Here is a 144,179-nt window from a genome sequence, read left to right as displayed (position 1 = left end):
GCCAGTGTCATTTAAACAGTAACAGTGCATAATTTTTAGCACTGATTACTGTATTAATGTCACTGGTCCCCAAAAGTGTCACTTAGTGTCAGATTTGTCCGCTGCAATGTTGCAGTCCTGATAAAAATTGCTGATCGCCACCATTACTAATAAAAAGAAATATAAAGTCCATAAATCTATCCCGTGGTTTGTAAACGCTATAACTTTTGCGCAAACAAATTATTATACACTTTTTGGGATTTTTTTTACCAAAAATATGTAGCAGAATACAAGTTGGCCTAAACTGATAAAAAAAAATAGATTTTTTGATTTTTTTATTGGGAATGTTTTAGAGCAGAAAGTAGAAAATATTTGTGTTTTTTTCAAAATTGACGCTATTTTTTTGTTTATAGCACAAAAATGAAAAACCGCACAGGTGATCAAATACCACCGAAAGAAAGCTCTATTTCTAGGAAAAAAAAGGACATCAATTGTATTTGGGTACGGCGTCGCACGACTGCGCAATTGTCAGTTAAGGCCCCTTTCACACTTATGCGATGCAATTTTACCGCAATTTTGCTACGCGATTTTGAAGCAACTTTGCCACGATTTTGAAAGAAATGGCTATGACTATATACCTCAAAACGCATTAAAATCATGCCAAAGTAGTGCAGGAACTACTTTGAAGTCAGTGCGACTTCAAAACGCACTGATATGAATGGGGCTCATTGAAAATAATGGAAAATGACTTGTCATGCGATTTTGTGGTCCAAAATTGCGGGACAAGTCGCACTAGTGTGAAAGGGGCCTAAAGCAACGCAGTGCCGAATCACAAAAAATGGCCTGGTCATTAAGGGGGTAAAACATTCCAGGGCTGAAGTGGTTAAAGCAGTAAACCCAAAAGCAAAAATGTCATACTGCAGCTTACCAATCATTAGATGTGGTGGCTGCATTCATTTTCTTTTTTATGCTTTTCCATCCTGTTTTCACCTGGTGATCTGTCCAGTAACACACCTCTTGTATTAGAGTGCCCCCATTCTGGATGAAGGAGCACAGGGGCACATTTGGGCAGCAGCATTGTCAGTTTGAGGGAGGGGAGTGTTGGATGTACTAGCAGATTTAAATACACTAACAGATTGAAGCCAAATCCTAGCTCACACTTTGTAATCAGTTATATCAATCTGTTTTTTTTTTTCCTTTTGGGATAAAGGTACATGAATGAATAAAACTGGTGCCCCCATAGCAAGCTGCTTGCTGTGGGGGCACTCAACAGGAGGAGGGGCAAGGAGTAGGAATGAGGGACCTGAGAAGAGGAGGATCTGGGCTTCCCTGTGCAAAACCAACTGCACAGAGGAGGTAAGTATAATATGTTTGTTATTTTAGTAGACAAAATACGAGACTTTACAATCACTTTAAAGCCCCTTTCACACATGCGGACCATTCAGATCCACCTGTCCGTTTTTCAGGTGGATCTGAACAGATGCCCCATACATCTCTACGGGGCATTGGATGTCAGAGGAGACATGTCTGCTGACATCCGATCTGATCCGTCAAATCCAGATGGATGGAAACCCTATTTTCCATCTGTCTGGCGGATCGGATCAGATGAGAATGGACAGACGGTCCGTTCTCATCCGATTCCCCCAAAGAGACAAATGGGAACCTGACAGCTCTGTCTCCTCACACAGCGCGGAGACAGAGCTGCCATCTGCCTGCTCAGCGGGGGATCGGCAGATCAATTCCCCGCTCAGAATAAAAGAGTCCGCCGAGGGACTCCACTGTGTGAAAGGGGCCTAAGACTATTTGAGTATACCAGGGAAAGTGTTTATAATATATTTTTGATTTTAGGAATATAGCATTGGTTTCTTTTTCCCTTGGGAGCTGCACCTGGAGCACTTGATAACTGAGAATTCTAACATGCACAGCATGGCTGTTGGATCACACAGAGCTGCAGGGTGATCTTTCAGTTTTTTGAATGAACGATCAGTGCTGTTGAACTATGTTATACACTGCACCAATCCTGAGTAGACCTTTAAGTCATAAAAAAGAAAGCTTGTACGGTGCTGCAGCACTGCATGATCCATTGGCCAGGCAGTGTATGTGTAAAAGCAGCCTCTGATAGGCACACAGAGCCACAGCGATGACTGATTGTCATCATTATTAGGAATGAATGAACAGTGCTGCTTCTGTTCATTCATAATAGTGAAAGATCACTCTGAGCTGTGGCTCTGTATATTGGATCTGCCGTTGCTTTAATTTTTACAGAGCATCAGCAGATACTTTAGACAGAGCTGCAGCTATTACTACTAAGGCTTCATGTATACGGGACGTTTGAAAACCTATCCTGAACGCTGGAACTTGACAGCTAGTAACCAGGGGTTAAAACGTCCATTTTGCCACGCTTACATGCCGTGTTTGTGCGCGTGTAGCGACGTTTGCGTTTAGAAGCATTTTTACATTGTAAAATGGTCAGAAATATACGTATCCCCATTGAAAACACCTATAAACTAAACGCTTATAAACGCAAGTTACCACGTTTAGACGCGTTTGCACGCTGTTACAAGCATTTGGCATTTCAAATGCCAATAGACTTCAGTCTGAACACATTTTTGTGCTTTAAAAAAAATGCAACTAAACTCAACTGCCTCTTAATGACTGTAAACGACTCAGCGTACATGGACAGATAAGATAACATAGAGGAAAGTTCAGGGGCTGCTGAAAAAAAAACTCAACTGCTCCTAAACGTCCGTTTATTAGCAGCAGTGTACATGAGGTCTAAGAAGAAGCAAGTTTGTTCATTGATAATGGTGACAGATCACTCAGTTTAGGGAGGGGAAGGGGCTCTTTTCTAGCTGTACTTCCCCCCACAGAAACACCAATAAATTAGACTTCAAAAGAGGGTGGGACTACAGCCAACATATAGAGGTATATAATAAATACAGAAATTAATTAATTTGTATATATATATATATATATATATATATATATATATATATATATATACAGTGAGGATCGAAAGTTTGGGCATCCCAGGTAAAAATTTGTATTAATGTGCATAAAGAAGCCAAGGAAAGATGGAAAAATCTCCAAAAGGCATCAAATTACAGATTAGACATTCTTATAATATGTCAACAAAAGTTAGATTTTATTTCCATCATTTACACTTTCAAAATAACAGAAAACAAAAAAAAAATGGCGTCTGCAAAAGTTTCTTGGCTTCTTTATGCACATTAATACACATTTTTACCTGGGGTGCCAAAACTTTCGATCCCCACTGTATTTATATATGCCTAGAGTTCATCTTTAAAGCGGTATTAAACCCAAAAGCAAACATTTGTTTTATTGCAGTTCACCAATTCTTAGATATGATGGCTGCATTAGTTTTTTTTTTTTTTTTTTAGGCTTGTTTCCATTTATTTTCAACTGGTGATCTGACCAGTCAGTCTGTTGTTTTTCAACAGAACAAGCTGGTCTGCAGATGTAGCAATTACAGGGTAATGCCTAGGTGTACTTACAATGATCAGCTTTTATTTATTTATGTAAAACTTATCCTAAAAGAAAAAAAAAATGTTTGCTATAACTGCTTATAAAATGTTATGTTCAGCCTCAATTTGTTAGTGCATCTAACCTCCCCCAGATTAACAATGCTGCTTGCCAAAGGTGCCCCCTGTGCTCCTTCATCTAAAGTGGATATTAAACTGCAATATAATACATTTTTTGTTTTGGATTTAATACTGCTTTAAGAATTAATTTTTACTCTTGGATTGCAAATCTGTGTTTGCTTCAGTAATACAGTTCAATACAAAATACATATTTTTTTAATTCTCCTGCACAATTATAAACCCCCAATTTCCAGCAGCTGATTATCTTACAGCTATATAGCTTCACATCAGCAAACTGAAAATACGTTTCTCTGTGTGTTCTTTGGCTGGTGGACATTGCATGAATCAGTAATTGTGTGCATAGCAGCCACAATTACTGAACCTATCTACCTGACTTTACATTTGCATGCACATTGAACATCCAAAAACCGTTGTTGCTGTGCTTTCTGCTCCTATAAGGTGCACTACAGAATGCATATTCACACATTATGACCAAAACAATACGACCAGCTCGCTAAGCTATACAATGCACCAAGCTAAATAGTATGTCAAAAAACCCTGCATGTTATGCTGTTGCATGAAAAAGCCAGAGTAGTGAATTACAATTAGAATCGGTATACCAAGTATCAGTGTATAATCCCCTTTATTATGAGCCCCGTGCATGTAATGTGGTTTTATTCCTCTATGATATGCACATTTTAAAATGCTAACAGTAGGTAGACAGAGATGTAAACAGTTTAAAAAAATTATAATGAATTGTATTATTAACATCAAATTGTACTTGTTACAAGGTATACATAGCCATATTATATACTGTAGAGTATTACTATATAGACATGTGCAGAACAAAAAAAAATTGTTTTGTTTTGTTTAGATTAGTTATTTGCATAAAATAATTTAGTTAAATGTGTTTATTCTGTTTAATTCATTTTCGGAATTTGTTTCAAATTTGAAAAGTTTTCAAATTAATTTCGAATAGTTTTCAAATTCAAATTCGAAAAGTTTTCAGATTCGAAAAGTTTTCGATTTGTTTCCAATTTTTCAAAGAAAATAAAAGAGAAAAGAAGATAATGGAATGAAATAGAAAAAAATATTATATAATAGAAAAGAATATAACAGAAAATAAAAGAGTAAAACAGAACAAAATAGAATCGAAAATAAAAGAACAGAATAGAATACAGTAAAAAAGAATAGAATAAAATAGAAAAATATAACCATTTTCTGAAATCTGAATAGAAAAAAAATAGAATACAAAAGAATAGAATTAAAAAAAACAATAGAATAAAATAGACTATAACCCTTTCCTAAAATTCAAATAGAATCAATTCGAATTTGAATAGAATGGAAAAGAATAGATTAGAATAGAATAGAAAGTAAGAGAATAGTATAGGAAGAAAAAACACAGAATAGAATATAATAATAAAAGAATAAAAAGAAAATAAACATCTTCATATTTTAATCTATTCTTTTCTATTCTATTCAAATTTAACTAGACAAGAAAAATGGGGCAGCCGGCGGGATTGTGATGGTACAGTCTAAGACTAATAATTAGCTGTATAAACGACAAATTTACAAAAGAAAGCTCTGTTTGTGGGAAAAAAAGGACGTAAATTTCGTTTGGGTACGGCGTCGCACGGCCGCGCAATTGTCAGTTAAAGTCGCACAGCGCCGAATCGCAAAAAGTGGCCAGGACGTAAGACAGCAAAATCCTCCGGTGGTAAAGTGATGCATAACATGAAACAATAAAAATGAAAAATTCCTTTAAATATCGTGCCTGGGGGATCCCTTTAGTCTGCCTGTAAAGTGGCGCATCTGTACCGTGTATAGACCCTGCTGCAGCAAAACTGACATTTATAAAGAAAAAAAATTACATTTCAATTGATTTTCTCTGCAAGATTTCTTTATTTTTTCAACAACGGCTTGGAGAGCCAGTCTGTATGATGAGGCCACAATTTAGTCACTCAGAACAAGATTAGAGATTTATTAAATAAATTCTGGTGTCTCTTTGGCAGACTTTGGATGGAAATAACAAAGTTTTGCACTACAGTGATGAAAGCCTAATGTGAGGTAGCCAAATTTTAGTACACTCAGGCCAAGATTACCAATTTTTTTTTAGATAAAGTCTGGTATCTTTTTCGCAGACTTTGGATAGCAGTAACAGGTTTGGAAAAATTGACCTTGGTGGTGCCTTCACGCCGCAACCCTATAGAGGGACTCTTGATGAAAACAGGAATTGGCCTTGCTGTAAAAAATTTAAATGATATGCCCTGGTCAAACAGTTGGGGAAAAATTGGTCTTTGGGTGTTGGTGGTGCCTTCACACCGTAACCCTATAGAGACACTCTTGATGAAAGCAAGAAGTGGCCTTGCTGTAATATATTGAAATTTGATGCACCTGTCAAATAGGTGTGGAAAAATTGGCCCTTGGGTGTTAATTGGGCCCATGACACCTATACTAAAAAGTGAATGATTGACCAAACACCAACAAAGCTAGGCAGCCTAGACAATCTTGCAGAGATTTGGGATCCCAAAAACACTTAATCAGCAACATCTGCATCAGGGGCTTGGTAGCTGCGGCAAATCCAGGACTGATTCACTTTGACAAATGTCAGCCGGTCAACAGGCTCTTTTATGTGTCGCGAAACTTCCAGCAGCACTAAATGCCGTTCTGAAAGCAGGCTGGATGCAAGGCAGCCCAGCAGCTCAATTGAATACTGAGCAAGTTATGGCCAGTGGTGTATTATCATGACCCAGTAACCCAGTGAATCGTCAACTTGAAAGCTCTCTGTCTGTTTTTGCCCCTGGATAATCTGGAAATATTAGTCTGGAAAGGTGTTACATAAACTCCTCTTTAAGGTGTCCTCAAGATATGTCATCCTGTGCTTCCTCTCTATGAGAGGGCAGGATGAGTTCCGAGGCTTTCTCCTTGTAACGGTGGTCAAAGAGGGTTTCCATCCAATAATTGGATAATCCTTCTCCTTGATGCCACGAAATTCCTGGGTCCTTTCCTAGGCTTTGAAAAATAAGGGAGCCCATGCATTACAAGTTGGCAGGGGCATGAGAAGCAGAGTCCTCGGGGTCACTGAGAATTACAGTATCTGTAACTGCCTCCTCCAAGCCGTGTACTACTCGCAAGGTTTCTGGAGACTGAAAACCATCTCTTAAGGTTTGACGTATGTCTTCCTCTGTTTCAATGCCTGCAAAAGTGCCAGAATCATCCTCCTCCTCCTCCTCCCTCTCCTCATATGTGTTCTGTGGTGCAGTAATATGGACCTTGCTGCTGATTTCCTTGCTCAACAATGCCAAAATATTGCCTTCCATGTAATGGTACAGAGCTGAAAGAGCCTTACGTGCACAGAAATAGTGACTGGGAACCTGCCATTGTGGTAAAGCACATTCTGCAAATTCACGGAAGGGGGCAGAATCCACCAGACAGAAAGGCAGGAGTTGTAACGCCAGCAATTTGGACAAGCTGGAATTTAGACTCTGGGCATGTGGGTGGCAGGGAGTGTATTTATTTTTTTCAGATACAGCAGCTTGGGCAGAGAAATTTGCCTGCTATACTCAACAGCTGGTGATGTGCTGCTGGCAGATGTGTTACAAGGACCTTTGACACCCTTTGCTATACAATCATCCCTGTCAGTGGAGGCTACTGAGAGATCATGAGGGTAGACATGAAACGTGAGGAGTGAGAAGGAGAAGAATTGTTTCCCCTTTGTGTGCTTTCAGGTGCTCTTGAAAACAGGCTGAGTGGTGGGAGGTTAAATGTCTTGTGAAGCATGTGGTAACCAAATGGCTGGCGTTTTTGCCATGCGTGATCTGCTTGAGGGCAAAGTTTGCAAATTGCAACAGTGCGATCGGCTGCACATGTCCTAAAACAGGCAAAGACAGCTAAAGTGTGGGAAATGGGCCGGGAGATAACAGCTCCACAATCTGATGGAATAGGGTGGCTGCTATCTACTCTTCCATGATGGCTGCCTCTCCCTCACTTCCTCCTCTGCTTTATCCCACACCCAATTTGCCTTAGTAACCTCATTAGCATCACCCCCTCCATCCTCTTCATCACTGGAGCCAACTTGGCAATATGCTGCGGCTGGGGGAACATGACTGCTTATTAAACAGCATTATTAATTTGCTGTTTATCAGTGTTTTCCCTTCTCTGTAGGCTGATGTTCTTCCCTTCCTCTACCTCCGAATCAACATCAAAATCAAGTAATGTCTGTTCATCCTCCAGAAGCAAGTGGCTGACACTGTGTTAAAATAATTCAGGTGACTCCTCTATGCATGATGCTGGGGCTATGGCAGGAGAAGCTGTGGATAAGAAGGCAGAATAGGCCACTCTGGTAGCGCACTAGTGTCAACTTGGGTCATAGAGGATGTGGAGGATGAGGATGGTTTAGTAAGCTAGTCCACCACCTCCTTTGCATGCTGTGGCCAGATAGCATAGGCAACATCACTAAACAAAGACAAACGTGCCCTGCCTGAGGACAGACCCAGTCCACCTTTGTCTGTGAAGACAGATGCTGTTCGCCCCCTCATAATGCCATTGGAACGTCTGCCTCTCCTTGTTGGCCTCCCAGACATGATGGGGGTTATTATCCAAATTTAATAGAAACTGAAAAATGTGTGATTGGATATGCTTTATTGAAGAAAAAGTGGTGTTTGGTGCACTTTAAATTGAGGACTGCCACTGACAGAAATGTAAAAACTATTACAAAAAATTGAAAAGGGGGAACAACAGTATCGTAGTCAGAAAAACTGCATCTGAAAACTAAAAAAAAAAAAAAAAGGGGGCAAGTAGGGGACATAAAAAAAGAAAGGCTATAAAGCACTGTATACAGCACTAAATGTTATGTAATTATGTGTTAAACACTGCACTATGCCCACACTATAGTGACACACCACACTATACTCACACTGTACTGACACACTATACTAACACTATACTGACACACTACACTATATTGGCACACTATACTCACACCAGCCCTCAAAATTTCCACTTGCCTGCTCGCATTTGGTGAGTGGAATTTCATTGAGAGCGAGTGTTCCAGTTTGGCTCAGGTGCTGGCAGATATGCTCTATTCGGGCGGGGGTGGGTCTGCTCATCTTTAGACAAGCCACACAAGCCACCTCCCCAGTCATCTCTACGGAGGGCTCTGTGAGCCGCCCTGCACACTGGGAAGTGTAGTTTCCAGCAAAGCCCCGTGGATTCTCTTCTTACTGACATGCCAGACATAAGGCGGCAGAGAAGATGCGCATCCCAGGACATAGAGGAGGAGGAAGAAGAGCCGGCAGCAAGAGCGCGGACTTAGAGTAACAGCCTACTGGGGAGAAGTGAGAACCAAGAGGTCGGGGAGACCATCAGAGAGAGAGAGAGACAAGTCCGAGTGTGTAAATTTGCACAGGCAGGCTGTGTACAGGGATGATGGGCGCAGGCTGCTAACTTACTGACTCACACTCCTACCTACCTTATTCAAATAGGAAGTGGAGCTCAGTGCAGCCACCCATAACAGCCTATCAGAACTCAGCTCACTGAGACCACACCAATGTAAGGCAGGCTCTATTTGGTTACTAGGAATACTGCACTGAGTGTTCAGGTTCTTGTCTCTGTAGTGTGAGGATGTACAGACAGTTGGGCCTAGTCACTAGTCATAGCTTCTAAATAAGTGCTATTAGGCCCCATTTACACCTAGCATTTTATGCACAACATGCATAGGGCAGCCAATTAATTTAAATAGCGATACCCTACATAAGGCGAAGTAGCTTATTGAGATTTTTTTGCATTAAGTTTTTTTTTTTTTTTCAAACCACTCATTTTACAGTGCTTGCATAGTGCTTGCACAGTGCTTGCACATTTATGCACACAGAAAAACACGTCAGCTTCTGGTGTTTGGGATGTCATTAACAACTAATGGCACAGCAAATATGATGTGGTTTTAGCATGTTTTATAAATGCGCAGAAATACACAATTTTGCATGCATTTACAAAACACTCAGGTGTGAGTGGAGCCTTATGGATGGGGTCGGTGGGAACTCAGAAAGAAGGTGTCACTCCTACTCAGTCACCTAGCGTAGCGCACCTCTCAGCCCTGCAATCTGTACGTAGCACACCTCTCAATCCTGCACTCTGTATGTAGCGCATATTTACTTCACAAGTCAGTAATGATGTGTACAGTGCCTATAGTAGCCGATCATATTTTATCCTTATTTTATTTATCACAGTCAGATCAATTAAATATGCTTTTTGTTATTATTGTTAAAGTTGTTGTTAATATTTATTTTTGTAACTTAATTCTGCATACAACATTTAACAGTGTCATTTAATGAGATAATTTAAGAGGGAGTGTTTCGGGTGGAATTATAGGTGGGGCAGGGTAGGGGTTGGGTGGGGCAACTGGTGGCGAGTAACTCTTTGGCCGTGGCTTAGTAGCTCAGGTCTTGAAATGTTGAGCCTTGCTTACACTATACTCACTCTACACTAACACTACACTAACACTCTAACACGCCCAGGTGTGTTGTTGCAGGCGTTTTTTTGGGGCATTTTTTGGGCGTCTTTAGAGGCAGGCATAACATCTGAAGTTCTGTATAGGGATATATATACACACACACTTATATGTATTTATACACATACACACATATAGGTGTGATAGGAGCGAAGTCCTATGCCTGTTAAATATTTTATTAGTGCAGGCATAGGGTTCTGCTACTTTCCTTTCACACCTATATATGTGTATGTGTATATATACATACATGTGTGTGTGTATATATACCCCTACACAGAAGTTCAGATGTCATGCCTGCCTCCAAACACATCCACAAAAAAGCCCTATAAACACCTGCAACAAAAAGCCGGGTGTGAAAATAGCGAAGCAACTATCCTGCTCTACTGCAATTCTAATACAAACAAACTTTTTTTTTCTGGTTCTGGACATGCTACAGAGCTGAAACTTCACAGGTACACTTTTTAGACCCCCCGGACACTAAATCCAAAGAAATCTCTTTTTTTTTTTCAATAATTTTTTCAATAATTGGCTCTCTATCAAAAATGACAATTTTTAAAAACTTTTTTTTGTGTGATTAATAGTCCCTGGGGCATGACCCAAAACCCTAGGCACTTTTTAGGGGCATTTATTGGGTTTTAGGGCTTCAAAATGGTGTTTTTTTATTACCGAAGTTCGGGTCCCATTGATTTCAATGGGGTTCTGAAATCCGGGCTGAACTTTCGGGAAGTTTGGGTGTTCTGGTCGAACCAAACTTTTCAAAAGTTTGATCATCCCTAGTAGGGAACAGTTTTAAGAGTAGTTAGGGTTAACCTTGAATTTCCACTCTAAAATCCTAAAAGCTCAAAAAGAGACCAACTCCCTTAAGATTTTGTCAAATTTCTTAGGACAGTCTCTGAGTTCATAGGTTAATTTATAGAGTGGCAGTTCTGTATTTGCTACTTTTCTATGTAAGGGCTTTGTACACATCCTGTTTAGGACTATAGTCTTCGTGGCAAAAAAGAGAAAGAACCTTAAGAATGTCTTCTTACTACTCCATAAGCCTACAGTATATTACTAATAATACATAGTAAACACCACTTTGGACTACATATTTTGTGAATATCAAGGTTTTGAGAACTAACATTAGTCATTTAAAACAAGAAAGGTCTATTTTTGGAGCATTTCCAAACCATATGAATACCCCCACCTGCACCATGGCATTTGTGACACATAGAAGCTTGATTTACTAAAGGAGGAGAGTGCAAAATCGAGTGCACCTCGTAGAAACCATCAGCTTCCAGTTTTTTTTTTTGCCAAAGCCTAATTGAACAAGCTACACCAGATTTTGCTCTCTCCAGTTTTTGGTAAATCAACCCAATAGTGTTGTCTCCTTTTTCCACTTTTTAACAACCTTATGTGTGAAATGAATGCTGTGAAAATATTGCACTTGAATCAGTTTTATCTCTTGCAGATCCAACAATGCTGAAATACTAGTTGTAAAAGCCCTCCCAATCCTGCTTACTCATACCTGGGATATTCCAAAATCTGGGACAGCCTAGATGGGTTTCCCCATAGAAGAGTCCAATAAAATCTGATAACCAATTTTGAACAAGAGGGTTGAAGTACTTTACTTTTCCAGTGTGGAAGATTGAAAGAATACATTGTGCAATCTAACCTGGGCATGTCACAGTTGATGATATTGCACTGAATTAAATTATTTGAAAGACCTGTAAGTGTAGTTGATTCGCTTTTTTCAAGCTTTCATTAGCCCAGTGAAGGCCACTAAGAAAAGGGTTGTATACTGACACTGCCACTGACATTGAGATATATTTGGCACAACACAAGCCAGCTAAGGAAGAATGCAAATATGTCATAAACCTCCACTGGCAGGGGCCTCGAAAGACATCTAATGAGGCCTTCTTGTAAATGGCCAAGTCATAAACAGTAGGCAGAACAGCTCAGGAACATACAGTACATCTGTGATGCCAGCATTTTTTTCTTCACAGACCTACAGCTAAACTGCACAGAATTAGGTTTTATACAATCTCTATAATGCCTACTGCAATGGTGTTACCTCTCTAAAAAGTGGCTAAATTGGTTAGACACCAAAAAATGCATTAAATAAAAGGCAATTAAAACCCATTAGACCCGCTAAGAGAAACATCAGATCATATTTCATATTTGTTAACTAAAGTTGAACTTTTTAATTGGTGGAATTGTCTCTCGCCAGAGATAACAAAAAGCTTGCTGCATTTGGCAGCTGGGCTCTCATTTTTACTATAAGAACTGCTAAGGATACTGAGAGTCATGTTAAGAGGGCCAGAGACTTTTTCTCTGCAAGTGATCCAAACTCTGCACTGAAACAAAGACCAGATAGACTATCCCTATGTATATTTAACTTTTAATTTTTTTTATTTTGCTGCTGTTTATGTCTATTTTGAAATATCTTTTCTACAATTATTTCCTGCTCAATTTGCTTTTATTTTCATTATTAAGTTATTTAAATAGAAGAATTCTGGGTATGCATATCTTTACATGGTTACATTGGTCCAGCTTGGACCAATGTTACTATGCATACCGTATACTATACCTATGGGATCCCTCTAAAAGCTGGAAATCACTATAAAAGACTACACTACTCCAGTTATCTCCACTAGCTTCTGGGTCCATGCCTAATGGCTGCCCCTACTTGCAGGGAGTCACCCTTTTGGTATGGGTGCCATTCAGAGAATGCTTTGCATTTTATCAATGCAAAGCATTCTTTGATTGGATGAAGTGGAAATGCAAGACTGTGGTATCATGTTCTCTTTCAATGATGCCTGTGCTGACTGGCAGGCCTCTTTTTTTCACAATGCTTCAGGACAGCCGCTCAACATGGGACCCAGACAGCTAGTTGGGTTTACTATAGTAGCAGTGCCTACTACAGTGATTTCAAGCTTCTAGTGGGATCCCTCAGGAATAGTAAATGCATAGTTACATTGGTCCATACCTGTAATTCTTCTTTAAGCTGCATCTTTGAATGCTCTAATTAGAAATGAAAGAACATTACCTCTTTGAAGAGTTACTTTAGTGTAAATGCTGGTACATTCCTAACTGAGCGTGACAGCTGGTGATACAGAAATATTTTAAGGATAAGAATTGTAACAGCACTCTCAGTCTGCTGTTGCTTAAATTGCTGTACCATGAACTGAACAAAAATGCAGGGTGAGGCTGAGAACGTAATCGTCACAACCACTGTTAGTAAACTCTGTACATACGCACTTTAGCCTGTGCATGTGTTTCATGTACTATTTACATGTCCTTAGAGGATCAATTCACAATTGTACATGCCAGCCACTGACATGGTTTTAATAGCCAGGGAACTCTGGGGAAGGAGTTCCCCATGAAATCACAGTCCATATTTGGGCTAATATCAAATACGGTATGTGCTTTAAATCATGGGAAATGCTTTCAAAATATTTCACTGGGCACTAAAACCATGCCAGTGGCAAGAAATTCCTCAATGCTCAAACTGAGAATTACCAGTGAAGAAGGGGTCTACTGCACTCCTCCAGGCATCTTTTCCCATATTTTCCTAATTTATTATGCTAAGAAGTAAAACATTTTTAAAGATCTTTTTATGGGGCATGTGCTGGCTATGGAGGAGAATGGGACACGCTGTTTGAACCTACACCACGGTTTTCACCTGTCGTTTTTATCAGTCTTACATGTAAGTGATTACAATAAATGTGAGTTCGTTTTTAAATACTGCACCATGAGCCTCTTTCCTCTTTTTTGGTACTGAAATTCATTGGTGATTAACCCCCCTGGTGGATCGGTTTATCTGGATATTGGATCATCCTCCATATGAGATCCCATTTACCACTAAGAATCTTGCTGGATCCCTGTAACCTGTTTTTATGTCTTCATAATGAGTGTGTCTGGTAAGCAGACCATTTAATTACATCCACAGGTGATTTCTTGTAATTCATAAGGAACTTGGTGGTGGTCTTTCATTAGATACTATTCTGATGTCCAAAACATACCACAATATGTATTTTTTCCCATTTTTTGAGTTCATTCTAAGCTATTGAGACCTGTTTCTTTGGAGTTTGCCTGCCATTGGAAGTGGAGAGAAGTCTTAAATCAATGTACAACTGCGTACTTTTCAATAGCATCTGGTAAGCAGCCTGTGTGCCTATCATTGTTTGATGATCTTAAGGAGATTCTGGTGATGGTCTTTGTGTTGAATTTACCACCTATATATATATGTACTTCTGGTGAGCGGCCCTTTTTATCATTGATAGAGTGGCTTTTTTACAGTTCTTGGTGGCGGGTTTGTTCCTAAAATTTAAAAGTTGGAATATACTGCACCATAAGATTTCCTTTTGTTTATTTACATACATCCTGCCATCTGCATTGAATTGACTGAGCCAAGCTGGAATAGCGAGATTCTACACCATCTCTACCTATTGACAGGTCTATTTTTATCTTCCGTCTGGTAAGCAGACAGGACTGTCCCTACCATTCATATGGACTAATATCTGAGCGCCGAAAACCTACAATATTTTTACTTGATGGCTGCTAAATTCCCACAGTGCTAGCAAGCTGCCTCCTTGGGCAGCAGGGGTTCTTCTTTCTCTCCACAATTGGATTGGCAGCCTCCTTCTCAGATCCCGTCTCCTGCCTGGCAGTCGCATTCCACTGCAGCCCCTACAGCAGTAATATCTGAGTTGATCTCTCTGCTTCACTCCCTTCCTACTAAGGCTGATCTCAGCACGTGGGCTACAGAGATCAAAGAAGCACTTACATCTGAGGTAGATGCCCTGAAACAAATGTCCTGCACCTCTGCCAGAGTGGATGACCTACATACCTGCTCTCAACAACTCAATGCTCACTTGGATGCCCTGCAGAGAGCCCATACTCAGCGGCAGCATGTCCTCACCTCCCTGTGCCTAAGAACTGAAGATGGGGAAATCAACATAGGGAATCCAGAATTTCCTCTGGGGCTCCAGGATGAGAGATTTTGCCCATTTCTTTTTGTGAAAGATGTTTAGAGCACAGGATTTTGCAGATGTTACAGAATGATTGAAAATGGTGGCCAATATCCAATTCATAATATAGCCTTTTGTGCCTATATGGCAAGCATAGTAGATCAGACACTTTCTCCTCTCAATAACTACATCCCAGAGTTGAATTTTAGACCCTACTTCCTTCAAAACCACCCGTTTAAGCCCAACGCATGGCTTCTTGGTGTCTTATGTGGTGCTTATTGCCCTGATAACTGAGGATGATTTTTCCTTCCTCAAGGACAGGGAAACTGACCTGGTTCAATGATTTTTCTCTGAACAACATGAGTTTATTTTCCTCTTTGCGCATATGTTTTCTATCTCATCGAGACTGCAGGAATCTGGGTACAAAATATTAAATCATTGTTACCGGGTTACCGCATGTACCCAGAGGTAGACCCCTCCTGCTGGCTATCCATCTTATCAATGAGGCTAGGGTTTTCATTCCTGTTCAGTCCAGAAGCTGTTCAGCGGGGAATGACGCGCCTGCACCGGAAGTGACGAGCAGGGCCAGTGCAGGCGCATTGACTGCTGGGATCGATGACGTTCATCTACCAGGAGTCAACGCAAGGAGGAAGTGACAGCGCGGGCCGCGGCCGCAGAGGGAGGTAGAGGAAGGAAGGTAAGTATATTTTCTTTAAAAACAAGGTAAGTGAAGTAAAAAAAATTAAAATTAATTATCCAATTGTTTTTCAGGTAAATTAAAGCAAACGGACCGTGAAAAGTTCATTTTGAGGGTGGAACTCCACTTTAAGGACATTCACAGAGTCGTACCATAGCCTTTCCTTTGTTATCTTGGCTGTGTGCTTAGCGATGTTGACCTGTTTGAAGATGAACCTTCACCCCACTCTGAGATCCAGAGCACTATGGAGCAGGTTTTCATCAAGGATGTCTTTGTTCATTGCTGCATTCATCTTTCCTTTGATCTTGACTAGTCTCCCAGTTCCTGTAGCTGAAAAATATCCCTACAGCATGATGCTGCCATTACCATGCTTTACTGTAGGGATGGTGTTGGCCAGGTGATGAGCGGTGCCTTGTTTCCTCTAGACATGATGCTTGCCATTCAGGCCAAAAAGTTCAATCTTTTCTTCATCAGACCAGATAATTTTGTTTTTCATGGTCTCAGAGTCCTTCAGGTGCCTTTTGGCAAACTCCAGGTGGGCTGTCATGTGCCTTTTACTGAGGAGTGACTTCGGTTTGGCCACTGCACCATACAGGCCTGATTGGTGGAGTGCTGCAGAGATTGTTGTTCTAGAAAATTCTTGTGTCTCCACAGAGAAATGCACCAGGTTTTTGGTCACCTCCCAGACTAAGGCCCTTCTCCCCCGATTGCTCAGTTTGGCCAGGTGACCTGTTCTAGGAAGAGTCCTGGTTGTTCCAAACATCTTATATTTATGGATGATGTAGGCCACTGAGCTCACTGGGACCTTCAATGCTGCAGAAATGTTTCTGTACTCTTCCCCAGATCTGTGTTTTCGATAAAATCTTGTCTCTGAGGCCTGCAGACAATTCCTTGGTCTTCATGGCTTGGTTTGTGATACACTGTTAACTGTGGGACCTTATATAGACAGGTGTGTGCCTTTCCAAATTATGTCCAATAAACTGAATTTGCCACAGGTGGACTCCAATCAAGTTGTAGAAGCATCTCAAGGATGATCAGTGGAAACAAGATGCACCTGAGCTCAAATTTGAGTGTCATGGCAAGGGCTGTGAATACTTATGTACGATTTTTTCCCTTTTTTAAATTTTTTTAAAAATTGCAAAGACTCCAAACAAACTTCTTTCATGTTGTCTTTATGAGGTATTATTGTAGAATTTTAAGTCAAATATTAAATTTAATCAATTTTGGAATAAGGCTGTAACATAACAAAATGTGGAAAAAGTGAAGCGCTCTTTATACTTTCCGGAAGCACTGTATACTCTATCTATCTATCTATCTATCTATCTATCTATCTATCTATCTATCTATCTATCTATCTATCTATCTATCTATCTATCTATCTATCTATCTATCTATCTATCTATCTATCTATCTATCTATCTATCTATCATTTCTGGTCATCTGCCACTGCTTGAATAAATTTTAGCTCATCATTAGAGTTGAGCGGACACCTGGATGTCCGTGTTCGGCGGGTTCGGCCGAACTTGAAAAAAAAGTCCGGGTCCGTGTCCCAGACTTTTGCCGAACTTTACCCGGACACCGAACTCCATTGAAGTCAATGGGGACCCGAACTTTCAGACACTAAAATGGCTCTAAAACACCAAAGGAAAGGGCTAGAGTGCTGCAAATGGCAGCAAAACGTAGTTAAGAGCATGGCAAGTGCCCTGCAAACAAATGTGGATAGGGAAATAACTTAAAACAACAAAAAAAAAAACAGAAAAATAAAACAATGTTCTTCATCTCTGAAGGACGAGGCCCATATGGAGTAGGAGGGAGGTTGAGGTGGTGGTGGATGTGGCGGTGTCACAGGCATGCGCACAGGGTGTGCCGGGTGTACCTGGGCACACCCTAATCACCTAGGGCACATTAGCATTATCGCTCTGTTTGCCAGTGAGGAGATGGGAAAGATCTCCCTCGGACCTGCTCTGCTCTATTTCACTTTGCCAGCAGAGAGAGTAATGTATCGGGGCCATGTACATGTAGGCAAACACATGCATGTGTATATAAACTTTGGGGTGCACACCCTAATGCAATAGGCTGCGCACACCTATGGGCGGTGTAGGTGGAAGCGGCAGTGGAGGAGGACGAGGTAGCCAACACTGCTTTTTTTCAGAAATTTTAAATGAGGGTACACCCCAAAAGAGTGAGAAAGAGCAAAAATAGAACAATGGCTGGGTATGGTCGGTATCCATCGCTATTCTGCACAATGTACGGAAAAGTCCCGTGGGATCCATGCCTGGTTCATTTTAATGAACGTGAGCTTGTCCACATTGTCTCTGGACAGGCAGGTGCGCTTGTCTGTGATAACGCCCCCAGCCGTGCTAAATACCCGTTCAGATAATACACTGGCCGCAGGGCACGCCAACACCTCCAAGGCGTAAAGGGCAAGCTCAGGCCATGTGCCCAATTTGGAGACCCAGAAGTTGAAGGGGGCAGACCCGTCATTCACTACATGTAGGCGTGTGCACACATACTGCTCCACCATGTTGGTGAAATGCTGCCTCCTGCTAAGACGTTCCATATGAGCTGCTGGTGCTGCTGTTTGTTGTGGCGTGCTGACAAAGCTTTTCCACATTTCGGCCATGCTAACCCTGACTTCTTAGGTGCTGGCGGTGCCCTGGTTGCGTTGGCGACCTCTTCCTCCTCCTCCTCCTCTGCCTTGTGCTTCCACTGTGGCCCCGCTGTCAGGTGGGAATGCCAGCAGCATCGCGTCTACCAGCGTGCGCTTGTACTCGCGCATCTTGCGGTCGCGCTCCAGTGAGTGAATTAAGGACGGTACGTTGCCCTTGTAACAGGGATCCAGCAGCGTGGCCACCCAGTAATCAGCACAAGTTAGAATGTGGGCAACTCGGCGGACGTTGTGGAGACACTGCAGCATGTAATCGCTCATGTGTGCCAGGCTGCCCAGAGGCAACGAAAGGCTGTCCTCTGTGGGAGGTGTATCGTCTGTGTCCTCTGTATCCCCCCAGCCACGCACCAGTGATGGCCATGAGCTGGCCTGGGTGCCACCGTGCTGTGAACATGGTTCCATCTCCTCCTCCATCTCCTCCTCCTCATCCTCCTCATCCTCCAGAACTGTGCCCCTTCTGGACAATTGTGTCCCTGGCGTTTGTGTGTGCAGGAACCCACCCTCGGAGCCCCTTGCGAATGACTGCCCTGAAAGCCTTGGAAATGTTACCTCTTCATCCTCCTCCTCCTCCTCATCCTGTGCCACATCCTCTTCCATCATCGCCCGAATTTTTTTCAAGGAGGCATAGAAGTGGGATAGTTAAGCTGACAACAGCGTCATCGGCACTGGCCATGTTGGTGGAGTACTCAAAACAGCGCAACAAGGCGCACAGGTCTCGCATAGAGGCCCAGTTATTGGTGGTGAAGTGGTACTGTTCCTCAGAGCGACTCACGCGTGCGTGCTGCAGCTGAGACTCCACTATGGCCTGCTGCTGCTCGCACAGTCTTTCCAGCATGTGCAAGGTGGAGTTCCACCTTGTGGGCACGTCACATATGAGGCGGTGAGCGGGAAGGCCGAAGTTACGCTGCAGCGCTGACAGGCGAGCAGCAGCAGGGTGAGAACGCCGAAAGTGCGCACAGACGTCCCGCACTTTCTGCAGCAGCTCTGACATATCGGGATAATTTTTAAGGAACCTCTGCACCACCAAATTCAGCACATGCGCCAGGCAAGGGATGTGCGTCAAACAGGCTAGGCCCAGAGCTGCTATGAGATTTCGCCCGTTATCGCACACCACCAGGCCGGGCTTCAGGCTCGCTGGCAGCAACCACTCATTTGTCTGCTGTTCCATGCTCCTCCACAACTCCTGCGCGGTGTGTGGTTTTTCCCCCAAACAGGCAAGTTTTAAAACTGCCTGCTGTCGTTTACCCCTGGCCGTGCTGAAGTTGGTGGTGAAGGTGTTACGCTGACCGGATGAGGAGGCGGTAGAGGATGAGGAAGCGGAGTAGGAGGAGTTAGTAACAGGAGGCAAACTGAAGCACCCTGCAATCCTCGGTGGTGGAAGGACATGCGCCAAATTGCTATCCGCCTCAGGCCCATCCGCCACTGCATTTACCCAGTGTGCCGTTAGGGAGATATAACGCCCCTGACCATGCTTACTGGTTCACGTATCGGTAGTTAGGTGGACCTTGGCACAGATGGCGTTGCGCAGTGCACACCTGATTTTTTCCCCCACTTGGTTGTGCAGGGAAGGGATGGCTTGCCTGGAAAAGTAGTGGCGGCTGGGCATGACGTACTGTGGGACAGCCACCGACATAAGCTTTTTAAAACTGGGCGTCTCCACCAGACGGAATGACAGCATTTCAAAGGCCAAGAATTTTGAAATGCTGGCATTCAGGGCCAGGGATCGCGGGTGGGTAGGGGGGTACTTCCTCTTCCTCTCAAGTGTTTGGGAGATGGAAAGCTGAACGCTTCCACGGGACATTGTGGAGATGGTTGGTGACCCAGGTGGTGGTGTTGCTGACAGATCATCTGTTTGCGGGGTGGCAGGTGCCGGTATCACTACAGATGTGGATGGAGCGGCTGAGACTGCCGCAGAAGAGGAAGCAGGATGAGCCAGAGACATTTCTTGGTTTTGAAGGTGTCTACTCCGCTGCAGCTCGTGCTTTGCACTTAGATGCCTGATCATGCAGGTTGTGCTCAGGTTGAGAAGGTTTATGCCTCGCTTCAGGCTCTAAATGCACAGGGTGCAAACCACTCGTGTCCTGTCATCAGCACATTTTCTGAAGAACTTCCACGCTAGAGAACTCCTTTGAGCTGGCTTTGCTGCGCTCGTTCCCTTGCTGCGTTGGGCAGTAGCAGGCGTAGTGTCTAGGGCACGGCCGCTCCGCTTCTGCACCCTGCTCCCTCTTCTGCTGTGCTGGTGGCTCTGTGCGACCACCGCCTCTTCCTCCAAACTACTCAGGTCACCTGCATGACCTTCATTCCATGTGGGGTCGAGGACCTCATCGTCCTCCACATCATCTTCCACCCAGTCTTCACCCCTGCCCTCCTTGTCGGTCTCCACAATTCTGAACGCCGCAGCAGTTGGCACCTGCGTTTCGTCATCATCGGAGACGTGCTGCGATGGTCCTTGCATGTACTCAACTTGAGAAATAAGTGGTTGGGCATCGCTGCACTCAATCTCTTCCACTTCTGGGGCAGGGCTAGGTGGATGGCCCTGGGAAACCCTGCTGACAGAGTCCTCAAAAAGAAGAAGAGACTGCTGTATGACTTGGGGCTCAAACTGCTTGCCTGATTTGCAAGGGGGTGAGGTGAAAGATGGTTGGACATCGGCTGCAGGTCCCACTGCAGTAGACTGGGTGGGAGACAATGTGAAGGAACTGGAGGCACTGTCAGCAGCAAACCAATCTACTATCGCCTCTACTTCATCTGGCCTCATCACTTCTAGAGGCGTATGATGCCCTACCAAATACTGCTGCAGGTTCTGTCGCCTACTCACACTTGAGGAAGGTGTTTCACTTGTGCGTGTTGTTGGCACAGATCGACCACGTCCTCTCCTTGCAACAGGAGCTCTACCAGCAGCACCACGACCCAGGCCACGGCCCCTATTTGACGGTCTCCTCATATTTCTGTAATTTATGATCTTGTCCTAGAAAGGTGTTTATTGAATAGCGGAACAAAACAACAACAGTATCGCACGGGTGTATCTCACAGTCAAATATGCAAACTATGCCGCAATTTAATGTTTTTTACCCCAAAAGGGTGTATATTGAATAGCGGAATAGGAAAAAGGATAAAAAACGGTGTATCTCACACGTACAAACACAGACTAGGCCCCGATTAAAATTTTTTGTACCCTAAAGGGAGGATGAGGAGTAGGAGGAGTTGGGAACAGGAGGCAAACTGAAGCGCCCTGCAATCCTTGGCGGTGGAAGGAGATGCGCCAACCAAATTTAAAAGGTGTATCTCACACGTACCGATACAGACTATGCCGTAATTTAATTTTCTTACACTCCAAAAGAGTGTATATTGAATAGCGGAATAGGAAAAATGTTATAGTACGGTGTATCTCACACCTACAAACACAGACTAGGCCCCGATTACAATTTTTTGTACCCTAAAGGCAGGATGAGGAAGAGGAGTAGGAGGAGTTAGTAACAGGAGGCAAACTGAAGCGCCCTGCAATCCTCGTCGGTGGAAGGAGATGCGCCAAACAAATTTAAAAAGGTGTATCTCATATGTACCGATACAGACTATCCCGCAATTTAATTTTTTACACTCAAACAGGGTGTATATTGAATAGCGGAATAGGACAAATTTTACAAAACGGTGTATCTCACACGTACAAACACAAACTAGGCCCCGATTACTATTTTTTGTACCCTAAAGGCAGGATGAGGAGTAGGAGGAGTTCAGAACAGGCAGGAGGCAGACTGAAGCACCCTCAAATCCTCAGCAGTATGAGATACGCCCCAAAAATTGGTAAGGTGTATCTCACACATACCAACACAGACTATCCCGCAATTTAATTGTTTTTACCCAATGGTGTAGATTAAATAGCGGAATAGAAAATATTATCAAAAAAAAGGTGTATGTATCTCACACGTACAGAACCAGACTAAGCCCCGATTACTATTTTTTGTACCCCCAAAGGCAGGATGAGGAGTAGGAGGAGTTCGGAACAGGCAGAACCCTCAAATCCTCGGCAGTATGAGATGCGCCCCATAAATTGGAAAGGTGTATCTCACACGTACCGACACAGACTATCCCGCAATTTAATTGTTTTTACCCAAAGGTGTAGATTGAATAGCGGAATAGAAAATATGATATCAAAAGGTGTATGTATCTCACACGTACCGACACAGACTATCCCTCAATTTAATTGTTTATACCCAAAGGTGTAGATTGAATAGAGGAATAGAAAATATGATATCAAAAGGTGTATGTATCTCACAGGTACCAACACAGACTATCCCGCAATTTAATTGTTTTTACCCAAAGGTGTAGATTGAATAGCGGAATAGAAAATATGATATCAAAAGGTGTATGTATCTCACACGTACCGACACAGACTATCCCGCAATTTAATTGTTTTTACCCAAAGGTGTAGATTAAATAGCGAAATATAAAATATTATCAAAAAAAAGGTGTATGTATCTCACACGTACAGAACCAGACTAGGCCCCGATTACTATTTTTTGTACCCCCAAAGGCAGGATGAGGAGTAGGAGGAGTTCGGAACAGGCAGCACCCTCAAATCCTTGGCAGTATGAGATGCGCCCCAAAAATTGGAAAGGTGTATCTCACACGTACCGACACAGACTATCCCGCAATTTAATTGTTTTTACCCAAAGGTGTAGATTGAATAGCGGAATAGAAAATATGATATCAAAAGGTGTATGTATCTCACACGTACCGACACAGACTATCCCGCAATTGAATTGTTTATACCCAAAGGTGTAGATTGAATAGAGGAATAGAAAATATGATATCAAAAGGTGTATGTATCTCACAGGTACCAACACAGACTATCCCGCAATTTAATTGTTTTTACCCAAAGGTGTAGATTGAATAGCGGAATAGAAAATATGATATCAAAAGGTGTATGTATCTCACACGTACCGACACAGACTATCCCGCAATTTAATTGTTTTTACCCAAAGGTGTAGATTAAATAGCGAAATAGAAAATATTATCAAAAAAAAGGTGTATGTATCTCACACGTACAGAACCAGACTAGGCCCCGATTACTATTTTTTGTACCCCCAAAGGAAGGATGAGGAGTAGCAGGAGTTCGGAACAGGCAGCACCCTCAAATCCTTGGCAGTATGAGATGCGCCCCAAAAATTGGAAAGGTGTATCTCACACGTACCGACACAGACTATCCCGCAATTTAATTGTTTATACCCAAAGGTGTAGATTGAATAGCGGAATAGAAAATATTATCAAAAAAAAGGTGTATGTATCTCACACGTACAGAACCAGACTAGGCCCTGATTACTATTTTTTGTACCCCCAAAGGCAGGATGAGGAGTAGGAGGAGTTCGGAACAGGCAGCACCCTCAAATCCTCGGCAGTATGAGATGCGCCCCAAAAATTGGAAAGGTGTATCTCACACGTACCGACACAGACTATCCCGCAATTTAATTGTTTATACCAAAAGGTGTAGATTGGATAGCGGAATAGAAAATATTATCAAAAAAAGGTGTATGTATCTCACACGTACAGAACCAGACTAGGCCCCGATTACTATTTTTTGTACCCCCAAAGGCAGGATGAGGAGTAGGAGGAGTTCGGAACAGACAGCACCCTCAAATCCTCGGCAGTATGAGATGCACCCCAAAAATTGGAAAGGTGTATCTCACAAGTACCAACACAGACTATCCCGCAATTTAATTGTTTATACCCAAAGGTTTTGATTGAATAGCGGAAGAGAAAATAAGATATCAAAAGGTGTATGTATCTCACACGTAGAGACCCAGACTAGGCCCAAATTACTATTTTTGTACCCCCAAAGGCAGGATGAGGAGTAGGAGGAGTTCGGAACAGGCAGCACCCTCCAATCCTCGGAAGTATGAGATGCACCCCAAAAATTGGAAAGGTGTATCTCACACGTACCGACGCAGACTATCCCGCAATTTAATTGTTTATACCCAAAGTTTTGATTGAATAGCGGAATAGAAAATATGATATCAAAAGGTGTATGTATCTCACACGTAGAGACCCAGACTAGGCCCAAATTACTATTTTTTGTACCCCCAAAGGCAGGATGAGGAGTAGGAGGATTTCGGAACAGGCAGCACCCTCAAATCCTCGGCAGTATGAGATGCACCCCAAAAATTGGAAAGGTGTATCTCACACGTACCGACACAGACTATCCCGCAATTTAATTGTTTATACCCAAAGGTGTAGATTGAATAGCGGAATAGAAAATATGATATAAAATTGGTGATTTATCAATAGCACATGTGAACAGCAGTGTCTTATATCAGTCAGCTCTGCTGCAGGCTATGGAGGGGAAAAAAAAATTCCCCTTTTAAGTTTGTAATTTTTAACTAGATTAGTGCAGACTATGCCACAATTTAATTTTTTTAACCCAAGGGTGTATATTGAATAGTGGAATAGAAAAAAGTGTATAACTTTTGAAATCACTCAATAATAGCACATGTGTGAACACAGCAGTGTATTATCACAGTCAGCACAGCAGCACTGAAGGAAAAACGCTGCACACAACTGACTGATAAAAAATACTTTTTTCTCCCTCCTCCTCAGTGGGCAAAAAGATTGTGTTCGCACTACCCCACACACAGCAAAATTGATGTGGACCAGCTCTGCTGCAGGCTATGGAGGGGAAAAAAAATTCCCCTTTTAAGTTTGTAATTTTTAACTAGATTAGTACAGACTATGCCACAATTTAATTTTTTTAACCCAAGGGTGTATATTGAATAGTGGAATAGAAAAAAGTGTATAACTTTTGAAATCACTCAATAATAGCACATGTGAACACAGCAGTGTATTATCACAGTCAGCACAGCAGCACTGAAGGAAAAACGCTGCACACAGTGACTGATAAAAAAGACTTTTCTCCCTCCTCCTCAGTGGGCAAAAAGATTGTGTTCACACCACCCCACACACAGCAAAATCGATGTGGACCACTGACACCTGCCTATCTCCAGACTCTCCCTAAAAGGATTGATAAGATCGGTCACTTCCGGCACTGCAAACCCCCCCCACACTGCAAAATCGATTGTAGTAGAACACTGACCCTAAATATCTCCAGCCTCTCCCTAAAAGGATTGATAAGATCGGTCACTGCCAGCACTGCAAACCCCCCCCCACACAGCAAAATCGATTGTAGAACACTGACCCTAAAAATCAGCAGCCTCGCCCTAAAATGCCTATATCTCGCCCTGCCTAAAACACTCCGACCTGTCCCTCAATTCTATTCGGACACAAATGATTTTTGCCTGTCTGTCCCTAATCAGCAGCCAGCACGTATGATGTGTGCTCTGTCCCTGAACTACAGCATAATGACGCAGCGGTGCTCCGTCTCGAACTTATAAAGACTTGGTCACATGCTTCAGATGGCCAATCACAGCTACTAATACATTTGTAGGCATGGCTGGGATGGCTTAAGGCACACCAGTTAAATGCTTGTTGATTGGCTGTTGAAAGCCCGCCATGAAAAGCGCGCCAATACATACAAAACCCGGAAATAAAATGACCAAACACGGATTTTTACCCCGAACATACAGTAAAGTTTTCGGGTCCGTGTTCGGGTAACAAAAATTCAATTATTCGGTACGAACACGAATAATACAGTCCGTGTTCGCTCAACCCTACTCATCATAGATAATTCTCACATTTCTGTATTTGTTAAAAATTATGTAAGTAACTAAAGTGTTACAGAAAAACAGAATTCTCTTAAAAAACATTTTTTTTAACTTGTCATTATATATTCTGACATTTGTAATGTGTACCATTTACATATCTATCTTAGTTTTAGGATGTGTTGACAAAGAATGCATGCAAAACGCACATTAACACATGAATTTTAAAAACACAACAGTGTGAATAGGACGTTAAGATGTATTTACATAATGTTTATCATACATTACAAAATACTGTGCAATATGTATGCATATATGTATGCATGCATTAGGAAAGATCAGTTTTTTTGTGCAGTGATATCTGCTACACTGTATAACAGGTGCTGACTTCTACGGCTCTGTCAGTAGGTGTTGCACAACTGTCCAGTGTTGTGCTTTCTCTATGACTAGCTGTCTTATCAGCAGCAATAACTCCACACTACCTCATGTTTAATCATGTCACTGGAAATCATAGAGTATACAGTATATGGATGTGACTAAAGAATATGGTCATAAGCTAACCTGATGTGGCAGAACATCTTTCAGAAAGAACTGTGTCCAGAAATCATGAATCATATCAGGTATATAAATAAAAAAGCTAAAACAGCCAATAACATGAATACATTTTCAATTGAAACTATTGCTACATTTATTTTGGTCTCCAAATGCTGTGATCTTGTAGTATATAGGTTTTAAAATCCAACCACCAGTTGTTTATCAGACCACTGGAACTGAGTTTCTCTAACACCCCTTGAGCCTTTTCCCCTGCATTTTAATTATCAATTTTTTTTTTTTTTTTTTACTATACATGCCCTTTTCCAGGTGTCTTCTGGCTGGACATGTGGGTAGTAGGGTTCTCTTACTAGTCATGCCCATCCCTCCAGTAGACAGTAAGTGGTCTTTAATGCTGCAGAAAGAAAACTTGCACATTATGACTCACATGCATCACTGTGATGTGAGCTCTGACCAAGGTGATGCTGCAGGAGGTAGACCAGTGCTGGAGAACAGATGAGGATATGGAGGCAGGGCTGTAGAGAGTACAGAGCATCAGTGTACAATATACATTGAAAATAAAAAAATGTAAAAATAATAAGTTTTTTTTTGCTCCACACTAAGCACTAACAGGGACGTAGATAGGGGGGGGGGGGGGTTTAGGGGTTTGAAATCCCCCCAGTGCATCAGTGTACGATATACATTGAAAATAAAAAAATACAATTTTTTTGCTCTGCACTAGGCTCTAATGCATTGTTATTTTAATGCTGCTGCCTGCTGTTACTCCACCTGACCCCTGGAGTGCTGCCCGGGTTGTAGGCTTGGCTTGGGATGAGGGAGGCTCTGGCTGACAGTGCTCTTGTCTGTCTGCTCTGCCTCCACACCTCCTCTCTAGTCCAGACTGAGACTCCAGAGACATGTCTTGACTTGTCCAGCCAGTTACAGAAGCTTCCAGGAGAACAGCAGCACTGAGAGAGTGGGAGGGAGCGGGCAGCACCTCCTATCCTGCCCACTGACACATGATTGGCTCCTCCTCTCTTCAAGCTGCCACTTTCTGCCTTTGGCTGTCGCTTGGGGAAGAAGCTGCCTGAGTCTGAGTGCTGTTAGCTCACCTGAGCCTGCCTGCCTGCTTGCCAGTACCACGTGGAAGGATCATCTCAATTTTCTCTTAAGTGCTGCTGTGCTGTGCTGGAGTCTGGACCTTAACCTTATCTCCAGGAGGACAGGTCACCAAAAGCCACCAGGTGTGTCTTTCTCTGTGTGCTGTGTTCTAGATCTGAACTTCAACCTTGGATCAAGTTCAGGGCTGCAAGAACAGTTGGAGTTCAGTTTTTTTCTTCTGTTTTTATAAACTCTTTCATAATATCTCTTCTTATCCTCCACTTATTTCATGCTTGCAATGCATACCTCAGTCTCAACATTAGAGTGTAAAATAGATGTAAGGTTGATGATCTCCTACAAAAGCCAATCCTGTCATTCTGAATATAAGCACAGTGGGCAGGATGGATTTTTTTTTGCTCTTGTGTTATCTATTTTATGACAAAGATTAGCTCTGAAAAAAAGGAAGGCGACCTACAAATGAACAGTGAACAGGCTCTCTCCCCCCATGTGTGTGCTATCTGCACATTCACAGTGTGGGAACATTCTGAGATTTACCCTTAGCTGTATGGAGTGCTGTGCTACTACATTTGAATGCTGCCCTGAAGGTTATTAATCCCCATATTTAAATGTATGCTGCTAGCCTGATACATTGTAGTCCTGCTGAGGAAGTTGTTGATCCTTTCCATTCAATGCTAGGCCTACTGGTCTTAGCTTAAAGTGGTAGAAAACCACAAAAACTCTTCTTCCTGAAAGTTAATGACATAATGTGCTAGTATGCATCGCATACATTATTATTATTATCACATTATTTTTATCATCACTTTATTTTTGCGTGGCTCTTTTGTTACATATTTGAATGTATTCTGTGTTAATTATCTCATAGCAGAGCAGAGTTGCTGCCGCCGCCACACCCAGATTCCAATCCAAATCGCATGGCAATGCTGGCCAAACGCAGCACATTGTTTGTGTTCTATTCATTTTTAGTGACACCAAAATGTGGTGTGGTTTTGCTGTGATTGTTGAGCGATTTATCACACAAGGATCAAAAACCACACCATGTTTTGGTGCCACTGAAAATGAAAGGAACACGAACACACGTGCTGCATTTTGCCAGCATTGCAGTGTGATTTGGAATTACAGGCAGAATCACGGGGATACAGCCAGCCCAAGATCCCAATTCACTACATGCGAACAGGGCCTTAATGACATCGACTAAGGCTGGGCTGAGTCTTCCATTGCTGTTGTGATACTGTTGTGTTTCCTGGGTGCACCGCATTCTAAGTATCTTCTCTTTTTCTGTATGTATGGACTCTGTGGTGTCTGCAAAGTACCACTTCTCTTGTCCTGTATGCCTGTTTAACAAAAAATCAGTGTGTGCTTTGCCGCTTCCTTCCACAAGATGGTGCCCTTTGCATCTGCCCAGTAAAGATCCCAAATTGCTACATGTGAAAAGTCAGGGCCTAACAGGCAAACACAACAGCAATTATGGAGGCCCCGGCCTCAGTGTATTTTTATAGGTACAAGGAAGCCCAGGTTTTGTTTAACCATGTCTCTTAGACCCTCCCACTCTAATGTTTTGCCACAACCACTTTTTTGCTGCGGCGCGCTATGTGCAACAAGTCACTTCCTCCCTATCATGTCCCTCATTCTCAGAAGCTCAGAAATCGTGAGGTATGTTCTGTATGTATGAACAATGCACAGTGCCGCTTCTCTTGTCTGGTATGCCAGGTTAACAAAAAAAATCAGTGAGTGCTTCCTTCCACAAGATGGTGCCCTTTGCACCTGCCCAGTAAGATTGGTTATTATTGGCTATTACAGTGCACCACCCTGTGGGCAGTCCAATGGCTGAGGGGGGGGGACGACGACGACACAATAGCACAGCTGGGGAGATAGCTGTACCAACACAGTGAGTTTTAGTACAGTGATCTGTCAGTTTTTTTCCTTCAGCCAGTACCCAGCTTTAGGCTGGACAATAGCCAACCAAACTGGGCAATGTTCATAAGAAGTGGAAGAAGGCAAAACTGAAATCAGGCTCAATTTTCAAGAGGATCTGAGAAAATAGAATTAAGAATGTGATTGCCTACTATGAGCAACACATAGTTTTTTCCTTTTTCCAGCTTTTTTTAATTTGGCACAATTTATTTTTTTTTAAATACTTTTACTTAGTACCTATGGCTGAACCCCCCCAGAACAAACATTTATCTACGGCCCTGTTTGGAAGTCAAATCAGGAGTTTGAAGAAGGGAGAATACTCCTGGCAGAACAGGGGTAAATTATTATTATTTTTTTTTTAAATTGTACATAATTGGATTTTAGCTTTTATGTGAACCTGTGAAGTTTCAAACATTTTCTAAGCTACTGCTGAAGTTCAGGAACCTTGTGGTTTCCAGGACTACCTGCGTCAATCCTCAGATCAATTTCATTGTTCCTGTGGAGCACCATAGACATACAACTATGGCAAAAAAGTAAGGCCTTTTATAATTAATAATATTTATGGTTTTTATAATAAAACAAAGGCAGACATTACAGTTGCAGTACAATTCAAAGGATCTGCTGAAGACTACAGGAAAAGTAGGTGTTAGGAAGAACTAAAAGTGACCAATTAGAGTTCTGGTGTTTAGGAGGACCTCTAGGAACCTGCAGTTTTTATTTTATTTTTTTATGTATTCACTTATTTTGGGACAAGCTGCTAGTTTTAGCAATTGAAGTCCCCATTTAAAGTAGAACTGTGGCTAGGTTATGCACATTTAAATTTTCTTAGCAAGCAGTAAATAATCTCAATATTAACAAGCCCTCAGTGACTTCTGTGGTAATGTGGAGCAAGTCACCTTCAAAGTTATCAATACACATGATGTAGTTTGTTTAGATAATCTGCACTCTTCCTCTGCATTTACATTACAGATTAGAATGATTGGCAGGTTGGCAGTTCACTGATGGCAGGAAGGCTGAGGTAAAGAGAGCAAGTAAAACAAAAAAGTTTGGAAGCTTTAACTCCAAGTTTTGAGGATAAATTACTCCACAGTGCCTATAGCTACAGAGGTCAATGAGTGCTTTTGAGGCCTCATGCACACTAGACGTTTTTACAGTTGCTTCTAGAGGCATCTGGCGTCCTGCCTCTAAACGCCCCAGCCAACAAGTGTTTAAGACGATGCATTTTGGGGGGTGGGGGGATCTCCCTCCCCTGCCTACTAATCTCCCACTTCAGTCCTGTTATCCACCTCAGCTGCTTAAGTCGGCCGTCTTGCCACAACCCTCCCCTGCCAGTTGTCACTACGGACCAGTGCTCCATCCCTCTCCCGCCAATGACCATCGCCTCATTCCTCTCCCGCCCACTGTCACAATGGACTATTGGCTCATCTTTCTCTCATTATCACAGACCATGGCTTCCCTGCATTCTCCCCGCATCCACCTCTCCCTCCAACTCTCCCTTCCTCTCCCATACGATTGTACATCTACACAGCCTGCAGGCTTGTGGACTGTTTTATTCCCCAACCAGCTATCACCACTGCCCGAAGCCTCTCACATGCCTTCCCTTCTCCCCACAGGTTTTTCTGACTCATGCTCACCATCTACCACTGCTTCTAATCTATTCCTCATCAACCCCTTTCACCAATCCATAATCCTGTCTGCCACCGCCCCCAGGCATCCACGTTAACCTTTCATACACCCCATATCGGTCTGTCATCAATCTCAGACTGTTTGCCACTGCTCCCAGCCCCCTCCTCAACAGCCCCCTGTCCTCAAACCATAACCATTGTCCACCACTAAAACTGGAACCAGTGTTAACCTCCTCATCCACTTTCAACTCTCCACCTCCTACCCCATGCCACCCCAAGGAAACAAATCATATGTCCAATATAGCCTATCAAGTTACCTCCCTCAGCTACCCCCACATTTCCATATCCCCTCTCTCCGAGACCCCTTCTCCCTCACCAGCTCCATGTCCACATACCCCACCCTCCCTTCACTCCCACTCCCCTACCCCTTTCCTTCCCCCACTCTTTCTGGCCCCCCATCTTCCTTTTCCCCACCTCCCTTTCTACCTCTCCCATAGCCCCGCAGCCCCTATCCCCCCTTTTCCCCCGCTCAGTTTTGGGTTTTCTTTGCTCCTAATGACACAACATTTTGGGGGTATATTTTGCTACTGCTAACACCAACAATAGGGGGGGGGGGGGTTTGCAATACTGGCATAAAAAATGGGGCTTATTTAACTCCGACTGATAATAATGATAAGGTTTATTTTTATGCTACTGACACCAACAATTGGGCCTATTTTATCCCAGTGACTCCAATTGTTTAAAGTTTATTTCGCTCCCACTTCCAACAATAATATGGGGTTTATTTTACTCCCTCTGACACCATTGATGAGACTATTTGTATCCCTTAGATTGAGTGTTAAAAAATGCCTGACCTAATCTGTTTTGCAAGCTTCCTTTTTTTTGCTTAATTTAATATTCACTTGGAGCTGCAATGTTCTTACCCCCTCTTTTAGCCTTTCTGCAGCTACTGATCCTGTACACAGTGGGGAAATTTTAAAGCATCACAGAACCTACATCACACCACCCATGGTGACTTGAGCTGTGTGACCAGGGCCGCTGATAGGGGGGGACCACCGTTCCTCCTGTAGGAGGCCCGGACACACAGGGGGCCCAGACAGCAGGAGGATCAGTGGAGCAGAAAAGGAACAATGCCCTCTGTGTCACTCACCCAGCAACTGAAAGCCTGTTTCTCCCCCTCTGCCCACACCGGCAATGCGATCTACAGTAAGAGTGATCCTGTCCCATGTGTTGTATAGATGAATGCTCTTATAACAGGATGGGGAGCACAACACAGCGCACCTCCTCCTGGCTTATAATGGCTTCCCCCTGTAAATTGGGGGAGGGGGATGGGGGGCTATCTGTGTTGGGAAATGTAGTGGGGATTCGGGAGGGGGGAAATATGTGCTAGAAAGAGGGATTGGGGGGGGGGGTATGAGGTAGAAGGAACAATGGGGGGGAGGTGATATGTGCTAGGAGGAGGGTTTTAGGGGGTGGTTTGAATCAGAAGAGGGGATGTTTGAGCTAGGAGGGGGTGGGGGATTAATGCTGGAGGGGGATTTTTGATAGGGAGGAAGATTTTGTGCTGGGAATGGTAATTTAGAGGGGATGGAGGAGGGATTTGTGGGAATTTCTCCTAGGTGGGGGTTGAAGAAAGAAGATTTGTGCTGGGAAGGGAGATGGGGGATTTTGTGCCAGCAGTGGGTGGGGAATTTGGGCTAATAGGAGGGATTTGGGGGAGAAGATTTGTGCTATAATGGAAAGTTTGGGATCGCCCATCGGTTCGGCCCGAACATTGGGTGTTCGAGGTTCGGCCGAATTTAGAACTTTTTGCCCAAAAAGTTCGGAATTCGGCAACCAGAACCGCCCAAAATGCAATGCTTCAGGAAATGGGCTTTAAAAGCCCGTGATTGGACCAGAACCATTAGCAAAAGCCAATTGAGGGGGCAGGAGAATGCTAGGAATGTGATTGGAGTGACTAGGGGGTCCCTAGTGAATACGCCCCCCAGTATATAAGATCGCCCCTGCCAAATTCCTAGCATTCTTATACTGGACATGGAAGAGAGTGGAAGCAGTTCTGTTAATTTTACTTTAAAAGTGTCATTTAGCTATTTTTAGTGTGAGGAAAGGGATATCTAGTGTAGTTAGAGTGCTCCTTTACACTTAAGTTAGCTTAAAAAAATTAGTTTCTGTAGGGAAAGTATGAAGTGCCAGGGTGACCGTAATGTAGTGTAGGGGAAACTGACTGCCATGGCAAGCTGACCGACTGACCAAACCCTTCCATACCAGGGTGACCGTAATGTAGTGTAGGGGAAACTGACTGCCATGGCAGGCTGACCAAACCCTTCCATACCAGGGTGACCGTAATGTAGTGTAGGGGAAACGGACTGCCATGGCAGGCTGACCAAACCCTTCCATACCAGGGTGACCGTAATGTAGTGTAGGGGAAACTGACTGCCATGGCAGGCTGACCAAACCCTTCCATACCAGGGTGACCGTAATGTAGTGTAGGGGAAACTGACTGCCATGGCAGGCTGACCGACTGACCAAACCCTTCCATACCAGGGTGACCGTAATGTAGTGTAGGGGAAACTGACTGCCATGGCAGGCTGACCGACTGACCAAACCCTTCCATACCAGGGTGACCGTAATGTAGTGTAGGGTGAACTGACAGTGACTGCCATGGCAGGGTGACCAAACCCTTCCATGTCAGGGTGACCGCAATAGAGAAATTATCATTTCTCTGAATAGCTTCGGAACACCATTATGGCTTCTCACCAGCAAGCATTTTTTATGCTGCAGGGGCTGCCACTGTCAGTGCTTTTTTGAGGACATGTTTGATGTCAGACATGACATCTGAACATGTGTATAGGGGGTATATATACACATATATGTCTGAATATATACCCCTAGACATATATAGGTGTGATAGTAGCAGAAATAAATGCTTGCGCTAATGAAATCATTTACAGTAATATATTTCTGCTACTATCACACCTATATATGTCTAGGGGTATATATTCAGACATATATGTGTATATATACCCCCTATACACATGTTCAGATGTTTTGCCTGCCTCAAAAGAACCCAAAAAAATGCCAAAAAAACGCTAGAGTCAAAAAAAAAAATGCCCAGGTGTGTTTTTGCTGGCATTTTTTGGGGGGTTTTAGGAGGCAGGCAAAACATCTGAACTTGTGCACAGTACCACTATACACAAGTTCAGATGTTTTTCCTGACTGCAAAGAACCCAAAAAAATGCCTTCTATTAAACCGGGAGAGAAGCTAACTACCTGTCCTGAAAGAAAGTGTTCTCATACAAACGATCTTTTTTTTTCTGGTTCTGGACATGCTACAGAGCTGAAACTAAAATCTCTAAAGTAAAAATCAAAAAATCTCTTTTTTTTTTTTTTTTAATCAAAAATTACAATTTTTAAGAACTTTTTTTGTGTGATTTTGTGTCTGGGGGGTCTAAAAGGTGTACCTGTGAAGTTTCAGCTCTGTAGCATGTCCAGAACCAGAAAAAAAGATCATATAGGTGTTAAAGTTAAAGGAGGCTCCCGACCCACATCCCGGTTCTACTGAAACATTATCTTTTTTTTTTCATGGTTCTGGACATGCTACAGAGCTGAAACTTCACATGCACGCATTTTAGACCCCCCAGATACGAAATCCAAAGTAAAAATCAAAAAATCTCTTTTTTTTTTAAATTTTTTCAATAATTGGCTTTTTTATCAAAAATGACAATTTTTAAGAACTTTTTTTTGTGTGATTAATAGCTAATGGGGCATGACTCAAAACCCTGGGCACTTTTAGGGGCGTTTATTGGGTTTTAGGGCTTAAAAATTGTGTTTTTTGATTACCGAAGTTCGGGTCCCATTGATTTCAATGGGGTTCTGAAATCCGGGCCGAACTTTCGGGAAGTTCGGATGTTCTGGCCGAACCGAACTTTTCAAAAGTTCGATCATCCCTAATCAGCAGCACTGATGCAAAAGGATGCAAAAGGTAAAAACAGCATTTAGAACATGGTTGCAATTGCTTATGGTACACAGTTCATTAGTGTAAACATGTTAAGTATACACAATTTTTTATTTTATTTTTCTAAAACTGGAGAGTACAAAATCTGGTGAAGCTCTGCACAGAAACCAATCAGCTTTCCGGTTTTATTGCCAAAGCTTAATTGAACAAGCTGAAGTTAGAAGCTGATTAGCTACCATGCACACCAGATTCCGAGTGCACCAGTTTTAGTAATTCTACCCCAACGTTTCAGTAGGGTTTCAGATCTCAACATGGAGTGTTTTGGCCCTAAAAACAAGTGGAGAAAAACTGAGTCACTTTGACATGACCTTCAACACAACCCAAAGGGTTAATATGATCCTAACATTTAAATACCAATTGAACCCTTACACAGTCTTGCTAACTAAAAACGTACATTTGCGTTGCTGCTAGTGGTGCAACCCTCTGCCAAGCTCTGGAGATCTAGTCTGCTGCTGTCCCACAAACTCCATCAATGCTACTCAGGCAGCATTGCTGATTGGAGCATTAGACAGGGGGTGTTGGACTATTGCACTTTGCATGAAAGCAGTGATATGAATATCCAATCTGCTGCCTGCACAGGACAGCCTGATATAGAACTTTCATACCCACCCATGAAAAAAACCTATTTATACTTTTTGAAACTATCGATGCTCCCTGCTGATACTACTGCTTGTGGAAGAGAATTCCACATCCTTACTGCTCTGACAGTAGAACCCCTTACGTATTTTAAGGTTAAACCATTTTTCCTCTAGTTTTAGTGAGTGGCAAAGTGTCTTATTGTATTCCCTTTCTCTGAAAAGTTTGTTCTTTATGCTAGGGTCATCACCTGTACAGTATTTGTACATTGATATCATATTCCCCCTCAAGCATTTCTTCTCCAGAGAAAATAAGTTCAATGCTTGTAGTCTTTCCTCATAGCTGAGGTCCTCCATTCCCCTAATTATTTTTGTTGCCCTTCTCTGGACTCTTTCCAGTTCCAGCCCATCCTTTCTGAGGACCGGTGCCCAGAACTGGACGGAATACTCCAGATGTGGCCGGATCAGAGTCTTGTAGAGTGGGTGAATAATCTCTTTATTTCTTGAGTGAATCCCTTTTTTATACATGCCAGTATTTCATTGGCTTTGCTTGCAGCGACTTGGCATTGCATGGCACTGCCAAGCCTGTTGTCCACTAGTACCTCCAGGTCCTATTCCATCTTAGATTCACCCAGAGGTTCCCCCCCTAGTGAGTAGCTTGCTTTCGTGTTTCTGAAACCCAAGTGCATTACTTTACATTTTTCAACATTAAACCTCATCTGCCATCTAGTTGCCCAACCCATTATTTTGTTCAGGTCCGATTGTAAGGTTTCCACATCCTGCATAGAAGATATTGGCATGCTTAGTTTAGTATCATCTGCAAATACAGTTCTACTTTAACATTTAAAATGTGACTAATTAAGTCTAAAGAGTCCCTCCCATATATTGTAAGATTGAGGTAGATCACACAGAGGCTGAGGTGGACCTAAGGCTATGCACACCCGTCCGGAGCCACTTACAAAAATTGTAGCAAAAATCTGTTGACTTTGGATAATGCTGACAACTTCTGCAGTTAGAAGGGGCAATGCAGCCTGGTCAGGTCACACCCAAATGGAAGGCTACTTAAAGCAGAGGATAGGCATAGTCCCTAAACTGCCCCTTCTACTTATGAACCTCTCCCTAACTCTCAACACTTTCCCTGACAGACGAGGAACCTGTCCTTACACTCAACACTCGCAAAATTATACACCAAACCTGGGAGCCAGTGTCTTCAATTGACACTGCCCTTACCCAAGATGACTGCAGAGTTGGTTAAGGCACCAACATCCAATCAGGCGGCTGCTCCCTTGATGACAGCAGGAAATCATGGAGGAATAAAGTTTATCACCCTTTGCTGCCTTTTCTGCATCACCGCTAGCCTGCTGCCACCTACAGAAGGGAGTACAGACTGCACCTGCCTACAGGTTTATTGAAGCCAGATTACTATGAATTCTTACTGGCTGCTTCTAGTTTCTGCACTGTGCTCTTTGAAAAAGCTGATATCCATACAGTTTATATGGGAACGTTTACATACATACAGTATCTCACAAAAGTGAGTACACCCCTCACATTTTTGTAAATATTTTATTATATCTTTTCATGTGACAACACTGAAGAAATTACACTTTGCTACAATGTAAAGTAGTGAGTTTAAAGCTTCTATAACAGTGTAAGTTCGCTGTCCCCTCAAAATAACTCAGCACACAGCCATTAATCTCTAAACTGCTGGCAACAAAAGTGAGAACACCCCTAAGTAAAATATGTCCAAATTGGGCCCAATTAACCATTTTCCCTCCCCGGTGTCATGTGACTCGTTAGTGTTACAAGGTCTCAGATGTGAATGGGGAGCAGGTGTGTTACATTTGGTGTTATCGCTCTCATTTTCTCATACTGATCCCTGGAAGTTCAACATGGCACCTCATGGCAAAGAACTCTGAGGATCTGAAAAAAAAAAATGTTACTCTACATAAACATGGCCTAGGCTATAAGAAGATTGGCAAGACCCTGAAACTGAGCTGCAGCACAATGGCCAAGACCATAACGGGACAGGTTCCTCTCAGAACAGGCCTCGCCATGGTCAACCAAAGGAGTTGAGTGCACATGCTCAGTGTCATATCCAGAGGATGTCTTTGAAAAATAGATGTATGAGTGCTATCAGCATTGCTGCAGAGGTTGAAGGGGTGGGGGTGGGGGGGTCACACACCGCACACTGCACCAAGTTGATCTGCATGGCTGTCGTCCCAGAAGGAAGCCTCTTCTAAAGGTGATGCACAAGAAAGCCTGAAAACAGTTTGTTGAAGACAAGCAGACTAAGGACATGGATTACATGAACCATGTCCGTGGTCTGATGAGACCAAGATAAACTTATTTGGTTCTGATGGTGTCAAGCATGTGTAGCGGCAACCAGGTGAGGGGTACAAAGACAGTCAAGCTTGGTGGTGGGAGTGTCATGGTCTGGGGCTGCATGAGTGCTGGTGGCACTGAGAAGCTACAGTTCATTGAGGGAACCATGAATGTCAACATGTACTGTGACATACTGAAGCAGAGCATGATTCCCTTCCTTCAGAGACTGGGCCACAGGGCAGTATTCCAACATGATAACGACCCCAAACACACCTCCAAGATGACCATTTCCTTGCTAAAGAAGCTGAGGATAAAGGTGATAGACTAGCCAAGCATGTCTCCAGACCTAAACCCTATTGAGCATCTGTGGGGCATCCTCAAACAGAAGGTGGAGGAGTTCAAGGTCTCTAACATCCACCAGCTCCGTGATGTCATCATGGAGGAGTGGAAGAGGACTCCAGTGGCAACCTGTGAAGCTTTAGTGAACTCCATGCCCAAAAGGGTTAAGGTAGTGCTGGAAATTAATGGTGACCACACAAAATATTGACACTTTGGGCCCAATTTGGACATTTAAACTTAGGGGTGTACTCACTTTTTTTGCCAGCGGTTTAGACATTAATAGCTGTGTGTTGAGTTATTTTGAGGGGACAGCAAATTTGCACTGTTATACAAGCTGTACACTCACTACTTTACATTGTAGCAAAGTGTTATTTCTTCAGTGTTGTCACATGAAAAGATATAATAAAATATTTAAAATGAGGGGTGTACCCACTTTTGTGAGATACTGTATTTGTGAATATGTGTTCCTAGTTCTTTTACATAAGGCCAACTAATATGATTTGTGGCTTAGTGGTCATTTAAAGAAAGGATTGATATCAAGCTTGGTAAAGCAATAAAAATCAGTTGCTGATATGGAAGAGCTAGATGACTAGAACTAGAGGGCAAAGGACAAGTTTTAGTACAGAGAATAGAGGGAAGAAGGATTAATAATGTGGAAAGGCACTCATTGGAGATAGACCTAATGGGGCTCTAGTAGGCCTCTACGAATATGATTTTATGATTTACCTACTCTTGTTGGATTAAGAAGGGGGATGTGTCTGATCGTAATGAAGTATGACAAGAAAACTGCCATCAACAGTGTGCAATAGAGGGGAAAACGAGAAACCAAGAGAAGGAAGCAAATTATTATAAATGGTGGTCTAAGAATGGGAAATCTAGCTTTCAGTTAGCCTTACACATGCAAATGCTATGCACATTTTATTACATGCTGTTACAAAATGACCATTTAGAATGTATACAGTCAATATAAAGTAGTTGTGATCAGAGCAAATGTTTAGTTCTAGTTACACAATCCAAAACAACCATTTGGGATGCTGATGAGGTTAAAGGAAATTGTATACGTTCAGTAAATGCTGCTAATCAAATATTTATCTTTTTTCTTTTTTACACATTTATTTACATATTGGTTGTGACATTATTAGGGCACCTTTTTTGAAGACAGAAGGTGCATCTCTCTATATGTCAGACAGTACAATCTACATGTTGAAGACCACTGTGAGAACATTAATTGCAGGAAAAGCCACCTGGAAAGTAAATTATATTCCGTACTGTGTGAAGTTTGATTTTGCACAGTAACACTCCAACAGCTTTCAATAAATCTTAAGTACAATCATATCTTACATGGGAAGCTTAGCATGCATTTGTAATGAGAAAATATTGCAAATGATGTGCAGTTAATTAAATACTAATTCAAAAGTCAACATGAAAAGAGGGTTTTTAAAAACATTAATTTGGATCCTATCTACACAATGCACATCATCTATACTGGGGTGAGCTATTTTCTGATGGAGGTAGAAGAAAAATTCCAAATCCACAGTGCTGTATGATTAGAAGCAATTCTATACTAACCTCCTAGGTCCCTTTGGTTTCAGGTTCCATAAAGTGCTTGCCGAGTCAATGAACTATTAGATCCATTAGCAATGTAAAATATAATGGCGTCAACAATCATCGTGTTTAGTGAATACAATACAACTACAGATTTTAAAGCAGAATTTTAGGCAGATTTAAACATCCACTTATGTGTTCATTTAGAACACATTATTGTATTTACCATAGTATCTGCATTTGTCTTTATATTAGCTTCCCATATAGACATGCCTTGAGCTTGAAGGAAATGATAAGCATAGGGCATACATGACAGGATGGAAGAAAAACCAGGAAGTAGGGGGATTAAATTAGATGTTGAGATATGAGAGGTCAGGACTCTTACCTTATTGCCAGAGCAGACAAGGTTATGGGGAGAAGCACGAGAGAGAGTAGTTGGAGGGGAGGAGTGAAGGGGCTTCACTTGCAGACTGGAGATCATAGGAGAAACGTCCCTTCCGGAAAAACTGGTGATGCCGTTTTCTTTCGTCCTGCTAAGGAGGTTGGACATTGATGGTTGGGGTCCTTAACGAAGGTCCAAAACATGGTGTTGAACGATAAAATGGTGGGACCCATCTTAGGTATGGAGTCCTATGGTTGGTCTGGTTCAGTCTAGACCGACTGGGTAGTTTAAGGTGGTAGGGGTCTGTGGTCAGTTAGGATAGTCATTGAGTCAGTGTTTTGGCAGCTGGGGACAGAACCTAACTTAATGGTAGCACAGACTCCAAAGTTGTGGGAGATGGTATTGTCAAGGATCTGCAACCATTCTTTGATCTAGATTGGTTTGAATGTTTTATGTTTTTCTGTTATTTATGGTTTTGTTTAATAAAAGGCTGAACCGGCCATTTAATCCCAATGCTGAGTTAGTATTGTCATTTGAAGGTAAAGGGGGGTGGTGTTGGGTACTGATCCAGGTAATATGGTTAAACAGGTGGGATCTGAACTACCCTAGTCATGCCCAGAATATTAGAATTCAGTATGGTAAAGGACAGGACAACACTGTAAGCCAGGCAGGCCCTATTTGCATTGCACAATGCTGTCAGTCTAACACAGACAGCAAATAAGTGGAAAATGGCTTGATGCTTCTTTACTATCCAGTCGCATTCTGGGGAAAGTCCATGACCAAACTGTTTTACTTTAATTGCAGTGAACTGCAAAAGTGCGATCATGGACTTGACTTTGCTGTTTGTCAGGGTTGCATGTATTTTAAGATATGTACAGTGTATTTCAATTGTGTATTTAGCTTTTGCCAACAGTTCTGCTTTAAGTATAAAAAATAAACTAATGCAGCACTGTAGAAAAATCTTTCAAACTAACAACCCCAAATCCTAGAACATTGCACAGTATTGTTAAACATAAGTTATCTTTATCACTGGGTATTATTAGCTAAGACTGAACACTGGTATAGTTACACTCATTTCACTGTCATATTGCTGCATTGACAATTTGTATCCACTGATTTTAGCTCTGTATATTGAAAACATGTAATTCTTATAATAAATATTTTATCTCCTCTTCTAGTGAACAGATATACAGAGAGTAACACATCAGCTGTATTATGTCCCTCCGGGAGCTTAGTGGGCAGTCATTTCAGAAAGCAGAATGCACTGCCTACAGTATTTCAAAACACGCATCTACATGCTGACGATAATAAGCATCCCAGAAGATTTGCACACTAGTCAATTGAAAATGAAAGCCCAAAAAGTTTCTAGCACACTGGTCATTATATATAAATATCAGGGGAGTTTGAAACTGGCTTGGTAGTGAAGCAGTACAGAGGAACAATAAAGATAAAATGCAAGTTACCTTATATAAACCTTGTTAAGGGAAACAAATGTTTTTGCTGTGTTTTTATAGATGTAAAAATATGAAAGTAACCCCAGAACCTAAATTCATGCACCTAGAGGATCCCTGCCCATACTTTAAAGTGGTCTTGTCAGATCTACTAAGGTGGATGAACTAGCATTCTAGTAAAAAGAATGCACCCTGTGTTAGCTACAAGTGAGTTGTCTTGTGCCAAAAGAGGACCTGGATGTGACCATTCCTGTTGCTTTTCACTAAGATCTTATAAGGTTTTATTCTAATGCTGTTGCAGCTTCTTTTGGAACTTGAAGGCTTCAATCTCAAGTGTTTCATAGCGGTCTGCTACCTAGTGGTATAAATATATAACTGCCCTTGAGTAATCCACAGGTGTGCGCCCTTGCCATCTAGTGGTTTTGGCAATTACCAAAACTTCCAGCTACACTTGTGACTGGTTGACTTGAGTAATACAATATACTGTATAAGAAAGTGAACAGGTTCGGGAAAAAGAGTAAGCAAAGACCTCTCTGAGGGGCTTCTTCCTAGGCTTCTGCTCCTATGATTTCTTGTTTCAAATATCCATTAACAACTCAGCTTGCTTCGACTACTACAGTTCCTAAATGCCAACGACCTCCGATAGTTTTTCGACAATCCCTATTAAGCGCCTGAATTGGCCTCTTTCCCTTTTTACCTTGATTTCATCTATTAATTTTGTACCATGTCTTATTACTGTCAGATGTTATCAGTCTGCATGTAGCCAAGGGCCACCCCTTTCAAAGTGCTCTGATAAATACTGGGCAGCGGGAGATTGACATTCTGAGAAGTGTCCATTTTTGAAAAAGACTTTGAAATGATTTCTCTACATCTGAGGTTTTTTTTGTTCTTTTACATCTTTCAAGGGACGTCTTTTATTAATATGTGCCCTTTCTGGCCCTCTCCCTGACCTCACCTTTCCCCTCCCCAGTTCCATAGTTAACTTGATCTAGATTCTAGTGGTTGCTACATCCTATCAAATCTTTGTTTACATCCTGTTTCAAATTTCTTCTGTGTTATGGATGTGATTGCACATTAGCTCTCCGCAGACTTCTTTTGGACTATATCCTATGCCTCCCCCCAACCCTGGTAAACAACCCCAAAACAGTCTGTAGGGAGCTATTGTGTAGACACAGACAGCATAGAGATGAATTTATGGATGATCTGTAGACAAACAATACAGGCAATGGCTGCTAGATCAAGGTAAGTCTGAGTCTGGCGAGGAGGGATGGTGGGGTAGTTAAAGTCAGGAAAGGGTTAAGAAGGATAAGTGCACTTATTTAAAGCAACCCTTTAAAGGAAACCTGTGCTTTGCTAATGTAGGACACTGTCAGGGCCAGCCTTTGGGGTGTGCGAGCTGTGCGGCCGCACAGGGCGCCATGGGCAACAGGAGCCCCGTGCGGCCATCACAGCTCGCAAATGATGAGGCCACACAGCGGGAGGTAAGCGCCGACCGCGGCCTGGACAGGGTTAACACAGGCCGCGGCCGCCGCTCACCTCCCGCTGTGCGGCTGTACCTGTCTCCATTCTGAGTCCGGACTGTCTGCAGGGCTGAGCTGTGTATCTCACACACAGCTCAGCCTCAGGGATGCGAGAGGAGAGAGAGAGAGATCATCCTCCTCCCGCCCCTTCTCCTTCTCCTCCCGCCCCTCTCTTCCTGGGTCTGCCCCGCCCACACTCTCCAGGGATGTGTGGGCGGGAAGTTTAACACAGAAGGAAGGCTGCAGACAGTGTGAGCCAGCCTTCATCCTGGGGTAAGTAAGCTCACCCTCTCTCCTGCCCCAGTATGTAACAAATGTAAGGGGGGCTCTGAAGTAAGGGGGGTCTGTGGGGGGCTCTGATGTAAGGGGGGTCTGGGGGGTTCTCTGATGTAAGGGGGGTCTGTGGGGGGTTCTGATGTAAGGGGGGTCTGGGGGGGTCTCTGATGTAAGGGGGGTCTGTGGGGGGCTCTGATGTAAAGGGGGTCTGTGGGGGGCTCTGAGGTAATGGGGGTCTGGGGCTTGGATGTAAGGGGGGTCTGTGGGGGGCTCTGATGTAAGGGGGGTCTGGGGGGGTCTCTGATGTAAGGGGGGTCTGTGGGGGGCTCTGATGTAAAGGGGGTCTGTGGGGGGTCTCTGATGTAAGGGGGGTCTGTGGGGGGTCTCTGATGTAAAGGGGGCTCTGTGGGGGGTCTCTGATGTAAGGGGGGCTCTGAGGGTCTCTGATGTAAGGGGGACTCTGTGGGGGTCTTTGATGTAAGGGGGGCTCTGTGAGGGTCTCTGATGTAAGGGGAGCTCTGTGGGGGGGGTCTCTGATGTAAGGGGGGCTCTGTGGGGGGTCTCTGGTGTAAGGGGGGCTCTGTGAGGGTCTCTGATGTAAGAGGATCTCTAAAGTAAGGGGGCTTTGTGAGAGTCTCTGATGTAAGGGGGGCTCTGTGGGGGGTCTCTGATGTAAGGGGGGTCTGTGGGGGTCTCTTATGTAAGAGGGGGCTCTGTGGGGGTCTCTGATGTAAGAGGGGGCTCTGTGGGGGGTCTCTGTGAGGGGTCTCTGATGTAAGGGGGGCTTTGTGGGGAGTCTATGATGTAAGGGAGGGCTCTGTGGGGGGTCTCTGCTGTAAGGGAGGGCTCTGTGGGGGGTCTCTGATGTAAGGGGGGCTCTGTGAGGATCTCTGATGTAAGGGGGGCTCTGTGGGGGTCTCTGATGTAAAGGGGGATCAGTGGGGGGTCTCTGATGTAAGGGGGGCTCAGTGGGGGGGTCTCTGATGTAAGGGGGGCTCCGTGGGGGGGGGGTCTCTAATGTTAGGGTGGCTAAGTTATTAGTGAACATGAAAAAGTTCCAAGAAAAGTCCAATGAAGTGCCAAAAAGGTGCAAGAAAATGTGCAAAAAAGTGCAAATAAATATTTATGGTGACAAATCTTCAATGGAAGGTGTGCGCCAAAAAAGCACCCTATGTGCTGCTTCCAACAATCACCCCAAACTGACTCACCAGACTTAAAAAAAAACCGATGTACAGTATTTTATGGAATCACGCTATGTTGATTCATTTTTTTCACATTGTAGAGGTTATTATGAATATTTAATTGTTATTTATTTAGTAGTGGTATATGATATGTATACTGTAGCAGCCATGCAGATTTAATTATAAATTTTGCACTGTGCACTTTTTACAACAGAAACCGATTTGGGTGACATATTTATATATCATTTTAGGGTAAATACTATTTTTTCGCTGATTTTTTCCGTGTTTTTATATTGCTGCTGCACCCACTTGCAGTCAATTAGTAGCAATTATCTTAAATAGTGTTTCAATAGATACAGCCATATTTAGGGGGGGCGAGAGGTGAGGACGGGGGGCGGCACCACAGTATTAGCTCGTACAAGGCGCCTGAACACCTAAGGCCGGCCCTGGACACTGTAACAGGTTTGCTTCAATACCTCCCTACCTAGCAGCATATATTCACCTCTCCATCACTCCCTCTCCTCTATGTTCACCCACCAGAAATTTGTTTTACACAGACCTTGATTAAAGTGCTACACTTTCAAAAGTTGTGAGCCAGTAGGCTCTTTATTGCAGAACAGACATGCAGTGTATCTTCTGCATTAAATGAAACCTACCTGCCAGCTCACAGTCTTCTTTGAAATTTTAAAATTGAACTTCTGTCCCAGTGCCTGTATGCCAGGATGACTGCATTCTTGTTCAAGCACAAGAGTGATCATATGATCCCGCATCTGCCGAAGCAAACAGCCACAGCACTTGGAAGCAGCCAGGTAAAAGGTGCCAGAATGGCGAAAGACGTCAGACCGTTGATGGAAAGGTAAGTATTGTGGAGTTTAGCTCTGCTTTTAGTCCCCATAAAACAATACTCATCTCATGTAACAACAGTCACTAAGCACCAGTGCTATCAAATGAGACGAAGGGAGGTCACATCATCCTGCACAACCAGAAGTACAAAGCATATTTTTTCACCCTTAGCGGCTAATTGTAAAAACAAGGCAGTGAAAGAGAAATGAGTGTATGCTGCTGGGGAGGGGGGGATTGCAGCTAACCTAATGCTTCGACCAATCATGCTATTTTTTGCCCACCTTTGTGGAGATTTCCCTTCTCTTATTATCTTAGAGATGTAACAGAAAGTTGGAGGATATCTCCCAAAGTGAGGTAATTCCCCTGTTGGACAGTTGTCACCGAAACAGGTGTCCCCCATTGGAAGATTTATTTTCACCTATTGTTCTGACGACAGGTTTAACATTTTAATTCCCCCCTTAATATCTGTTTTAGCGACACTGGTCACAACTAGGGATCGAGGGGTAATTCTCCACCAGTGGAAAGTTAGGCAGCAATAGAAAATCTAAAAAAGTTATAACCTTTCCCTACTCTATCCAAAACTAAAAAAATAAAGGTTTGCCTTTACATACACTTTAAATCCACAACTGCAAGTGAATGTTCCTCATTTACGTGTGAATAGCTGGAGTCAAAAAGCTGTATGCTTGTAAGGCTTAAAATATACAGTAATGTACACTATTGACATTCAGATCTGCACAATGCTTTCCAAGACATTGTGAAAAGCCAAATACTGGAGTCTAGGCACATGCAATTATTTTTGTTGCATTTACATTAGACAGAATAATTATCATCAAAACAACAATGCTTAAAATAATTTTTAATCATGTTTTGAATAAATTAGCATAACATGAATAATTAAAATATTTGAACTGCAGATTATTTCTAGTGCCATCAAAACAACACAACCTTTACAGCTAACAAAAAGATGAAATAAAAAAGGGCAGGCTAGTGGCATGTATGCAGTAGAGAACTAAATCATTTGAAGACCTAAAGCAAAGATGGCAAATAGCACATTCCATGGGGAATGCAGAAAGAAAGACAGAAAAGAAGCACATTTGTTTTTTTTTTTGTTTTTGTTTTTATGTCTGGTCTATAAGGATCGTCAGAGGGATTTAATTAAAAAGAGCAATTCTGAGCCATAATTATTGGGGTTGTAAAAGATACAATTTAATAAACACAATTAGATCACCTTTAATATTTAGAACAAACCTTTCATGCTGAAATCCAATTTAGTCCAAGTTTATGTTTCAATCTCCCATGCCCTGTAAATCATTAATTAAGCAATAAAATAATACCTTTATCCAGAAAATCCTTATCAGTTTTTCTCATACTACCGGTGCATTAGTAACCTACAGCAGCAATCCAATGCCTATATTTCATTCACCGCCCCTTTTATCAGGCCCAGCTGCAAGCATACAAGAATCTTGGCCTTTCCATTCCATTTCAGCTACTGTATGCTGTGCACGTTAATTCATGTGCAGGATTTTGAAAGAAGGGACTTGAAAGCCCACAATGCCCATGAGTGGATTTGGATGGGATAGGGGATAGCCATAAGGAAGTCACTCGATATTTACCGAAAAGTATTTTAAATTGTGCTTCTAAACATTTACCCTATGTATCAAGCCAATTTAAAGGGTAACTTCACTTTCGTGGGGGGAAAAAATAGCAAATAAAGAAAAAAAAACAATAAAGCAAATACAATTGTGACACAAATCATATTGTGATTGAATGTTATTAAAAATGATCTTTCCTTTTCAATCTGCAGCTGTTGTAATTTTTTGAAAATGCAATGCAAAATGGCTACCTGGAGGTGTTCTATACAAAGAATGTGTACTGACCACACCCCAGAAATATAATTTCCTGCTTGTGTGATTGGCTCACCAAGTCTAAGCCTAAGATACAAGTAAGATTTCTGGCATCCTCTGCAACAAAAATGTCATTTTTGGTGAGATTCTCCCAATAGGAACACATCTAAAGGGATGTGGGCACAACAGCGTCCCTCATTAGAGCTCTGCAGCTGCCACAGCTGATAGATAATTATTAAACCACTCCCATTAGGCCCACTCAGCACAGAGGCACAGAGGAACAAACAATGATTTCTTCAGAATAACAAAAGGTAGGAATCTGCAACCAAGTTTGTTAAAACCCTTGTAATGTACATAGACCACCTAGAGGGGAATGTTTTTTTTCTCAACAAAAGTGGGGTAATGCTTTAATGAAAATTTACCTATGAGTCACCCAAAATCCAACTAGTGAAAAATGCTTTCACTGACTTTCCTAAAAGGACAGTGCCTCTTACAGACTAAAAGGTGGGGGAAAATACCAGAAGAGAACATGCTAAACACTTCATCTAGTGAATTAAGTCAATGCTCAGTTCCCTCAGCTTTAGCTTTCACCACACCAAGAAGAAAATGGCAGGAAAACAGAAAAAATGTGCAACTGCTTGAACTTGCAATTCATTTGCAGTAGATCAGTCCAATTAGGTTCCCGAAGCAAGTGAATTGTTAAACACTAGGTATACCAGATTTCGTGTTCCTCGCATCCAGAAAAAAAGTTCTTGTGAACTGTCAAGTCAAGTGGTGCCCAAAGACACAAATAAAATTCCAGAAGCCAAAAACACAGAGGGTATGCAAATAGTTATTAAAGCCTAAATGGTTCAGACCAGACTGTTTACATTCAGTAGGTGTGTGGGATGAGATTGGGTCATAGTGTGAGTAGGAGTAGGAGACTGCACACAGTGCATGGAGGTATGAAAGTGTTCTGACAGAGAGCTAAGGAACTTAAAGCGGGGTTCCGGCCACAAAATCGACATAGTCGATTTTGGGCTATCCTCTTGCTTTTCGTCACCTGAAAAATAAATGGATAGTTACGATTTTTTTTTGTTTACTTACCTTTTTATTGAAGAAAAATATACTCACCTTTCTTCCACTTTCTCCCTCTGCGGCCGCGGGCCCGCGCCGTCACTTTCTCTTTGCATTGATTCCTGGGAGCTGAACGTCATCGCTCCCAGGAATCAATGCGACTGCACCGTCCCCGCTCGTCAGTTCCGGTGCGGGCGTGTCATTCCCTTCTAAACAGCTTCTGGGCATGTCCAGAAGCTGTGGAGGGATGATGCGCCTGCACCGGAAGTGACGATTGGGGCCGGTGCAGGCACATTCTGGGAGAGGAGGACACGGAAGAGGACGCAGAAGAGGACGTGCTGGCTTCAGCTGCCCACATCCAAGATGTCAGCGCTGGAGAAAAATAAATTTTCAAGGTAAGTATTTCTACTAAAAGGTAAGTGCGTCCTGGGACAGTACAGAGGCTATCCATTGTGGAATGTACTAGCCCTGACTGTCCCAGTGTATTTTTATTTTATTGGGTCACACCAGCAGTCATGCCAATGCTCTGGATTTAGAGATTGTACTCTAAGGCAAACTGATAAAGAACTGTATGTCTGATTAGCACCACAAGGCACAGCTCCATGCCCAAGGAATACTTAAGTGTCATAGCTTCATCATGATTATAGAGTTCAAAGCAGTAGGTTGACTACACTACCAGTAAGGTCTCATTCACGCAAGTTCTGAAGCCACGCAGGGACGCTTACCTGCACCCACGTTTGCAAGTCTGTCAAAATGGTCCATGCAGCACCTGGTACTCAAGCTGTATAAACACATTGCTTATTCCTAGTTACATAGATAATCTGGTTAAAAAAAAAAAAAACACAAGTCCATCCAGTTCAACCAACAGAAAACATAAAAAAAAAATTGCACACAAATGGAAAGCCTCCATATAAACAATCCTATGGACTATGGGCGTCATCACCTGTGTACATGGGGCCTAAAAGTAGAACACCTTAATTTTTATAAATTCATAAAAATGGGTACAACAGGAAGACAGGACCCTCTGATGTGTCTTGAACACTAGACACTAGAAAGTGCTTAATCATAGAATAATTCTATGATTAAGCACCTAGTCATGCACCCAGGATCTGTGTGGAAGGACTGACATGGAGCTTCATCTTAATAAACTGCTTGATTTCATTACAACCATAGTTTGACTGACAAGTTAGGTTTTAGGAGCGGGCGAATCAGTGTTTATGCCACTACTCTGGAGTTAGAGACTATGTTCTGCAGCTAACTGACACAGAAATGAAGGTCTGAAAAGAGCCAAAATGCAGTGCTCAGTGTCCGAAGACAACTTACCAGTTTCATCTTAGGCACAACCATAGTTCTACTCAGAAAGTGAGTTTTTAGAGACAAGGTCACAGCTAAAGCACTGCCATGGAGTACTCTACAACTAACTAACACAGGTTACAGTTAGTTACGTTAAGCTCTAGAATGTACTACTGACAGAGCCCAGTGCCTTAGTCACATTACGGGCTAACCAAATGATCTTCAACCCAGCGGGGTCTGGATTTGACTTTCAAGTCATCACCATGGATTAGCCAAACCAGATGTCTGCTGTGAAGAGGTATGTTCAAGCAGCTTGTTTTAGGTCTTGATCAGACCTCGGCAAACTGCAGGCCACATCTGGCCTTTTGGCTCTCTCTGTCCAGTCCACAATGCCTCCACTGTCAACAGGTGTCTCTGAGCTTGTCAGCATGATGACAGAGATCTGCGCTGACTCTGTGGGGAGCAGTCAAGACTGGGGGGGGGAGGGAGAGAGCCAGAGGAGTTGATTGGAACAGCAAGGAGGCTCAATTTTGGTGGAAGAGTCCTGCCTCGGAGACCTCCCAATGCTCTCCCACAACTCTGCTATGACTGTGTTAGTGCCTATTCTTCACTAGTGGAACATACAGCCTTCCTTCCTCCCTCTTTGACCGTGAAGATCCTGTACACTGCCTGTCAGCACTCACCCAGCTACCTCTTGATTGTAGCTGCAAGGTCTTTCTCCCCCAGGGTAGCAGTGACACTACCAGTCTCCCATGGCAGGTGTCAGTCAGCTACCTGATCCTCCTACCTATATGATAGCGGAGATCAAACACAGCCTATCAGCTCCCACATCTTACATCTCACCCAGCTACCCCTGCTTACAGCTGCATGGTTGGTCTTCTCCAGGGCGGCAGTGATTCATCCTAGTCTGCCACTGCATATACAAGTGCTGGTCAGCTACTCAATCCTCCTCTCCCTGTGACAGTGGCAATCAGGGTTCATTCACACCAGATGATGGTACTACGTTGGGTGGGTATTCCAGTGCAGTCCCACCACATGACAAGGCAAAATGCCTTGTCTCCTATTTTCCTGGTTCACACCCCTGCGTTGGGGTTGTGTGCTAGTAGTGTGCATGCGCTATATAAAGTACTGCATACAGTACTTTTATTCTGCGCAGCGCAGTGCCAGACAATCCTCACAGGGCCGGAATGAGTAAGCGTAGAAGCAGATGTTTCTTTTTTATCCTGAAGTGAATAAAGTATTCCTTTGTATAACAAGTGCAGGTGCCACTCTGCTTTATTTAATTGAAGTTACAGCTAACAGGAAACTGATGAGCATTGCAAACTTTAATCCAATCTCTTGCTGTCTGGGTGCAATGGCAGTGTTTTTTTTTTTTTTTTGTTTTTTTTTTATATAAAAAAAACATTTTTCATTTTTTAAAATAAAGAAAATAATTCTTACAATTGAACACAACACATATAACAACCTTCTATTTCATATAAAAATGTCTTTCTGTGTTCAGTATCCTCATATCGCCCACTGGGAATTTTCGTGATTAGACTGAACAAGAGTCAGTAGTAATATAGATATACTGTACATTTGGTTGCATAATAAGACAGTAATTAATTCTCCCGGTAACAGCAACAGTTTTTTTTTACATTACAGAGACTAGGTGGCCATTGGGATAAATATCAGGGAGAACAGACCTGCCAGCCGAGGTATTGCTAGTCCAGACTTACATAAGATAACTGTATCTGCATGTCTGTTCTATAAAATAATGCACAATACAATGAATGGAGGCAGAATAAGCCTTCCCAAGAGCATCAACATTTACATATCTGACTTGTTCCTGGGAAATTACACACTCAAAATATACGGTACATTTTCCAGAATAGAGTAAATAAAATGTAGTCACTCTGGCTGCAAATGTAATAGTCTTAATATACCTAAAGCTATAACTCTAATTTATTTTTTTGTATAGTGTGTAGAAGTCCTAAAAACCCCTGCCACATTTATTTTGCTGTCTGTTACTATACTGGGAACATTCACTCTCAGGAGTTTTCCATTAATTTCCTGTCCCAGATATGCAACAGGCAATGAAATGTCCCCAAAGTGAGAGGAAATACCTTTTTAGCCAGTTGTCACCAGAACAGATTCCCCCATTGAAGGATTTCACCTTACCTCTTGCTTTGGTGACAACCTGCATTTTTTACATTTCCCATAATATTCTGTCTCAATGACAACGGTCACCAGTAGTTGACCCCATGGTGTCGTACAAGTGCAAAGATCAAATGAGGTCTTACTGGCAGGAAAATAGTCAGGATGCCTCTAAAGGGATAACCTGGGACTCCTTCAAAGCAGTTATAGGGAGCTTCAATATGTGGGGTGTACAAGAGCTTGGAAGGGCTAACGATTCTAATTTGGCTACCCTTTCTCCAATGGTATCTGATCTGGAGGCACACTCAGTTTCAGATCCTTCTGATTCTACATATAGTAACAGTGGAAACATGCTGAAAGATCATATGCCATAGCTCTGACCGACAAGACTCAAACTAAATTGTTGCTTAACATATATTTGAACAAGGGGATAGGAATGGTGGAGGGGAAGGAGGGGGTGGGGGGTGCAGGATTCCACCCACTGCATCTTTGATGCATTTTTGCAATTATATACTGATCACCTCCAGAGCATACATACTACAGAAAATTTACAGGGATACCTACATACTATCATTCTCCCCTCTATTTCTGTAGAAGATAAGGAATATTTGGACACCCCAATACCTCTACAAGGGCTTGACTGTACTTTGAAGCAATTTTCCAAACATAACACCCCAGGCCCAGATGGCATACCAATTGAGTAGTATCTGGAACATAAAGATTATATACTTCCCTGTCTATCGTCCCTTTATTAGTATGTTCTGGAGATTAAGTCCCTGCCTACCTCTATGAGGGAGGACCCTTCCACCACCAACACCTAAGATAATTGGCCTCTCATCAGAAGTTTTGACCTGTGTTTTACCACAAGGTCAAAATAAGCAAATAATCACCAGCAGGGATTAGCAGGCTCTCTCACAGCCTCTCAGTAGACACACTGCTGCCCTAAGATAGCCAAACATACGGACACAGATCTCATCATGGATATCACATAAAAAACAAAAGGCACAGGATCTAATGCTCTCAGTATGAACAGGGGTTTTTATTCAGGACAAAAAATGGTAAAAAACTTGCATGTACAGGCACTATTGATAGTGCATGGAAACCGCAATTATAGAGCAGCAAACTAGCTTTAAGCTTCCAGGTTGGCGGTGAAGACTCCGCCCCCCTATACGCGTTACGTCATCTGTCAAATAGACAATATAGAGCAGTAGGGGAGTCTTCACCGGCAACCTGGAAGCTTAAAGCTAGTTTGCTGCTCTATAATTGCGGTTTCCATGCACTATCAGTAGTGCCTGTACATGTGAGTTTTTTACCATTTTTTGTCCTGAATAAAAAACCCTGTTCATACTGAGAGCATTAGATCCTGTGCCTTTTGTTTTTTATGTGATATCCATGATGAGATCCGAGTCCCTATGTTTGGCTATCTTCGGGCAGCAGTGTGTCTACTGAGAGGCTGTGAGAGAGCCTGCTAATCCCTGCTGGTGATTATTTGCTTATTTTGACCTTGTGGTGAAACACAGGTCAAAACTTCAGGTGAGAGGCCAATTATCTTAGGTGTTGGTGGTGGAAGACACACAGATTCATTTGTAAAACACTGGCTAGATTATCGTCATCAAGCTAATTTTGCTTCAAATCTAGCACAAGACCACTGGACTCTTTGGATCTATCAATTATTTATACTGTATATTATATAAATTTGATTTATTACAAGCACTTTATTTCTATTATAGCACCTTAATATTGCGCAGTTATTTGTACTATGGCACTTTAATACTGCACAGATTTATGTATTATAGCACCTTAATATTGCATAGATATACTGTATGTTCTTTTATTTTTACATATTATCACTGAATGCACCTTATTAGCGCTGTACCATTGTTTTGGAATACTGAAAGGCACCTTAGAAGAGTGGGAATCTTTTTACTCTGATGACATGTTATTATATCTCTCTGATCCCGCTTGTAGTGTCCCCTCAGCCTTGGATAATATACAACGGTTTGGATCTTACTCTGGGTTTAAAGTCATGTAGACAAAATCCTGTATATTATTTACCTCTATGTTTACCCCCATCATGCCCATTACAGGTCACCCAAAAATTTAGGTATATTGGTATTAAGCTGCAACTCCCCCTAACCACATTTGTTGAAAACAATGTAAAAATAAGTGCAGCGCTAAAAGATATTAATAAACAAGTGTGACCCAAAATACTGAACAGATGGATCAATCGAGAGACCACATAAATATCCCATATAACTGTGAAAATATTGTGAGTCTATATAAAGTGAGTCCATATAAAAATAAATAAATAAATAAATAAAACATATATGGAGAGAGTCCAGTCAACAAAAAAACAGTGAATCTTGTCGATGGTATATAGGTCAAAGAAGCTGAAAACCGATGCAGGTGATGACACTTCTTAATAATGATGTAATAATATGCGCTTACCACAATATGTGGACTTACAATACCGTACGGTAGGTAAGTCAAACAAGCCAGTAGAGATCAAAGTTATGAAAATGAAGGGCTAGTATCATCGCATTCTCCTTGTAGTGTGTTCTCGATTGAAGGGCAAAGAGAGATCTCTCATTGATCAAGGATACATGATTCACCCAAAAAGAAGGGAAAAATATATAGTGTAATACTGCCAGGGAAGCAAATTTATCACTTTAAATGACAGGTAAGGAGTTTCAGGTGTAATGAGGTACATTCACTCAGGAATGGGAAAAAAACACAGAGAGTGATAGAAACAACCGTCACCATATGTGATATAAATTGCATATACCAGATATGTGTAATCACAAATGCTATAAAGCATGCAGGGAAACTTCAATCTTAACAACTCTTCTAATCCATCAGAATGCATCTAGAAAAGCTGTGCAGACTGAAAAAAGGTCCCATTACCAACCCAATGGAGAAATGGATACGCTTACCAAATCAAATGGACCTACAGGTAAAATGAGCTTATAGATGAAACAATATCACATGCAGAGTGTTCAAAATCTACAGAAAGGGTAAAGGTGATCCAGAAAGGTGTGTTAGGTCCGGTCACACGAATAAAAATAGCTAATATACTCTTACCAGATCATGTGGACCTGTTTAGCGATATAGCAAAAACAGGTCAAACTAGACATAATAAACCAGGGATTCCTCCAAGATGTTGTTGATACAGGATGTATATGGGTTTCTTCTCAAGGAGATGCAGGAATATTGAGTTCCTCACTAACAGCCATGTAAGTAAGTCAAATAAAAATACATAGCATAATATTGCTATAAAAATTATTAAAAGAAAAAAGACTGGTACTTTCAAACATCCAATATTCAACAGCAAGATAAAAGCATGAAAGGCCATTTCACATCTATTTTTTGTTGAAAACAAATTAATGCCCTGTATCTCCTCCAAAATGAATCAGAGGCTTAAACTCTCCACTATCTTTATTAGGAAGGGTTAATTTGTTTAAAATGGTGTTCCTTCTGAAATATATATATATTTTTGCAAATGCCCCGAGTTATCTCCCAAAACTATTTTTTTTGAGACATTGATTCCCTTCTTTCTGTATTTCCTTGGTCCTGACTCCCTGTCCTCCCTCCCTAGACTCTCTTTGGAGACCTTGCAGCTCCCCACCACCAGAGGGAATTTGGCCCTCCCCAAACTTCCCCTCTTTTATTATGCTTTCCAACTAGTCTATATATACTGTTCCCGCAACTTAATAATCCCGCTTCTGCTGCTAAGGCAGCAGTGGTACCATCACACGAAACGCTAAGTAACTTTATATATAGGCGTACATTTAATACATCTCCTGGTAATGGGTCACTATGGGCTCCTATTAGTATTTTTTTTTAACTTTGAAAAAATAACTTTATTGAAGAATAAAAAGATTGCAACATACAGCAAAGGTACACTCAATGGAAATGCAAACAGATATACATATGCAGAAAGAATGTAAGGTCAGCACGGAAGGTACAGCAGAGGCATCAAAAAAAGAAAAAAAAAATGACTTGCAAGAGAGGGAAACAGATGAGAGGAGACGGACACATGCAGTCAGGCACCTGGGAGGGTCACATGGAGCGAGCAAAAAGATAGTAAGAAAACCAACCAGGGAGGCTCCAGCAAGATCATTACATATTAAGACCCTGCAGAGGGCTCCCTAAAGCCATCTGTCCCATATTTTATTAAACTTCATAGGGCAACCCCTGTTAATGTAGATCAAACGCTTATAAGGCAATATGTTGACAGCTAATTTCCATGATGCAAGAGTAGGTGGTGTATTTCACATCCACTGTCTAGCAATGCATTTGCGAGCCATTAACAAAGTCTCATGTAGGAAGGTTGTAGTGGGCTTGTCCAAGTCTCCCTCCGGGAAAATACCCAGAAGGCAAACCTTAGGGCAGAGAGTCAGGGGAGATCCCATGCCATCATGTAAGAACTGAACTATCTGTTTCCAGTATCCCTGTATCAAGGGGCATTGCCAAAGAAGATGAAAGAAGGTACCCGGATGGTGAGCACACAGAGGGCACTGGGCGTCCTGATCACTTTTATATTTGGTGAGTCGGAGAGGGGTAAGGTAAGAGCGATGAAGGATGTAGAGCTGGGTCAAGCGATGTGAAAGTCTAGGGGAGACTAACTTAGGAGCCTCGAGGGCCTCCTCCCACTCCTCATCCTCCAAAGCCCCCACATCCCCCTCCCAGGGTCTCTTCAGAGCATATGTTAAGTTAGTTGAAGGAAGGAGGTGGAGAGCAGAGTAGAACAGGGCTATCAGTTGCTTGGGATTCGGGCCTGTGGTCACCTCAAGCACATCAATCGGGTCATTCTGGGGAGGGATGTCCCGAAACTGTGCCCAAAAAGCATGTCTGAGTTGCAGATACCTATAATACATGTAGGGCGGGATGGCAAAGTCTGCCTGCAGCTGACCAAATGACTTGAAAGAAGTGTTCACTAGGATGTGATGGAGGAAATAGACCCCCCCCGCGAGCTTCAGACATGAGAGTCAGGGATAGACATAAACTTCAGGTAGTGAGGGGTTATGCCACAGGGGAGAAAACCCATGATGCCTAGGGAGATCCAACCAGGTAGACCCTACGATAGTGGTGCAACATAGAGCGCCGGTCGCCGGGTGTCCCCATCCCCGCCGAACCACAGAGCAAAGCGCTCAATGGATCAGAAGAGGGACGAGAACAGGGAGGACATAGCAGCCAAAGAGCCCTATCCTTGTCAACCTTAGTTATATGAAAGAAGTGGGACAGCTGAGCCTCCAGGTAGTAGGTGCTGAAGTCAGGGAGCGCCACTCCTCCCAGATTGGTGGGGTTCTGGAGCTTCCGCCACGGTAATTTGTGTCTGCTTTTTCCCCAAACAAATGATTTCAGAAGGGACTCCAGGGACTGAAAGTGCTTCAGAGGAAAATATACCGGGCAGTGCCACTTTATATAGAGTACCTTAGGCAGGACTATCATTTTTAATAGATTCACACGACCCATGAGTCGCAGGGGCAGGTGGGCCCAGACATGGATCCTCCCCTTCACAAGCTCAAGGAGGGGCTGAAAGTTGTTAGAGACATATTCCGTCAACTGGCTAGTTACCTGGACCCCCAGATATTTAACTTGACTAATCCTCTGTAGAGGAAGTTCTAAACTAATGTGGGTCGGGGGGAAGGGATCAATGGGAAGCACCTGGGACTTGTCCCAGTTGATTTTCAGGCCGGAGAAGGAACCAAAGGTGTCTATAACGGAGAGGGCCATCATGAGGGAGGTGTCAGGGTCAGCTAGGTATAGCAGGGTATCGTCTGCATACATACTTATCTTCTCCACAACGGGACCCACAGCGAGACCCACAATGGCAGGATGAGCTCTAATGGCCACCGCAAGAGGCTCCGCCACCAGGGCGTATAAAAGTGGGTCTTATTAGTATTTTTAACCATTGCTTGAATCTGTTAGCCGAGGCAGATGATATACACTCCCCCAATCAGCCTCTGTGGTACAACCCTGTTTACCCCATTTTCTTAGTCTGACAATGGTCACCAGGACAGACAAAGGATGAATCTCCTCAGCAGGGAATGGACAGCAATAAAAACCTGACAGGAGTTTTAATCTACCCTCATTCTAGCCCAATTTTTTTTTTTTTGGGATTTACATAAACTGTACTGAGAGAAATACAGTGGCAAGAAAAAGTATTTGAACATATTGGAATTACCAACCTCCCCAGAGCTACCAAAGTGCTAGCTTGAAGCAATGACTTCAAGCTATCACTTTGGTAGCTCTGGATCAGCCCTGCACAACATTCAAGAGGATTTTGTGACCATTCCTCAAAACAAAACTGCTTTAGCTCAGACACATTTGTAGGATGTCCAGAGTGAATGGCTCTCGTGTGGTCATTCCACAGCATCTCTATGGGGTAAAGGTCCGGGCTCTGACTGGGTCACTCCAAAAGGCTTATTTTCTTTTTTTGAAGCCAGTCTGTGGTGGATTTACTTTGATGCTTAGGGTAATTGTCCTGCTGCATCCACCAACTTCTACTGAGTTTCACCAGGCAGACAGCCACCCTGATTTTATCCTATAGGACATTTTGGTAAACTTAGAAATAATTTTACCTTCGATGATGGCAAGTGGTCCAGGCCCTGAGACAGCGAAGCAAGCCAAAATCATGATGTTCCCTTCAACATACTTCACCCTTGGGATGATGTTTTGATGTTGGTAAGCTGTGCCCTTTTTGCGCCATACATAGCGCTGAGTACTTTTCCTAAGCAATTCAACTTTTGTTTCATACACAAAACATTTTCCCAGTAGCTTTGTGATTCTCCAAGGTGCTTTAGGGCAAACTTCAGGCACTCAGCAATGTTTTTTTTTGGAGAGCAGTGGCTTAGTTCATGGGGTTCTGCCATGGACACCCTGCCTGTTCAAAGACTTACATTTGGTAGACTCATAAACAGGGATGTTTGCTGGTTCCAGTAATGTCTTCAGGCCTTTAGCTGTTGTTTGTGGGTTCTTCTTTGCCTCATTAAGGATTTTGTGTTGTGCCTTGGAAGTAATTTTGGCTGGGTGTCCACTTCTAGGAAGAGTAGAAAAAGTACTGTCTCCATGTATAGACAATTTGAAAAAACTGTCAACTGATGGATGCCTAAACCACTTTGAGAATGCATTGTATCCCTTTCGAGCCTTGTGCAGATCAACTGCTTTGGATCATATATCTTCAGAGAGCTTCTTTTTTGGGAGGCATGGTTAACATCAGCTAATGCTTCTTATGAACAGCAATCTTCAAATTTGTCAGTGTCTTTTATTAATCAAAGAAGCTCTAAACCACACCCCTTATTTCATTAATTGGACTCCAAGTGTGCAAACTACTGGCTCCAATTAGCTTTCCTTGAAGTAATTAGTTTATGGATTCACTTACTTTTCCCCCCAATACTGTGAATGCTTAATGCATATGTTCAAAAGACATGAAAAATTAGAACTGTGTGTTATCAGCTTAAGTTTTGTCTATTGTTGTGACTTACATGAGGATCAGATCACCCTTATTTTATGGTAAATTACTGCATGTAAACTTCCATTGCTGATGGCCTTCTGAGAACGCTAACTGCCTGGCTCTCTTTGGCTTCAATACTTCTAATTCACTGACTAGGAACAAGCATGCAGCCTTGCCAGTATACCCGATTTGCATACACATTTTGAGTTAGCCACTAAGAAGGTATTGAAGCTGGCGGGTCAAACTGACAGCCAGGAAATTAATATTTTCAAAAGGAGAGATTAGAACTGGCACCTTCTTAATTTCTCTTGGTACAAGTTTATTTTTTAAGAAATCTAAAGCAGCTCTGAAAGAAGATTTTATTTTCAATGTTGATTCCAATAGTCTTTGCAATTCATAAATGTTCTGTGTTATCGTATTATGGACTTTCTTTTTTTTTCTCATTCAGCTTCTTTGGAACAGAAATATTTAATGTCTTATAGGACTGACCTTGAGTGTACACTACGTAGCAGTAAAATGTGACTGACGGGCACAATGAATCCTGGCTACCAAAATATTATTTATATCACGCTTATGATATTACTGTGCTGGCAGTTTTCTGTTTTGACATTAGACCATAAAACAAGCCATATATTATATAATCCTGTGGTTAACTCTTTGCTCTTTCTTCTTCTGAAGTTCTACTATTTTTTTTTTTTTTACTATTTTTATATTTTTGATAGGGTCTAATGAAATAAAATGTCCTTAGTTCTGTGTCAGTTTCAGCTGACTGGTAAAACAATTAAACTGATCAATAACTGCACCATAAATGCTTTTAATAATTATAGTAGATCTAAACCCTAATACCCCAATTAGATGACATTTAATTTGCTAATGCACTGTGTTTCATAAATAATTTTTAATACTTTTTTGCCTCTCAGTGCTGCTAATCCTTAGTCTCTTTCAGCTATTTCTTGTCTATTTGCACCCTCTCCTGCCTCAGCTCCACATCATTACTCTGGGCTGGTTTCCTGCACAGTCTGTGTTAGCACACATTTTTGTAGTTTCCACCAGAGTTGTATGTGACAGGATAACAACACCAGAACACAACCAGAAAAGAGTTGTCAACCTGTGACAGGTTATTCAAACCAGTTCATGCCACAAAGTCTACTGCACAATTTTCTGTGCTGAAATATTTGAAAAATAAATCTCAGTCCATTCATGGTTCTTGTCCTCCAGGCTTTTTTGATAAACACACACAGGGTTGGCGCCTACCTTGCCTAGAGTGCACATCAGTGGGGGGAGCGAGTGAAGCCATGACAGTGGGGTGGGCTCTCCTGCTTGGTCCGCCAGAGAGGTGACACCATCTGTTTGGTCCTGCAAAGGAGGGGCGAGGGGGGCTTGTCAGTGCTCCATTCTCGATTTGCCTGAATGGGAGGAGTGATCATGCTGGCGTCTGATTCAGCTGGAGAAAGGAGTCCACAAAGGAAGCTGCAATAGCTGCTGGAGGGAAGATTCTACTCTCACCTCCCTCTAACGGCAACCTGACATGGGGGGAGAAAGCTGGCAGAGCTGGTACTGGCCGGGGGCAGTGCCAGGTGGGTGCTTTAGCTCCCCCAAATGTTCCCATAGCACCCCCATCAGCAGCCGCTTAGGGCACTCCTGGAAGATAAACACTTTTTGGAGTCTCCTGCTTGTCATGATGACTGCAGGCAGACCCGGCTTCTGATAACAGTGTCACTCCCACTGCCTGGCCTGCCCCATGTGTGCAAAACAGATCTCTTATTTGTGTTAGCAGGTTCAGCCCCAATACCTGCCAGCACTTGTGTTAAGCCCCCCTGCCCCCCCCCCCCCAAAAAAAAAAAAAAAAAAAGTGCAGTGTCACTGTCAGGTCTGATATATTGTACACAAAACCACAATGTTAGAAATATTCTGCCTAGACAATGTGGCAATAAAGGAGACACACTACACATTTTATGGAGCTGCCCCAAATTAACATCATATTGGACATCGATCTTTCACCTAATCTCAGTGATCATCAACCAACAAACCACCCCAAATCCCAGCCTAGCCATATTATCCCTAGAGATATAAACATACCCGAAACAACTTAGACACACTATGAAATATATCTTATTAGCTGCAAGACTTAACATTACCAGGAAATGGAGAAAAGTTGACCCACCAACATTACAGGAGGTTATAGATTTGACCCATTCACATTATACCTATGAATGCACCCTAGCACTTAAAAACAAAACAAATGAATCTCTTTATAAACTTTAAAAGCCTTTAATGGTATGGAGAGCACAGTAAATCTATGAAGGTATATGATCCATTTGAATCCACGCGATCTAGGGGTTGTGTTGACCCCGTGCTGGGACACTGGAAGATCCCCTTAGGGGTGTCCGGGTGCGGGGACAGGGCAGCCTTAACTCTATTCACCAATCATCCTGCCTATAACAAGGTGCTTCCCAATACAGGGCATTTTTGGACAAGTGTTACTTTTTCTTGATTGTTTCTCTGTAATTGCTTTTCTGTGATTTTATGTTAACTGTACCCCATGCATGACATGCTTGTAACCGCTTTACCTGTATGAGTTGGGTTTCATTTATTTTCTTTTTTATACTGTCAAAAAACTTCAACAAAAATCTATTGTAAAAAAGAAATATCCTGCCTGATCTCTGCTAGCACTAGCAGGTTAATTCTATTTCTAGTGGTTCAAGCAGTCCCTGACAGCCAGGAGCTCTTTTTCCCCATGAGTCACACTAGGTACCTGAAAATGTAGCAAATTTAGTGCCCAGAATGCTTCCAAAAAGGTATACTAGTGAGGAGGCCTACAGGATTCTGAGCATGTCAGATGAGAGTGAAGGGGAGTCCTCTCTGACAGAATCAGGCCCAGAATACGAACCCGTAGAGAGCAGGCATACCCAACCCCAGGTAGCTGGAGTAATAGGAACGAATGACTTTTCTCATATTTAGCAGGGTCCAAGTACTAGTGCTGCACTACCTTTTGGTTGCCTGGCAGGCACCAGTGGCCTAGTATGTCCTGGCATTTTACACACCAGCACTGCAGTATCTCATGGTCCCAGAAGTACAGTCCAAGCTGGTGTGGTGGCTAGCGCTCGTAGTGTCCCGTAGCTACCAAGAAATCATGCACAGGCCAGAAGAGCCCATTGTGTCTTTCCAGAGGTGTTTGCAAATCTTGATTGGCAGCCCCCAGATTTAGCAGCACCCGTTATTCCCTTATTCAATGCCCAACTTGGAATTCAGGTGGAAATAGCAAATTAACAACTTCCCTTTTATTCCTGCTGCAATGACAAGGAAACAATAAGAGGCGATAATGCATTTGATGCACTCTGTCATCCTCAGGGTGACCATGAATACGATTGGCTCAACAAAATTCAGCCCCTTATAAACTACCTCTGTGAGAAATTTGCAGATATGCATACGTCCCAACAAAGCATCTGCTTAGATGGGTCCCTCATGCATTTCGCTGGCTGCCTCACAATCAAGCAGTATCTCCCCAGCAAGCATGCTAGATTTGGGGTCAAACTGTATAAGCTCTGTGAGAGGGCAACAGGCTATACATTTTGTTGTAGAATTTATGAGGGAAAGGACAGTCATGTGGAGCCTCCCGAATGCCCAGACTACACTGGGAGCAGTGGCAAGACAGTATTGGACTTGTTAACACCTTGTTCTGTAAGGGGTATCATTTGTATGTGGATAACATTTATGCAAACATACCACTTTTCAGACACTTATTCAATCTTAGAATTTGCTGCTGTAGCACCGTGCATCATAATCTTTGGGGCATCACCTAATGGTTAACACTCGATTTAGAAAGGAAGAAAAAGCCTGCTTGAGGAATAGTGAATTACTCACAGTGAAGTACAAGGACAAACAGGATGTTTTTGTCCTGTCTTCTATTCAACATTCTATTCGACACAACAATTCAAATAAGCATAGTATCGGGTGTCATTGAAACATTAAAAAGCCAGTCTGTGTTCACTATTATAATCTTGAAATAGGGGGGTGGACTTCAACAACCAAATGATGAAGCTGTATTTAGCTTCCCAAAGAGTTCAACACTGGTACAAAAAGGGGTCTATTTACAGTATTTATTTCAATTGGCTATAAATAATGGTTTAGTAATTTACAGAGCAACTGGAAGTGAATCCTTCCTAAAATTTCAGGAAGGGATTATCCCAGCCTTTTTGTATCCTGAAGATGCTGTTGCCCAAAACCCCAAATCCAGATGCAGTGAGCTGGCTGTAAGAGAGGCATTCTCCTGATGTCCTCTCTGGTACCCCAACTCAAAGGTCACCCCAAAGAAGATATTGTGCAGACTTGGAATAAGGCCAGACACCCATTTTTTCCCTCCTATCCCTGCCAAACTGGTCTCTGCATCAAGGACTGCTTCCGTCGCTACCCGACAGTATTAATCTAGGGCAGTGGTTCTCAACTCCGGTCCTCGGGGGCCCACTAACAGGCCAGGTTTGCAAGATAACTAAATTATATCACCGGTGATTTAATTTGCTGCTCAGTGATTGCAGTATTCTAGTCTGCATCTCCTCCAGGTAATACTTAAAATCTGGCCTGTTAGTGGGCCCCGAGGACCAAAGTTGAGGACCACTGGTCTAGGGTATAGCATGGCACAGTCTAGGGTACACAATTCATACAAGGGTCTCACAAGATATGAGATATTGTTATTCAGGAAACTGTCCATCGCATTTTGAGAGACCCTAAAATCAAAACTGGAAAGTTTATGGCTACGGTTCGGATACTTTACAAAGTAGTTATTTTATTAAGTTAATGTAATTTTATCACTGTGTGTTATTATTAACCATTGCTGCTTGCCTTGCCGGAACATCAATCATCTGCAGCACTGATCTGTTTTTTTCTGACAGCAGCAGGGTGTTCCTGTCAGAATACATATATCAGTGCCTGCAGTGCTACAGCAAGCAAATATGCCCAAGCACGAGGGGCCTGGGGTGGTCAGTGGGTGGATCACTCCTATGCTTCATCAAATAATTTTTTCACTTTTTTCTAGCTGAGATTTCTTCATTTTTGTGTTATTGTTGACCATTGTTTGCTTTGCAGGAACACCAATCTGCTTCAGCACTGATCTGTTTATTGTGACAGCAGCAGGGTGCTGCTCTCAGAATACATACACCAGTGCCTGCAGCCCTGCAGGAGGAGATTTCTTATCTGCAGTTAAAAAAACATGTATGCCCAAGTATGAGGGGTCTAGGGTGGTCAGTCGGCGGATCACTCCTATGCTTCAGCATATAATTTTTTCTGCTTTTCTCTGACATAAATTACTTCATCCACATTGATAAATGTAAATGAATGAATATGTTATTTCATTCACAGGCTGAATGAAAAAAAAGAGCATTACATGCATGCCCAAGCATTAGGAGGGTGGGTAGTCGGTGATTGGTAGCTCCTATGCTACAGCATATACTTTTTCCATTTTTTTCTCACCAATATTTCTTTCTCCACATCAATCAACCTGTTAGGTTCTTTTTTTGTATGCCCAAGCATTAGGAGCGTGGGGTCGGTGAAGAGGCGGTAGTTCTTATTATGCTTTGGCATATACTTTTTTTTACATTTTTCTGGCTGAGAATTCGTCATCTATATTGATTGATGGGAATGGAGTCATTTGTAATCTTTTTTTTTTTGCACACAAAAAAAAGAACATTACATATATGCACAATATTAGAAAAATGGGTGGATATGTGATGGAAGCTTCTAATGTTGGACATAAAATGCCAAGACAGTTCAAATACCCCCACAATGACCCCTTTTTGGAAATTAGACTCCCCAAGGTATTTCCTGAGAGGCATGTTAAGTCCATGGAAGATTTTATTTTTTGCATTTTTAAGGAGATATTTCTTACACATGCCATGAGTATATGTGGAATTACACCCCAAAACACATTCTGCTTCTTCCTCCCAGTATGGGGATACATGTGAGCAACTTTTTGGCAGCCCAGCCACATACAGGCCTCCAAAATCCAATGACCACCTTCAGGCTTTTAAAGGACCTATTTCCTCATGTCGCTTCCTCGCTACCTATCACAGTTTCGGGGGCCCTAAAATGGCAGAAAAGTACACACCTCCCTCAAATGACCCCTTTTTGGGAAGGGGATACCCCAAGAAGTTTGATAAGAAGCATGATGACTATTGTAGATTTAATTTTTGTCACAGCTCAATTGCTGCTGACTTTGACATTTTTGTTTACATGGTGAAGCTCCTCTTTAAAAAAGAAATACAGACACAGTATATATTTTTTTCATTGTTACATTGGTTCAGCTGGAACAATGTAACTAAGTATACATTTACCATACCTGGTTGATGCCCCTGGAAGCTGAAAGTCACTAAAGTACATACTGTTACTCCCATAATTTTCTCTTGCTTTTAGGTCCCATTATGAGTGACAAGCCCAATGCACTGCAAACATAGAAGGTTGACTGCTCACAAAGAGACAAGGTAGAGAGGTGGGGCGGCGATGTCCCACTCTCCACCTTGTCCAATTAGATAACGCTTTGCTTGCATTTGAGATATGCAAAGCATTCTTTGAATGGCGCCTGTGTCTAGTGCCCAACCTCCTGTATTCACTATGTATTAGGCCATCTGCCTAGCACGGAACCGGGAAGCAAGCAGAGATCATTGGAGTAGTGGTGTTTGCTTCAGTGATTTCCAGCTTCCAGGGGCATCAGCCAAGTATGGTATACAGTATATGTAGTTACAGTGGTCCAATCTGGACCAATGTACCTATGTAAAAATATACCATCACTAGTTTTAATCTTTAATGGAGACATTTGGACGCTGATTTTCAACAACAATATTGCTGCAGGTGAAATCTGACTCCTGTTACAAGTAAACAAGGAAACGGCTGTGGTACTGGAGGGTACCTTGATGTTTCACGGAGATGTCTCAGGAGAAAACTCCTCAATAGCTCTTTTTCTGATAATGTTTTTATTTCAGAATCAAAGTGTGCACAAATAAATTTAGACTTTCCAGTCCACAGCACATGAAATCAATGGAGCACCTAGGCATACTTGGCTTTTCCTATCAGTCATTTTTCGCTTTTACTACTGCATTGTGCGCCAAGAAATATATTAACCATGCTTATATTAATTAAGCAAGATTGAGTGCACCATAGATGAATGAGCATTTGAGCAGGCTTTCCTTCATTAGGACATTTGGAATCATTAAGTATTATGTATGCCCATGTCGGAAAAACATCAGCCTCCCACTAAGATTATCATATTAGATCTACTGATGAATTTACATGCATTCTGTCCATACTCAGTATTAGTTTGTCATTTGTTTATATTGATACACTTTTTCATGCATGAGATAAGTTGTGTAATGCTATGTGTAAATCAGTAATAAGACAACATTTTCATAAACATTTATACTATTCAAAGCATTTTAGGTTATTTTGTTCTCTTTTGTTATTTGATCATTAAAAACAGAACTTGAAAAAGCAATGGCTCCTTGTTTCAGGGGCCTAACACCCCTGTCTACCAATGCATCTACCCTAGCATAGTCCAAAAAGTGGAAAGGTAGCAGTTACAAAATGTAGAGAAAGACTCACTTAAGAAACAACATTGGCCATCTCAGGGTACAAGTAGAGTTGTCCCGAACTATTCGCCGGCGAACAGTTCCCGGCGAACATCGCTTGTTCGCGTTCGCCTCGGCGGGCGAACATATGCGATGTTCGGTCCGCCCCCTATACATCATCATTGAGCAAACTTTGACCCTGTACCTCACAGTCAGCAGACACATTCCAGCCAATCAGCATCCCTCCCAGACCCTCCCACCTCCTATAAAAAGCAAGGGCAGCATCTATCTTAGATCTTTCTGAAGCTGCAGAGTTAGTTAGAGCAGGGAGAGTGCTGCTGCTGCTGACTTAATAGGGAAATCATTAGCTAGGCCAGTGTTCTGTGTCCACTCCTGCTGTAAGGACAGCGTCCTGACAGCACCCCAAAAAGCCCTTTTTAGGGCTGGTATATCAGTCTGCTTTTATTTTTTATATATATATATATATATATATATATATATATATTCAGACTGTACTGTGTGCAAACCACTCATATAGGGTGGCACAGTACCTTGCAGATAAAAAAGTAATTTAATTTTTACCCTTTAATATAATTGCAGTTGCCTGCCAGTGTGTGTCAGGCCCACTGACTGAACTGTGCCCACTGCCAGTGCCCACCACTCATATAGGATGGCACAGCACCTTGCAGATAAAAAAATCATTTAATTTTTCCTCTGTAATATAATTGCAGTTGCCTGCCTATGAGTGTCAGGTCCACAGACTGTACTGTGCCCACTGCCCACCACTCATATAGGGTGGCACAGCACCTTGCAGATAAAAAAATTTATTTAATTTTTCCTATAATAAAAAATAAAATTCATCCAGAAAAAACAGGAACTGGCTTTTTCATTCGAATTTCAGTAGCGCAGGGATGGTGATAACCTCTTACCAAATAAATAGGATGATAACATATACCAAAATATTTGAATCAGATGTGATAAATATAAGCATAAAATCATAAAAACATAAAAGCATGAAATCACATCAATAGGAGTCCATAGGTATAAAGTGCATAGAGCAATGAAAGTGCAAACATGACGGATCACAGGTGCGACTTATGGGGACCACCCTTGCTTGCCACCACCACACAGTGCCGGGAGAAGTATCTGAAATTCAGACTCTCTATAAATTTACCAGGAAATCTTCCAGAGGAGTCTTTGCAGCACAAATCAGAGATCTGGAGGAAACCTGATTTTACTATATGCTGTTGTTGGCTAGTCCATTAGAGTGGTTAGGCATAGGCGTCTGGTGAGTCTGAATTTCAGATACTTCTCCCGCCACTGTGTGGTGGTGGCAAGCAAGGGTTGTCCCCATAAGTCGCACCTGTGATCCTTCATGTTGCACTTTCATTGCTCTATGCACTTTATACCTATGGACTTTATGGACTCCTATTGATGTGATTTCATGCTTTTATGTATTTATGATTTTATGCTTATATTTATCACATCTGATTCATATATTTTGGTATATGTTATCATCCTATTTATTTGGTAAGAGGTTATCACCATCCCTGCGCTACTGAAATTCGAATGAAAAAGCCAGTTCCTGTTTTTTCTGGATGAATTTTATTTTTTATTATATTTACTCATTTAAGTAGCAGCAATTTGTGTTATTTTTGTTATTCTGTCAGGTTTGTCTTACCTGTATTTCCTAAAACGCAGTGGATTACAACATTGTCTATTAATTTAGTACAAGTAGTGATATTTATATATTTAATTTTTCCTCTGCAATATAATTGCAGTTGCCTGCCAGTGAGTGTCAGGCCCACAGACTGTACTGTGCCCACTGCAAATGGACTGTTTGCGGTGCGTTAAACGGGGAGTTTGGTCTGTCAGAGTTTGGTCTGTCACTGTGAAGCGGGCGTAACCCTTACACTACCTGATCAATACAACATCATACCTGATCGTATTTACACACTGGATGTTTTAAAGCACGTTATTCCAAACAATTTAGGAATGTTAGGTGATTTATTCCCTTTATGGATTAAAACCCGACTCTGCGTCAACTACGTAATTTTCCATGGGAGTTTTGCCATGGATCCCCCTCCGGCATGCCACAGTCCAGGTGATAGTCCCCTTGAAACAACTTTTCCATCACTATTGTGGCCAGAAAGAGTCCCTGTGGGTTTTAAAATTCGCCTGCCTATTGAAGTCTATGGCGGTTCGCCCGGTTGCGAACATTTGCGGAAGTTCGCGTTCGCGAACATAAAATTTTATGTTCGCGACATCTCTAGGTACAAGGTTAATTTCCTTTGTGTCATTTGAGCTTGGTTGTGTGATCTGGGATGTCACATGACTAAGCACAGGGGCTGTATGATAAAGCATTGGATTTCCCATCACTTTCTGTACTATAGACAATGGTGGTCATGAGGTCAAATAGAGAGGGGAATCTCCTCCTCATCAGTGGCACAGACAGCTAATAAAACCTTCCGGATCTATCCAAAAGTAAAAGATGGCTATACATATAATTAGTAGACATCTGCAATTCTTTGCAGTCTGAATGTAAATGTGGGCACATTTTTGGTTATTTGGAGATTCGGATGTATCTGAATCTCCAAATATAATAGTAACGAATATTCGGATGTATCCAAATCTCCAAATGAAACAGTAATGAAAAGTAATACATTTAGTTGAAATCTGTTAAAATGTGTTTTATTTATTCGTTTTCTAATGAATTCCAACTTTTCAGAAAGATTTGAATTTTGATCGGTTGAAAAATGATCGACTGATTTGAACAACCATGAGTCATCATCTGTCAGTGGGTTTCCCCACTGACAGATTAATGTAGAGAAAAGAATGCCGACAATATAAAAATGGTAAAAAAAAAGTTGTAGCCCCCCCCCCCAGTCCATACCAGGCCCAATACCCATTCACATGGGGGGTGGGATCTGGGGGCACCCTTGTTAAGGAGGGCTTCCAGATTCTACTAAGCCCCTCCTGCAGACCCAGACAACCGCAGCCCAGGGTTATTGGGAAGAGGCCCTTGTCCCCATGAACACAGGGACAAGGTGCTTTGGGGTGGGGGGACAGAGCCCCCCTGCCCAAAAGCACCCACCCCTCCCATGTTGAGGGAATGTGGCCTGGTAGGGTTCAAGAGGGGGGCGCTCACCCTTTCCTCCCCCCCTCCACTTTCCTGACCTGCCAGGCTGCATGTTCGGATAAGGGTCTGGTATGGATTTTGGGGGGGGGGGGGGCCACGCCATTTTTTTTTAATTTTGGCGTGGGGCTCCCTTTAAAATCCATACCAGACCTGAAGGGTCTGGTGTGGACTGGGGGGGAACCTGCATCATTTTTTTTTTAACATTTCTCTATTACTGGGCAATGCCAGCATACTTTTGTATACATTCATCTGTCAGTGGGGAAGCCCACTGACAGATGATGACTCATGGTTGTTAAGTACCAAGGTGGCCAGCTTCCCAACCCGCTGCTTAACAACCAGCTATCTGTTGATCATTTTTCAACCGATCCGAATTCTAATCTTTCTGAAAAGTTGGAATTCATTAGCAAATTATTAAAGGAAACAAATTTTAACAAAAACAAAATGAAAATTAAGGAAAACGAAACAAAACTAAATGAATTTCGAAACCAAACGAAACGAATTCCATGACGAAATGAAATTAGTAACATAACACATCTATCTGAAACGAAACGTAACACATTTTTCCATTCTGCACATGTCTAATAATTAGCAATATACTGCTCACCTCTGCTGGTCTATAAATTAAAGCCATACAATAATTAATAAATAATGCCAAGCATGGCTATATTATACATAGTTGCACTGGTCCTGCTTGGACCAATGTAACTATGTTTTAATCATGTCTGGCCATTGCCCCAAGAAGCGGGAAATCACTGAAGTTGATGCCGATAATCCAGTGGTCTCCACTTGCTTCTGGGTCTGGGGCTGAGCGGCTGGCCTGATGCACTGAATACAGGAGGTCGGCTGTTCAGCATGGGTGCCATTTAAAGAATGTTTTGCATTATTTCAGTGAATGCAAAGTGTTCACTCATTGGATGATGTGGAGGCTGTGACCTCACCTCCCCACCTCTCTACCTCATCCAATCAGAGAATACTTTGCATTCATTCAGAAAATGTAAATCAGGTTATAAATGGCACCCATGCTGAGTAGCTGACCTCCTGTAATCAGTATGCATAAGTGCAGCCACTTAGTGCAGGACCTGGCAAGTAAAGTCCACTGGCATTGCAATGTCTAATTTAGTGAATTTCAGCTTCTAGGGGGGTTGGCCAAGTATGGTATATGCATAGCTACATTGGTCCAAGCTGGATTAACTGGATTGACTTGTTTTGTGCAGGTATACAGCTTCTGCCTGGTTTGAAATCATCATGTTGAAAAAAACAAAGATAACCATTTAGGATCATGCTTATACAAATATATGAATATTCACCTTTTTAAAAAAGCCTGCCAGGCATTTTAAACTTTAAAAAGCGAAGGTCCTGCCTGAGAGCAGACACAACTACTTTTATTAGCAATAAAAGCCTCTTCTATGATTTTGTTTTCACTATGTGTCTGTATGTTTTGGCTTTTCCAAATTAAGGTTTACATACACGAATCAGCTAAATCTTGCCCATGAACATTTTTCCTGAACAATGAGAATGCTCAGTGCCAAAAACAGACACTTCCACTGGGCAGCGGGATTTGGTTGGGCAGGAGTATTTGATTTTGATGGCATTAGCTCCCACAGTGGGGCTTAGTCCAAAAGTGAAAGAAGTCAAGTACTTACTAATACTGTATAGTGAAATCAACATTAGAAGAAAGCACAAAAAAATTATTTCTGGGTAACAAATGTAATAGCAGACATAGTGTTGTACTAACATTATATCAACTTATATGATTATACATAATTATGGTTGTGTATCAGTATATACCTACTCCCTCTCTACTAACTGAAAACATAAAATAACCTTGTAGAAATCAGCTTTTCAGAAATGATGGTTTATCCAATAATCCCATTGTTTTGAACAACTAATCTCCATTGAGAACATGCTATGATCACTATGAGCTAAGGAACTCCTTTGTGCATGTTTTTTTTACTGGCAGCTAGCAAAATCGTTGAGGTTTGTAGAAACACTTTAGTCTAATTAACAAAAAAAAGATAATGGTTTAAAGTAAAGCCGTTGTAAAGACTAAAGGTTTTTTACCTTCATGCATGCTTCCTTCTCAGTGTAACAGCCCCCCTAAATACTTACCTAAACTTGATCTTCCTCCAGCGATGTGCACGAGAGCCTTCCTCGCACTGGTGTACACTGTAGTACAAGTGGATAAAACACAGTAGGAGTCTGGCGCTCCAAAAGTTCAAGTGTCTCTGGTCAACTGGACTGTTTGTAGAAGGTGTAGAAAAGGCTGCTGCCCAGGCAGATGGCAATATACAATTAGAGCTAGGCAGCCATCCTCAGAGTGTGTCCAAAGGCTCTGTAAAACATGTGGAAAGCAAGGAGGGGGAAGGCGCCACTAAGTAAACATTTAATGCACAAGATTAAAAACACTTACAGGAGTAAAGAACAATACAAACCCGTCATGAATAGTGCGATCCTGTTGTTTGTGGTGGTTCTGTGGTTTTCACAATCCCCAAACGCCAAAAGGAGGTGTCAGAAATGACATCACCAGTGCGGGGCGGAAGTCCGGATCACTGACACACACACCACAAACATCAGGGTCGCACAAATCATGATGGGCTTGTATTGATCTTTCCTCCTGTAAGTGTTTGCTGTACAATGTATTACACCCATGTGAATGAGGCCTTAACTAGATAGATAGATAGATAGATAGATAGATAGATAGATAGATAGATAGATAGATAGATAGATAGATAGATAGATAGATAGATAGATAGATAGATAGATAGATAGATAGATAGATAGATAGATAGATAGATAGATAGATAGATAGATAGATAGATAGATAGATAGATAGATAGATAGATAGATAGATAGATAGATAGATAGATAGATAGATAGATAGATAGATAGATAGATAACATATATATATACATATTGTTATTATAATCAATGTAACCACTTCTGGACCCGGCCTTTTACTGACACTTGTTGTATAGAAAACTACTTAGAACCCCCAAACATTATATATACATATTTTTTTAGCAGAAACCCTAGAGAATAAAATGGAGATCATTGCAATATTTTTTATCACACCGTATTTGTCCAGTGGTTTTATAAACGCAATTGTTTTTGGAAAAAATTCACTTTTTTAAAATTAAAAAATTAGAAAACAGTAAAGTTAGCCCAATTTTTTTCTATAATGTGAAAGATAATGTTACCCCCAGTAAATAGATACCCAACATGTCATGCTTTAAAATTGTGCACGCTCGTGGAATGGCGACAAACGTTGGTACTTAAAAATCCCCATAGGTGACATTTAAAAATGACTGCGATTGCGGTGATGCCTCACATGTGTGGTTTGAACACCGTTTACATATATGGGCACGACTTGCGTATGCGTTCGCTTCTGCGGGGGTGGGGCGCTTTTATTTATTTTTTCTATTTATTTTAAAAAAAAAAATGTTTTCCCATAAAGTTTTTATTGAAGAAAAAAATGAAGCAGTAACATCGTCATTACAAAGTGACAAAAAAAATGTTTTGATCACTTTTATTCCTATTACAAGGAATGTAAACACCCCTGGTAATAGAAATAAGCATGAAAGGACCTCTTTAATGTGAGATCTGGGGTCAAAAAGACCCCAGATCTCACATCTACACCAAAAAAGAATAGATTTTTTTTTTCATGATGAAAAAAATCGGCTCTTTAAATCCGTTGCTAGGAAGTGAAGTATGACGTTGCTCTGGTCCTCCAAGGCTAAAAGGTCGAGTGAGGGCCATCTTACCCTCACTCAACTTCTTGCATGAGGGGACAGCAGACCGGATAGTTTTCCCCGCTACCGGCAGGTCCAGTAAGAGGGGAAAATGACCGGGAAGGGGTGGGGGGCAACTCTCCCGCCACCCATCAGGGTGATCCTGCAGCGAATATGCCGCTGGGACCACTCCTATGTTAGAGTGGACCGCCCGTAGTTTAAAAAAAATATGGGGGTTATGGTAGCTATTTGCTGCCATAACCCCGGTATTTAACGTCAAAGTACCGACAAAAAACTGTTAACCCGTAAGTGGTTAAGTAGCGCAAACAGATTGTTCAGCATGTTACAATTTAAAGGGTGACAGTAAAATTACAATACAATTCAATACAGTAGGATTAGAAGGGCCATATATATATATATATATTTATAGTATCTCACAAACATGAGTACACCCCTCACACTGCATCAAATTGGTCTGTATGGCTGTCATTCCAGAAGGAAGCCTCTTTTAAAGATGATGCACAAGAAAGCCTGCAAACAGTTTGCTGAAGACAAGCAGAGTAAGGACATGGATTACTGGAACCATTTCCTGTGGTCTGATGAGACCAAGATAAACTTATTTGTTTCAGATGGTGTCAAGCGTGTGTGACGGCAACCAGGTGAGGAGTACAAAGACAAGTGTGTCTTGCCTACAGTCAAGCATGATGGTGGTTGGTGTCATGGTCTGGGGCTGCATGAGTGCTGCCGGTACTGGCGAGCTACAGTTCATTGAGGGAACCATGAATGCCAACATGTACTGTGACATACTGAAGCAGAGCATGATCCCTTCCCTTCAGAGACTGGGCCGGAGGGCAGTATTCCAACATGATAACGACCCCAAACACACCTCCAAGACGACCACTGTCTTGCTAAAGAAGCTGAGGGTAAAGGTGATGTACTGGCCAAGCATGTCTCCAGACCGAAACCCTATTGAGCATCTGTGGGGCATCCTCTAATGCAGTGGCGGCTGGTGCTCAAAATTTTTGGGGGGGCGCAAAAAGAAAAATGTAATAGGTATTGCTTCGCGTCAAAAAACGCAGTAAAAAATTGCGTGACTTTGAAGTCATGGTATAGGCATGGCACAGGTGATGGTATAGGCATGGCATAGGTGATGGTACAGGCATGGCACAAGTGATGGTACAGGAGATGGTATAGGCATGGCACAGATATGGTATAGGCATGTCACGGGTCATGGTACAGGAGATGGTATATGCCCCCTTTCAATGCAGTGACCAGCGTACATGCCCCCTTTCAATGCAGAGACCAGTGTACATGCCCCCTTTCAATGCAGAGACCAGTGTACATGCCCCCTTTCAATGCAGAGACCAGCGTACATGCCCCCTTTCAATGCAGAGACCAGTGTACATGCCCCCTTTCAATGCAGAGACCAGTGTACATGCCCCCTTTCAATGCAGAGACCAGTGTACATGCCCCCTTCAATGCAGAGTTCAGCACGCGTGCCCCCTTCAATGCAATGAACATTGTGCTGTGCCCCCTTCAATGCAATGAACACTGTGCTATGCCCCCTTCAATGCAATAAACACTGTGTTATGCCCCCTTCAATGCAATAAACACTGTGCTGTGCCCCCCCAATGCAGAGTTCAGCGTGCATGCCCCCTTCAATGCAACTGTGCTGTGCCCCCTTCAATGCAATGAACAATGTGCTGTGCCCCCTTCAATGCAATGAACAATGTGCTGTGCCCCCTTCAATGCAATAAACACTGTGCTGTGCCCCCTTCAATGCAATAAACACTGTGCTGTGCCCCCTTCAATGCAATGAACACTGTGCTGTGCCCCCACAATGCAGAGTTAGCGTGCATGCCCCCTTCAATGCAACTGTGCTGTGCCCCCTTCAATGCAATGAACAATGTGCTGTGCCCCCTTCAATGCAATAAACACTGTGCTGTGCCCCCTTCAATGCAATGAACACTGTGCTGTGCCCCCACAATGCAGAGTTCAGCATGTGTGCCCCCTTCAATGCAACTGTGCTGTGCCCCCTTCAATGCAATAAACACTGTGCTGTGCCCCCTTCAATGCAATAAACACTGTTCTGTGCCCCCTTCAATGCAATAAACACTGTTCTGTGCCCCCTTCAATGCAATGAACACTGTGCTGTGCCCCAACAATGCAGAGTTCAGCGTGCATGCCCCCTTCAATGCAATAAACACTGTGCTGTGCCCCTTCAATGCAATAAACACTGTGCTGTGCCCCCTTCAATGCAATAAACACTGTGCTGTGCCCCCTTCAATGCAATAAACACTGTTCTGTGCCCCCTTCAATGCAATTAACACTGTGATATGCCCCCTTCAATGCAATAAACACTGTGCTGTGCCCCCTTCAATGCAATAAACACTGTGCTGTGCCCCCTTCAATGCAATGAACACTGTGCTATGCCCCCTTCAATGCAATAAACACTGTGCTGTGCCCCCTTCAATGCAATAAACACTGTGCTGTGCCCCCTTCAATGCAATGAACACTGTGCTGTGCCCCCACAATGCAATAAACACTGTGCTATGCCCCCTTCAATGCAATAAACACTGTGCTGTGCCCCCTTCAATGCAATAAACACTGTGCTGTGCCCCCACAATGCAGAGTTCAGCGTGCATGCCCCCTTCAATGCAACTGTGCTGTGCCCCCTTCAATGCAATAAACACTGTGCTGTGCCCCCTTCAATGCAATAAACACTGTGCTGTGCCCCCTTCAATGCAATGAACACTGTGCTGTGCCCCCACAATGCAGAATTCAGCGTGCATGCCCCCTTCAATGCAACTGTGCTGTGCCCCCTTCAATGCAATGAACAATGTGCTGTGCCCCCTTCAATGCAATAAACACTGTGCTGTGCCCCCTTCAATGCAATAAACACTGTTCTGTGCCCCCACAATGCAGAGTTCAGCGTGCGTGCCCCCTTCAATGCAACTGTTCCGTGCCCCCATCAATGCAGAGTTAAGCGTGCGAGCCCCTTTCAATGCAGAGCGCCACAGCATTGTTCCCAATCACTGCAGAGCGCCACAGCATTGTCCCCAATCACTGCAGAGCGCCACAGCATTGTCCCCAATCACTGCAGAGCGCCACAGCATTGTCCCCAATGATTGCAGAGTGCGCCACAGCATTGTACCCCAATCACTGCAGAGTGCCACAGCATTGTCCCCCAATGATTGCAGAGCGCCACAGCATTGTCCCCCAATGGTTGCAGAGCGCCACAGCATTGTCCCCCAATGATTGCAGAGTGCCACAGCATTGTCCCCCAATGATTGCAGAGTGCCACAGCATTGTCCCCCAATGATTGCAGAGCGCCACAGCATTGTCCCCCAATGATTGCAGAGCGCCACAGCATTGTACCCCAATGATTGCAGAGCGCCACAGCATTGTCCCCCAATGATTGCAGAGTGCCCACAGCATTGTCCCCCATTTATTGCAGAGTGCCACAGCATTGTCCCCCAATTATTGCAGAGCGCCACAGCATTGTCCCCCAATGATTGCAGAGCGCCACAGCATTGTCCCCCAATGATTGCAGAGCGCCACAGCATTGTCCCCCAATTATTGCAGAGCGCCACAGCATTGTCCCCCAATGATTGCAGAGCGCCACAACATTGTCCCCCAATTATTGCAGAGCGCCCACAGCATTGTCCCCCAATTATTGCAGAGCGCCACAGCATTGTCCCCCAATGATTGCAAAGTGCCCACAGCATTGTCCCCCAGTTATTGCAAAGCGCCACAGCATTGTCCCCCAATGATTGCAGAGCGCCACAGCATTGTCCCCCAATTATTGCAGAGCGCCACAGCATTGTACCCCAATGATTGCAGAGCGCCACAGCTTTGTCCCCCAATGATTGCAGAGTGCCAGCATTGTCCCCCAATTATTGCAGAGTGCCACAGCATTGTCCCCCAATGATTGCAGAGCGCCACAGCATTGTCCCCCAATTATTGCAGAGCGCCCACAGCATTGTCCCCCAATTATTGCAGAGCGCCACAGCATTGTACCCCAATGATTGCAGAGTGCCCACAGCACGGTCCCCCAATTATTGCAGAGCGCCACAGCATTGTACCCCAATTATTGCAGAGTGCCACAGCATTGTCCCCCAATGATTGCAGAGTGCCAGCATTGTCCCCAATTATTGCAGAGTGCCACAGCTTTGTCCCCCAATGATTGCAGAGTGCCAGCATTGTCCCCCAATGATTGCAGAGTGCCACAGCATTGTCCCCCAATGATTGCAGAGTGCCAGCATTGTCCCCCAATGATTGCAGAGTGCCAGCATTGTACCCCAATGATTGCAGAGTGCCAGCATTGTACCCCAATGATTGCAGAGCGCCAGCATTGTACCCCAATGATTGCAGAGCGCCACAGCTCACTTACCGGTGGTGATCGAGTCTTCTCTTCCAGTCCAGATGACCTCCACTCCTCTGGAGACGCTGCGCGGCTGCGGCCTGGTGAGGTGACTGCCTGGTCGGGTCGTCCGTCTCTCTGAAGCCGATTCCGGTGTCCGGTCTGCTCTCCGAGTCTCCGCTGAGTCCGCTCCGCTCTGCTGTGCCCGTCCGTCCACCGCACTGACTCGTGACTGACGTACGCGACGTCAGCGGGGTCACGGGTCAGCATCGGATGTCCTGGATGATGATTGGTCCAGGCTGGAGACTGGACCAATCACAGCCAGGACATTCCGAAAGTGGGGGTTTCCTAGCGCTGTACCCTGCGCCCAGGTTACGCCCCAGAAGGCAGCCAATCGGCGCCTCTTCTGGGTAGTAAACCCCACCCCCCCCACAGCCTCCACATAGGCCGGCGAACACAATTTTTTTTTTTGAAAACTTTATCGATTTTTTTGTAATTTTTTTTTTTTTTTTTTTTTTTAAATTTTTTTTTCTTTTCTTTTTTTAGGGGGGGGCGGCGCCCTGGCGCCCCCTATGCACAGGCCGCCACTGCTCTAATGGAAGGTGGAGGAGTGCAAGGTCTCTAACATCCAACAGCTCTGTGGTGTCGAGTGGAAGATGACTCCAGTGGCAACCTGTAAAGCTCTCGTGAACTTCATGCCCAAGAGGGTTAAGGCAGTGCTGGAAAATAATGGTGGCCACACAAAATATTAACACTTTAGGCCCAATTTGGACATTTTCACTTAGGGATGTATTCACTTTTGTTGCCAGTGGTTTAGACATTAATGTGTGTTGAGTTATTTTGAGGGCAAAGCAAATTTACACTGTTGTACAATCTGTACACTCACTACTTTACATTGTAGCAAAGTGTAATATCATCAGTGTTGTCACATGAAAAGATATAATAACATATTTACAAAAATGTGAAGTGTGTACTCATTTTTGTGAGATACTGTAAGTCTGTGATCAGTCAGGGTGTCCATGGCAGAACACCATGAAGGAAGCTGCTGCTTTAAAAAAAAACAAAAAAAAAACAATGCTGCACGCCTTAGGTTTTCCGAGGAGCACCTTGGTAAACTATAATGCTATTAGGAAAATGTTTTGTGGACTGATGAAATAAACATTGAACTGTTTGTACTTTTTTCACTGCCTCAGGCCCTGGAACACTTGCCATCATCAAGTGGTAATTAATTCCCAAGCTTACCAAACTATCCTATAGGACAGTGATGGCGAACCTTGGCACCCCAGATGTTTTGGAACTACATTTCCCATGATGCTCATCTATACTGCAGAGTACATGAGCATCATGGGAAATGTGGTTCCAAAACATCTGGGGTGCCAAGGTTCGCCATCACTGCTATAGGATAATGTCAGGGTGATCGTCCGCCAGCTGAAGCTTACTAGAAGTTGGGTGATGCAGCAGGGCAATGACCATAAGAATCAAAATAAATCCACCACAGACTGGCTTCAGAAAAAGAAAATGTGCCTTTTAGAGTGGCCTAGTAAATCCAAGTCCTTAACCCTATGGAGATGCTGTGGAATGACCTCAAGAGAGCCATTTACCTGACATCCTACAAATGTGTCTGAACTGAAGCAGTTTTTGTCAGGGAAATGGGTGTGTAAGAACCGGCATTGCTGCCAATACTAGAGATGGGTGAATCAGACGCATGCACATTGGCAGAAGAATAGCGAATTGGTTCACGCAGGTGTGCGGTGGCACAAATCAGCAATTGCGTGTGTGCAATGGTGCACGCATAATGTGACAAATGTGGCCACTTGCTGGCCTATATAAGATTGCTGCTGATTCCATCAAATTGCTGGATTGTCATCAGCCTTCCTGTATCCCTGAGCATCTGTGTACTTTCCTTGGATTTCCTGTTGTGAACTGGCTTTGTCCTGACCTGTCTGAATTCTTCTCCTGGCGTTGACCATCTGGCTTGCTCTACCAACCTTGCTTCTGTTTGATCACCTATGTATGACCTTGGCTTGCTTCATGGACTTCACTATTTCTTACCTGCCTGCCTTCCTGCGTATGACCTGGCTCACATTACGGACTTTTCTTTTACTACCTGCCTGCCTGCCTTCCAGCCAAGATCCTGTTTCTGCTACCTGTCTTTGCCCCTAACTGATTACCCATGTTTGATCCTCAGCCTGGCTTCTACTATTGATTTCTGTGTACACAAGTTTGCCAAGTTCATCTGGAGTTCCACAAGAGACATCTCCCTTGCAGTGTATCTGGTCATCTCCAGCATCCACCAGGTGATCACTGGCCCAGCTCTTCAGTACTCTGTTGGCAACCTGTGCTTCTTTGTGCGCTACACCTTTAGGGGTGTACCACACTTAGCCACAAGGGGAGCCCTCTTAGCACCTTGGCCTCGGATCAAGTAAATGACAGTTTTGTAAAGAGGAAAGGTCATAAATTCCTCCTTAACATTGTGAAGATCTGATCCAGAGCTACTGAAAGCATTTGCTTGAAGTCATTGCTGCCAAAGGAGGTTTGATCAACTATTAATTCCAATGGTTCACTTAATTTGCGATTTTTTGATCATGCGCTATAAACAAAAAAAAGAGCGTAAATTTTGCAAAAATAACAATATTTTTCACTTTTTTTTTATATGAAATTCCCCCCAAAAAAAATGTAAAAATCAAAATTTTTTAACATTTTCGGCCAATTTGTTTTATGCTACATATGTTTGGTAAAAAAAATCACAAAAAGCGTATTTTGATTGGTTTGCGCAAAAGTTATCGCGTTTACTAACAAAGGGAAAGATTTTTGTAATTTTTGGTGTTTTTTTCTTTTAACGAGTAATGGCGGCGATCTGCGATTTTTTTTGCGATACTGCGACATTGCGACGGACAGATCGGACCCTTGACTGACATTTTTGACACTTTTGGGGGTACCAGTGACATTACTGCAGTAATCAGTGCTATACATAGGCACTGTTACTGTAAAAATGACACTGACAGGGAAGGGGTTAACTGTATTGGAGAGGGAGGGGTTAAGTGTGTCCTAGGGGCGTGTTTCTAACTGTGATGGGACATGTCTCCTATTGTAAAAACAGAGATCAACGGTTCTACATAGTAGAACCGTCTGATCTCCATTTTTACACAGGGGAGAATGACAGGCGGCTTGTTTACATAAGCCGCCCGCCTTTCTCCCGCTCTACCGACGATAGTAGTGTGACCGGCGGACATCGGGTCCACCGGTCACACGCCCGGACTCCTCTGTGAACGAGCCGAGGCAGGCGTGCGCCTCAGCGGGCGCGCGCTCGCCCGCTATTGGCTCAAAACCCGGTGACAGGCTAGCGACGTAGACCTACGTCACTCTGCCTGGCCAGGGCTGACTGCCGCAGTAAATATACTGTGCGCAGTCGGCAACCGGTTAAATGAGGATCAGATCACATTTTTTGCAAATTACAGAAAACCAATTAGGGAAGGCCTTAGATTATGCAATTTTCTTTCCTTCCACCATAGGTGGAAGGAAAAAAAAATTGCTTCATTCCCACAATAATACAGTATGTGTTCATGGGGGAAACTTTCCTGAATCACTTTTGTATTCTGCCAACAGAGAGCCTCCCCTGCCGGCAGAACACAATAATTAGTAATGCTAGCTATACCAGGTGGATGGCACTAATTGTTTGGAAAAAAACCTGACAGACTGGTTGTACTCAAGTCAACCGTTTGACCGTTTTGTGTAAAACTAGGACATACTGTACATACATTGATTGAAATCCATTTCGATTCATGGATGGCTGGCTTATTCCAAGTAGTTCACATACTTTTGCTTGCCACTGTTCTTGTTTAACTTTATGTGTCTGCATTTGAGCACAGGTATATATTTTCTCTGTTGTAATGCAGGTCAATGACCAGACCTGAACCTAGTAGCTCTCCCCCCTGTGTCTCTATGCCCCATGTGGGCATGGTGTCCACTGTAGCATTTAGAGGGGCCAAGCAGTGTAGGACTGGCCATAAGATTATGTTGACACAGTTGGCCAGCATAACCATGTATTGCAATATATGTGAACTCTGTTTTTCATTGCATAGTTTACTGGAAAGGGTGTATAACAGTGTGCAGAGTGTTTATCCAGAATGTCTACTGTTAATATGTGGTCACACCCCTGATAGCTTAAATACACGTACAAGCTATTGGGTTTAAGCACAGGTATATCTTTTCTCTGTATTATAGCAAATGCACAATCTGAGTTTTGTTCTACAGAATTTTTGTAATTCTCAGTTCATTCACAGCATATGTGCTACACAATTATACCATTTAGGATCCGATTTTTTATAAGAATTTTTGCAGGTGTATTTCTTACCTTTTTATTTCAATATTTCTTTTCATAAAATGGAATGTACTGTGATTCTAATGGGAACCACCAAACTACGTTTCGCAACCTGAAGCCAGCACTGACCTCCGGATGATAAATTCTGTATATACCATCTGCATGTTCCTGAACACAAGCTGGGGAAACTGAATTGTCTGGGATCAGGCTCAAATTCATGGAAATTTACATTCATTTTTCTAAGTGTATTATTTTAACTACAGTATTTAAAAATCTAACTTTTTTCGTTTTATAGAATTTTACCAATTCTTAAAGCAGAGGGATTTTTGATTACTGGATAAGGCAAAATATGATAATGTTTACTCATCTTTGAGCTGCATGTTTTTAGTCTTAAAACCTATTGCTTGGGTTCACAAATATTCATTTTACCGCTGGCAGCTCTGCAATGGCTTCCCATTGAGCCAATAGTTCCCACTGTGCTAAATCAGAACACCAGCAGGCAGCCAGCCCTTACTCTGCATGACTGACGGCAGAGGGTGTTACAGTATAGCTGAATTAATGAAGTAATAGAAAAGTAGCCGAACACTTGTGAGCTTGACAAGACTTTTATTATATTTATGACAAAAGTAGCACTATGGTTTTATGTCATTTCCATATTGTAATCCATGAAGGCATTGTATGAACAGCTTGATCACAATCGATCTACTGAACACAAATTGCTGGTTTGAGATATGCTTAGGCTTTATAATAGCACATTGCTGGAAAAAAAATATAAGTAAACCAATGAAACAAATGAGGAATAAGAGAAAAAATATTCTTTGAAAATTATATAAAAAAATTGTAATGAATTATATTTTTAAATCAACATAGTTTAATGATGAACCTAATATAACAAGACATGCTAAGTGACCTAAATATTTATAAAATCAGCACTGCCCAAAAATCAAAAAATACCCTATTACCTCAAATAGGTAGAGTCCGAAACTTTGGTCGCTAAGGGAGGAATGTGACACCTAGTGGCTGTTTTCATTATTGCAAAAGCTTAACATGACCCACTGGTGAAACGTTGGTCGCTGAGAGAGGCGAGTGACACCTAGTGGTTGTTTTCATTATTGCACAAGCTTAACGTGACCCACTGGTATATAGGGTCTAATTTTCTGGTAAGCCTTTAATAAAATTCTTTATTAGACACTGTATGGAACGCAACTTGAATATTTTTGTTTACTGCCAGGGACAATTTGTAGTTGTTTGGGGAGTGTGTCTCTAAGCGCTGGGAATATACAGTGGGTACGGAAAGTATTCAGACCCCCTTAAATTTTTCACTCTTTGTTATATTGCAGCCATTTGCTAAAATCATTTAAGTTCATTCTTCTTCCGCATGAATGTACACATAGCACCCCATACTGACAGAAAAACACAGAATTGTTGACATTGTTGCAGATTTATTAAAAAAGAAAAACTGAAATATCACATGGTCCTAAGTATTCAGACCCTTTGCTGTGACACTCATATATTTAACTCAGGTGCTTTCCATTTCTTCTGATCATCCTTGAGATGGTTCTACACCTTCATTTGAGTCCAGCTGTGTTTGATTATACTGATTGGACTTGATTAGGAAAGCCACACACCAGTCTATATAAGACCTTCCAGATCACAATGCATGTCAGAGCAAATGAGAATCATGAGGTCAAAGGAACTGCCTGAAGAGCTCAGAGACAGAATTGTGGCAAGGCACAGATCTGGCCAAGGTTACAAAAAGATTTCTGCTGCACTTAAGGGTCCTAAGAGCACAGTGGCCTCCATAATCCTCAAATGGAAGACGTTTGGGACGACCAGAACCCTTCCTAGAGCTGGCCGTCCGGCCAAACTGAGCTATCGGGGGAGAAGAGCCTTGGTGAGAGAGGTAAAGAAGAACCCAAAGATCACTGTGGCTGAGCTCCAGAGATGCTGTCAGGAGATGGGAGAAAGTTGTAGAAAGTCAACCATCACTGCAGCCCTCCACCAGTCGGGGCTTTATGGCAGAGTGGCCCGATGGAAGCCTCTCCTCAGTGTAAGACACATGAAAGCCCGCATGGAGTTTGCTAAAAAAACACCTGAAGGACTCCAAGATGGTGAGAAATAAGATTCTCTGGTCTGATGAGACCAAAATAGAACTTTTTGGCCTTAATTCTAAGCGGTATGTGTGGAGAAAACCAGGCACTGCTCATCACCTGTCCAATACAGTCCCAACAGTGAAGCATGGTGGTGGCAGCATCATGCTGTGGGGGTGTTTTTCAGCTGCAGGGACAGGACGACTGGTTGGTTGCAATCGAGGGAAAGATGAATGCGGCCAAGTACAGGGATATCCTGGACAAAAACCTTCTCCAGAGTGCTCTGGACCTCAGACTGGGCCGAAGGTTTACCTTCCAACAAGACAATGACCCTAAGCACACAGCTAAAATAACGAAGGAGTGGCTTCACAACAACTCCGTGACTGTTCTTGAATGGCCCAGCCAGAGCCCTGACTTAAACCCAATTGAGCATCTCTGGAGAGACCTAAAAATGGCTGTCCACCAACGTTTACCATCCAACCTGACAGAACTGGAGAGGATCTGCAAGGGGGAATGGCAGAGGATCCCCAAATCCAGGTGTGAAAGACTTGTTGCATCTTTCCCAAAAAGACTCCTGGCTGTATTAGATCAAAAGGGGGCTTCTACTAAATACTGAGTAAAGGGTCTGAATACTTAGGACCATGTGATATTTCAGTTTTTCTTTTTTAATAAATCTGCAACAATGTCAACAATTCTGTGTTTTTCTGTCAGTATGGGGTGCTATGTGTACATTCATGAGGAAGAAGAATGAACTTAAATGATTTTAGCAAATGGCTGCAATATAACAAAGAGTGAAAAATTTAAGGGGGTCTGAATACTTTCCGTACCCACTGTATTGTATAAATGTTAAGTGGTTTAGCAGAGAAGAATTGGTCGGTACATCAGGTAAGTACTCAATTTGCTATGGTGAATCAGAAAAATGTTGTTTTAGAGGACTACCTACCAGTTTACTAAGTGCAGATTTTGCACATTTTGGACACTTTTCCTTCTATCCCCTATACAAGAAGCCTGCACCTAGAAAAGCATGTGGAATGTACCTGGCCGCGCCATGGTCGACCAAAGAACTAGAGCACGCACATGCTCAGCGTCTAATCCAGAGGTTGTCTTTGGGAAATAGGCGTATGAGTGCTGCCAGCATTGCTACAGAGGTTGAAGGAGTGGGGGGTCAATCTGTCAGCGCTCAGACCATACGCTGCACACTGCATCAAATTGGTCTGCATGGCTGTTGTCCCAGAAGGAAGCCTCTTCTTAAGATGATGCACAAGAAAGCCCACAAACAGTTTGCTGAAGACAAGCAGACTAAGGACATGGATTACTGGAACCATGTCCTGTGGTCTAATAAGACCAAGATAAACTTATTTGGTTCAGATAGTGTCAAGCGTGTTTGGCGGCAACCAGGTGAGGAGTATAAAGACAAGTGTGTCTTGCCTACAGTCAAGCATAGTGGTGGGAGTGTCATGGTCTGGGGCTGCATGAGTGCTGCCGGCACTGGGGAGCTACAGTTCATTGAGGGTACCATGAATGCCAGCATGTACTGTGACAATCTGAAGCAAAGCATGATCCCCTCCTTTCAGAGACATGGGCTGCAGGGCAGTATTCCACCATGATAACAATCCCAAACACACCTCCAAGATGACCCCTGCCTTGCTAAAGAAGCTGAGGGTAAAGGTGGTGGACTGGCCAAGCATGTCTCCAAACCTAAACCCTATTGAGCATCTGTGGGGCATCCTCAAATTGAAGGTGGAGGAGAGAAAGATTTTGAACATCCACCAGCTCCGTTATGTCGTCATGAAGGAGTGGAAGAGGACTGCAGTGGCAACCTGTGAAGCTCTGGTGAACTCCATGCCCAAGAGGGTTAAGGCAATGCTGGAAAATAATGGTGGCCACACAAAATATTGACACTTTGGGCCCAATGTGGACATTTTAAATTAGGGGTGTACTTACTTTTGTTGCCAGATGTTTAGACATTAATGGCTGTGTGTTGAGTTTTTTTGAGGGGACAACAAATTTACACTGTTATACAAGCTGTACACTCACTAATTTACATTGTAGCAAAGTGTCATTTCTTCAGTGTTGTCACATTAAAAGATAAAATAAAATATTTACAAAAATGTGAAGGGTGTAGTCACTTTTGTGAGATACTGTATACGTGATTCTGTGCAGCCAGCCCACACTGTAGCAGTAGAGCTACAATGTGAATTCGGCAAGTGGATATTATACTATGTCCTTGGAAGGCTGGTTCCTGAATGGGAGTGTCTGTGTTCAATATAATCAGCTGATGTACCTGCAGTCTTCTAATGAGGAAGGTTTCAGTGTCTGCATCCCTTTAGAAGTAATTAACCCTTCTTACCAAAAATATAATTGCTACTGCAGGGGGTGCCTAAAATTGTACTTGTATCTCAGCACAGATGTCTTGGAAAAATAGGTGAGCCAATAACACAAGCAGGAAATTACGTTCCTAGGGAAGGTCTATACTCTGTGTACAGAAGACCTGCAGGTTTCCCTATGGCATTGAATTTCACAGACAATTACAGCATCTGCATTACATTACAAAATGACTTGCATTGCAATTGTATACGCTATATATATTTTTTATTACCTAAGTTTTTTCCTCTTAATATTTTTTCCCTCTCAATATTGACCAGGCTGTTCTATCTTACATTCTTATTCATGTGATCTGATATGTTCATCTTTAAGCCTGATCAATAGAGACTGATCAGTAAACTAGTTCAGTAAGAGTGTTACAGAAATCTTGTATTTCATTACTCCAAACCTCCGTATTCCCTTGCAACAGCATGGGTTGCTATTACATCCACTAACAAATTAACATCTGCCATGTAAGTCTAGGACTGGATATTACGACAACGGTCCCCCCTCAATGCATTTTGCAATACAGCAGCCTCAGGGAGCTCAACCACTGCCATAAGGACTTTGGATTGCAAAGCGCGTTGAGATGGAGGCACTGCTGTCATATCTGGTTTCTAGTGACATCACTTTGGGTTGGTGATTTCCGGTCTTTGGAATGCATGCCGTCTCCATGGTATGGGTGGAGCGCTACCCTTCTGTGTGTATAAAGGTTGTTTATATTGGTGCCTTCCACGTCACCTGGAAATATGAGTGCATTGCTTTTATATGTTATATTTGTTGTATTAAAAAAAAACATACTGCATTATGAGATTCCTTTAGGTATTTGTTGTTGATTGTCTACGAGGTTAGAAAAGCATAGCTGAGGTCTAAGCGCCACTGAAAGTCGTATTTTCTATTTTTGCCTTGGTAGATTCACATGCATGCACTTGTATGGCCATTTTTAGTTATTTAGTTCTGGTGAGTTTGCATTTGTACTTCATGTGGTAGTGCACATATTGGAATAGGAGAAGATACATAAGCATACCACTTTTCCAGCACAGTGTTGGGACGTTGTTCATTTCTATTTATGGGCATTATATGGACTTTACAATATTCAATACAGTGAAGCACTATCTCTTAGAGATGTAAAGCTAGGTATAGCTAAAAAAGTATATATATAGATAACTGTGTGTTAATGTAATATATATCAATTCAAAAAAGTGCATCCATTAAGGCAACAAAATCACATAAAATGAATCATAAGTGAAAATATACACAATGATGTGCTCAAATGGTATATATCCAATGTGTATAGCAAAAGACAATGTGATTATCCAACCAGGTGCTGAGTGTCCATTCAGCAGTGCACTGCTAGCTTTACATCTGTAAGAGGAAGCGCTTCACTATATTGAATATTGTACATATCACTGGCTAAGGATAAGCTACAAAGTGTTAGCAGCAACCTCACCCTTACACTCACTGACATTTGATTTTATGATAGCGCAGGAGATATTCCTTTTCTATTATATGGACTTTGTTTCTAATTATTTGATTGATTTTATTTTCCAATATTTTTATTGAGGTTTTATGATAAAGTAAACAAAACTTACAACAGTGCCCACAGGGCTCAGTCATACATGGCGAAAACGGCTTAGCAAATGCAAGACATGGATTAGAGAAATACAAATATAAACATTGCAGGGTATAAAAAATACCAATTAACCAAAGTAATCCATAGAATGGTGACTCAAGTCAGAATAGATATACTGCCTCCAATCTGCCACACCGGTGGGCAGCAGATTTGATTGATTTTATATATACTATATTTGGTCAGTAATGTTTATTTTGGATGTTCACTATATACTGTATATAAACCTTCTGAGTGGTGTAGCACCCTATGTTTCACAATTATTTCACATTAACACATTAAACATTATTTCATCTAAGTGTTGTTTTTACACCTAAAGGAACAACCACACCATATCATAGCTGTAATTTTCTTTTGAAGTGATTAGGTGCAGGTACCCCCTCTTGCTTCTAAGTTCACAATATTTACTGGTTATGAAAAAAAAATGAATACACAAAAAATCCTTATATATTCTCTTTAAATTTATATTCAACATGCATTGGAAATATATATAGTTTATGCACGCAGAAAAACGCTGGCATTCTGAAAATACCTAATCCTAATCATTCATTTATATTAATTTATTCAGACTTTCTATTTCTTCTCTTGAAATGTAGCTCATAGAAGTTGTAAAAAAATAATTGAAATTGATATTAAATTGTGATCATTAAAATGACATATTTTTAGGATCGTGTTGGCCATTAGTTTTTATAAGACCTACAAGGAGTTATTAACATTAAAGCAGGAAAGGTAGCTGGTGAAACTAGTATTTTATGTTTTTAATGCACTGAAGAAATAATGAACTAATGCAAGGAGTGTCATCAGCATATAAAAAACTGATTCTAAAAGTATCTATCGATATAATTTTTTATTAAGAATTAGAGATAAAATATTAAACATGCTCACTTCTCCCAAAATGCATTGTCTTTTTGGAAATGTAATAGTGGAAATCATGATTGCATTATCCTGAATGATTATAAACCTGAAGAATTTTGAGTCATTGTCATTGTTTTTAGAAGTAATCAGTCAGGCTAGAAGTAAGGTTAGTATACTGATGAAGTCACTTCAGATGATCAAGCTTCATCAATGGGAATAACATTTTAAGGATCACATCAATTTGGTGTAAACTACTGAAACTTTGCAGGTACTTTGTTAAAAAGTTTGAATAAACCAAGAACAAACTTTAGTCAATTAATTTTGCAAATTAAGGTGGATCCTAGTACTATTTCTATACATCCCCAGCATTTGGTGACACCATATTATGCTATTTTTCTGAATTTCAAGCTATTTAAGCCCATAAAGTTTTAATAATAAAAAATAAAATTGTTTCATTTTTACATTTTGGGGAGATATTAGGATTATTTTTATTTTATTACCTATTGATGTTTTTTTTCAGTTTATAACATACGCAAGACTTGAGGACACATCTACTGTGCAGTACATAGCTCAGATTATCAATACATATTTATATTGTATGCTTTTAAGATATTTATTTAGTGTTTTATCATATGTATGTATTCATTTATTCATACATATATATGCATTAACATATAGTATTGTGAGAACATCTTAGGCAGGTGTGAAGAATTTCTGTAAAGTAAGAATGCTTTCAAAAATATGTATTTTAATTATTTATTTTTATCAGTTTACAAAATGCAAAGTGAGCCAACAGTAGAAAAATCTAAATCAAATCACCATTTGGTGTGACTACCCTTTTAGTTGGCAGCGGTTCCCCATCCGGGGAAGGTGTTTGACCATTGTAGGAGCTGTTTTAGCGCCCTCAGTACTCATACAGACACACATGCCGTATGTTACTTATCCTTTCTTTTGCACTCCATTCCATGTGGCGGGATGGCTCTGATATGCATTTAATCAATCCAAAATGCAATTTTCTACAAGGATAAAGTCTTACATTTTTGCTTATATGTTCCACTCCTGCACATGTTCATGTCACCTGCCTCGTTAGTTTTATACTGTTGGAAATAAGCCCCTCTACAAAATTACAGTACTATACAGAATACCTTATCATTAGCTCCCAATTAAGCTATTTTAGCGAAAAATGTCGAGCAATATAATTATATAATCCACTGACTGTTCGAATACAACATCAATCGATCTTGATGGACGGCAGCCTCATCTTCTGTCACCCTTCATGAGATTCCTTTGATGTGATGTATTTTTCAAAAATGTATGATATTAAGAAAATTATACAATTGTTTATTCTGTATATTATATGTCATCTAATGTATTGATATACTGACCAATCAATGCCTCCGTTTGGGGCTTATTTTTCATGTTTTGATGTTATTTTAATCATTTAATAATAAAATTGTTATTTTTTTAACAAATTTTGGTGCCTTTAAAGTCCTTGCCTGTCTAACCATTTTTTTCTAGTTCACTTGGGATGTGGCACCCATTTACTCTTTTTATGCGCTCAGATTGCTGCTATCTGATTGCACATTAAATCCAAACTTTCTGACTACCCTTTTAGACTAAGGCTGGCTATACATTATACAGTTTTCTTACAATTTTCAGTCAATTTTCCTTAGATTTACCTTCAAATATGTAGTACAGAGGCCTACCCCTATAGGATACAATTGAAAGTGTTGTTTAGTTTTGACCTCATATTATATGGATTTTGGTAAATCTAACAGAACATTGTACAAGACAATCGAACATGTATAGCCAGCCTTAGGATTAGAGTCAGGTGTATGGTTAATCAATTATACCAAGCAGGTGCCAATGATTATCAATTTCATACGAAGGTTAGAAAAACAAAAGACAGTCATTAACCGAAACAGAAATAGCTGTGTGGGAGGCTCAAAACTGGGTGAGGAACACCCAAACTCTTTTACTAAAATGAGGTTGACAGTGTATGTCACTGATCATACATCATGGCAAGACTGAGCACAGCAACAAGACACAAGGTAGTTATACTGTCTCAGCAAGGTCTCTCCCAGGCAAAGATTTCAAAGCAGATTTTAAAGAAGATTTTTTGTTCATGCTCTTTTGAAGAAGCACAAACCAACAGGTCACCACTGAGGAACATAGACTCAGTGATTGGCCAAAGAAACATAATGCAGTAGATGACATCAGTACAGAACTGATGGAAACCAGTGGAACCCAGGTACACCCATCTACTGCCTGGAGAAATCTGGCCAGAAGTGCTCTTCTTGGAAGAATTGCAGCCAAAAGCCACACCTTATGCATATTAAGCAACTCAACTATGCACAAAAACATAGGAACTGGGGTGCAGAAAATTGGCAGCAGATGCTCTGGACAGATGAGATAAAATTTTAATTATTTGGCTGTAGCATGAGGCAGTTTGTTTGCCACAGGGCTGGAGATCGGTGCAATAATAAATGTCTGCAGGCAAAAGAAAGCATGGTGGAGGTTCCTTGCAAATGGAGTTGGAGATTTGGTCAGGATCAATGGTGTCCTCAATGTTGGTAATTGGCCAACATTTTTTCTGCAGCAGGACAATGACCTTAAGCATACAGCCAATGTCATTAAGAACTATATCCAGCATAAAAAAGAACATTGAGTCCTGAAAGTGATAGTATGACCCCCACAGAGCACTGATCTCATCATCGAGTCAGTCTGGAAATGAATAATGAGACATACATTGACAAAAGATCTCTAGTTGGTTCTTCTTGTTCAAATATTTTATTGAAGAAGAATAACATATAACAGTAACAACTTTTGACATATGGTACATAAGAAGGGCATAAGCCACGTCTGGTAACTAACAGTACCAACAATAGCTGCAGTAAAAACATGAGAGTTTGTGTAAATAGGATAAAAAGCTGCGCAAGTATGAGGAGGCGGAAAGTGGCGCGACCAGCCCGTAGGCACCCCATAAAGGGAACACACTGTGCCTAGACGGGGAGGTGCAGCCAGGTAGCTGGTGAGTTAGGGGTATACAGTGCCCAATACCTTAACAACATGTAGAGAGAAGCAGATGGGTGGGAGAAACCTCAGAGATTATTGACCAGACATGAGGAACAGGGAGTACAACTAGTTGGTTCTTCAAGATGTTTTGGAGCAACTGTAGCGCTATTCCTGCACAGCCAGGCAACATGCTTTTTTCCAAATGTCATCCAAATGTCATCCTGAGACAAAAAATCAGTGCATGGGCCTTTTTTTTTTGTTTTATTAGGGAAAACAACTTGGATTAGATTAGGGATTATGGGATGCCCAACTTGACCTAAACTAACTACTTGGGGACACCTTTCTTCACTATACTGTATACACCACAAAAATGACAAATCCACAACTGTATTCCTTCTGGAACAACAACAGTCTTTCAGAAAGTGGCAATAAAAATTTACTTTGTAGGAGCTCTGTGTCCCCTTAGTGGAAATGTGGCAAAGTTCCAAACTTCCAGGAGCCCTATGTCCCATCTCTTGAAAATACCAGCCCATCTGGTTGCCTTGTAAAGTGCCCCAGGACAAGGGATTGGTTTAGCTGTTGGCTTTATCCTTGGAAAACCTGCTGCTTTTGAGAAGACTGCTGTTCGGGCCTCCTGCTGTCCATGTCATCCCATGATAGCAAGGGTGTCCCCTAGAAGAGACAGTGGGATAGTATAGATCCCTCTATCCTTCTTCCTTCCTCAGCTCCCAGCCTGTAGGCAAAGTCCTCCTCAGCCCTGGGGTCCCCTCCCAGGGTACATGACACAGGCTCAGCATTCCATCTTCTTCCTGATTCTCCTGCTGGCCAGGATCTACAATATTTATGTGCTGATCCAGCCACCCCGCCAGGCCTCCTGCCTGAGAATTTGCATAATTACCATAAATATGCAGATCATGGCTACCCACTAGTTTTTAGAAACTTCTCCAGGCTTCTAGAACCAGGGGAAGGTACCAGAGGCCTGACCACTAGAGCCCTTCAGCCTGACCTACAATAAGCCTGACCAATTAACCAGATTCACACAGGCTACTGTGAGTCAAAAAACAATTTCCTTCCTCTAGACTGTACACTAGAGGGTGCTACACAACCTACCTGCCGAGTTCCTTCAAAAACTGTACGCAAGTGTACCTAGAAGAATTAGGAATTGATGCTGTTTTGAAGGCAAAGGGTGGTCATGCCAAATATTAATTTGATTTTGATTTCTCTTCTGTTCATTTACTTTCCATTTTGTTAATTGATATAAAAATAAACTATTAACACTTCTATTTCAGAAAATGTTCTTAATTTACAGCATTTTTTCACACCTGCCTAAAACATTTGCACAATAACATACACTAAACATAATTATAAATACAACACTTTTGTTTTTGTTAACCACACCAGCCCAGGACCTCTACATCCAGCATCCTCACCTCCAAGATCGTCTGAGACCAGCCACCTGGACAGCTGCTGCAATAATCGGTTTGCATAACCAAAGAATTTCTGCACAAACTGTCAGAAACCATCTCAGGAAAGCTCATCTGCATGCTCATCATCCTCTTTGGGGTCTCGACCTGACTGCAGTTCATCGTCGTAACTGATCTGAGTGGGAAAATGCTCACATTCAATGGCGTCTGGCACTTTGGAGAGGTGTTTTCTTCACGGGTAAATCCCGGTTTTTACTGTATAGGGCAGATTGCACACAATGGGTGAGTGGTTTGCTGATGTCAACGTTGTGGATCGAGTGGCCCATGGTGGCGGTGGGGTTATGGTATGGGCAGTTGTATGTTATGGACAATGAACACAGGTGCATTTTATTGATGCCATTTATCCACGACCATCACCTCATGTTGCAGCATGATAATGCACGGCCCCATGTTGCAGGAATCTGTACACAATTCTTGGAATCTGAAAACATCCCAGTTCTTGCATGGCCAGCATACTCACCGGACAGGTCATCCATTGATCATATTTGGGATGCTCTGGATCAGCGTATACCACAGCGTTTTCCAGGTCCTGCCAATATCCAGCAACTTCGCACAGCCATTGAACAGGAGTGGACCAACATTCCACAGACCACAATCAGCAACCTGATCAACTCAATGCGAAAGAGATGTGTTGCACTGCGTGAGGCAAATTGTGGTCACACCAGATACTGACTGGTTTTTGGACCCCCCGGACCTCCCAATATAGTAAAACTGCACATTTTAGAGTGGCCTTTATTGTGGCCAGCCTAAGGCACACCTGCGCAATAATCATGCTGTCTAATCAGCATCTTGATATGCTACACCCGTGAGGTGAATGGATTATCTGGGCAAAGGAAAAGTGCTCACTAACACAGATTTAGACAGATTTGTGAACAATATTTGAGAGAAATAGGCCTTTGTGTACATAGAATTAGTCTTAGATCTTTGAGTTCAGCTCTTGAAAAATGGGGGCAAAAACAAAAGTGTTGTGTTTATAATTTTGTTAAGTGTATATATTGTAAAGTTTGGGGGTTATACCTCTATGGGACCCTGTGCAAAGCCATTAACCTTTAAACAAAGAGGTGTTTATTTTCCTTAAATGAGATGTATGGATGCAACATCGGTCAGATGCTGTATCTGTCCCCTAGGGCCTCTACACTGAGAACCGAGTGATCGAACACTGCCGTTGGCTCAGTTCTCACAGCTCCATGAGCCAAGAGCTGCTGACTGACAATCAGAAGCTCTCTGCTCTGCCTCTCCTTGCTCACTGGAGCGCTGGGCTGTGGAGGAGGCGGGGAGCGGCTGGCTCAGGCTCTTAGCGGTTAGCTGAGAGGTTGACCTGGGCTGACTCCTGTGATGTTAGCAGAGAGTGGACTTTAGCCCGCTCTATGCTCTATGCTAAAAACAGGTCACAGGAGCGCAAAACGAACTGCACTCCTGTGATCCATAGGAGATGTACAGCCAAATGAGCTTTGGCTGTACATATCATTTAAGGCAAACACACAGAGATGCATCCAGCAGCAAAACAAAATGCAACACAAAAAGTCCGCTTGTCTTCAGCACAAAAGCTTAAACGAAATATAATGAAGCACACAGTTCGTAGATAGGACTTAACCCCAGGGTTAGCACAGTCCCAGTCTAGCTATTTGATAGCTTCCAGCAAACTTGCAGCACTCCAAACAGGTGTCACTCTCCAACTGCTTCCTGTTCTAATTGCTGCTTCCTGGAGGGTCTTAACCCTTTGGGAACTGGAGTCTCTGTAGTTAGGAATAGAGGCCCTTTTCCCACCCAAATGTCACTGCAGGGCCTCTGAAATTCCGGGTCCCAACTACACCACTACTAATGGCGAGAGGACTGCGAGTCAACGGGTGAGACTGGTCGCATCCTTAACAATCGATGAGTCATCAGCTGTCAGCAGGATTCCCAGCTGACAGCTAAATGTAAGAAAAAACGAATTGCCGGCAAAGAAAAAATAATAAAAAACAGTGTGGGGGTCCCCCTTCAAATCTATGCCAGGCCCTTTGGATCCCCCCAAAAGTCCATACCAGACCCTTATCCAAGCGTGCAGCCCAGCTGGCTAGGAAAGAGGGGGATGAGCGAGTGCCCCCCCTTCATGAACTATACCAAGCCACATGCCCTCAACATGGGGGATGCCCCCCCCAAAGCATCTTTTCTCCATGTTGATGGAGCCAAGGGCCTTTTCCCAACAACACTGGCTAGTGGTTGTGTGGTCTGTGGGTGGGGAGTTATTGGAATCTGGAAACCCCCTTTAACAAGGGACCCCCAGATCCCAGGTCCCCTTTTGTGAATGAGTATGGGGTACATTGTACCCCTTCTCATTCACCAAAAAAAATGTTAAAAATAATGAACACAGAGACATTTTTTGACAATCACAATGAATGCTGCCGCCACCGACCCAGAAAATAAAAAGTCTGCTTCCGCCGAAGGCTCCCGCCATCTGAGAGCTCTACCATCTAACAGTTCTAAAATAAAAGCCTTGGGTTGATGACATCACAAGGGGGTGTTGTCACCTGGTTACATCACCAAGTGGCCCCTCCTTAGTTATTTAAGAACTGTTAGGCGGCAGAGCTGTCAAATGGCGGGAGCCTTTGGCGGGAGCTGACCTTTTTTTTTCAGGTCGGCGGTGGAGTTCAATGTGATTGATGCTGGATTTACTTTAGGGGACATTGTTTTTTAATAAAGAAATTGTCAAACACTGTCTCTGTGTTTTTATTTATTTTTGATACTTTTTTTGGTGAATGAGTAGGGTACAAATACTAATTCACATGGGGGGGCGGGATCTGGGGGCCCAGATTCTGACAAGCGTCCCACCCACAGACCCCCCCCCCACAACCACTGGCCAGGGTTGTGAAGAAGAAGCCCTTGACCCCATCAACAAGCACCCCCCTTGTTGAGGGCATGTGGCCTAGTATGGTTCAGGAGGGGGAGCTTGCTTGTTCCCCCCTCCCCTTTCCTGGCCTGCCATGCTGCATGCTTGGATAAGGGTCTGGTGAGGAATTTGGTGGGGGTGGTGCCATGCTTTTACATTTTACATTTTTACATTGACTCATGGGTTGTTGAGAACACAGCAGCTGCTTGCTCCAGCTAAAAACAAAACACAAAACGCATGTAAAAACACAGGTAAAACGCATGTAAAAATGCATCACTTGCATTTTGGTTTTGGTTCATTGAAGTCCATTAACCACAAAACACAATCTATTGCAGGAAAAAACATCCCTGACCCTTTTCAAAAATGTAGTGGCTGAAAAACATATATTTGTAAACAGGTCCTATAGAAAACCATGTTAAATGGACTGTAGGTCGTTTCTTCAAAATGCACAAAAAAACACATAGGTGTGAAACTAGCCTAAGTGTTTGTAGCACCCTCCTCATATAGGATACTAGGCAAATTTAGATTTTGGCTTGCTCTATAATCAGAGGAGTAGTGATCATTTGCCTTGGTCTACTCATGGTTTCACAGGCTAGGTGATTGATTTATTCGGCTTGCCTCTGGGAAAAGCTTCCAGGGCTGAGGGTGGAAAATTCAAATGACTGGCCTGAATATTTACTATTCCCTGGTCAATCTCTGGGGAAGTGTACCCAGAAGGTTGTCTGGGAGGTGGTAAATAGCCTGAAGCCTTGAGTAACTGGTCTTTCCCCTGCCGGGGATTGATCTGTGAGCTTCAGGGGTCTTCTTGCTCTAGAAGAACCTCTGGACTGAATGTTGGACATCTCTATCAAAGGATTGAGTCTGAAGATGTAGCTGCCCTAGAACGTATGAGTAGAGATCCTGATTGACTCCCTAAATCAGTATAATCAGAGAGACCTGCTTCTTGGTCCCCGGCTATGAGACTTTACTTATTCTGGAGCTATCTCTTCGTCCCCATTTATGAAACATTAACTATTTTGGAGCTATGGTCCCCAGGTATGAGAAAAAAGACTGTTCTGTAAACTTCCTCAGGGTTCCCAGCTGTGAGAGCTAGACTGTGCTATCCTGGCCAAGAGAACAGTGTCCTATTAATGCTCCTTTTTTCCTCTCCTGTTAAAGTTCTGCTATCAATAAATCATAAAAAAAATCTTCTGTTTAAAGTAGCTGGTGTGAATGGACTGTTTCTTGTGTGACTGGTAACCTCTGCACTGTTCAGGAAGGAACTAGTTAACTACAGCGGCACCTTTGCGGGTAGCATTACATGGTAAAGTGTATATTCTACTTGTCTGATTTGGACAATTCCCAGTGGCCGGCAGTGGATGGGTCATAATAGGATTCTAAAAGATTCTGTCAGCCTTTTTGGAGGTGAAGTGGACTTGATGGGCCTAGGCTTACAAGTAGCGCTGAAATAGCGGTCCCCACAGGAGGAAACTGCATCAGCGAGGGACCTGGATGGAGGGACTTAGTTGAATATACTTAAGCTTGCTAGGTAAGAAGAAATTTACTCTGGGAAGGATGGGCTAGAGGGGGGTAATAGGAAGGGATGGGCAATAATTCATTGTTGGGTGAAGTTGGGGTTTAAATATACCATCTGTTTAATATTGACAGGAAATACTAAGATTACAATGTGCACTATGCCTGTGCTGTAAAGTTTGCAGTTAAAATTGTTCCCAGTTCTCTCCTTGGACTGGAGAATACCTCCCCATGTTATGAGGAGAAGAGGGGAGGGGGAGGTGATCTGTTGTCTCAACATGCATTTTGTCCTAGGATGAAAGTGCAGCTTCCCTGTACAATACAGTTAGTGAGAGGTAACACATGATGTGTGTTACTGGTAGGATCACTAGGTGAAAATAAACCTTAGCATAGAAGTGGGCTTTTATGTTTTTTTTTTTTTTTTTTTTGGATTTTAGTCATTGGTACAGGATGAACTTTTAAGTAAAACTAAATTATTTGCTTTTACTGAAAAGTGTCTGGTCTGGGCTCTGCTTTTTGTATACATGGAAGAATCTTCATCTCTCCCTTTGAAATGGCTGTCCTCTGTTGGGAGTATCAACGAGGACCTTTTCATAGCAAAGAACAGAGAGTTTGGTCAGAAGACTTCCAGTGAAAAAGCTCTGCAGTTCCCAGGAGACTACATAGTAGAGATCTCGGAGGAGACACAAAAGTATAAGGCTTTTGGGGTGTTGGAGAAGAGAAAATTCCCTTCCTCAGCAGCTCAGAGATGCCAAACATGATGGGACACAGGTATTTGGGCAAGTGATATGTAGCCACAGGAGTGGCCCTCCACTGTGCGCACAGCTGATCAGGAGTCAAAAAGCTCAGTAAAATGGTCCAGCTGGGGTGATGCAGATGGATGGCTCAAGAAACCATTTGCAGATAAATGGCTGTCCCAAAAGTCCAGAAAAGCCCTGTAAGAGAAAAACTGAAAAAACCCTAATTTGAAGTTCCAAAAACTGATAGAAATGGCCATAGCATGTCAGCAGCAGAGTTGCAGCACAACACACCCAAAACATTTCTCTTGCCTCAGGTGAGTCTCATCCATGTACTAGGTGAGTATAACTGGGCAAAGATACTGTATTGGAGTTGATTTACTAAAAGCATTTAGGCTGTTCACTTTGCACTTTTGCTAGAGCTTACTGAATGTGGTGAAATTTCACTTTGCAAAGAATTCCTAATGGAGCAACTTTACTTGCAAAGTGCTCACTCTATGTGACTTTAGTAAATACACCCAATTACTTTTAGTAAATCTACTCCATTACATGTAGTAAAATATATCAATTGATTCCTGTCATGTTTCCAGATTTTTGAGACCTTTTTTGTGAATATACAAGCAAATCATCAGTTGTAAAAAACCTCACAAATGCTCCAAACATAATGCAATGTACACACATATAACATTGGTCTAATCCAGGGCTCTCCAATCTTTCTAAACAAAGGGCCAGTTTACTGTCCTTCAGACTTCAGGGGGGCCAGGCTCTGTCCACCACCCGGACGACCTACCGGACCTCTTCACCTTTTTGGATATAGAGCCAATGGAGGTCCCTAACTGGCTGCAGTATCTTCCGAGCCCGGGCCACAGACCATCAGCTATCTCCGGCAGAGGCGAGGGCCTCCCCCCGCGCTCGCCCAGACGCGGCCGACGATCCCGCACAGAACCGGCAACTGCAGTGAGAGAGGACTGATATCCGCCATCAACGTTCCCCTGAGTTCAGCTCAAGATGAGTATCCAGTTTTGCTTTCCCCTTTTCTCCTGCCCTCCTGCCCAGTGACTGCCCATGATTGACTCCAGCCTCTTGAACTCTCCCCGGGTGAGGTGGGTCCCCCGACCCTCCCCGTCCTCCCTGTTATCTTGTCCTCTGGACTGCCGCACTGGACAGATGGCTGTTTGCCTCCACGTTTCCGCGGGCCCCCGGCGCATTTGGCACCCTCTTGGGACTGATCTAGGAGACTGCATGCTGGTTCCCCGTCACACTGTTTTTTCTCCGGGGACCCCTATGGTTCAGTTATGGCCCTGCCTTGCCCTCCTGCCTTGCCTTCCTGCCCCATGATGACTCTCCGACCCCCTGAGGGTGGTCTGCTCTTCCCTCCTGCTCCCCCCCATCCTTGGACCGATGCCTTGATGGATGACTTTGCACCCCATTTTTTTCCATTTTATTTTTTACTTTTTGGAACGTTCTCAGAGGTTTGGGGAGGTCTTAGCCCCCATGTTCACTTACTTACTTTACTGTGTGGTATACAGGAGTTATGACAGTCTGTTTGCAGCATCTTGGATATGTGTGGCTGGGGGGGGGGGGGGGGTTGGCGGGAGCGGCCTTTCCTACTACATTTTTGGCCCTTTAAGGCATTTGGGAGGAAGTGACGTATGACGTCGCTCCGGTCCCCCAAGGGCATAGAGTTGAATGGGGGCCATCTTGCCCTCGCTCAACTTCCTTACAGGGACATGGACAGATCGGATCATTTTCACCACTACTGACGGCTCTGGTAAGTGGGGAAAATGATCTGGAAGCTATGGGAGGGGGGTGGGCACCTCTCCTGTCACCCATAAAAGTAATCCCGCAACAAATTTGCCGCAGGACCACTTTTATGTGAAAGAGGACCGCCGGCCGAGTAAGAAAATACCAGGGTTATGGCAGCTATCTGCTGCCATAAAACCAGAATTTAACGTCAAAGTAACAACGTAAAACTGCGGGAGGCGGTCCAGAAGTGGTTAATCTGCAGTTGCTCTAATTTTCTGAAAATGCAATGAAATATGGCTACCTGTAGCTGTTCTGTACACAGAATGTGTACTGACCATCCCCCAGAAAAATAATTTCCTGCTTCTGTGATTGACTAACCAATTTTCCCAGAAGTCTGCCTAAGATACAAGTCAGATTTCAGGCATCCCCTGCAACAAAAAAACGGAAAATTCCTATCATACTTACCATAATTTTCCTTTCCTGATAGTCTCCATGGCAGCCTACGTGTGGTTAACCCCGCCTCCACTCCAAGGGTATAGGACCCCCCTCCCATAAATTTCAGCTCTCAGGTACAGCAGGTGTTCCATATCTTAACCGAATCCAAGACGAGAGGGTGGGTACTCCGGCTGCCATGGAGACTATCAGGAAAGGAAAATTACGTTAAGTATGATAGGAATTTTCCGTTTTCCTGTCTGTCTCCATGGCAGCCTACATGTGGGAAATAACTAGCTCACTCCACACGGGTGGGAATGCTTTAGCAAAGAAAATTTTAATTCATGCTATTTGCAGACAAAACAGTCAAACCAAAATTAACTGAGGACAGAGAAGCAGGCTCTACACAATAGTGGGTCATAAAAGTATTGACTGATGACCACAAAGCCGCTCTGCAAATCACATCTGGAGCCACATGCCGCGAGGCCGCCCAGGAAGTAGAGATACTCCTTGTAGAGTGCGCCGTCACCGCCTCCGGAGGAGCCAGCCCCTCAGCTCTATAGGCCTGTTGGATAGCTGCCACTATCCATGAAGCGATAGTCCTGGATATAGCAGGTTTACCTCTGTTCTTTCCCCAGAACAGGACAAAGAGGTTGTCAGACTGCCTGAATGGTGCAGTTGCTGGAAGATAAGCTTTCAAGGATTCTCCTACATCCAACGGATGAGGATTGGACTCATTAGATGACCGGAAAGTAGGCAGGACGATTTCCTGATTCTGGTGAAACACCGAGGTGGCTTTCGGATTTGAATTCAGCCTGGGTATTAGTACTACCCGATCCGGGAAAAAAGTCAAGAATGGTTCTTTACATCCGAGAGAACTTAATTCAGAGACCCTTTTAGCCAAAGTAATGGCTACCAGGAAGACAGTTCGGATGGTCAGGTCCTTGATAGAAGAAGAGGAATCTATGCCCGTTTTTGAGAGGGCATTTAGGACAAGAGGTAGATCCCATTTCGGAAACCTAGGTCTTCTCTGAGGATTGAGCCTGACTGCTCCTTTGAAGAATTGTTGAATCAGTGGGTGTTGGGCCCACATGACCCCGGAGAAGGCCGACAGGGCAGAAACTTGAACTCTAAGAGTTGCCACTGAAAGGGGCACATCTAGATCCGCCTGAAGAAAACTTAGTATTTCTTGAATCCCAGGGACTGAGGAAGACATACCTTCAGGATATGCAGACTTCATGAATCTTGCCCACATTCTACAGTATACTCTATTAGTACTTGGTCGTCTAGCATTCATCAAGGTGGAAATGGCTGTAGATGGGCAGCCGAGCGATTCCAACCTTTCCCTCTCAAGAACCAGACCGTCAACCGGAGAATTGCAGGACAGGGGTGCACTGATGTTCCCTGAAGAAGCAAGTCTGGTCTGAGGGACCGGGTCCCGGTAACACAGTTGTAGGAGCAGCGGAAACCATGGCCTGTTCGGCCAGAAAGGCGCCACCATCACTATCTCCACATCTTCCGCTTGAAGTCTTTGCAGAAATTTGAGAATGATGGGTACTGGAGGAAAGGCGTAAGCCCTGCTGAACTCCCACCTGTCGGTTAGCGCATCTGTCCCGTAAGCTTGAGGGCATTTGCCTCTCGTGACATACTTCTCCAACTTGTGGTTGCAAGGGGAGGCGAACAGATCGACTTCGGGAGATACTCCCAACAACAGAATCCATTTGAACGACTCCACATGGAGAGACCATTCGTTGTGGTTCAACTGGACCCTGGACAGAAAATCAGCTTGAACATTCTGTGAACCTGGAATGTAAACTGCCGAGATGTTTACTAGGTGAGTCTGGGCCCAGGACATGATCGGGTCTAATTCTCGTAGCAGAGAGAGACTCCGTGTCCCACCTTGTCTCTTCACATAAGACACTGCCGTGGTGTTGTCCATCCGAATCATTACAGATTTCCCCTCTAGCAGGTGTTGGAAAGATCGAAGACCTGGTAGGCTGCTCGGAGTTCCAGTATATTGGAGACTGGAGTGTGTCTCTGAAAAGACCATCTCCCCTGTGTCATCTCTGTCAGACAATGAGCCCCCCAGCCTGAGTTGCTGGCGTCTGTTGTGATTATAGTCCATGAGACTGGAACTAGAGAGTGACAGTTGAGCAGATTCCTGCGTTGCAGCCACCAAAGAAGACCATATCTCATGCTGGAGGAGATATGAATGTATTGATCTTTCTCTTCTGTGTTCCATTGTTGTAGGAACCCTTTCTGAAAGGGCCTCATATGCCAGAGAGCCCATTTGACCATTGGAGCCGTGGACACCATGGTGCCAATGATTTTGAGGCACTGAGAGGCTTTCAGCCGAGGAGAAGAAAGAGCCGGAAGGATTCTCTCCCTCACTACCGGTATCTTCTCTAATGGGAGAGAGACTGAATTCTCGACGGTGTCGAATTGCGCCCCAAGATAGACTAGGCGCTGAGTGGGCTCCAGCTGACTCTTTTGTAGGTTTAGCAGCCAGCCAAACTCTTTGAGGGTCGATATGACCTGATCTTTGTGTGCCAATAACTGATCCTTCTCTTGAGACAGAAGCAGAAGATCGTCTAAGTAATGATGTAGACGTATACCTTTCAATCTTATGAAGGCTACCACTGCTAGAAGAACTTTGGTGAATACTCTGGGCGAGGTAGACAGGCCGAAGGGTAGGCAAATGAATTGTAGATGCTGATTCTGAACACAGAAGCGAAGATATTTGTGGAAGTCGGTTGCCACAGGTACATGAAAGTACACATCTTTCAAATCTATTGAGGCGAGCCAATCTCCCGGCAGTACTGCCTTTTGAATAGTTGAGAGTGTTTCTATCTTGAATTTTCCGTTCTTTATGAACTTGTTCAGGTATGTGAGATCTATAACAGGCCTCCAGGCCCCGTTCTTCTTCTGGACTAAGAAGAGGGGTGAGTAAACCCCTTGAAATTTTTCTTGTTCTGGAACCGGAGCTAGCGCTCCTTGAGCCACCAAAGCGTTTTCATAGGCGAGTAAGACTTCTCTTCTCTCTTCTAGACAGGGTAAATGAGTTGAGATGAATCTTGGAACTGGATCTGCCAGAAATGACCATCTGTGGCCTGTAGAGACCGTCCTGACGATCCAAAAGTCCGTGATTGAGGCCGCCTAGACATGCTGAAAATGGAGAAGACGTGCCCCCACCTGACATGCCTGAATGGGCCCAATCTCAAAAAAATTTAGTGGAATCTTGTCCAGCAGGCGCTGGATTTTTTTGAAGACCTCCGAGTAGAGGATTGACCACCTCTCCAGTTTCTTCTGAAATCTCTATTAGGCTTGTAAGAAGCGTGCGTCTTTTGATCTCTCCGTGTATTGCCTCCTAGGTTGAGGCTTCTTCTGACCAAATAATCGTCTGTCCTGCGGGAGGAAGCCTGACTTTCCGCCAGTAGCCTTGGCAATGGCGCTGTCTAGTTTATTTCCAAAAAGGGAAGTACCCTCAAAAGGGATCTTACACCATGCCTGTTTAGAGGCTGGATCCGCAAGCCACGGGCGAAGCCACAAGGCCCTTTTTGCTGTCACTGAGGATAGCATCGATCTGGACAGAAGACGCAGAACATCGATAGATGCTTCTCCTAAAAATACTGAAGCCAACTTGAGTTCATGAATAGGGGAGCTTTCTACGGCTTCTTCCGAGAGACTTCCAAGTTTGGATTCTATATCGGATACCCAGACTTCCATGGCTTTAGACATCGTTGCTAATGCCATAACGGGTTTGCAGGCCACGCCGGCCGTCACAAAGATCCTTTTTAGGTCCAAATCTATTTTCCTATCCAAGGGGTCTTTGAAAGAGACCGCGTCATCCAGGGGCAAAGTGAAATGCTTTGCTAATCTTGTAACTGCCACATCCACAAGAGGAGCAGATTCCAGACGGGCGACATCTTCAGGTTTAAAGGGATATAATTTCCCAAGTTTGGAGGATAAGGAAGACTTACTATCCCCTTTACTCCACTCTTCATAATCACCTCTTGTAATTCAGAGAGGGAAGGGAAGTTGACATGCTCCTTACCAAGGTGCTTGAAGAACTTCCGCTGCTTTTTCTGAGGAGACACAGGATCCTCCCATCTTAAAGCTTCTTTAATGGCTCTGATCAGGGGTGAAACCAGGGTGAACTCAAAGCCGCCTACAGCCCCTTCTTCTTCCGAATCACTGTCAGATGATTTTGCAGAAGAAATGCTCGGTTGAGAGGGGCCTTGATCTTCCTGCACTTCCGCTGGAGAACTAGATGTGGTGGGACCCGGTGGTGGGACTGTACCCCATTCTTTCAGGGACTGTTGTACTATTCTCTTCACTAGAGATTCCAATCCTTGGTCCTCATGCACCCTCTCACCGGCTGCTTGAGCAAAACATGGCTCACATAGGGACTTGTCCTCTGGGACATATGCCCCACAACCCCAACAGGCTCTCTGGTATGTGCGGTGACTCTGGTGTTGTTTATGGTGTCTGGGGGATGAATTAGAGCGTCTCCCTTGCTGCCTACTCCCTGATGGAGATTCACGGCGTTTAGATCTGGAGGATGAACTCCCACGAGGTCTGACAGGGTCCCTTTTTTGTGGTAATTCAGGCCTGGAAGAGCTGATAAAAAGAAAGAGAAAATCGGGGAGACACTGGATTTAGCCATGACCTAGGCACCAGCAAGCCCTCCCCACCCCCCCCCCTCTGAAAAATGCCAGCACCCACCTGTTGTGAGAGGGCTGGCCACAGGAGGGCGGTGACGCAGGATCCATACTTCAGGCCAAACAACCAGACTGATAAAGAAAGGTAATACACATCAGACACCATGTCAGAGATACATTGTGAGGTAACAACCATCCGCCCCCCCCCCCCCTCTGCAGTCAAGTCTCCATTGCACATACCTGTAGCAAGGAATCCAGAGACACTGGGAAGCTGCCGCAACGCCCACAGTACATTCCCAAAGTACAGGGGAATCGTCAGCTGTTTAAATCTCCCGCCGGAATGACGTCAGCGGTGATGCGGTCACTGACGCTACTGCGCATGCGCGAGCCAAGCCTCGGCATCGTTCGCGACACACTGCGCATGTGCGGGACCACAAAGCGTCTACCGATTGGATGCTAGAAGCAGAGGAGGAAGAGGAAGGGTTTGCTGGAACGCAGGAAGCGTTCTGGCGCCATTGGGCCAAACAAACATATTGTACAGCGATAGGAAAGAGACAGACAAAGTGCACATAAATAACAAATACCGCTGCCATGAAGGGATGCAATGCGAATCCTCAGACCCATGTCAGAAAATGCAGATCAAGCTTCAGTCAACCGCAGAGAGCAGGGGATTTTAAATGTCACTCACCCGCCCGTGGCTGGGCTCTGGACATGCAGACACCATCCAAAGTATCCTAAGGTAAGCTGGACGTAGTAAGACATCAGAAGTGTAGGTCCTTGGAGGAGAACAAAAAATTAACACCTGCTGTACCTGAGAGCTGAAATTTATGGGAGGGGGGTCCTATACCCTTGGAGTGGAGGCGGGGTTAACCACACGTAGGCTGCCATGGAGACAGACAGGAAATTCATTTTTGGTGAGATACTCCCAATAGGAACACATCTAAAGGGATGCAGGCCTAGCAGCTTTCCTCATTAGTGATCTGCAGCTGCACAGCTGATTGATAATTATGAAACCACTCCCATTGGACCCACTCAGCACAGAGGAACAATAATGATTTCTTCAGAATAACAAAAGGTAGGAATCTGCAACAAAGATTGTTATAATCCTTGCAATGTACATAGATCATCCAGGGGGGAATGTTTTTTTATCAACAAAAGTGGAATTACGCCTTAAAGACCTGTCATTGGTACTGCATCGGACTTTGACCTTTAAAGTGCTAAACAGGGTAGTGTTCATTGCCATAATTCATTCACATAAATCATATATATCATGACATCGTATTTTATTTTTTTTTGTTTTGTTTTTTATCCTCTCAGTAACCCCCCGTTCACATTAGGTCGCTCCGACTTCGGGGGCGACCTGTGAAGTCGCGTGCAGCGCGACTTCGGCGCGACTTACACGGACTTTATAACATGAAAGTCTATGAAAGTCGCCTCCAGGTCGTCCCGAAGTAGTACAGGACCCTTTTTCTAAGTCGGAGCGACTTGTGTCGCTCCTATTAGAATGGCTCCTGTACTACACTATGGGAGTGACGGTGCACGACTTGTCAGGCTGACCAAGTCGCCTGACAAGTCGTACCAGTGTGAATGGACACTAACTTATACCTGCAGTGCTGTTGACTGGTCAGATGATCTTTCCTTCTTCTTTGGTATCTGAAGAGAAAGATCTTTGGGAGAAGCTTCTGTTACTCTGATGGTGTATGCTCTCTACAGTTTGAGTCTATGTCTGGCGAGCTCTGATTGGTGCTGCTGTGCCAATCACATGACTAAAAAAAAAAAAAGCAGTTTCAGAAGAGCAACTCAAATTAAATTATACATATCAAATAACTGTTTTACAGCTCCCAATAATTCTTTACAGAACATCAAATGTGTATTTTTTGTGTATTGTTGTAGGTAGAGTGAAAGATGATTGACACTACCTTTCATTTTCTTCACACAACATCTGCATCCAAGACTTTTTTTTTTCCTTTTGTTACTTTGTAGGTGTTAGCAATTATATTAGATATATTTAATAACATTTTTTATTAAAACTAAGTATTTCATGATTTTCATTGTTAATGTAAGCATACTATACCCCACCCCCATAGTGTTTAGCAATAGGAGGACATGGAGGAGGAGGAGGGAGGGGAGTGTCAATTAGCACTGTATATACGCCCACAGGTGTGACTCTAGTCATGTGGGCTGCACAGAAAAGAAAAAAGTCTATGTCTGATCTTTTGGCTGATTATATATTCTGGTAAAACATAAGGGTCCATTCACACTCATGTGTTTTGCTTTGGTATAATACAGTATAACTAAAAATCCCGTTCATTCCTGTGTGGCTAAGTTACACTCAAGTACTACAGCTTAATGCCCTTTGCAAAAATTATGGCTTGCTGCATTTTTTATCTGGTTCTTATGCACATTAAGCAGGCTCACTGAATAAATGTTAAATGCACAAAAACACATGTCATGCAGTTTTGTGAATATTTAATGTGTCTATAAAATTTTAATTCTGAATGTTACCTCCTCACTTTAATTAATTAATGAAAAAAAAGCAATTAAAAAAAAAAATACATAAACACATGCAACAATACAGGTCAAAAGGAGGCATTACTGCATCATGTGCTTGAGGTTTGTGATAACAGTTCAAGCAGACAGGAAGTGAGAGGAAATCATTAACAGCAACACAGCCAGGAATATATACTGTGTATATATATATATATATATATATATATATATATATATATATATATATATATATATATCTATATATATATATATATATATTTTTTTTTTTTTTTTAAAGTAGAGGACGATTAGAACCCTTGTTAGCTTTATACAATATTGCTGCCTGTGTTTCTGTTGGATTGTGTCATAAAGTAAGAGAAAGTCTCTCTAATCAAGCCTAGGATAGACCAACAAGGGTTATTTAATCCCCCATACTATATCCAAAACATAAATTGGCTAAATGTACACTTTAAAGTTGACATTAAGATAAAACATGTATTGTTTAAATACAGTACAAGGGCTATGTATATTCCTTTTTTTTTTATTTTATTGGTTGAACTGGATGGACACTCACTTTGAGAAGTGATTGCAAAGTGAGTGTGAAAGAGGACCTAGTTGATGGAGAGTGTGATGAGTCAGTATGAGTGGAGTTTGTTATAGTCCTCCCAGTATTAATGAGGAGGTGGAGACTCAAGCCTCGTACACACGCATCGAAAATCGGCAGGGAATTTTCGTCCGACGACCGATCTGCCGATTTTCGGCTTGTTAGTATGATGCTTCTGACAACCGACTCCGACTTTTTGGCCGAAAAAAATCTGGTGTGCAGGCTATAAAATTTTTGTCTGCCATCAAAACACGGCTGATTTTCGTGCAGTCAGTACAGATTTCGATAGGAAAAAATCTAATGAGCAAGTCTGGGCATGCTCAGAGAAGAAAGAACACAAAGAAAGCAAACCAACACATGACATCACTTCTGAAGTAGAATTTTGTCGGGCGAGAAAATTTGTGTGCAGTCTAGGCACTTTCCAACCAACAAAACACCACTCTGGACAAAAGACGGACGATCGGTCGGCCGATAATCGTTGCGTGTGTACTAGGCTTCAGATCCTGGCACAGATAGGAAGGGCTGGGACAGTGTTAATAATGGGGGATTTTAACTACCCAGACATTGACTGGAGTAATGGCACTGCTGGAACAGTTAAAGTGCAAAAATGTATAAACCTATTACAAGACAATTTTATGGTGCGGTTTTTCGAGGCCCCCACTAGAAATGATGCTCTGTTGGACCTGGTAATTTCAAACCATGCAGAGCCTATTAATAATGTTCATATAAAAGAGCATCTGGGTAGCAGTGACCATAATACCATTTTATTTAATGTTAGCTGTAAGCAAAAAATGCTTTTAACTTTAAGAGAGCAAATTTTCCAAGGATGAGAGCTGCTCTCCAGGATTTAGACTGGGAGGGAAAATTGGCATAGATGAGCACAGAATATAAATGGGAAATTTTTAAAAAAACTGTATGCAAACTCACTGCAAAGTATATTCCCATGGGCAATAAGTTTAAAAGGCTATGTATATGGATTCACCCCTTTTTTATGGATAGTGTAGGACCCACTGATAATGGGGTACTTTGACGTATTGGTGGGCTTGAGCACGATATGGCCATATGGTGTGACCAAATCCCCATTTTTATTTATGGATTGTCTCCATATTTGAGAGTCATTTCTTTTGCATGTGTGCGCTATTCTTTTTTAATATACATGTCGCTTGGTTCATAGCTGCACCGGCTTTAGATATACATGTGCAGGGTTTGCTCCCCCAATTTTTTGCTTGTTTACTATGTATATGTGGCTCAAGGCCAAAGTTAAAAAATGTATAAATAATAAGAAAAGAGCTTTTAAAAATCTAAAAATGAAAGAATACTATCATTGTTGAATTGTTATAAAGAATTTAACAGAATATGTAAAAAGGAAATCAAGGACGCAAAAATTCAAAATGAACGACAGATTGCAAAAGATAATAGGACAAACCCCAAAAAATCCTTCAAATATATTGATATTAAAAAGGTTAGGTCTGAACATGTAGGCCCTTTACAAAATAATCAGGAGTGGGTGACTGGGGACAAAGAGAAGGCAAATGTATTATATACTTTCTTCAGCTATGTGTATACAAGGGAGCATGGGGGAGCTCATGACCATAATGAGGATGGTATTGACACAGCCCCAAATGATCCACAATGGCTCAAAAGTGATATGGTCCAGAAATATTTAGACAGAATAAGGGTGGATAAAGCACCTGGACCAGACGGCATCTAGTGAGCTGAACACTCCCCTGTTCGGTTTGCACCAGAACATCTCGAACAGGGGAAATGTTCTTGCGAACATCCAAACTCCATTACAGTCTATGGGACGCAAACATGACAAATCGAAAGTCCTAATTTTAAAGGCTTAAATGCAAGTTATTGGCCCAAAAAAGTGTATGGGGACCTGGGTACTGCCCTAGAGGACATGAATCAATGCAATTTTTTTTTAAACAATCGTTTTTACAGGAGCAGTGATTTTAATACTGCTTAAAGTGAAACAATAAAAATGAAAAATTCCTTTAAATATCGTGCCTGGGGGGCCCCCTTAATTTGCCTGTAAAGTGGCACATTTGTGCGATGTTTCTAGTCTGCTGCAGCAATACTGACATTTCTAAAGGAAAAAATTTAATTTAAACTTGCTCGCGGCTGTAATGTATTGTCGGCTCCCGGAAATACAGATTTTAAAAAATGAAAAAAACGGCACGGGGTCCCCCCAAAAATTCATACCAGACCTCTCGGGTCTGGTATGGATTTTAAGGGGAACCCTTTGCCAAAATAAAAAAAACGGCGGGGTTCCCCCTAAAATCCATACCAGACCCTTATCTGAGCACACAGCCTGGCTGGCCAGGATGGGGGTGGGGGTGAGTGAGTGTCCCCCCTCCTGAACCATACCAGGCCACATGCCCTCAACATGGGGGTTGGGTGCTTTGGGCAGGCCCCCCCCCACCCCAAAGCACCTTGCCCCCATGTTGATGCGGACAGGGGTCTCTTCCCCACAACCCTGGGCTGTGGTTGTGGGGGTCTGCGGGGGGAGGCTTATCAGAATCTGGAAGCCCTCTTTAACAAGGGGACCCCCAGATCTTGCCTCCCATGTGAATGGATATTGGCTACATCGTACCCCTACCTATTCAGTGTACAAAAAAATAAAGAAGCTTCTGCTTCTACGGACGCTTCGTGCATAATGAGCTGTTTTGATTTTGACAGCTCTTTTATAGGGACCTGGCACCACAAGCTGCCCCACAATGCACTCCTCAGGTGCAGTGAATAAATTACTGACTTCATGTAATTCCTCTTAAAATCCATATTAGACCCGAAGAGCCTGGTATGGACTGGGGGGGGGACCCCACGCTATTTTTTCAGCAATACTGACATAAACTGATATTAACTGAAGTGTATATATATATATATATATATATATATATATATATATATATATATATATATAACTTTGTGGTATACAATGCACTATCTGATCTCAACAAACTGTAAAAAGCTAAAATCTTTCTCCCTGCTAGCAATGTATTATTAATTATAAACTTCCACATATAAATCACCAGCTGGCCAAGGGATTCAAACCCACTACCATCGCAATTGCAGGCCTGGTATTCTACCAGCTATGCCACCATCAAGTACATTTAGGTTGGACACACTTTCCCTGCCTGCCTAACTAACTAACTCCTATTTCACCCTACACACAGTGGATGAGATAAAAGTTAGGGAGAGTGTGTTTAGCTTATGCAGGCTTAATTGTGGCGTAGGTGGTAAAATACCAGGCTTGAAATGAGAGGACTGTGAGTTCGCTTCCCCCAGCTAGCCAGAGATTTGAAATTATTGTTATCCAATTATTATTGGAATTCAGAGGTCAGAGTCCATGATAATGCGGGAACTCGAAGTTCCTGCGAAGAAGCCCATTTGTTCATCATTCGACAAACGAGCGAACAGCCAATGTTCGAGTCAAACTTACGTTCGACTCAAACTCGAAGCTCATCCCTAATGGCATCCACTCACAGATCCTAAAAGAATTGAGCGCTGTAATTTCAAAACCTTTGTTTCTAATTTTTAGGTACTCGTTAAGGACTGCAACAGTAGCACTGGATTGGCATAGGGCCAATGTGGTGCCTTTATCTAAAAAGGGATAAAAGTCTTTGCCAAGTAACTATGGACCTGTTAGTGTAACTTCTCTATTCGGAAAGATAATGGAAAGTTTAATAAAAGATCACATAGATGAGTTCTTGCTGGAAAAAAAATTTTAAGCAACAGACAGCATGGATTCACGAAAGACAGAAGTTGTCAAACAAACCTGATTTCTTTTTATGAAGAGGTAGGAAAAACCTTGGACAGAGGGGTGGCTGTGGATGTAGTATAGTTGGATTTTGAAAAAGCGCCTGACACTGTTCCCCACACACAGCTAATGTGTAAGGTAATGTCTACAGGCTGGGAAAGATCAGTTTGTAAATGGATAGAAAATTGGCTAAAAGATAGAATTCAGAGAGTAGTGGTTAATGATTCTTACTCTGAATGGTCTAAGGTTATCAGTGGTGTACCGCAAGGTTCAGTGTTGGGACCCTTACTTTTTAATATCTTTATAAATGATATAGGGTCTGGGATTAACCACTTGCCGACCAGTCACGTTGACTGTACTGCGGAAAAGGGGTTAGTTATCGTCCAGCGACGTAGACCTACGTCGCTGGACCCCTCCCCTTGTGGGCGGCGCGCACGCGCCGCCGGAGGCTCGCTCCTGCTGTTTTCAGTCACAGCGGGAGTCGGGCCAGGGGAGGAGTGGTGGTGATCACCGCCGCTCTTCCCCGATCGTCGGGGAATCGAGTATGGAGATCCGCCCGCTTGTGTAAACTTTAGCTGAACCTGTGATCTGTCCCTGTGTCACTCAGTCACCTCCCCCCACACACGTTAGTAAGCACCAGGCATACATTAACCCCTTGATCACCAATAAAAATGAACCCCTTCTCTGCCAGTGTCATTTTTACAGTAACAGTGCATATTTATAGCACTGATTACTGTAGTAATGTCACTGGTACCCCCAAAAATGTAAGTCAAGGGTCCGATCTGTCCACCGCAATGCCGCAGTCCCGCAAAAAAAATCGCAGATCGCCGCCATTACTCGTTAAAAAAAAAACCACCAAAAATGACAGAAATCTTTCCCTTAGTTAGTAAACGCAATAACTTTTGCGCAAACCAATCAAAATACGCTTATTGCGATTTTTTTTAACAAAAATATGTAGCAGAAAACAAATTGGCCAAAAATGTTAAAAAATTTTGATTTGTACATTTTTTTTGGGGGGGGGGGGAATTTCATATAAAAAAAATGTGAAAAATATTGTTATTTTTTCAAAATTTTTGCTTTTTTTTTGTTTATAGCGCAAAAAGTAAAAATCGCACAGGTGATAAAATACCACCAAAAGAAAGCTCTGTTTGTGGGAAAAAAGGGACTCAAATTTCGTTTGGGTACAGCGTCGCATGATCGCGCAATTGTCAGTTAAAGTCGCACAGTGTCGAATCGCAAAAAGTGGCCTGGACGTAATACAGCAAAATCCTCCGGTGGTAAAGTGGTTAAAAGTGCCATTTCAGTCTTTGCAGATGACACCAAGCTTTGCAGTGGAATAACTTCCTTACAGGATGTCTCCAAACTTACAAGCTGACCTCAATGCACTGTTTCATTGGGCAACTATGTGGCAAATGAGGTTTAATGTTGATAAATGTAAAGTTATGCACTTGGGGGCTAAGAATATGGATGCATCATACATACTAGGGGGATTAGAACTGGGGGGAATTCAAAGCGGAGAAGGATCTGGATGTTCTGGTAGATCCTAAGCTTAATAGCATGCAATGTCAAGCTACGGTTTCCAAAGCAAGCAAAGTCCTTTCTTGCATTAACAGAGGCATGGCCTCCATAGAGAGAGATATAATTGTGTCCCTGTATAAATCATTATTATTAACTCATCCGGAATATGCAGTTCAGTTTTGGGCACCAGTTCTTAAAAAAGATATTGGGAACTGGAGAAAGTGCAGAGCAGGGCATCCAAACTGATAAAAGGCATGGAGGAGCTCAGCTATGAGGAAAGATTAGAGGAACTGAATTTATTCTTTCTTGAGAAGAGGAGATTGGGGGGGGGGGGATATAATCATCATGTATAAATACATAAGGGGTCCGTATAGTGAACTTGGTGTTGAGTTATTCACTTTAAGGTCATCACAGAGGACAAGGGGGCACTCTTTACGTCTAGAGGAAAACAGATTTCATCTACAAATACGGAAAGGTTTCTTCACCGTAAGAGCTGTGAAAACGTGGAATAGACTTCCTTCCAGAGGTGGTTCTGGCTAGCTCACTAGATTGCTTTAAAAAGGTCTGGATTCTTTCCTGGGTGTACATAATATAACTGGGTACTAATATTTATAGGTAAAGTTGATCCAGGGAATATCCAATTGCCTCTTGGGGATTAAGGAAGGAAATTTTTTCCCCTGCTGTAGCAAATTGAATTATGCTTTGCTGGGGTTTTTTCACCTTCCTCTGGATTAACTGCGGGCATAGGATTGTGCATATGGGATTGTATGGTTGGGTTTTCTTTACTGTTTTTATTTTGTTTTTCATTGGTTGAGCCAGATAAACTTTTTCTTTTTTCAACCTGACTAACTATGCAACTTGTGTCTTTTTTCAACCTGACTAACTATGTAACTACAGTATGTAACTATTCCTAAAACTTTGGATACTATTGGTCTAACACTAAGCACACCTCAAACCAGAACCTTCAGTAATTTGTAGACATATAGGGGTTGATTTACTAAAGGCAAATAGACTGTTTACTTTGCATGGTAAGTTGCACTCTGAAAAGTCGTTTCTCCAGAGCTTAGTAAGTGGGGTGAAGCTCTGTTGGCTTCCATTATCCAATCATGTTCCAGCAAAAATAGTGTTTTATTTTATTTTTCTTTCATGTGATTGGGTATTTTTTGCAAAGTGAAAATTCACCACATTCATAAGCTGTGGGGCAAATTACCCTGCAAAGTGTAACTTCTCTTGCAAAGTGAACAGCCTATTTGCCTCCAGCATATCAACTCAATAATATCAACACAATTTTATAAATATGTAGAAACACTTTTTTTTTTAAGGTGCATATAGTTAAAAGAAGTAAAGCATCTATGGTCACAGCACACATTTTATATCATAAGCATCATAATAACAATACAAACAATAGTTATTTTCGACAATCTAATATAAATTTACTGTAACAAATCTCCTTTCATGTTGTGAGTGCTGCATGTCTGCTGGTCATCTCCTTCCACAACTTACTGTATTCCCTGCATGCTTTGCAGCTTCTTCTCTGTTGTTTCCAAGGACTATATATCCCATGGTACCTTACTGCCTGAAAGCAGTGATTCCTGTACTGACTCCGCCTCCTGAAACTCCTCCTCTCAGCACCTCTGTATTTCAGAAGGTAGGCTCTGTTAAATGTGTGACACAGCAGTGCCTACTCACAGGGAATAGTGAATACATGTCACAGAATTCAAGGCAGTAAATGCGTGGAGATCTTTACAAAGTAAGTTTACACATTTCAGATTAAGATGAGTAGGCTGGAAATATCTGAATTATAATGTGAAAATGAATATATGATTTACATTCCAACCACAGATAAGCTTTAAAAACAATTAAAACCCTTCACAGGGTCCTGTGCCAGGGTGTGTTTCAAATAAAAAAATCACTTTTATTAGAGAGTATTCAAAGTGAATAAATGTCCCATTGGAAATTTTGAAACAGATGTACTTACACAATAAAGCTGACCAACACACATTGAAAACATCTTCTAGGTTTGGTTAAACTTATTTTAAATAAAAAAAAAAAAAAAAAAAACTCTGGTATTTTATGTGATACATAGTGTGTATGTGGGAAGCAGGGCCTTGCAAATGTTTTTCACATTATCAAGTTTATTGAAAAGTATAAGGTGTACAAAAGTCATCCATAGTCATATCCAGAAGTAGATTGTTCAGCGTATACAACAATGTAAAGCAAAATCACAAAAGCTATTAAATGCACAATATGCAATTAAAAGATATAACGAGAAACATTGCTATACTATCACATACTATACTTGCGGACTGAAGTTCTCTTGGGAATAGAACATGGATGATTGACTAAATATAAAGAGTACGTGTTAAGCAGCATCAATGAAAGCTCTGAAGCTTCAGAAGCAGTAACATACAAATTATTAAGACAAAAGAAATAAGCTGAAATGATCCAAAAAAAAAAAAAAACTAAAGAAAAAAGAAAATGGGGGGGAGGGGAAATGCAAAGAAGAGGAAGAGATAGAAAAATAATGAGCCCATAGCAACTTATCCTTGTAAGAGGACCCGTGTATATAAATAATAACAAAGAATAATAAATCCTCAGACTGAGATCTTCCCTGAACAATGATATACCCTGGTAAGTATCAAGCCTTCAAGGTGTACCAGACACCCTGAAAAAATTGAAATAATCAAAAAATAATAAATAAAAATAAATAAATAATCAAAAAGTAATCAAAATCCTTAGAAAATCTAAAGGTATACGAAGGGGTCCTCGTTCAACCCTGCTTTAGGCCTGAGCTAACTTTTCCTCCATATCATATAAGGTATCAACCCTATAAAGCTATTCCCGGATAGAAGGTACGTGGGTGGATTTCCACAATAATGGAGTAAGATATTTAGCTGCGTTCAATAGGTGCTTTGATAAAGATTTTTTGCATTTCCTAACTGAGAAATTGGAAATATGCAGCAGACAACAACCCGCATTCAAATCCACACTAGTTTCAGTATTTTGATAAATAAGCTCTTGTACCTTAGTCCAGAAGGGAGCTAACACAGGGCATTGCCACCATTTGTGCAGGAGTGTACCCTTAGCTCCTTGACATCATCAGCAGATATCTGAAGCTTGATTACCATTGGATTCCATTGATGTAGTTTAGAAGGAGAGGCATACCAGTATGTCAATAGTTTATATGCTGTTTCCTGTGTCCTGGTACTAAGGGAGCATTTGTGGGATAACACACAAGTCCTCCCCCATTGCTTGTCGGATATATCCATTTGTAATGCAGTTGTCCAGCTCCCTCTAAGCCTATCTCTAGTTGGCATTTTGGCCTTCTGTAGCCAAGCTTATGTCACTGAACTGAGGAAGCCCACTTAAACTCATCTCCACGTAGGCAAACTGACTACAATTCGGTAAGCAGCTTAGCAAAATTACTTTCCGCAATCTGCTAGTAAGATAGCTGTGCATCTGTAAGTGTGTCCAGAAGGGTCGTTGTGGGTAGTTTTAAAATTAAATTAAATTTCCCCGCATTCAATAGTGCATAGGGGGAAGGGGGATCTGGTGCAGTAAAAATGAAGTCACAAAAGTCCATAGATCAGAAAGGGGCAATGATGATTAAAAAGGATTACAACAAAGTCCAATGAGCTAAACAGCTAGAAGACACTAAATACAAAAGGCACCATCTAGGTGTAGCATGTAGGAAGTTTTAATAGATGCAGCAAAGTGACAACTTACAGAAAACTGGTAAAAAGCACTCATCAGTGTATATAAAAGATCACTGCTGCAGTTGGCTGGTAACTTGGTGCTCAGATGGAAGGGGATGCTGGATGGAAACCTCGGTGGTGCTGGTGGCATCCAGCATTTCCTCGGGAGTTGTCCAGGAACCCCAGGCGAGAGATGTAGACATCAGTGCCACTGGTGGTGGTGGGTGTGGCACGCGTTTGGAGCATGCATGCTCCTTTATCCGGCCTGGTGCTGCCTTCTTCCCGAATTCAATAAGCTGTAGGGCAAATTCCCTTGGAAAGTGAAGATGCACGTTTGCTTTTACGCAGACACTACATGTGTAAAAAGACACACGCATAGATCAGTAGCCAGTCGACAGACTACAAAACAGCAACGCAATGTTATGATTTGGAAGTAATCTGTAATGGAGGACCTTGCATTTATACAATTATAAAGTCTTAGATTAATAATAGAAATACTTTCAATTTTTGTTTGGATTTCTTTATATGACTATATATGACTGGATTACTACACAACTTGTCCTTTGTTTTTCTTTTTTACATGCTTATATGTTTTTGTTATGTAACCACTTTCCCACTGCGCTATACCCAAACGACAACTACAGCGTGATCGACCAGTTCCTGGGAGCATGTCTTTTGACGTCCTCCCAGAACCCTGCCATCCGGGGTGTGCAATAGGCATGCTCTGTGATAGCTGTATCCTTTAGGCACAGCTGATTACAGATCAAGGTAAAGGGCCAATCACAAAAGCGCTTAACTATATGATCAGCTGTGTCCAATCACGTCTGATTGCATGTACACAAATGCCGGTTATCTGCATTTCCTTTCCTCAGTTCTGTCACTGTGTGAAGAAAGGAAAGCCAATAATTGGCTAACCTGTGATAGCAAACATTTACACTGATAATCAGGGCACTGATCATCAATGCTCTGATTATGAGTGCAGCCCTATCAGTGCCAATCAGTGCAGCATATCAGTGTTCATTAGTGCAACATATCAGTGATCTCCAGTGCAGTATATTAGTGCCCATCAGTGCCACCTATCAGTGCAGCCTCATGAGGGCAAATCAATGAAGAAGAAAAATTACTTATTTGTACAATTTTATAACAGAAATAAAGAAAAAGTTTTGTTTTCAAAATGTTTAGTCTTGGGGGGGGCGTGGCCGCCGCGTAACAGCATGGACGTCTGAGCACAGAGCTCCGCCAGACCGGGGAGAGAATCTACTACCATCGGCGCCCTAACACCTCGTAACTCGACCTGCTCCTGCCTGTGTGATTGCTGGACTCGCCCTGCCTTCGTTACCGATGGCCAGGAAGAAGAAGGATACCTGCCAGCCACGGCAGCTCCAGCACTTCTTTATGGCCCAGGACAAACAACGCAGCCAAGATGGCGGCGGCGGCGGATCTCCGGCCTCATCCAGCGGGAAGTCTCACTCCTCGCCTAGCCCTCCACACACCTCGGCACAGAAGGCGGGACAACCTAGGTCCCCGGCGGCCTCCACCCCGATGTCCAGGAGTCCTGTCAAAAGTAAACCCAGACTATCGGGAGACATGTCGGCCGTGGAGGTAAGCCAGGGGGACCTTTCATCCACTAACACTACCTGGGAATTGTCCCCTAACATAGACACCTTCCCCGCCAGCGAGAAGCCGGTCTCTGAGGTCAGACTCAGGGACATGATGATGTCCCTGTGTGCTTCCATGCACGCGGATATGATGGAATGTGTTGCTGCATTTAAGATGGAGGCGTAGGCCCTGGGAGGACGTATTGACAGGGTTGAATCCAAGATGGGGGAGTTTGCAGCTTCACATAATGAATTGATCGATGCCCACTATACTCATGAGGATGAGATTGACAAGCTCAAATCTAAATTGGCTGACATAGAGGATAGGTCGAGAAGGAACAATGTCAAGATCAGGGGGGTCCCGGAGTCGGTGCACCCCGGTGCCCTGGACCAATATGCACGGGATCTTATCTTGGCGGTCCTCCCAAACACGCAACTTGTCATTGACAGGATTCATCGCCTCCCTAAACCTTCTCACCTACCGGAGGAGATCCCCCGGGATGTTATTATGAGGATACATTTCTATCATGTAAAGGACAGCCTCATGTCAGCATTTAGTAAGAGGGATCCTATCCCGGAAGCATACTCCAGACTCCAGCTATTTGCAGACTTGTTACAATACACCCTGCAACAAAGGAGGGTTTTACATCCACTTACAAAAATCCTCAGGAATCATTCTATTATCTATAGGTGGGGATTCCCTGTGAAGCTCACGATCACGTACAACAACAAGCCCCATGTTATCACCACCATGCAAGCTGGCCTGGACCTGCTTCAGTCCTGGGGTCTCCTCCCAGACCAAGACAACACCCCTCAAAGGCCATCCGGTCGCATCTCCCCATTGCCTGAGGACTGACACACGGTCACCCATAAGAAAAAGGGGAAGAAGCAACCCAAAGGGTCGCCACCTCAAGCTTTTCCGCAAAGACCCTCTCCCTGAGTCTGGCCATAGTGCCCACCCAAACCTCCCCCCATGACTATGTGCAGTAAACCTGCTCACGAGTTTGTTCTCAATTTTTTACGCATACTACGAGCACTTCACCTTTGCTCCTTTGTTTTGTTGTTTCTCTTTTTTTTTCTATTCCCTTTTGGTCAGCAGATTACAACCATGGACTACGGACACCTCGCATGGACACTTGTTGCGGACGGCCCCTGCCCTCTTCGCTCACTGTGGCTCCACGAACAGTTATCTCTGTGCTCCCTGAGAAGTCGTACTGGATCAGGTAACATCACCTCCTTCTATACACTTGAATGATGGCTATCACGATCACCTCCTTCAATGTACACGGCCTCAACCATCCTGCCAAACGAGCATCTATGTGGCGTGAGGCTCTACAGCTGAAAAGTGATCTCCTATGTGTACAAGAGACTCATTTCATGCAGTCCTCGGCCCCAACGCTGTCACACAGAAGTTTCCCTCATATTTATACGGCATCGGACAGTTGTAAACGCAAAGGAGTTCTGATAGCAGTGAGAGACTCTGTCGCCTTTTCCCTACACAGGGTTATTTCAGATCCACTGGGAAGATATCTTATACTGCAGTGCGAACTGAACAATGTCCCCTATACGATCTTGAACGCATATGCCCCCAACACGCGTCAGACACGCTTCTGGCGAAGGATGTTCCGACTATTGGACAAGCACAAGTATGGCTCTTTGGTAGTATGTGGGGACTTTAACTCAACGGCGGATCCCGCGTTGGACATCTCCTCCTCACCCAAACGATCACCTCCAGCCTTACAATCTATATTTCACGAGGTGGAGATGTTCGGTGTGTGGAGATGCCACCACCCGGGGGAGAGGGATTATTCATTCCACTCCTTAAGGCATAATACCTACTCCCGCATTGATATGATACTGGTTGACAAGCGTCTGTTACAACTGACACAAACTTCGAGCATTCATAACATCACGTGGTCCGACCATGCCCCAGTGTCCATATCTGTGCGGGAGGCTCGCACTCCGGGCCCAGCGTATCTCTGGAGAGTGAATGCACAGGTGCTGGACTCTCCTCAATTTGCCTCTCAGATAGAGCGACATCTTAAGGAATACTTTTTGCATAACGAGGGTTCGGTTTCTGACCCCAAGGTGATCTGGTGTGCCCACAAGGCCTTTATTCGGGGGATAATTATTAAATTGTGTGCACGGCTTAGGAGGCAGAGGGCACGGCAGCTGGACCACCTCATGGCAGAGATCAAGTGCATAGAGCCCCTAAATAAGAACACCCCCCACCCTCGCTTGGCCCAACAATTACTCAAACTTAGATCGGATCTAAGAAACCTACTGGTTGAGAACCAAGACGAATATTTTAGAGCCCTTAAGCTCTCCCACTACTCGGCAGGTAATAAGGCCGGGAAGGTATTAGCAAATAAACTAAAGGCCAAACGCGTCAAAAACAGAATTGCCTACCTCCTGGATCCCGCCACAAACTCAAAAATCATGAATCCGCAGGAAATAGCTGACGCATTCGCTAAATATTATGAATCCTTATATAATCTAAAGGATGACCCTTCCACCCCTCAACCAACTGATCAACTTATTTCTGATTTCTTGGCGTCTATAGACTTGCCGACACTTGACCCTTCCAACCTGCAAGCTCTGAACGCCCCAATCACAAAAGCTGAGGTGGTACGGGCCATACACACGCTTCCCTCCGGGAAATCCCCGGGCCCTGATGGCCTCCCCAACTTATACTATAAAAAGTTTGCAAAGACGCTTAGCCCTCACTTAGCTTTGATGTTTGCGGCTGCTGTGGCCTCTGCCTCCATGCCAGGGGAATTACTCCAAGCATATGTTGTTACGTTACCTAAACCTGGCAAAGAACCTACTTCTCCCCCCAATTTTAGACCGATATCCTTGTTGAACACGGATGTCAAGCTGTATGCTAAGGTTTTGGCCCTTAGACTTCACCCTATATTGCCAAATCTCATCAACCCGGACCAGTCCGGGTTTGTTCGGGGACGCCAGAAGTCGGATGCCACAAGAAGGGTCATAGGGCTTATAGACAGGGCAGGGTCCGGTCAGGTGTGCCTTCTCTGCTGCTCTCTTTGGATGCGGAGAAGGCATTCGACCGGGTCCATTGGACATATATGACCAGGGTGTTGCAGCGGTTTGGCTTTCAGGGACCTATCTTGAGTGCAATTTTAGCGCTCTATTCCAACCCTTCCGCAAAGGTGTACACTTCTAATATGCTCTCAAAAGCATTCCCAATCACCAATGGAACGAGGCAGGGCTGCCCACTCTCCCCCTCAATTTTTAACCTCCTTATCGAGCCTTTGGCGGAGGCCGTTAGATCCTCTCCTCATATCAAAGGCCTTGTAACTCCTTTGCGCTCCCATGTAATAAACCTGTTCGCAGATGATGTTATAATTTTCATGACGGACCCAGAAAAATCCCTAGCGGCTACACATTCACTGCTGCAGCGGTTTAGCCTGGTTTCCTACTATAAGGTTAATTTCACGAAGTCCCTGATCCTTCCCCTAGGCTTACCTCAACAATTAAGTCGTAAATTACAAACTCTGTACCCCTATACATGGAAACGAGATTATATACCTTATCTGGGGATCTTACTGACCCCTACGGTGGATAAACTGGCTGCTATAAACTTCCCCCCTTTAATAACTAAAATCACGCAGGAGTGCCAGAGAATCTTGAAAACTGAACTCACCTGGTCGGGCCGCCTTGCCTCGTTCAAAATGCTTATTCTACCCCAAATCCTCTACATATTTAGATCCTTAGTAATTCCTGTTTCCGTCAAATTCTCGCATCACTTCAAACAGCACTGAAGGGGTTGGTATGGAAAGGAAAGAGGCCAAGAAGTGCCCACTCCCTTCTCTCCAAACACTGGACCGCCGGCGGAATGGGCATGACGGATGTCGGTAACTATCTCCTCGCCTCGCATTTGGCTCAATTAAAACACTGGGTGGCCCCAGGGTTCCATACAGTGTGGAGTTCTTTGGAGGAGGACGTCTGCTCTCCCCTTCCCCTGTGGACGGTGCTCCTGGCAGATGTTTGGCGCCCATTACCGCTAGAGAAGTTACCCATCTCTGTCAGGGCCTCGCTGTTGGCTTGGCGGGCGTTCACGACCTGTGCGCTACCGTCATCCCAAAAAACGAGGGTCCCTATCCCTACGGGAGTATTGGAAATAGTTATCCCTCACTCCTCCTTCAGAGTTTGGACTAGCAGGGGCATTAGGAATATGGACCATATTCTGATAGGAGACAACATCAAATCCTTCCAAACCCTACAGGCGGAATACGCGCTCCCCTCCTCTGAGCATTACAGGTATCTACAGATTGCCCATTTCCTCCACTCCTTGACATCCCCTCATATCCACTTGCCCCTAAGAGGCTGGACGTTCCTGCTGGGTAATCTCCGCTCGATTAAAGGAACCTCCCTTTTCTACAACCTTTTTCACAACAAGTTGGATTATTGCAAAATTGTCCCACTTACAAAATGGGAGGGGGATCTGGGGGACTCATTTACTGATGAGCAGTGGAAAGCAGCCTTCCGCTCGGTTAGACAAGCCTCATCTTGCACTAACCACTGGGAATTGTCCCAGAAGATTACCCTGCGATGGTACCTCACCCCATACCGCCTCTCTAAGTTCGTACCAAACTATTCACCCCAGTGCTGGAGGGGGTGTGGCAACGTAGCCCACCTTGTTCATGTGTTTTGGTCTTGCAGACACCTAACCAGTTTCTGGAACAAGATATTCTCCATAATTTCAGAAATTACTGGGGTGATAACCCGCCCATCTCCAGCACTGGCGATATTGAATATAGGGGTTGAGAGGTTCCCTATAGAAAGTAGCTCCATAGTTACTCACATACTACTGGCCGCCCGCAGCCTGGTGACTAGACGATGGAAATCAGATATTGTACCCAACTCCTCAGAGGTTATTGCCATGATCAAAACTAATTCTATTTATGAGGACATTCTCGCACGCAAAGCTGGTCGTAGCGCCAGATTTGACCGTGAATGGTCCTTGTGGTCCTCTTGGATCTCGACTAAGGGTTATTAATCTTACTTTGCTGATAATTTGATTTTGGATTACTCTGCTGACCGGTTATTCTTGTTTTTTTTTTTTTTTTTTTTTTTGTTATGTTTACTTGTTATCCCCTAATTTCACCACTTCCCTACTTATTGCTGGATATGGCTGTTGACCACGATGTTATGATGATTTGCAGACAACTCATACACTAGTTTTCCCCCCACCTTTTCCCCTGTTTTCCGACCCTGTGGTCTCCACATCCCTTCCCCCCTCTCCCCCCCCTCCCTTCCCCCCTCCTCCCCCCTCTCCCCCCCCTCTCCCTCTCTTTTCTTCCCCCTCTTATTACATTTCCTCCCATCCCTTCCCCCCTTGCCTCCCACCGCCGCTCCCCCCCTACCCTTTCCCCCTCTCCCCCCCTCCCTTCTTTCTTCATCATTCCTCCTTCTCCTGTCCCCTCCTTCTCCCCCCCCCTTCCCCCTCTCTCCTCTTTCTTCCTTCCTTATTACGCTCCCTCCCAACCCTTCCGGCCCCCTACCCCCCCTCCCCTTACCTCCTATCCCCTTCTTCCAATTCTCTCTATCCCCCCTTCCTCTCCCCCCCTTTTCCTCTTCCCCCCCTCATCTCTTCCCCCTCCCTCCCCTCCCTCACTCTCCCCCCCCTTCCTACGTATCTCCTGCCTTCCCTCCCCGTTCTTCCTTCCTCCCCATTTCTCTCATTCCTCTCTTTTCCTACTTCTTCCCCCTCCGCCTTCCCTCCCCCCTCTCTCCCTATTGATGCCCACAACCAAATCTTTATGTGCACCCATGCTGGCGGACGTATACTGCAATAGGTGACACAATGCATCCTGAAAGGTCTGCCCAAGACTCTTAATGGTATAATTGTATGACAATTCTAAATGCTGTACATATCCGTGTTGCAATTTGTATACCCTTTCTTTGTTATACTATGTCATAAAATATAATGTTCCTTTTAAACCTAATAAAAACACTTTAATGGAAAAAAAAAAATGTTTAGTCTTTTTTTATTTGTTTAGCAAAAAAATAAAGAATGCAGTGGTGATTTAAATAGCACAAAAATAAATCTCTATCTGTCTCAAAAAATTAAAAAAAATGTCATATGGGTACAATGATACATGACGCGCATTGTCATTCTAATTGCGACAGTGCTGAAAGTTGAAAATTGGCCTGTTCAGGAAGGGGGTTAAAGCACCCAGGAAGCAAGTGGTTTAAAGCAATAAAAAAATAATAAAATCCACCTAAGTAAATGAAAGAACACTCCAAACTGTTGTGCAGTTTTGTACTAAGTCATGTACCAAAAATAAAGACTATATTGAGCACAAGATTTTTGGAGCAATCTGTGTGGAATATATATATATATAGTGGGTAGCTCTGTCATTCACCTCCTTCCCAACATCTCTCATTTAAAAAAGTGTGCCAGCTGAAAAATTGTCAGCCAAACAGAGCCTGCATCCAATCAGATGCAGTTGCTGTTCAGTTGCTGGCAAAAATACAATAGATTGATGCCCCGTACACACGTGCAGATCGTCGGCCGAACGATCGGCCGTCTTTTGTCCCCGGGCTGTTGTGTCTGTTGAAAAGTGCAAAAGACTGCACAAGAATTTTGTCCGCAGACTACAGCCGACTGCAGAAGTGATGTCATGTGATGGTTAACTTTCCCTGTGTTTTTTCTTTTCTGAGCATGCCCAGTTTTGCAAATCTGCTGTCTGTCGGCCGAATTCTGTATTGACTGGCGAACAATCGGCCGCTCTGGTGTCGGCATACAAAAATTTTAATGCTTGCACGACAGATTCTTTTCAGCCGAAAGTGCGCTGTCGGCTGTCCGAAGCATTATACTAACAAGTCGAAAATCGTCCGATCGGTCGTCACGTGTGTACGAAGCATAATTCTTGTGCAGTCTTTTGCACTTTTCAACAGACACGACAGCCCGGGGAAAAAAGACGGCCGATCGTTCGGCCGACGATCTGCACGTGTGTACGGGGCATGAGAGATTTGTCAATCTGCACTGAGTAGTGTGGATGGAGGAAACTGTTAGCTTTTTAAATAGAATGTAAAAATCTATAGGTGTTAGGCCAGCTTAACAGCACAGATACCATAACATAAAAAAACCTAAAACATACACCTGAAAATGATGAAAACTTATTTTACGTACATTTATTAATCATGCATTAATTTTGCAGCAGCAAACATTTATTTGTTAGACAAGTATAAAGCAGCCTTATGTTCTCATGTTAATGATAATATCAATTCTGCTTTGTAACTTACAATTTTTTAAACAAAATATGTATATATTTTGTATAAAATGTGTGAAAAAGGAAGATAAGGTAAATCATATGAATTATAGATGCATGAAATTTATTTTTAAACTATATGGTAAATGAAGTAAAAAAAGACAGCTATATGAAAGATGGAACATTGAATCCTTACGGTATGGATGGCTGGGATTACATTAACCTTTATTACCGGATCCATCTGCAGTAATTATCATTCTTTCTGATTTTTGTGTGAATCCTGCAAGGTGCTATAATTTTTCAGAAGGTTCAAAAGCTGCAATCTTTACTCTCGGGTTTTTTTATTTATTTATTCATTTAACAAATAATATGATCTCCACACCAATAAAGATACAGATTAAGGCAGCTCTCTAATCATTAATACATAATTACATGTATTTTTTAAATGCAAGCAGTTTAAGTACTTGAATTTGACCTGTTAGTAGCCTTGTGCGGGTCTTGTACATCAGGGCTGGAGTGTGTGAAGAAGAAGCAGCACAAAAAGCCAATCAGTTAATGTGCTGCCAAACAACATACTGATAGGAAGAGAAAGCCGAGAGACAGCTTCCTCATTGTGCTGTTTTTTTTTTTCACTATCCAGTCACAAGGTAGGTTGGGTCCAGGATGAACTGAGCTCAGAAGGAATGGGATGAATAATGCTGGCAATCAGGAGTACTAAAATCCTACTGGGGAAATCTGTGGATTGAAGGTGAATATTGCTGTAAAAGTTGATTTTGTTATTTTTTCCTTTTTTTAAAAATACCCATTTTAATTATTTTGGCTGGAGTTCTGCTTTAATCCTTTTTATAGAAACAATGACATTTTCATTTTGTGGTCAACCAAATAACCCTTTGTATCACAAAGACACATTGGTGGTACGTTTCTAGGTAGAATGTGCCAAAGATACAAACTATTAGCATCATATCAAGAACATTTTTTTGTATCTGGGAAAATATGATTTTCATCATTAAAGACTTTATTTCAGATTAAATATAAATAAATAAATAATTAATCATTCCCCAGATTAATTCCAGTTTGTATGCTCATGCAATTACGGCAATTAAGATAAAACCATGATAGTGATAATTACCTAATGCGATAAAATGACATTGTAATACTGGTATACTGTTATCTCATTAAATCCATGAAGGTTTAAAAGCATGTATTTATATTCTAACATTTCAAGTAATATTTTTCCACATATAATTATGTGGCAGTTAGCCAAAAGGCAAAAAAAACAGGGAGGTGTCATAAAAGAGACATCAATTGAACATGGTTGGTTGCATCTTTTAAATGTCAATTTATTTATTTTTATTTTTTTTGGAGGGGGGAAACAATTTGTAGCTAAAAGATGCTCTTTTACACTCTTTCCCCAGTCATCTGTATGTACCCTAGTCATTATTTATATAACTATACTGCTTTAATTTAGATATGTTCCAAAAAAGCCCCTCGCGTTCCTCTATTTCCTTATTTCGTCTTTTCCCATTCATCTCCTCTTACATATCGATCCACATGGTACTCACTATAAACTCCCTTTAATCTTGGCTGTTCAGCCCACAAAAGAGAAAGGGCTGAGGGAGAAAAAAAGTCAATTGAGACCCCAATCCACATGACAAGCACTACTAAAGTGCTGTCCCTACAGGGCCATAGACATTCATCTAGGCCGTAGACATCTCAAGGTTTGAAAACATTTAAAGGTACCTTGAGCACCCACCCAGGCTAAGGGTCAAACAAAGATTCATATCCTGCTGGGTTGGGATGTTAAAGAGAATAAGGCAGAAGCATAGTCTAAATGTGCAAACAGATATCATTGCCAGAAGTAATCAAAGCCAAACCATATCAAAGAAAAGACACAGCAGGGATCAGGGAAGGGAAGGAAGAGTCAGCAACTAAAATCTTTTCAAAGCACAGCTAGAAGCGCATTCATGAGCTACAAAACTGCATTTTAAGTTTAAGAGTGTGATAGATTTCCCTTTAAAATGTCTGAATATATAGATCCCTGAATAGGGATATGTGTGGGCACCCAGTAATTAATGTGCCCAACATTGTTCCTGCAGATAGATTATTATTATACAGGATTTATATAGCGTCAACAGTTTTTGCAGTGCTTTACATCATGAGAGCGGACAGTACGGTTATATTACAATTCAATACAGGAGAAATCAGAGGGCCCTGCTTGTTAGAACTTACAATCTAGAAGGGAGGATCAAGTGGTACAAAAGGTAATAATGGTGGGCAATGATCTGATTATAAAAATAAAAGTGCAGTTCTTAGGTAGAGGCAGAATAGGCTTCTCTGAAGAGAAGGGTTTGCAGGGATCATCTAAAAGCAAACAAAGTAGGAGATAGTCGGACAAATTGGGGTAGGGAGTTCTATAGGATAGAAGAGGCTCTGGAAAATTACTGGAGGTGAGCATGGGAGGAGGTTACAAGGGTACTAGAGAAAAGGAGGTCTTTGGGGGGAACCAAGAGAACGAGTAGGTTGGTATTTTGAGACTAGGTTAGAGGTGTAGCTGGGGGCCGGATTGTGGATGGCTTTGTAAGTTGCTGTTAGAATTTTGAATTGAATTTGTTGGATGAGTGGAAGCCAGTGAAGGGATTGACAGGGAGAGGTAGCAGACGCTGAACGGTTGGTAAAGTGGATGAACCTGGCAGCAGCATTCAAAATCTGAATATCTGAGCTCTTAAACAAATTATGGAGTTTCAGAACAGAGAGGCCCAAGAAGTGCATGAGAGAAAAGGGAGAAGGGTCAGCAGGAGAAATCATTGAGGATGAATCCACATTAAACCACTTGATGTCTAACTACAACATAGACTCTTGACTGCAAGGTGGGCAACTGCTATCCACTTAGCTGGATAAAGTCACGGCAACTTCCTGATGCTGGGTGGGGATGAGCTTTGGGTTCCAGTGACAATGAGTTCGCTAATGGTTTAGCTTTTATTTTTTGAGGGCAGTATATTGTATATAAATATAAAAAAATAAATAAAAATGCTTATAGGGGTCTTTTAATTTACTTGGAGGGGTCAGCAATGTGAACTTGCTGATAAAGGCATAGCTGCTCTTTGTTTACAGTACATCAAATATTGCAGTATAGTTTAGTGCACCAAATTGCCAGATTGGTAAATGCAGCAATCCTCAATCCCCCTATTGAAATAACTGCCAATAAAGTTAGGCAATCCTCTGCATTTATCATGTGGCCTAAAGGGGGAGGCAGAATTTGTTCACATGCAGCTAGTGAGGGTGAGTAAGTTCTACATCTGTAGGACAAAGCAGTGGTCACAGCTAACCTTTAAGAGGCAGAGATATAGCCATGCCATACAGCCAGAGCACACTTTGAAGGTTGTGTTCTGGCCAACCAAGCATTCCTCATTCTCCTCCTCATCCTCCTTTCCTTTTCAGAGTAGTACATGTTCCCCAGCAGCTACAAATGAATCCTCTCCTTCCTCCTTCTCTAAAGCTAATCCTGTCATTGCCCTACAAACTGGCATGGAGGAGTTGGCAAAGTTACTTCAACACAGCATGACTTGATGCAGGAGGATGTGCAAAACTCTTTGTTACACACGGCACAGAGAAGCATTTGCCACTAATTTTCCAACAACTGCAGCTTGAGCATTAAAGTGATTGTCAAGTCTTGTTTCTTTCTAATAAAATAACAAACATGTTATACTTACCTCCTCTGTGAAGTGGTTTTGCACAGAGCTGATCCTTCTCTTCTCTGGTCCCCCCCTCCCCGGTAGTGCCCCAACAGCAAGCAGCTTGCTATCCATGTCTGAATGTGTATCCATTTAGACATGGAGCTGCCCATCAGGCCACCCCATCTCTCTCCTGATTGGCTAACTGAGTTTGATTGACACCAGTGGGAGCCACAAGCATTGCTGATGTGTCTCAGCCAATCAAGAGAGAGAGAATGGCTGAAGCACACGTGGACATCGCTGGATAGAGAGGGAGCTCAGGTTAGTATTAGGGGACCTGACGGGAGCTGCTTCACACAGAAGGCTTTTTATCCTGTTGCATCTTGCATACAATCAGCCCAGCCACCACTGCCAAAAACTGTACTGCCCACTATCAGTCTCCTCTCTATGCACCAGTTACCTTTTTCAGCTGTGTCATCCATCTACCTTATTCACCCTTTGGCCACTCAATATCTCCCCGCATCCTCCATCCAGTCCCCCCCCCCCCCCCAGTGTTTTTCCAGCACCTACTTATTACTGATTGCCTTGGTTTATCTCCATTCCCTTGCTCTGTTAAACTCCCCAGCTGGCACCAGATCACATAGTAAAGACAAAGAGTTCACTGAAAGCTTTTAACTCCATACACGCCAGGCAACAGAGACAGGGGGTAGAGGAATCCATTGAGAAGCAATGGGCACTGTGGCAGCTGAGCATGATCATAAACACAGACATCCTCATCACTATTAACAGCTACCATCCCCAGGGACACACAGGCTACACAGGTTTAAAGCCGATAGCTTCTGGGGAGGTAGCCAGGTGGATTACTAACAATTAACCCCTCAATTGCCAGATACCTCTACCATGTACAACTTAAAGCACCCACTGGAAACTGATGAAGCTGCACTGAGGGGCACTGATGAGGCTGCACTTATGGGGCACTGAGAAGCTGCGCTGATAAGCTGCACTGATGGGGCAATGATAAGCTGCACTGATGGGCACTGATGAAGCTGCACTGATATGCTGCATTAAAAGGCCCTGATATTCTACACTGATGGACACTGATATGATGCACTGATGGGCACTGATGAGGCTGCACTGATAAGGCAGCACTGATATTCTGCACTTATGGGCACTGGTGAGGCTGCATTTATTTGACATTTGTAGTCTTTCCATATGCTCCTGTTATAGGTGTGGGCAGTGGCCATTTGTTTGTACTTCCAAAAAAGTGGACATCAATTCTTTTCAACATTTTCCCCCTATAGACTGTAATGGGGTTCGGATTAGAGTTTGCCATTTCCAGAATTTACAATGATTTTAACAAACAGTCCACTAATCAAACCCTTGCCAAATACACTCAACCTTAATGCAAGTAAAATAGTCAGTCAATTCCTTAAAAATTATACCTGAAAGCTAAATGGATAAAATGTATCTGTGCATTTTGTTTTACAGTTATGATACAATTCTGCATGGTGCAGCAACACTAGGTTTTACAGTTTTTGCTTGGGAGCTGAAAGTTTAGAGGTAATAATTTTAAATAATATCAGCACAATATTGCCTGACATTTCTGTACATTAGAATGTCAGCTGGTGCCTAGGGAAGGAAGATATTTAGGTTCTTTTTTCAGGGACATTCACAAATTCACAACTCCACATTTGCAGCCACACATTTGTACACGTTTTATCTGTTTCTTTTTCTGACTAAACTTCAAGCAATATCAAGTGAATAAGTACAAATATATGGATATTAGAGGTTAAAGCAAGATCAAAGTGACCACATGAAGGCACAAGGCTACAAAGTTTAAAAGCCCTGACATTTTTATTTTACAGACAAAGATGGTTTGCTTTCTTATCACCCACCTTCTCTTTTTTAAACATTCTTTATTTTGGATTTTCCAGAAATAAGGTTTACATTAAAATGTAACAAAAGGAACACTTTTCATATACATAAGAGAAAAAAAAATCTCAGAAAGTATGATTAAAACTGATCTCGTACAGTGAATTGGTAAAAGCTGTAGTAACAATAAGGATTTATTCACACTTTTGGGATTCAGAAAAACACCACAATTCTGCCCATGATTCTAAATTGTGCGGCAATAGGTGCAAAGCATGTTAGGGTGCCATGCATTCCAAATGGCACCCCAAACAGGGTGTGATTGTGCCGCAATTGTCACGCAACAGAATCGCGCTGCAATCGTGGCAAAATGCAACTTTAAAAATCACATAAAGCTTGTTGCCCAAAAAAAAAACAGGAACTTCTTTTGGAAGACAAACACACATGGGGCAGCCCATTGAAGTGAATAGGTTTCCCTATACTTGACATGCAGAATCTCATGAAAAGTGGTCACACAAAATCGCGAGCTGGAACTGGAGTTTCCACTACACTGAGTGTGAATTGGGCCTTAAAAGTTATTTTATGAGGATTGGTTAAACCTGCTAGAGAAGGTGAGACATTTTAGAAGAAAGCTATTACATGCAAGAAAAAAAGCTTGATGTAGTAAACCCTGTAACAATGCAGAAGCAGAATTGTGCTGAGTCTGTCTAACTGAAAGAGACCTAAAAAAAAAAGGAAGAAGCAAATAAAAAAATAAAAAAAACACTGTGTGCTGTGACAAAGTCCAGATATGCAAGTATACCCTTTGCTTAGGCCAATCCAATAACAGGGTTAATCAATATTGATCACAAGAGATAAACGTATATGGTAAGCCTATGCGTTGAAGAACTGCTCCTCTGAAGTTCCGCTCTAAGAGAGAAAAGGAAAGAGTTGGAGCTTATGGAAAGAGGAAGAGGAAGGGGAAAGTGAGGACTAAGGTGTTCTGCAAAGAAGAAACATGTTGCTATTGTGTTTGCCCTCCATAATGGGCAAAGTTTTTGTGTGAACTTAACTTTAAGTTGTTTTATAGTTCTGTAGGTTACAAAGGTTTGAAAGTCTTTCCATGCCAATCACATGCTATTAAAGTTAGTTAGTCTGTCTAGTTTCTAATGCATAATGGATTCCATATTTTGAATATAGTCATCTCCTACCCTCTAACCTTTTATCCAAAGAAAAAATCTTTGTGATGTAGGAAAGGTCCTGCTTATGCGGAGGTGTTTTAATGCGATGGGTGGTTTGTGGTCCTACTGGCGGCTACATAGTTACATAGTTACATAGTTAGTAAGGTTGAAAAAAGACCATCTGGTTAAAAAAAAAAAACAGTATTAAAAACCCAACTATACAACCATACAATCCCATATACACAATCCTATACTCACAGTTGATCCAGAGTAGGGTGAAAAAACCGTAGCAAAGCATGATACAGTTTGTATGTAAATAGATGAAAAAGAATCTGCGCTAAGGAAAAAAGAGAGATCGGGCTGCAGCCTACCTCAAAATATAGCCCTGAAAGGGATATATAGTAAGTAAGGTTAGGGAGTGTGAGGTAAGTGGCGCTGCCTATATTATGTTAGTAGAGGTGTAGTAGATTAGTGTATATATATGTAACACACTCCATATCTCATTAACCCATATTATTAGAAAATCACATTAAGTAAATTATATTACATGGACCATATATACAAAAGCATATATATAAAGTGCAAATAGTGCGGTAAAAGTGACAAGTGGTTATTATTGAGAAATTATTATTGAGAAAATATATGCTGGTATTTAAAATTATGGCAAAGTGAATCAAATGATTAATAGTGCTGAGTGGTAGTGCAAAAATACTTAATGATATTAATATAAAAGATAAATAATAATGGATAAAACAATAAATAATCTGATAATGATAAAGGTGGGGTATATGTGGTAAAGTGAATAATATATAAAATTAAATAAATGACCAATGAGGTGCAACAATACAAAAACAAGTATGAAAGTGACAAGTATGGGTAGAACCTCACTGTATCCACAGACTAGGGGTTAATGATAATTAATGGCAAATTAGTGACTAGAATATTAAAAAGTACATAAGCAATTGTTTAGTGCAAAGAAATTATATTAGGTGCCTTCTTGAGGTGATCCGGAGTGGATGTGCGGGTGAGGAATCATGTGCTCCCCTCTCAATACAGCCTGCACTTACCAGAGCTAAGTACCCCTACAGGGTAGGCCAGCGTGTGGTTAATACTGGGGTTCACTCCTGTATGGCAGGGGCCCTGGACCCTGATACCGTTAGCTGTGGTCCTCCAATCAGATCATCTCTCAAGGGTATAACTTAGGCTCATTAAAATCAGTGGACACATCAGTATCCCAAAGATATTAGAGGGTAATTCCAGGTCATGTGTAAGGAAAAAATGCCTCATATAGTGAAGTATTGTAATTAAATTCTCTTTTTATTAGAAGTTAAAATCAGGTACTCACATAACATAAGGGAATAAACAAACGTGCATGTAATAGGAGCCGCAACCTCCACTTATAGCGGTGAACTTCCGGAACGCCGTGCGTTCCAACCGCCGAACGCGCGTTCCAAACCAACAAGCGGAAGTGACGTAGTTACGCTCTCTACGCATTTCGTCAGAGTGACGTCATCAGGAGTAGCGTGATCCAATTTGCTTCAGCAGGGGAAAAAAATTCCTTCCTGGTCCCCCGAGAGGCAATCGGATATTCCCTGGATCAAATTTACCTAAAAAAAAATGTAGTACCCACTTATATTAAGTACACCCAGGAATAGAATCCAGACCTTTTTTAAAGCAATCTAGTGAGCTAGCCAGAACCACCTCAGGAGGGAGTCTATTCCACATTTTCACAGCTCTTACGGTGAAGAAACCTTTCCGTATTTGGAGACAAAATCTGTTTTCCTCTAGACATAAACAGTGCCCCTTGTCCTCTGTGATGACCTTAAAGTGAACAACTCAACACCAAGTTCACTATACGGATCCCTTAAGTATTTTTACATGTTGATCATATCCCCCCTTAATCTCCACTTCTCAAGAGAGAATAATTTCAGTTCCTCTAATCTTTTCTCATAGCTGAGCTCCTCCATGCCTCTTATCAGTTTGGTTGCCCTTCCCTGCACTTTTTCCAGTTCCCCGATATCCTTTTTAAGAACTGGTGCCCAAAACTGAACTGCATTATCCAGATGAGGTATTACTGATGATTTGTACAGGGGCAAAATTATATCTCTCTCTCTGAAGTCCATGCCTCTGTTAATACAAGAAAGGACTTTGCTTGCTTTGGAAACCGCAGCTTGGCATTGCATGCTATTATTAAGCTTATGATCTACCAGAACACCCAGATCCTTCTCCGCTATGAATTCCCCCAGTTCTACTCCCCCTAGTATGTATGATGCATGCATATTCTTAGCCCCCAAGTGCATAACTTTACATTTATCAACATTAAACCCCATTTGGCACAAGTTGCCCAATGAAACAGTGCATTGAGGTCAGCTTGTAAGTTGGAGACATCCTGTAAGGAAGTTATTCCACTGCAAAGCTTGGTGTCATCTGCAAAGACTGAAATGGTACTTTTAATCCCAGACCCTATATCATTTATAAAAATGTTAAAAAGTATGAGTCCCAACACTGAACTTTGGGGTACACCACTGATAACCTTAGACTATTCAGAGTAAAAATCATTAACCATTACTCTCTGAATTCTATCTTTTAACCAATTTTCTATCCAATTACAAACCAATCTTTCCAAGCCAGTAGACTTTACCTTACACATTAGCCCTGTGTGGGGAACTGTGTCAAACGCTTTTGCAAAATCCAAGTATACTACGTCCACAGCCACCCCTCTGTCCAAGGTTTTACTTACCTCCTCATAAAAATAAATCAGGTTTGTTTTACAACTTCTGTCTTTCATGAATCCATGCTGTCTGTTGCTTAAAATATTTTTTTTCCAGCAAGAACTCATCTATGCGGTCTTTTATTAAACTCTCCAGTACCTTACCGACTATAGAAGTTAAACTAACAGGTCTATAGTTACTTGGCAAAGACTTTGATCCCTTTTTAAATATAGGCACCACATTGGCCCTACGACAATCCAGTGGTACTATTCCAGTCCTTAACGAGTCCCTAAAAATTAGAAAGAAAGTCTTTGAAATTACAGCGCTCAATTCTTTTAGGATGCATGGGTAGATGCCATCTGGTCCAGGCACTTTATCCACCCTTATTCTGTCTAAATATTTCTGGACCATATAATTTCTTAGCCATTGTGGATCATTTGGGGCTGTGTCAATACCATCCTCATTATGGTCATGAGCTCCCCCATGCTCCTTTGTATATACAGAGCTGAAGAAAGTATTTAATACATTTGCCTTCTCTTTGTCCTCAGTCACCCACTCCTGATTATTTTGTAAAGGGCCTACATGCTCAGACCTAACCTTTTTACTGTTAATATATTTGAAGATTTTTTTGGGGTTTGTCCTACTATCTTTTGCAATCTGTTGTTCATTTTGAATTTTTGCGTCCTTGATTTCCTTTTTACATATTCTGTTATATTCTTTGTAACAATTAAACAATGATAGTGTTCCTTCATTTTTTATATTTTTTAAAAGCTATTTTCTTTTTATCTATAGCTTTTTTTTTAACTTTGGCTGCCCACCAGCAACTGTGGGATCTTGCTGTTTGTTATGAAATAAAAATATTTTTAAATTCTGTATAAGCTGGTGTGGCTTTCTCATCCTTTCAAAACTTCATTTAAAAAAAAGGACACATAAAGTTTACTACAATGCAGGAAAACACCATATGTTGCTCTCTGCCTTAGGCTGGCTAAATTTAGTTTTTGGTTCTGCTGTATTCAGCGAAGCATCAATTTATTTCTCAGGTCTGGTCAGGTCTACACCTAAGCCTGGTGGATTGATTGCTTCTGCTTGCCTCTGGAAGACACTTCCAGAAATAGAGTAGGAGGGTTAGCCACTGGGTTATGAATACTTATCTGACCTCAGCCAGTACCTGGGAGGAAGGCCAAAAAACCTGGGGTGAAGATAAATGTATGAGAAGGTCTGATCAGAGCTCTTTCCCCTGGGGCCTCTCCAGCAGATTGTGTTACAGAAGAGTTTTGCTGTTAGGCCTCAGTATGTGCTTGGCTGAGGGTCTTGGAGGCACCTTGATTTAAATAAACTTCCTGGAAAACATTTCCTTTGCTTTCTGGGCTGGAGAGAGAATCCTTTCACTGGAGAAGTGTTGCAAGGGAACTAGTTGGGGGGGCTCTGAACTCACATTGTGAGTAGGAGCTTTCACCTAGAACTACAAGTGTGCCAGTAATTTGAGGGTTGGATGCTAGAGGTAGCTACATGGTTGTGAGTTCTCATACAGAATCTCAGATTAGCTTGCTGTCCCCTCTACTTCTAGCATTACTTAAGTCTGCTACTTTGTTTGAGAATCTGTCCTCTGATAACTGATCTGTTGTGTGTTCTTAAACATCCTGCACCCTCATCCCTCTACCCACCTGTGTTCAAATATTGCAATAAATCTGATATAGGACACCCCTAGACTGAGCTTAATCTTTGTCCAAGCACTCTGAAACTGGAACCTGGGCCAGCAGCCTCTGAACAGGTAAGGAAGCCCTGTAAATTTCCATCAGCTGCAGTGCTACACTATGTATTGATGTCTGTATGGTTACATCAGCGTATATGACATCATCTTATTAAAAAAGGTAAAACATTTAGTAACTGTAACATTATTAGCATCTATTTTACAGCAGTATATTTCATTTTTCAATTCTCCTTTTTTGAAAGGTTAGCTTTCATGCCTTCCTTTAGCAAGACAAAATGTTCTCTTCATTCATTAATGGTTTATTAATTAAGCCTTAACTTTGAGAATCAAAGGCATAATTATATGGTTTGATTTATATTTTAATATCATTTTCACGTATGGTTGAACAAATCTGAAATAAATTCTTCCGACCTTTTTGTAAGCATTGACACAATGTTGTAAAAACAATCTGATTCATTATAAAATTAACATTATCATCATTTATATATTACATGAGCTATTTGGACTTATCATAGATTTTCAAGTCAAAGTATTTGCAAAAGTATTTTTTACAATAGTGGTAAAGACTGATGGGCTAATATTCCTTAAAGTAGAATTCCAGTCTAACACTAATAGTCTTAAAAATGTTTTCTCCCCCTCCTCCTACCAATGTTGCCCCAAAGCACCTTGTCCCCATGTTGATGGAGACAAGGGCCTCTTCCCAACAACCCTGGGCTGTGGTTGTGGGGGGTCTGCAGGTGGGGGGCTTTTCAGAATCTGGAAGCTCCCTTTAACAAGGGGGCCCTCAGATCCCGCCCCCCATGTAAATGGGTATCGGGTACATCGTACCCCTACCCATTCACCAAAAAATGTAAAAAAGAAAAAAACACAGACCACAGTTTTTTATTTAAAAGAAGAAAATAAATAGTGTCCCTTGATGTAAATCCATCATCAATCACGGTGACCGCCGACCTGAAAAAGAGAAAACAATTTCAAAAACACTTTACCTCTTCTGAGGCTACCCGCCATATGTCGTGCCTTCAGCGTGACACCGCCCCCTTCGAACGTCACATGACATATTGTAATTTCAGAAGGGGTGGTGCCACGGGTGACGTAACCTGGGTGGCTCCTCCCCTTTCTATAAAACAGCTGTCAAAGCAGAAGAACGGCATATGGTGGGACGCCTCAGAAGTGGTGAAATCTTTTTTGAATTTTTTTTTCCAATTTTCGGGTTGGCAGGCATCGTGATTGACAATGGATTTACATTGAGGGAAAATATTTTTTTTCTTTTTAATATTTCGATCAGCCCCCCACCCGCAGATTCCCCACAACCACAGCCCAGGGTTGTCAGGATGAGGCCCTTGTGCCCATCAACATGGAAACTGGTTGCTTTGGGGGGCACACCAGAGCAACCTTCACATGTTGAGGGCAAGTGGCCTGGTATGGTTCCGGAGGGGGGACACTCGCTCGCCCCCCCCATCCTGGCCTACCAGGCTGCATGCTCAGATAAGGGTATTGTATGTATTTTAGGGGGGACCCCACACCATTTTTTTTTACATTTGGTGTGGAGTTCCCCTTAAAATATTTACCAGACCCAAAGGGCCTGGTATGGGTGGGTTTTGGGGGGGACCCTACACTGTTTTTTTTTTTTTTATTCTGTCATAGGGTTCCCCTTAACCACTTAAATACAGGGCACTTTTACCCCCCTTCCTGCCTAGACCAATTTTCAGCTTTAAGCACTCATTGGCATCTATGGGAAATGTTGGTCCGCTTGGCATGGTACTGCTCACGAACTATAAGTGACAGGGAGCACTGAGAGGGGACCCAGGACTACAACATATCTAAACATTTTAAAAGTGGGTTATGCCTGTATACTAAACTGACCACTAAACTAACTCAAAATGCTATCCACTAACTACCTGCCTAATCTTCATTGTCACACATTATACATGGCTGCTATGTAAGCAGCAGCCTTATATAGTGTGGGGCATTGACTAAAGGCACCCTGCATTTTGCCAATCATGGCTCTGACAGGACATTGTGCTGTGATTGGCCAAAGCATACAGGTCAGGTGCATGCTTTGGCTAATCACAAGCACTTAATGCACTGCAATTGCATAGTGCATTATAAGGCGCTCATTGACGGGCAAACTTACCACCGAGCGTCCTGGGTGTTCGTGTGTTCGCCGAACACACGAATACCTGATGTATGAGTCGAACTTACATTAGACTTGAACACCAAGCCCATCTCTACCAGTGAAGAACTGGTCCGGGTGAGGACAGCACTGGATTCTTGAACAGGTAAGTGTCCTTTTATTAAGAGTCAACAATTACAGTATTAGAAACTGCTGCTGACTTTTTTTTTTTTGGCTGACTAAAGAATCTCTTTAAGGAGTCAAGGACCATACTAAAAGTTCTTCTATTTAATTTATTCCTACACCAAGTGACAGTATATCATTGGATATAAAAAAGTAATAAAGTGAAATAACTACATCTTTCATATTTCACACTTGTTAGAATTAGCTCAGTTATTATAGTGTCTATATTTCAATGCAGAAATTAAATTTAATCTTCCATTTACAATGGTGTAATTCTATTTTTGCTCACTGCTAATAGTTAATTTTTTTTCTTCATACAAGACAGTGTTGGAATTCTTATACTTTTTAATCAAGAGCTCCATCTCTTTCATTTGGTAACTGCTTTTTCAGTATGACCCTTTAACAGTGAAATCACTGGTAGCTTTCCAGAACATTTGTAAAAAAAAAAAATGAATATCTAAAGTTCAGTATATTATAGTGTCTGCTTAATTACGCTTTTAAATAATAGCAGAAGACAATTTACAGGTACTGCCTTTGGGACATACAGAGCAATATATATGTTAACTTCCTCACATTATGAGTCCCATACTGTTGTGATTCAGATCCATTGCTACCCAGAAATTAGGGCACCTTTCCCACCTTTCACTAAATTCCACATCAGCATATGGCTCTGTCTTTCCTATTAAGAAGTTACAGGTTTAAAACGTAGGTAAATTGCATTGTGTGTGTGTTTTTTATTTTTTTATAATGCAGCTTATTAGTACCTGGTTAAAGCACAAATCAAAATTACATAAGATTCTCAAGTACAAATATGCATCCTTATAATACTATCTTCAATATATAATAGTATTACATATATGTAAAAAAGCAGGATGCAACACAACAATAGTGCACTATAAAGGATAAAATAAGAAACAATAACACAACTTAAAGCAAAGTTCCACCTAAAGTGGAACTTTGGTTAAGCACTCCTCACCCCCTTACATGCCACATTTGGCATGAGCGGGTACCTAGTTTTTACAGGTACCCGCTCCCACTTCAGCTTGGGCTGCCTAGGAGGCTAGAGCAGAAGTTCCCCTTTCCCCCTCCCTCCCTGAAATCTTCTGGGATGCGCAATGCGCACCCGGCTGTGAAGCTGCAAGCTGTCACAGCCGGGTGCCCACATTTGTGATGCCGGTGCCGGGTAGAGGCAAGAGAGAGTAGCGAGGCTTCGGGCCATCGCAAAGCTAGATCATGGGACAGGTGAGTGTGTGTTTATTAAAAGTCAGCAGTTACACTTTTTGTAGCTTTTAATAAACCTAAAAATGACTGGCACTCCGCTCTAACAAACAGAACATCTAGGAAAAAAACCCAGGAAAGGGAATAATAAATGTGAGTGATTACCCATCTAATTTTCTACTTTATCGTACAAAAAGGAGTAAGTGAAAAGCCTTATGTGGTTGTTCACATGTGTTGTTAATACATTCTATGCATTCACCGCAAATCTCAGAATTTGTGAGGGCAATCTCAAGCCTCATAAGTAATTTTATAAAGAGGAAGTACTGCGTTCACTATACATTTCTACAGAGGCGTGACTAGAACCTTCAGGGCCCCGGTGCAAGAAACCATGAAGGGCCCCCCAAACCCCTGGCCGGGGTCCTTCCTTTCAAGCCTGGGGCTCTTCCTACTAAACCTGGGGCCCTTTACTCTCGTTTTGGGGCCCTTTCATAAGTTCTGCAGTGCGCCCCCTTCCTGCCATCTTGGGGCCTCCCCACGGTGGTGGAATGCCAGGGCCCGGTCAAAATTTTGACTTTTGCGATCCTGGAAGTTCACCCACTGGTGTCAGTAGTTTATATTTTTTGGTATTTTAATTGTATTACTTTTTATCATTTTATTTTATTTTTTTTACAATGTCACTGACTATGACTCTGTCCATTCAGAAAAGGAAGCAGCTGGTAAATTACATATTTACCGACCCCTTCCTGGTTCTCTATTGTGACATATCCCCTGCAGCACCTGGCAGAATAGCCAGGGAGCACAGTGGGGGGGGGGGGGTGCAGCACAGTGGGGGAGGGGGACCGGGGGAGCACACAGGGGCCCAGAGACAGCAGAACACAAGTGAACTGGATAGGAGGAGTGGTGGGAGCAGCATATAGAGGAACCAATCTCCTCCATTTTCCTCCTGCAGCTACAGGAGAGAAAAAGGAGAACAGGTGTACAGGGGAGCCGCCCTGGAGCATGGGGCCCGGTTGCAATTGCAACCCCTGTAGTTTTGCCCCTGCATTTCTAAATCTTCCAGGCTTCAAGGAAAATATCTGTAGATGCCCAGTTAAGCACTATAGTTTTCCTAGCAGAAAATAATAGTCTTAGAAAATAACTTTTTAGCAGTACAGTGGTCCAGATCAAATAGAATGCCAAAAAGGCACCATTTGGGATTGCATATATTAGGAATAAAAAAATTGTAAGATAGGAATGCTGTGACCATAGACCAGAAGGGTTTAATCTTACCACAGCCTTATATTATATGGAGCATGTCCTCATCAGACAATTGGCATTGTTGAAACAATGAAGAGGCTCTCTTGTTCCTATTAAACCATTGACTAGGGGAAAAATATGCTCTATGAAATTATCAAAGCTCGATAAGCTCAACAGTTCAGCAGTTCAATTTCAAGGTGATGAATGCACAATTCAAAAGCACAAGTAAATCCTTGGAAAAGATTGAATAAACACCTATATAGACTCATCACCGCAGACAAGCATGTAGGCAGGTTGCTACAATGTGGGTTTCTGTTGTAGAAATTTAGATTGCCCAGAGTGGGAAGGAGTTAACTAGGTTCGGATTCCTTTCCTATGCATTTTATGCTCTGTCCTCCACCCTGTGACATAAAAGAAGGGAAAGGCTGGATCCCCAGGCTGAACTTTTTTCACGTCTCTTTCTTGACCACAACCAACATGGGATGATAAGAAAGGGTTGCTGAGCTAAGAAGTCCTTGGAACACCTGAAGATCAGAGAAGCTGTAAAACTTTAGAAGGTGCCAGTAATGGACACTCACCTTTGTCAAGGTATGCCCACGCAGCTTCAGCTCAGATGGTTAGGGTTGAAATTGCATTGCACTGAAATGTACTGTTTGAACTTTGCCACAAGAAGTTTGTGGCAAACTTCAACAAAGTTTTGTTAACTGTCTCCAGCACAGTCTGAAGTTATTCAAAGAATTCCATGGTAGAAGAACTAGGTCTGTGTTGCACAATGGGGTATGAAGCAGAGCCACTATCAAAGTTTAACTTAGCAAGATAAGTTGGAGAAGGAACTCAGTTGCTATGGGTAATCAGTAACTAGTGCAAAGTACATAGCAGTCAGTCATGAACTGTGGTACCTGGCAAAGGTGACAGGTCCTGTGGTAGCAAGGGGTCAGTGATCTAGCTCTCTCCTTAGCAGTTGGTTTCCCCAAAGTAACCGGGACCGAACCTGCGCTACAGAGACCCTTAATACCTAGCCACATGATATGGGAGAGAGAAAGGAATTAGGAGCATGCATGAGGTCCATGCTAGGTGTTAGGTGGGACCCTATTCTGTCACTCGGAGTAGGGTAGCAGAGGCACACTGGACAGGTGGAGAGGGCATAGGCTCTGCAGTATCCCTCCTAAATGCAACTTACATTGAGGAAGTTGTGTAGTAAGACGAGACATTATTGGCACTTTTCCACTGCAAGTACCGGCTCCGCTCCCCTCGGCACTGCTTGGCCCAGCTCGGCTCAGTTTGCTTTTCCACTGAGTGGTACGAGTCGGCACGTTTCAGCACTGTATAGACTGGGTGGGATTACAACAATTCTCTGACCAATCAGTGGCTAGTAGTGACAAACAATCAAGGCTGCATGCAAAGGATTGTGGGATATGGTATAGGTA

Source organism: Pelophylax lessonae (genome assembly GCF_965119305.1).
Source record: "Pelophylax lessonae genome assembly, chromosome: 5".
Classification (NCBI taxonomy): Eukaryota; Metazoa; Chordata; class Amphibia; order Anura; family Ranidae; genus Pelophylax; species Pelophylax lessonae.
The sequence above is the reverse complement of the archived record's forward strand: the minus strand, read 5'-3'. Positions refer to the sequence as shown.